General features: G+C 42.1%; 4 protein-coding genes across 4 annotated transcripts; all 4 read left to right on the top strand.

Moving 5' to 3' along the window:
- The first annotated feature begins 21,692 nt into the window (after positions 1–21,692).
- Positions 21,693–37,937, top strand: LOC117446710 (bactericidal permeability-increasing protein-like). The gene is made up of 16 exons (XM_034083057.2): positions 21,693–21,799; positions 23,304–23,411; positions 23,488–23,602; positions 24,619–24,747; positions 25,471–25,626; positions 25,722–25,785; positions 25,920–25,980; positions 26,060–26,151; positions 28,415–28,591; positions 28,673–28,732; positions 33,142–33,309; positions 33,394–33,461; positions 33,545–33,587; positions 33,668–33,731; positions 36,184–36,260; positions 36,412–37,937. The coding sequence occupies exons 2-16, from the start codon at positions 23,309–23,311 to the stop codon at positions 36,451–36,453; spliced, it is 1,419 nt and encodes a 472-aa protein (XP_033938948.1). The 5' UTR covers positions 21,693–21,799; positions 23,304–23,308; the 3' UTR covers positions 36,454–37,937.
- Positions 37,938–58,120: 20,183 nt separating this feature from the next.
- LOC117446709 (bactericidal permeability-increasing protein-like) lies at positions 58,121–70,154 on the top strand. The gene is made up of 16 exons (XM_034083056.2): positions 58,121–58,210; positions 60,854–60,961; positions 61,038–61,152; positions 61,330–61,458; positions 62,015–62,170; positions 62,253–62,316; positions 62,464–62,524; positions 62,604–62,695; positions 64,003–64,179; positions 64,261–64,320; positions 66,379–66,546; positions 66,631–66,698; positions 66,782–66,824; positions 66,905–66,968; positions 69,025–69,101; positions 69,252–70,154. The coding sequence occupies exons 2-16, from the start codon at positions 60,859–60,861 to the stop codon at positions 69,291–69,293; spliced, it is 1,419 nt and encodes a 472-aa protein (XP_033938947.1). The 5' UTR covers positions 58,121–58,210; positions 60,854–60,858; the 3' UTR covers positions 69,294–70,154.
- A 9,315-nt stretch (positions 70,155–79,469) lies between these two features.
- On the top strand, positions 79,470–85,617 carry LOC117447419 (bactericidal permeability-increasing protein-like). The gene is made up of 8 exons (XM_071203275.1): positions 79,470–79,654; positions 79,736–79,795; positions 81,856–82,023; positions 82,107–82,175; positions 82,259–82,301; positions 82,382–82,446; positions 84,487–84,563; positions 84,714–85,617. The coding sequence occupies exons 1-6, from the start codon at positions 79,559–79,561 to the stop codon at positions 82,441–82,443; spliced, it is 498 nt and encodes a 165-aa protein (XP_071059376.1). The 5' UTR covers positions 79,470–79,558; the 3' UTR covers positions 82,444–82,446; positions 84,487–84,563; positions 84,714–85,617.
- Positions 85,618–102,190: 16,573 nt separating this feature from the next.
- Positions 102,191–103,741, top strand: LOC117446176 (nuclear factor 7, brain-like). The gene has a single exon (XM_034082194.2). The coding sequence runs from the start codon at positions 102,191–102,193 to the stop codon at positions 103,580–103,582; it is 1,392 nt and encodes a 463-aa protein (XP_033938085.1). The 3' UTR covers positions 103,583–103,741.
- Positions 103,742–140,724: the final 36,983 nt, after the last annotated feature.

The following is a 140,724-nucleotide window of genomic DNA, read 5'->3' as shown; positions in this document are numbered from 1 at the left end:
TCAAATGCAGACGTGGCTCCTCCACACCTCAGTCTGCAGACGGCAGGATTACAGATGCAGAGAAAGTCTCTCCGTTGGTCCTGAGTGAGGACGGCCTGCAGGAGCATGGAAACCAGTTGCAATGATGTATCGATCCTCCAGGTGAAGCAGTGATGGAAGCTGGTGCAGTTTAGCTCATCAAATAAGATACAAACAAATATATACTCTCCCTGCCCAACCCCAAACAGCAGAGGGTAAGTTAAAAAACTGTCAAACAGGCCAAAGAACATTTAGTCGCTAAAAAGACAGATACTAAAAGAGGCCCAGCTGTTTTGCCATATGTGTTACATCATATTCAAACTCATCCCATCATTCAGTTCACTGCTTTATGAATCTGCATGATTACATTTCTCCACTTTCAATTGTTTACATTTCGCTTCCAGGGTTGGATCATTGAAAATTCACTTACATAGTTGTTAACATGTATTGGTCTTTAACACTAATAATCCATGACACATAAAAACTGCCTGCCGTATAAAAAATAACAGAGGAATGCAGATTTTGAAATCTCGACAATAAAACGTACTGTAGCCTGGGAGGCATCTGCTTTATGGGCCATAATGTTTGACACCTGTGTTATTAATAGCATTTCTTCCTCAAGGACACACCATTTAAAAGCCATACATGTTGTGATTGGTTGTGATCTGTATGAACCATGCCATATAAACCCACACACATTTAATTGACATGTTAGAAACTACACTTTACAACGTAAATCTGTTTAATAATGTTGCCTCTCTATTGTCTGCATGTTGTGGTGAACACAGACAATGACCAGACCTTGGAGTGAGGTGCACGGTCACATGCACAATGCTCCGATACTAACCTTGTGAATTCAAACTAAACTACTTAATTAGGTTGAGGAAAACATTTGGGTTTAAAAAGGATGTTTGTTCAGATACTTACGTTAGGGTTGCTGGGTGAAGTTCCTGAATGGACCACTGCCCCATGCTTCATTGGTTTTATCCAGAGTTTGAATTTCACCGTGTGTTTGCTGTGTACATGTCTGACGATAAAAGTGATTGGATTCAAAACTGTGACTCAAATTCAACAACTCTACACTACAGTTCAAGAGTCACTTATAATTTAAGATTCACAGTACAACAGAAAAAAGGAAAAAAACTTGGCAATAGCAGAACAAATATTAAATAATTGTGGCTCTAAGTACAAACAAGATACAGTTGTTGGCTTGGGAAATGGTGGCTATGTCGACATGGCATGAAACAAACTGGCACAGGACAAAGGGAGACAGGACTAGAGGAGAGTTAATGAGACACAGGTGAGACAATCACAGTGGCAGGAAGTAAAGGGCTCTGAAATTAGATTGAAAGGTACAAAATAAAACAGGAAGTGCGATGACAAACGGGAAACAAGTGACTGTAATTTAACCAGTGTTGGGACTAACGCGTTACTGTAACGCCGTTATTTTTGGCAGTAACTCGTACTCTAATGCATTACTTTTTAAATTCAGTAACTCAGTTACCGTTACTACATGGTGCGTTACTCCGTTACTGCGTTAGTTTTTTTATATAGTCAACAGCCAGGCGAACAGAGATGAGTACAGTACTTGAGTAAATGTACTTAGATACTTCCTGTGTCACATGCGGAGACGGGCTGTGGGCGTGTTTGTGTTGTTTACTAACAAGACTATCATGGCGGCGGCGGAGCTCAAGTCGAGTTTCTCCACCTGGAGATATTCTCACTATTTCACTTTGTCGAGCACAAAGAAAAGAACGTTTTAGTTAAATGTAAGTTGTGTCCTGGCGGGTCAAAGAGCCTATCTACTGCCCAAACCAGTCATTCAAATAGACAAAATAGAATATACAAAAATGTAAAGCCAGCTAATATCGATGCTATCCAGATTGCATATAATGCATGTCAAGTTGATCAACAGATTGTATTATTCTCCAATGCAATAACAGTACTGAAATTAAGGCTCTAAGGGCATTAATATAATGGGAGCCCTTTTTTCAAGTAACTAAAACGTTACTTTTCACAGTAACGCATTACTTTTTGGTGTAAGTAATCAGTAAAGTAACTGAGTTACTTTTGAAATGAAGTAACTAGTAACTAGTAATGGTAACTAGTTACTGGTTTTCAGTAACTAGCACAACACTGAATTAACACAAGACATAACTAAACTTAACTTAATGTAAACATGACTATACACTCAACTGGAAACAGATAAACCTGATAACAATCTCAACATAACACGAGTCAACAAGAACGAAACATGGCCAGCGTGATGTTAAATAATGTAAGTCTGCGAATCAGTGCTGCCACGTGTTTATCATATCTTAGCTAGCTTACGTGATTACACAAAGATTCATGGGTAAGAGTTCAACTATGATCAATGCTTCGTTAATGAAACTGGATGAATTATATTTGCATTATGTTTGATTTCATGTTACTGTGCTAACCGTTTAAACAGCCACGCTTTAGTGTCAAAGTACGGTAGTTTTCAAAGGACAATTTAGGACTTAAGTCAATTCAAGATTCAAGGCTTTGTTGTCATGTGCACAGTAGCTACAGTGTAGATATGGCCATGAAACACTTAGGTCACAGGCTCCTCCAACAGTGCAACATGAATATATAGAATATAAAAGAAAAAATAGTGCAAGAGAATGTTTTGAGATTGCAAGTAAATACAAATAAAATAGAAATAGTGCGAGAAGAGTCTACAAGTAAATACATTTGCCGAACCACGCCCCTTAGCTGTGATATAATGAGCATATACCACGGCCTGTCGTGAGCTACAAACAGAGTTATGCTTACTTCTGGTTGTTTACGTCTCACCTGTTTAAACGTCCTACTGTCGGGTGTGTTTACATGTGTTTACAGCACACTTCTGTTAAATTAAACATCATTTGGGACGTGAGTGAAAAGGCTTATGAAACCACAGAGAAGTGAAACAGTGTACTGCTCTTTGTTGGCTCCAGGCATACACCCACTTGGCAGGACTGTGCGAGCACTGCGGACAACAAGAACAGCTGAAACCACACAAATCCTGGTAACACATCAATCCACCTTTAATCATCTCTCTCAGCACAGCTCCAGGCCAGCTTGAGCTTTGCCCAATGCCCCCAATATTAGAGGGGATGGATAGTCATGGATAATCTATAAGGGATCCAACAGACAGGCTTTTAGAAATCCTGCTGCTAGCTGCAGGATGCCAATCAAAGACAGGGTGAAGTGTTTGTCTGGGATGTGCTGCTTCCAATTATGTTTTTTAAATGGGACAGAAGATCATAATTATTCATTCACTTCTCACCTGCAGATTTCTATCCCAGTGAGCTCTGGCTGAGGTAGGGACACACAAGTGCTTTATTTGACAGATGCTCACATTCACACTGGGTCTTTGCAGTCTTCAGACTTAAGAGGTCTAAATAAAGTGTCTGAAGTGGACATAACTTAAAGGGAAAGCAATGTATACAGTACTATTTTATGGAAGAAGGTACTGTTTTAGGATGATAAAGTTACCAGTTAGACTTTGGTAATATGCTTTAGCTGTTGAAGTTTGGACATTTGACATGCTCTGCCAACATAATAAGATGGTTTTACAGCCATTCTCCTTTTGAGAATTAAATCGGATAACAAGTTTATTGGTTGAAGGCAAAATTATATTAAATTAAATGGCTACAGATCGAAGACAGACAGACAACCTTGGGACTCGCACTCCAGGAAATCAGTATAACAGGGAAATGATATAACAATAACCTTGAGTTCCCAATAAACCAAGATGTATTTAATGAGGAGACAGAGACATGGTTCAACAATTTATTTGTATCTTAATCCATTTATAAAAAGGTTGGTTTTGGTGGTAGCAGTTCCAGCAGGGGGTCCCACATGTCCCGTTCCCTGGCCACATTGACAAGCTGTGAGTCTTTTTGGACATGGCAAATCTTGTTTTTGTCTGTTTGAGGTGAACAGAAGCTTAAGAGACATTTTGAGGGAATCAAACATTTTTCAATTTACTTATCTGAACTGAAAACTATCTGTAAATTCCAAGACTTAAAAAACATGGACATGGACAAGAAAGGACAAAGTGTTGGTACGGCCTGTGAATCACAAGGAAGCTACGCCTAAAGCATACCCTGCTTCATTGTCTATTTTGCTCAAATCGGGACCATAGTTTAAAAAATGAACATATTGGGGTTTAAAAGAAGACTTGAAACCATCTAATGAGACCAAAAGAACATAAATACACTGAACAAAAATATAAACGCAACACTTTTGTTTTTGCTCCCATTTTGCATGAGATGAACTCAAAGATCTAAAAAAAAATGTATATACACAAAATAACCATTTCTCTCAAATATTGTTCACAAATCTGAAAAAATCTGTGATAGTGAGCACTTCTCCTTTGCAGAGATAATCCATCCCACCTCACAGGTGTGGCATATCAAGATGCTGATTAGACAGCATGATTATTGCACAGGTGTGCTTTAGGCTGGCCACAATAAAAGGCTACTCTGAAACGTGCAGTTTTGCTTTATTGGGGGGGTCTGGGGGGGTCCGAAAACCAGTTAGTATCTGGTGTGAGGGGGAGGATTAGGATTAGGATTTGTGAACAATATTTGAGAGAAATGGTTATTTTGTGTTTATAGAAAATGTTTTAGATCTTTGAGTTCATCTCATGAAAAATGGGAGCAAAAACAAAAGTGTTGCGTTTATATTTCTGTTCAGTGTATTTTTTGTTTGTCAAGTAAATCAAGCAAGAATTAGGGTCATTTATTTCATAGACTTCTGTACAGTCAACAAGTGGAGTCGCTCCCTACTTTTAAGCTAGATATGTTTATTGTGTCTTTGTGCTTTGTTTATCGACAGAAGCCTTTAATTGGTTGATTAGAAATGACTTGTTGTTACTTATAGCTAACAGAATCAAACTCGAGATGTTAGCATGGAGGGCAGGGGCCATGTGATTGGCTGAAGGTGAGAGGGGGCGGTGACACATCTGTGATATTACAAAATAAAACTTGAAATACAAATTTAAAAAATCACTTTTAATATTGAGAACATTTGGGTTGCTACACCCCTATGAAATTGATCAGCCATGGTATTTGAGATTAATGTATTACTCTGTATTTTCCTGTCTGTTTTCAATATGAGAAGCAAAAAGGAAAAAGCCAAAGAAAATAGATCTGAAATGTTGCTGTCTCGTGACTTTTTCTTACACCGTCCTGGAATCAAATCTGGGTCCTTGCAGCTTTGTGCTGAGCCTCCCTTGAATATTATTCTGGGGCGGTGGTGGCGAAGTCGATAGGGACTTGGCTTGGCAACTGGTCACCAGTTCAAGTCCCGGCAAGACCAAGTGCTACCGAGGTGTCCCTGAGCAAGGCACCGTTCCCTTCACTGCTCCCCGGGCGCCGTTCAAAATGGCAGCACACTGCTCCTAACACAGGATGGGTCAAATGCAGAGAAACAATTTCCCCATGAGGGATTAATAAAGTATATCAAATATCATCTCTACTGCTATTAACTACACTTGATCGTTAACAATTGAGCTGTGCAGAATACACATAAAATGCTTTGTTCAGCACCTGGGAAAAGATCTCATGTGTTTCTATTATTGTGGCAGCAAGCACTTAGTCCAACTGTTTATGTGAAACAGCCAAATCCCACACAAATGTTCCTCCCTATGTGACAAGTGCTGGTGTGAAATGATAAAGTGGGCCCGTCCGAAGTGATTTACAGTGTTTTTGAAAAGACTCAGAGGAGAGCTGGAGCATCCTGTCTCCTATCTGTTGGCCAGGACATGGCTATTTCCTTCTCTTCATTTGTTCCACCACCACATGACCTTTTTCTGCGTCAATGGAAGGTGACGTGGATTACATTACATTTAGCTGACGCTTTTATCCAAAGCGACTTACAATAAGTGCGTTCGACCAACAAAATACAAACTTGAAGAAAACAGAATCATAAAGTACATCAGGCTTCAGAGAGCAAAAACATTTCAAGTGCTACTCAACTGGCTTTAGATAAGCCAGTCCTTTATTAGTATACAAGTGCTTTGTTAATAGTTCTATCGCTCGAAGTGGAGTCGAAAGAGATGAGTTTTCAGTCTGCGCCGGAAGGTGTGTGAGCTTTCTGCTGTCCTGATGTCAATGGGAGCTCATTCCACCATCTTGGAGCCAGGATAGCAAACCCACGTGTTTCTGCTGATGGGAACTTGGGTCCCCCTCGCAGTGAGGGTGCAGCGAGTCGTTTGGTTGATGCAGAGCGGAGTGCACGTGCTGGGGTGTACGGTTTAACCATGTCCTGGATGTAGGAAGGGCCAGATCCATTCGCAGCATGGTACGCAAGGATAAAACGCAAGCGTAAAAGGTCATATTTCAAGTGCAGTTTTTGTCTGATGAAGATGAATGGAAAACAAAAAGGCCGTGGACAAGGTGTATTGACAATAATTATTTGTAGAATGGTTTTATGTTTCTACAGGTTTGACTGGTTTCAAATATCAAACATTTGACAAAATGATCGATGGTATACCATTAAAACGAATTAGATTTGTTTAGCCCTTCAAAGAATGACTGATAAGAACAATATCAGTACGGCAAATCATTTGTTTTCCAAAGATAATAAAACATGACCTTTGAGATATTTTATTTTGAAATCCAGAGTATTCTTCATGGAAATGGACGTTTAACCTTTGTTTGTCTAACTGGAGCACTTGTGTTTGCCCTTGTTGTACATTTAAAGGGGACCTATCATGCACAATGCACTTTTTGATGTCTTTTATACATAAATATGTGTCCCCGGTGTGTCGGGGAACTCACGCAGCGTCAGAAAATAAAACCCTCTCTCTTTTCCTCCGTACCCAAATCTCTAAAAACGGGGCTACAACGGAGCTGATCCAGATTTGCATCCGATATGACATAATATCGGAAATGTGGACCTACGGCACTATCAGAAAGTTGCTATCAGAAACAATGCCTGACTGTTTTGGACGTAATATGGTCGGTGTTTACATTAGCATCGCTAACACTCAGAGCTAACCTGTACTGGAGAGCATGTGTGTGAAGAAGCAGGAAGTAAAAAGGAACTCACCTTGTGGTGTAACCGGCAAGAGAGAAAGCCTTTGAGCTCCAGACTGTTTCAGAGATAATCCTTGATCTAATAATCCTTGTGTTTCATCACCGCAGCATTTTAGACAGTATCTGCCAGGTCCCGCATGAGCCGAAATAAGCTCCGCCCCCTCTTGTTTTTTATTTTTTTCAGTTTAAAAAAAAAAAGCTTTATTTTTTATTTAGCTTTTATTTATACATCTCATTGAGACACAGGGTCTCATTCTCAAGAGAGACCTGTTTATACCCAGAATCAGCACTTTTGAAACAGGAAGTGAAATAGAGGGATATGAGGCATGGCTAGAATGGGTTATCTGTTTGGTTTTTTGACCAAAACACTTCATAGACATGTTTTTTATATATCTGAGACCTAGAGAGTGGTGAAGTCACGCCCATCTACTTCCGCCCGATCTTATTTCTGAAAAATGATGTATTGAAGTCGATGGAGAGAGAAAACTTATCTTTCGATCCCGTTTGAATTGTGCCACGAATTACACACATGATGTTTCTCAATCTTATAAAATCATTTCCATGTCAAAAAAGTCACAGCTTGTCTTAAAACTGTTGAAATATAAGACTATGAAAAATACGCAACTAGAAAGACTACAAATCCCAGAGTCGCGTAAGTGATGTCATTAACATTTGTAACCTTGTAAAACCGGTCCCGCATGCTGGCTCTCACGGAACCGACTAACTCCCCTTGTGTGTACGTGCAGCTCTCAACATGCCCAGACTTGGAGTGATTTTCACCTCTTTTAATACTTTTCACTTCATTCTGAAAGAAAGAGGTGAAATGTGCCAACGTGACGGCCATCTTGGTGTTGGTGACGTGTGCGAGACCGGAGTTGTAGTTCATTGAGCGCTTCACACAAAAATATGTTGCTTCACAGTTTTACGACACATTTAAATGTTTTGACTTGCAAAATTATCTTTTAAATCGACAAACATCATCTGTGTAATTGGTGGCACAATTCAAACGGAATCAAAAGATAATCTTTCTCTCTCCATTGACTTCAATACATGATTTTTCCAAAATAAGGTCCCATGGAGCTCCCCTGGAAGGGGAGGGACTTCGCCTCTCTATAAGCTATTGCCTAAAAATAGCATGACAGGTGACCTTTAAAGGGGCCCTATTGGAGTTGTCCCTGTCCTGTTGTGTGTTCATGTAAATGGTCTGCAAAGGCTTACATTCCTGTGTTCCCTCCAGAGGGAGTTTCTCTCCCACACACTCCCCCCACCCCCCCACTGCCTGAAACGCCTCCATTGGACTCCTTTGTTTACTTGTGTAAAACAGTGACATCACTATATACACTCCCAATTGTATTGGCTAGCGCTCCAACACATTGTACGGGATAGGCTAAGGGGCGTGACATCTCTAAGCTGTTGACCAATGACAACAGAGCCGGCCAGCTAACCAATCAGAGCAGACTGGGCTCTGGTTTCAGACAGAGGGTGAAAAGAGGGGCTGCAGAATAAAGCACAATAAAGAGCTTTTTGAACATTAAAGCATGGAGACATGTCCCAGGAGACACAACAAATATGAACACAAGTATGAACTTAACACAATTAGCATAATATGTCCTCTTTCCTTGCGTCTACTTCCTATTAACAGTATTTTTTTGGGCTGAATGCTCGTTTTTCTTACATGTACCATCTGTAGCCTTACCCTACACGTATCTGTGCAGCTTCACGGGTCATAGGGGAACCCGCCTGTCATGCTCCACCATGCATGTGTGTCTGGACAGCTCTGATGATTGCAGATGGCAGCGCAGCTCACTTGCAGCTGCACAGGAAACCACCCGAGCATCCTGAACCCTGCAGTGACCCTGCCTATCCTAACCAAAATAATAATAATAATAGATTGAGACACTGACTCCAGCAACATCGCGAGGCACTGAAGACATAATCCTCACAACCTGTCAGATAGAGAGGTAAAGGATTGTTAAACAAAAACTAAAAATAATAATATATATAACGTAAATTAACAATAAATTGTATCCTGTATACATCGGTAACTCCTAACTCTCCAGCTTGATACATGGAATAATTCAAATGCATCCGCCTGCACACACACACACACACACACACACACACACACACACACACACACACACACACATTGAGGTTGAATTGCGGCTGCACAATAGCTTAAATGAGCTGCACACCCTTTTGCATTCTGTATTGCTTCCACAAAGACTCAATCAACAACATCATTTTCTTTTTAATAAACGTCATAATTATAATTTCTAGCTTTCTCGTTTGAATCTTAGTCAGGCACATTTGAATTTGAGCAGTAAGGCACTTCATTATCTGAAAACCAATTTCATTGTAGTCATTTCGTGCGGTACAAGTTTCAGCTCCATTTATTACTATCCATCCAAGATACTTTCTTCATACAACCCTTATGGATTCACAATGGACAGTGGGGATGATGGAGCAATGAGCCCCTGGACACAGGCATGCAAAAGGCCGGTGTCATCACACACATTATAGTTGCTTATCTCTTGATGTAGTGTTTTGGTCTCTCTTCGTAGTGTTATTATGTTGTTATGTGTTATGTGTCTCTTTGAGTGAAAGTTGTAGTTGAAAGACAGTCAGGATGCACCGAGAATCCATTCTTGTAAATGGAAAGTTTAAAAAAAAGGAACAAAATCAAGGATATAGTGTCTTTAATTGCTAATGCTCTACAGTATGTTCACCAGTAGTGTGTCTTGTAGATGTTTCGGTGTGGTGCACGTCGTGAAAATGACCAGCAATATTTAGCTGGAAACAAAAGAGTTTACAGGAGGAGAGTCAGTTTGTGTGCCAACAAAATAAAACATTGATCTAAAAGATGCTAAAACCCTCAGTTGAGTAAAGGGAGACTTTAATGGGTGATGACTATCTATTGGTTCATCACTATGAATGCTCCTTTTAACATTACTGTTACGGTGTATGTTGGAAGCAGGACCCAAATGCAGATATAAACTGAAAAAAACTCCTTTATTTCAAGGCTAGGGCTAGGGCTAGGGATATAAACAAAGACAAAACAGAACACTCACCGACGAACTAGTCATGACACAAGACGAACCGACATTGAACACTGGGAGACAGGGGAATTTAAACACAGGGTAACTAGACACAGGTGGGAACAATCAGGGGCGGGGCCAACACTGATGAGCACAGGAGACACACAAGGAGTGACAGGTGAAAACAATCAGGTAATTAGACACACCAGGGAAACTAACGACAGGAGGAAAAACACAGGGAAAAGGACCAGACAATATACCAAGAGGAAAACATGACAGGGAGAACAGCAAAACACCCAAACCAAGACATAGAAAACGTGACATAACACAATAATCGTAACAATTACAGTAATTTACTTAGTGTTAACTTCAACGTTTCTGTGGCTCTTGGTCTAGTCTGAGGAATACACTCTGACGACCTAATATATCAGCTTTGGTTTCTAGACTACAATTTTGAATGTAATCTTAATTTATTGGACAAAGTAGAGCTTTTTTGTTGAAGGGCTTGATATAGTCTCTTTTCTTTATGCTGGGATAGACAGTAGAAATGCATGATTGTTATAGATCTGCAAGAGTCTTAAAAGGTTTCCACACGCTATCATAGGAGATAAATAGGGTCCAGCAGCAGTTTCTAATATCTAAGATTAAAAGCCATTCATGTCTTAGTGACGGCGACAAAGGCCTTATTGTTTGTGCTAGTGTGCGTGAAGGCTTGCGGTCACAGGAAAGCCCCTGCTCTGCCTCCCATTCTGCAACAAAAAAACAGATTTCAGGGATCATTGGATTTCCAAACACATGATAAACGGATGTAGTAAAAGCCATAAAATACAAAAATACCACAGTCCTTTGAGGCAGCTTTTTGCAGAAACAGAGAGCAGCAGCAAAGGTGACAAAGTTACTGACTCGTGAGAACACCTCATTTGCTCTCTGGCTTTGTGCCTAAATATCATTCTATATTATTAGATTTTAAAACGCCTTACACACATAAAAATCAATCAATCAATCAAAGTACGTTATCAATCCATGAGGGAAATTGCTTTTGTTACAGGTGCATCATAAATACATATGTATATAAAGTAAACATTTGCATAAAAAGTCCTTGTAGTCAAAAGGATCGGGAAAGATCCGCTGAAGACTCAGGTAATGGTGAAGACATGATAAAGACTCAGGCTCATGGTGAAACTCTCCATCCTTGTTGGCATGAACAGTCCAGAAGCTATTGATGGAAACAAAGTGATCAGATAAATCCTGGTGCAGCCAGTAAAGCACATACAACTCTAATCCAGATATTCCGTCTGACTAGCTAACGCCTTTAGCCCATCCATTCCATTCAACCCAGTCTCACGGCATTTCGTGTTCACCAACACGATTTGCCCCTTTTTTTCGTGCTGTGCAACACGAAAAAAAAAGGGGGAAAATCGTGTTGGTGAACACGAATCAATAGATAAAAAATCGTGTTGGTGAACACGAAATGCCGTGAGACTGGGTTGTTCCATTAGCTAGTGATCTTACATTGCCCATTATAAGAGGTGGAGACACAGCTTTAATCTCTTTCTTCAAATGTCTGACCCAGCTCTCCTCCTTTGTCTCTTCGTTTTACCCCTGCATCCTCTTTGTCCTTCTTCAGATTTCAGTGGGGATAGCCATTGACCCCACCACCATGCTAGCCGGCTTTAGCGCGATTAGCTTCTCCCTGGGGTAAACAAGGCAGCCATGGTTGCTGCCTAACAGTGGCATGTATGCAGCAACTCAAAAACAAACAAAACTCTAGCACAGCTTGATAAAGTTAATAGAAGTAATTAACAGAAAAATATAAAAAGTAAGTTCAAACCAAAATGCAAAAGTTGAAAATAGTACACATCTAGCAGGAGCAACAGGCTGCATGCAAAGTAGGTGCATGCACACTACAAGAATGTATATAATGATATATAACATTGCATTGCATGAGCAGATGTATTCCTCTTTGGAAATAATGTAGCAGCTTGCAGTGTTTTGGGCTCAGAGGGAGGACTAGCAGTGTGCGAGGGCATGGATGGCTGCCCGGGGCCACAGCTGCATGGCGCTGAGTCACAGACAGCCCTTCTCTCTGGGGCACATTGCTCTTTTTATGCCCAACACACTGAGCCATTGATCTGACACTCCCTCATCCCCGCTGCACCAACACAGCTCAGGTTAGCTCTGACTCCACGGTGAACACAATATCTGACAACATCTCACATGCAAACATCCATGTAGATGACGTGTGCACGTTTTGGAGAAGTGAGAGTAAGAAACTATCAATGTCAATTCCAAGATGGCAGGCACTGTCAATGCCAGAGGTATTTGTGCAACTTTGCATAGAATCGTGAATCTGAATGCAACCTTTAAGGTATCGATGTTTTTAATATATACAAGTATCTTAAAATGAATTGTTATGCCAAATTAAATAACTCGGTTCTGGTTGTTTTTGGACAGCTCTGTTAGACCCCCTGTGTTCTCTGCTTACTGGCTATGTACGTGTCCTTCACCTGATTAAGCGGTCTGGTTTTGGATAAAAAGCCCAACACTGGAGTTCACTCTTCTTTTGGACACATTATAACTTTCAAATGTTTTGGTTGGTCCAAATTTGGTTATTTTAGTTTTGTTAAATTGTAAATACACACATTTTCTTTGCTTTTTAGTTTTTAACTTGTCTGGTGTGCCATCTTTGTTGCAGCCGTTGAGCCATCTATAAATGATGGAGGCTCGTCCGGCATAGTCCTCAGGTGTTACTTGTGGGGCGTATTTATTCACTGTATCCCGCACGTTTGTTAAAGCAACCAGCAGTTGGCGACCCATCTGCAACTTTAGATTTGCTCCCAGACAGACAATGTTAATAATAATAATTCCTTACATTTATTATAGCGCTTTTCCAGATGCTCAAAGCACTTTGCAGATACACATTACACATATTTTATACATGCAATGGTCACTGTGGACAATACCCACAGGAGCAAGTTCAGGTGAAGTGTCTTGTCCAAGGACACAACGGCTTTACAGATGCAGCAGCGGCGGGTTTCTTCTCTAACCACTTTGACACCATACCCAACCAACCCAATGAACTCCAAAGGGAATCTGCTCTGAGCCTACAGGGACAAAGCAGCCATTTACTAACTGTGTTTAAAAAACACTCTACCACAAATTACTAGCACTAAGACACAAAATAACAACCCTCTGTATTTCATAACAGTAGCTTTCATTAACCAACACACGCAGCCTACTCACCACAGTCATCCTGTCGACTCAGCAACACATACAAGTCCTGAAATTAGTCTCCGCCCATTATAACACATACAATCAGCAAAGGCACAAATACACACTAATGTACACAAACACGCACCGTGACAAAGATGTTTGGACAAGCCCCGATTTGTTAAATTAAATGATTATAGACAAGCAAATGTGGAGCCTTGTAACCAGAGTCTAAAACATAATAATATCTATAGTTGTCCAGAAAACTGATGTATGTATAACTTCTTATAGATCTACACTTTAGTTGTAAATCTTAGCACGACCAACTATCAGATCTGAACATTTGTTAATTCTCTACAGGCCGGGGTTGTTCCAAACAAAAACAAAAGGTTTTATTTACCACCCACCAGTCTCTCTTTCTATGTGTCTCCTCCTCTCTGCGGTCGGCCATCACTCGGCTGGCTCAAAGTTGCCTGCTTGATATTCAGTGCACCTAACTGCCGGCTGATGCCCTGACCAGTTTACAACCTCAGTGGGAGGAAGCCTGTCAATACAAGGCGGAGGCTCTTTTAGGATTCTGGAAAGCAACTTTTCTAATTCCACTTTTTTGCTGGCCCTGCAATGTCCTTCAGTAACGTGTCGAGTGTTTGGGATTAGGAAACCTTGATTTAGCTCATCGACTATTGAAATTTCTCAGCGTCTACTAGAAGTGATTCCCCGAGGATGAATGATGTTGACTTTTCCTCCTGGGCTATAATGATGTCTGTGCTCCTGAATGAAATGTCCCGACTCTCCAATAGATAACCTTCAAAGCTTCATTCTTAATACTCGCATTCAAAATCAAAATCTTTTCACTTTTGTCTACTCTTAAGTCTATATTTCTGCTAAATTCGGCTTCACTTATAATATTAGTATTAAACTAATGAAGAATTAGACTCTAGTGGTTGCTGCGTTTCAGACCTGTGTGATTTTAACAATACCAAAGTCCAAAATTAAACACTTTTTGAATAAAAGATCTACGTTAGCGTTTCCAAAATGTTAAAAAGTTTTATCTGACGAGATCACCGCCTTATGTCTGTATTTGTTGGCGTTACAACTTTTTCAACACAGTAATATAAGTGTTCGCTCTTCCGCTTGTCGCACACACAACTCCATTAGTGGAGCATTAATACATAACCATCACATTTATAAAAACAAGAACCAAATTTAAACTTATCTGGGGGATAAAACGTATAAAAAGAAGATACCAACTTGAAGAAAACAGAATCCTATAAGAACATCAGGTTTCATAGAGCTAAAACATTTCAAGTGCTACTCAACTGGCTTTAGATAAGCCAGTCCTTAGTTAGTATATACTTTATAGGCTAGCTAGCACTGTTGGTGGGACCAAAGTAAACAACAAAAACACTCTTATTTGATATCCTAAATAAGTCAATGGGGAAAAGTTGTTTAAGTGTAGTACCACCGTTTGTCCACAGAGAAAATGAGTTTAAACGCTGGGCCCACTGATGCCCCTTTCACACCAACGCGTTTTCAGGCTCCAGCTCCGGCTCGGAGCTCGAGCCTGAAAAGTACCGGTTTTTCCTGTTCACACCGCAGAGGCGCCGCCCCTTAGCTCCGGAATCCGGTTCACTTCCAGCTCCAAAAAATTGTCGGTCTAGAGGCAAGAGCTTCGGAACTAAGAGGCGGCGTCGCTTACGTCTCTCTTACGTCGAGGCGGGGGCAGGGGTTCGTCGTTGATGCTGAAGACCACAAAGAAGTCTTGCATTTCGCATGTGATGTTTGTAAAGTTCCAAGTAAAGTCGTCCCTTGTAAAGTCGTCCCTTGTAAAGTCGTCCGATGCCTTCCATGTCGTTTCGTAAGAGGATAACTAAAGCAAACAGCGCTTCGATACAATCGGCCATTGTTGTTGTTGTCGATGTGAGGGATTTCCGCGGTTTGGATTTTATGAAGCAGGCAGGTCTTGCTGAAAACCAAATTGATTGACTCCACATTTGCCAATATTTTATTTTTGTATATATATATTTTATTTTTGAAATGTTTAAGTCAATATGGTGGCACTTGACTTGATGAGGTTTACATGATATGTTATGGTATTGGACATTATACTTTATTTGTATATGTTTATGTATCTCATTCTACCTTTTTTATTGGACATCCTTTTTAGAAGGAACAAAACGAAGATAGATTAAGAAGTCAAGCAATAAAGTCAAGAAACCAATATCCCCGCAGGATTATTAAAGTACTTCTGATTCCGTAGTTTCTGGACGGCACTTGAAATGCTTTGGGTCATTGAACAACTAATATACTTACTGTATAGCATTTCTTGCTTTTTTGAGTTTGTTTCTGCACTTACCCTAACTCTAAAAGAAACGATTGCATGAATATGAAATCCCCAGTCATCTGCCAATGTTGTTATTCCCTTTATGTGAATCTCATATTGTCAAATAGAGACACGTCCTGGGACAGTGTGTCATTCCGTCACTCTCTCGCGGAGAATAAGATGTTATTCAGTGAGACGCTGACTGGTGACCTGACACAGTTCCATCTGCTGAATATTTAATGATTGTATGTGAGTTTGTAGTCTGCATGCTTCTTGTGTTGTTCTTGAAATAAGTGGAAGGACGTCCTTGAGGATCTTCCGGCCTTAAGGACAGAGCTTGAGATAATGACTTTGCCCGCAGTGGGACCACAGGGTGCTCCGGCCATCTGTGTCATCACACTACCGCTCACGCATCGACAATATCCCCAACATGCCCTTGGTTCTCCTTTAAGAAACAAGAGTTAATGGAAATGGAAATAGTCAATAAAATAAAAATATAGATGTTTATTAAGAGTGTGTTACCTTCATTAGCTAAAGGAGCTGTTCTTTTAATAGAACATTCTCAAATAAACTCCAATCTGTGAACTCACTTTTTTGGAATATGTTGATTTTTGCAAAACAAGAGAAACGTTTTAAGAACTGCATTTATTTTCTCCTCAATATTTTAACTGGATAAAAGCACAAAGGGCTAGTTATGAGTTTTTGTGTCACTCTAAATCTGTCTATAAAGCATTATTAAATACAATACTTATGATGTGTTATAATCTGCTTATTGCACTGTATAGTTAAAGAAATGTGTAAATGCTTTATTAAGAACATCGTTTGAGTTTTGATCACTCATTGAAGAGAGTGTATTTCATCCTCATCAGGTTAATATAATGTATTTTGTAAAATGTATTATATTCACTGTTATGCAGCATTACGTTGAGTCATTTATCTGTAGTCATTGGGTATGTTTATATAGGAAGCATCACCGACTTCTCTGCCTCGCCCTATATTATATGTGGGACATTGCTGTATATGAGCATAAATAATAGATCTCCTTATGGCCCATAACATATTCTTTGTGGGCGCTCTGTACTTAAGATTTTGACATTATTACACTATTGATTTCTGTTCTTTGAAGTAGACAATCACATGATTATGATATTTATTATCATATAGGTATATTAACAATGATTTTAGTAGCACTTAAATTAAGAGCCCTTTAAAATGCAGAGAAATCCCAAGGTGCTGTGAGAACAGAAAGAAAAGAAATGTAATAAAACCAAGTGTTCATAAAAAAGTAAATGGATAAGATATTCACAATTAAATGTATAAAAAAAAATAACCATGGAATGATACAATGATCCAAAATGTAAAACGTATATCATTTGTTATATTTCGTCTTTAATTGATTGCATACGTCTTTTTTATTCTCATGCAGCATCCAAAATGTCCTTTTTGCTAAAGTCTGTTCATTTCAGAAAATTATTTTTCATTTAAAAGTCTTAATCTGTCAATCAACACACACAGGGTGCCCTCTCTTATGATTGGCTGTTTCTTTAGTCTAAGCCCTTAATGCCTTATTTATTTAATTTTCAATCATTTGTGTCTCAACACACACTCAATGAGAACAGAGTCTTCTCTTTGCAGAAATAAATACAATTTCAATGTGAGTTATAACTGATTTACACAATCATCGACTGTGTTCAATATTGAGAAGGACGTATGACTTTGAAGGCAAACACTAACGTCATTTTGAAGATGAAAACACTCATGCAAGGGCTATGAAAATGAAAGGCTCTTTGTTTTGTGTTGTGTGAATCCCTGAGGGACACACATATTAAAGGGGTTTCCTGGCAGATCCTTAAAACGCTGGTAGGAGCTGTGCCAGTTTATTTCTTTAAAAATCACTGTATTCAAACATTGTAAAATGAAAGGGGCTTTTTCTGTCTAAGTGCTGCCATTTAACTTTGATGCCCAGAAGTTGATGCAATACTGCCTTCAGCCTCAGGGGGGCAGCAGCACACCATCAGCTTGGCAGAGCATTAGGTGGAAACTACATGACATGTCAGTAACACATTTAGATCATGAAAATTATAGCAGCAGTAGCTTTACACAAGGAAGATTCAGTAAAATAATCTGCAAAGGACATACAATAAAAAACATGTTATTAAATAGCAACAGAATATACAACGTCTGCTCATTTTCAGGTTCATATCAGTGGTGTGCCTCTACTGGGACATGTCTCCAGTCTTTAAAGGTGGGGTAGGTACATTTGAGAAACCGGCTCGAGATCGCTAGAATTTGAAAATACACAACCGGAGAAAATCTGCCACTTCCTTATAGAGCCCCTCCTCCAACACACACGAACGCGCACATGACCAATGAGGGCACGAGATAAGTTTGTGCCCCGATGGAAGGCTGACAGGCAGGTAGGCCATCCAATCGATTGGTTGTACTTTTTACAGTATTACGGCTTCTACAGATGAAATTTTTTTATGGATTTTTTGTCAAAGCACTTCAGATATTCATTGCTATCGGGATGTTAAGAGCATTCCATGGAATATAACAAAAAGTGTATCTCGAGCCGGTTTCTGAAACGTACCTACCCCACCTTTAATGTTCAAAAAGCTCTTTATTTTTCTCATACTGCCTGTGCTGCAGCACCTCTTTTCGCCCTCTGTCTGAAACCAGAGCCCAGTCTGCTCTGATTGGTTAGTTGACCGGCTCTGTTGTGATTGGTCAAACGCTTAGAGATGTCCCGCCCCTTAGCCTATCACGTACAATGTGTTGGAGCGCTAGCCAATTGAAAGGCGATTGTTACATAGTGAGGTCTTTAAAAAACATGCTGAAACATATGTGTACTTCTTCCACCTCTTCGAAATACACACAAAAAACATGTATTGATAGAGAGGTGTAGATAGATAGATAGATAGATAGATAGATAGATAGATAGATGGATAGATGCAGAGAAAGTCTCTCCGTTGGTCCTGAGTGAGGACGGCCTGCAGGAGCAGAGCAGTGCTGAAGCTGAACTCTGTGTGAACCCGTCTTCAGCCTCGTTTACAATGTGTCTAAATAATTCATGTAAAGTGTGAAATATATTTGTGGATTACAAACATGAGGCGTGAACAAATTAATTTACAGTTGCATTTCACACTCTCACTTCCCCTTTTGTGAGAGACCTGATATTGTGCATATCTTACAAGAAATGCACTAACTTTATCCTTCTTGTGAGGAATGGTTGTGAATTATTTGTCTCAGCCTTGAATTAAAGATCAACTGTATTCATCGAGGACTAATTGTTGTTAACTAATTGGTGTTTCTATAATAAAATGATCTGACTTCAATATGTTGGAAACCAAACGGTCGAAGTTGAATTAAGACAAGCCATAAGCTGCTTTCTTTGGCTTTGCCTGTTTTGAGCCTTAATGTTTGAAATAGTTTTAAGTCAAAAACAAAATGGATTGATTCCATACTAAGGCCAGCCAGCAGCAGGAGCAATTATATTGGCATTACACTTACTTATAAAGGTTGAAGTGGCTTTAATTGAAAATGCAAAATAAATAAATTATATAACCCCATAAAAAGGGCACTTTCTCTGCAGGAAGAAAAAGGGCAGGGGCTCAAGCCCACTTTGATGTCTATGTGTGCACGTGCCTGCTTGAGACCAGATGACGGGAAACACCTAACAACAAGTGAACCTTCTAACACCACACCCCCGCAGTACACGTTAGCAGAAGTATGATTAATACGCCGCTCACTGCTTTGTTCCCTTTTCATCATCATGATTCTATTGGCCAGTTCGGCTGATTTATCTGTTCCTCTTTCTGTACGGGAGATTGAGATTGGAACTAAGCCAACACCAACAAAAACACATGAGACAAATATGTTGACACCAAACCTGTAAACTATATCAGATTCAAGTTATCTATTTGTACCCACAGGTAGATTTGGTTTGCAGCAGGTAAAAGACACGATGCATTGTGACACACATTTTTAAACACGACAACATACACATCTTTAAAAAGTACACTGTGATCCATCACTTTTAAAACCCACTAATACAAACATGAACAAATCAGCAAGTTGATAAATAAATATATAGGCATTGCTTCCTAAAGCATCTGTTTGACGCTGCTACAACTTGTTAATTTGTGCAAAGGTTGCTGGTAATTCTACTTTATTTTAGTATTTTAAGATTATGCTACTCGATACTTTTACTCCACAAATATAATATACAATATTTTGTATTGGATTTCATTTTCATCCACTACATTGTATTAAAGGTTTAGTTAGTTACTTTGCAGATTTAGATTATTAATACAACATTAAAATCTAACTAATTTGTTAATGATATTGTAACAAGTTGTACATAAAGTCATTAAAATCAGCCCCATGTTTACTCTGAAGTGAACATTGAAGTGACGCACAAATGAACGCATCAATAATTATAATATAATCATTTAAAATATGTGATGCCTAATTAGGCCATTCTGCTTAATAAGTGCTTTTACTTTTGATACTTAAAGTACATTTCGCTTACTTGTTTACTTTTACTTAAGTACAGTTTTGAATACATGACTATATAACTGAGTTTTTTTAGACTGTAGTGTTGCTACTTTTACTTAAGTTAATGATCCGAGTACTTCTTCCACCTCTTGTTTCCTAAAATTAAATAAATGCTGGTTCCCGTTGTTGCACACAGCTTCGCAATTTGCTTCAAAGCTCAATTTTGAGTCGGTTATTGAGATATTATCAATTATCATCCTTTGAGAACACTATTTTGTAAAGTGTTTTTGTTTTGTTTAATGCAACACTAACATAAGACCACAGCTAGTATGTTGTAATATAAATAAAATAAAATAAAAGTTATGTTGAACAAAAAAGGTTTATTTCCAAACAGACAGTGTCTGGGAGTTAGGCTGTAGCAGGGGACAGAGCAGGAGAGATGTAATCCAAAAAAACAGGGGATAAGGGAATCCAAAAAGCCAGGGCCAGGGAATATACTAAGAGCTGGAGCGGAGGTCAGCATCCAGGATATGGGGTGGCCGAGAGAGCAGGCGGAACCAGGGGGGCGAAGGAACACGAAGGAGCTCAGCAGGAAGGGAGGTGGCTGGGCGCGGCAGGTAGAGGAGCAGGTAAGTTGGTCACTGGTGGTTTAGACCAGTGGTTCCCAACCTGGGGGGCGCTCCTCCCTTGGGGGGTACGCCAAAGATCGCAGGGGGGGGCGCCAGGCCTCAGATGATTTGAGGACAAATATCATATTTAGACTTTTTTTTTTTTTACATATAATTGTAACGCAATACATGATTGTCACTAAAAGCCTTGTCTCTACATTACAATACAAAATAATTGATTAATTAATTTGAATAACAATTCAAGTTAGTAGCTATTAAAGGCATAAAAAGACAGAAATGTATAATTCTTTCTTTAATAGAAATGTTTCTTCTGCGCGTAAAGTGTTCAAACCGGGCTTTTCTGGATAATCGCATTTTTAAAACACAGTCATTGTCCATGCCGGTTTCAGTTGGATTATTTGTCACAGTTGCTCCGATCAGATCGGTCTCCTCCATTTTGTTGATTATTTAGGACTTTTGAATCCACATAAACACATCGGCAAAATCCGGTTTACTTTGAGCATGTGTTTTAAACAGTTTAATCCCTTTGTGAATTGTTTCCACTTGCGCCGTCCTTTAATTTCTTCATACAGCGGGAATCCAAATGAGTTAATCCTGAGTCCAATAACCATCAAAGTCACTCCAAGAGTGCTCCTTAATTACGCTCTCATCCTCCTTAAACAAAATACTTCACATTCATCCAGTTTGTGACAGTAGTTGTAGCATTTGAGACTTTTAAACTTTAATTACCGCTGTTGCGCCCCCCCTTGTGTGTGTGTGTGTGTGTGTGTGTGTGTGTGTGTGTGTGTGTGTGTGTGTGTGTGTGTGTGTGTGTGTGTGTGTTGGGGGGGGTGCAACTTCCAACAGGAGGACAGACAAAAACTAACACAGAGGGAAAAAATAGGGAGGCAGAACTGTGGATCCTCACAGCCATAGTTTAGTTTCTGATTGGGTAAGTGAATTAAAGGCCATGTGCCTCCCTTCCTCTTTCACTCTTCCTTGTTTGCAGTGAGACTTACACATCAGGAAAAACCTGACAGACTACTGCTTCGGGTAAGAGCTTATATCTGTTTATATGTATAGTTCTATAGTCTAAAGTTGATATGTTCTGAGTTAACTTCAATATGTGAAGGAGCCTTGAATTGTAGTGTCTAGAAATCCTTCTTCACATCAGGTAGATGATTCTTGTTTTGTGAAATATGTGGGTTTCTTGTTGTGCCTCAACTGCACTGATTATGAATGTGTAGATAAGTATTAAGAGGCTACGAAAAAACAACAAACCTAATATACCAATGTCTGATACCAATGCTGCTGTTGCGTTTTAGGATATGCATAAATATTACTTCCCTACAAAACTAACTTTCAGAATTACATGTAAGTGCTAATCTGTTCATAGTCAAAGATCATTCGTGTATTTTGGTTTCCATGGTGAAATATGTTTTTCTTTTTAATAAGCAGCCTCTTTATCCTGTCTTAACATGCACTTTGGTTATTAAAAGCACTCTTTGTCTTGCACCAGACTTCTGAACCTTCACGGAAGCTGGGTGGTCACATGTCTGAACATTTTTTAGTTTAGTGTGTTAATAAACATGTTCAGAGCCCGAATCGATCAATTTAAGCATGCAAAAAACTACATTTTAAGCATCGTCACCAACAAAAAGAATGGCTTTAAATGGTGTTGATTAGTGAACATCTGAAGGAGCTTGTGGACATGTGATCACATTTGCTAACACTGAATGAATGCAATCGTGTCTAGACAATTACTTTAGTGCTACAAAAAAAAGTGCATTTACAATCTCTAATTTCTCTCTATACTGAATCAAACCTAGACCAAAATGGTGGACTGGGTCTTAAATCTCTTCCTGATATAATTAAAGTCCTGCTGACTGATCAGGGGTCATGTGGTGTCGTCTGCGGCACTGAAGCTCTTTCACAGGCCTCCATTGAAGCAGGAGACAGGGAAAAGTTTAATTTTTACACCACTATGATTATATGTAGCGGCGTTTCTTTTCAAATTAAGATTGTGTGTTTAAAAGCATTACAGAAAGCAATATATTATTAACCAGTAGTTTCCAAACGTGATGTATTGGGACCAATAAAATAATGGTCTTGTTGGGCTCAAATTGCAGTTAAAGAAACGACCCATTGCAGAATTACTTTTACTTTTATTTTGTAGTACTACTTTATTTGTAACTTTTATTTTGTTTTCATTCACTTGTAACAAAGTCCACAAGTTTACTTAAATGTACCGGTATACTGTATATATTGAAGTAAATAATCTGAGTACTTCATCCATCAAATTTGACTTGACTTGACCAGTGGACAAAACAGAAGTGAATGTGTCTAAAGGGGAAGCCACTGATGTCTAAAGTGATGATGGTTATGGATTATATACTGTAACAATAAATAGGAAACAAGTATCAAATAGACAAAGCATTAATCTAGAAGAGGAAGCCTTGATTGGTTGATTCCCAAACCTCATTTGCGGAACAAATAAACATGTCAACATATCTTGAGAACAAAGTGCTGATGATCCTGTCCTTTTTCCTCCCAACAGTCAAGATGTTTCTGTGCTGGTGCCTATCTCTGGTGGCTTTAATCCCTTTGACCACAAGCATCAACCCTGGAGTAAAGATCAAGCTAACAGCTAAAGGCATTGAATATGGTAAGGTTTGTACTTTTAGTTTTAAATCGCTGATTTCTCCCGAGATTTAATCATCAATTTCCCTTGATTTCCCTAGGCAGACAACTGGCAGTGGCTTCGATCTTGCAGAAACTCAAAACCATCAAACTTGATGATATGTCAGGGAAAGTGAGGGTGTCTCCCATTGGCAACGTCAGGTACAGCCTGACAAAGTAAGAAAGCAGTGCATTCATCACCGTCAATTCTTAAATTGGATACTTAAAGACAATTTGTGGGGTTTCCCCTTTTCTGTAATGTGCTATATAGGTTTGTGTGCATGTAAATGGTCTGCAAAGGCTACAATCCGAAAAGTTTAAGCGAGTTTTCTCGCACACACTTCCCCCCCTGTCTGAACTGGACTCCTTTGTGTACTTCTGTAACATAGTGACTGTTGGGGAATAATTTGCTAAGGTATTCTGACTTTGACACAGTTCATAATTTTCTCTTCTCACTGTCTCCTTTCCCATGGCATAGGTCTACAGCCTTGGGTATTGCTGCTATCTCTCTTAAGGAGGAGCAGCTTGGGCGCATTGTTGTTGAGACAGAGCACAAGCTGCCATGAGATAGTTTACTGTTCAGGGACGAAGGTTCCCTGGCGCCCATTCTTTTCTATGGACGACAGCTCTAGTTAGATTCAGGGTCCATATCGCTTTAGTCTCACTGATGAAGAATGTTGATTATTACACTCTGAAATAGTTAAAACCTCGAGCTACAGAAGAGTTCCTCAGAATTGATGTGGCATCTCAACCGTGTGGTCAAACCGTGACCCGTGACATGTCTTGTCAGTTCTCCGGCCGTAACTCCAAATAAACCATCAGTGTTTGCCATCAAAGCTCCAGCTCTCCATGTGTCTCTTTGAGTCCTGACTCCTCCATTGCTTCAGAAGTTTCCCCCACAGTGACATCACTCTGTAGCACTCACGCTTCTTCTATTAGCTAGACTCCAACACATTGTAATATTGGCTAAGGGGCGGGACATCTCTAAGCAGTTGACCAATCACAACAGAGCCGGCCAGCCAACCAATCAGAGCAGACTGGGCTCTGGTTTCAGACAGATAGTAAAAAATAGGTGCTGCAGCAGGCAGTATGAGAACAATAAAGAGCTTTTTGAACATTAAAGCATGTAAACATGTCAAAGTAGAGACACAAAATATGGAACTGAAAATGAACTTTCATGTTGTCTTTATCAGCATGAAAATGGTGGAAGTGGGATTGCCAACGGCTGCGCTGGATCTGGTGCCAGGGACCGGTGTCAAACTGTCCATTGTCAACGCGTACTTCCGGTTGGAAGGAAACTGGCGAGTCAAGTACCTCTTTGTGTAAGTGAGAACAGATTTCTTCCTTAAAGGTCACCTATTATGCAAAATCCACGTTTTCATGTCTTTGATACATCAACATGTATTCACAAAAAATAACATGTTGTACATGTTATTTTCATCTAAAGCAGTGCTTCTCAAACCTTTTCATACCAAGGACCACTTAACCAATAAAAAAACACTCGCGGACCACCTAACTCCAAAAATATCCAAAAACACATCGTTTTTCTAGAACAGATTACAAATTGCCTGAAAATGGTACAAACAGGTAGCAACATGTGTGATGAAGGTGTTGCGCTAGGCTATATCATGCATTTGAAAGTGAAACTTAAACTCGCTCCATTGCGGAGATATTCCCGCGAGAGTGCGGAAAACTTTTATTTATTTATTTATTTCAAATGTGAAATGTTACCAATGTACTCACGGACCACTAGGGGGCGCTCACGGACCACCAGTGGTCCGCGGACCACACTTTGAGAAGCACTGATCTAAAGTAACAGACAGAGAATCAGCACTTTAGGAACAGGGCTGAAACAGAGGGGATTATGGGATGCTGCAATGATCTGTTTGGTATTTAGAGCCAAACACTTCAGAGACATGTTTTGTATATATTTGAAACCTATCATATATGGATGAAAAATAGTAGGCCTATAATAGGGGACTCTTAAAGTTAAATATTTGGGGACATTCAAACCCCTAACCCTAACCCTAACCCTCTCTCAACAGAAAGGACAGCGGCTCTTTTAATTTGAACGCCAATGATATCAGTATCACTACAAGTCTCTCCATCAAGAGTGACCAGACAGGCCGACCTGTGGTCAATAGTCTCGACTGTGGAGCCAATGTTGGCAAGACAAGCATCCATTTTAAGGGTGGAGCCAGGTAAGAACAAAAATAGAAACAACTTTTGAACCAATTTGAAAGAATACCATTTTATTTTATTTTCGTGCTGCCATATTTCCTGTTTTTCATTTCAGTTGGTTGTACAATCTCTTCAGTAAATACATTGATAGTGCGATACGAAAAGCAATGCAGAAACAGGTGAGGACTGCTGGTACAGACACTAGTAGTTGGTTTCCAAACTGCACTGTATCCATGTTGGGTTCTTTTAAGAATATGTTCTCCATTCAGAAATCACAGTGCAAATGTATTGTGTTTTTGAATTTTTGTTGCAGATCTGCCCTCTGGTAGCCAATGCAGTATCTGATTTGAACAACAATTTGAAAACTCTCAATGGTAAATCATTATCTTCATGTCAAATATGTGTATGTTTCATTGATGCTGAATATGTAGGAGACTTTCTGTCTTATTGCAGTTCTAGCCAAGGTGGACAAGTTTGCAGAGATTGAATATTCCATGGTGGCATCGCCTGCAGTGTCAAAAACCTCCATAGACTTTGGCTTGAAGGTGAGAAACAATCATGATGCTTTTGTTTGCTCGTTTGATTATTAAGGCTTCTGTACTGGAGCCTCAGCTTGGTAGAGATGGCAACACTACACACATACTTTACTCAAATAGAAGTACAGATACACGTGTTTAAAAATACTAGATACTAGAAGTACTGACTAAACTTCTTTACTCAAGTAAAGAAGTATGGGCTTTGAAATGTCCTGAAGTAAAAAGTACCCATAACTAGCAGCTGTTTTAAAGAGTACCTGACCTCCCTTTATATTAATAGAACAATAATGTCATTGTTAGCTAATCAAATCAATCAAATCAAGTTTTATTTATATAACACATTTCTAAACGATTTTTGGTCGAGCCTACAGTAGAGACACTTTACAGCAAATACAACAGCACAGATTGTTCAGAATATCAGTATGAGAAAAACGACACCCTCTGTTCTTAGACCCTCTGTCCTTAGACCCTCACATCGTACAAGGAAAAACTTCCAGAGAAAACCCACAGTTTAAGGGGAACAAGGGGACCGAAGTCCACGACTTAATCCAGAACTCAGGACACAGGACTACAGCAAGAGGATCAGCCTCGACTCCGGTTCCCGGCGTAGATATAGATACAAAACAAGAAAAAAGATTTGGCTGGGTTAATCGGAACAAGAAAATACATGGACACAGACAGAGAGGGGAAAGGTCATTGGATAAAAGTTATTCTTGATAACCCTCTAGAAAGATCTCATGAACTTCCCCACTCAATCTATCAAGACCCGAGCAGTTATATTAGATATAGATAAGAAACAGAGATAGGGAGCACAACAACCTATCTCTTCGTCAGTTGCACTCCCCCTCTTATCTAAGCGACTCTGTACCCCGTCCCCGTTACCCTCTACAAGGCCATAGACCAGCAGAGGGAAAATGGGGGGTGGGTAAGGGTAAGGGTTTTTAAGAATAAACCGCAAGGGTCTAAAGGGAAAAAAGATGAAATATAAGGTACTATATTTTAAGTAATCCTATCTACTATTCCTATATTCGAATAATGTATAAACTATTTTAAAAATACTTTATGAAATCCTATGTTATGTTATAAATATTAAAATAAAGAACTAAATAAATAAATAAATAACTAAATGAATAAATAGATAATTAAACAAAACCCAAAGAGAAAAAGTGAGTTTTAAGTGTTGATTTAAACCCCCCAGGGTCTGGGCCGACCTCACATGTAGGGGCAAATTATTCCAGAGCCTAGGGCCAGCCGCTGCAAAGGCTCGATGCCCTCGGGTTTTAAGCCTGGTCTTAGGCACTATCAACAGCAGCTGATCAGCCGACCTTAAGGCTCTGCCTGGGGTGTAGCGATGGAGGAGTTCGGCTATATAGGCAGGAGCTAGCCCATTTAGGGCATTAAAAACAAATAAAAGGAGTTTAAAATCTATTCTGAACCGAACTGGTAAAGGCGCTGTTGAAGGTCACTCCAAGGTTCATAACAGAGGGGAAGATATTTTTATTGAGGGAGCCCAGAATATCAACCGGGGAGACTGTTGGTTGGGGTCCAAAAAAGAATGAATGTTTCCGTGCTGAACAACGGCAACATGACAATGTTTTCATTGGTCCCTCTTCTTTAGAGAAGACCAGGAAATGATGGATACACGAATCGTGTTAAAATCAATAGGCACACAATGACTCTAAATAATAATGATCACACCACCAAACACACATTCAAACTAAAGGAACCAGCCTGTTTGGAAAATGTAAGAAGTAGAAAGTACAGGTATTTGAGTTCAACATGTAAGAAGTAGAAAGTACAGGTATTTGGGTTCAACATGTAAGAAGTAGAAAGTACAGGTATTTGAGTTCAACATGTAAGAAGTAGAAAGTACCGGTATTTGGGTTCAACATGTAAGAAGTAGAAAGTTCAGGTATTTGTGTTCAACATGTAAGAAGTAGAAAGTACAGGTATTTGAGTTCAACATGTAAGAAGTAGAAAGTACAGGTATTTTGGTTCAACATGTAAGAAGTAGAAAGTACAGGTATTTGTGTTCAACATGTAAGAAGTAGAAAGTACAGGTATTTGGGTTCAAAATGTAAGAAGTAAAAGTAAAAAGTCGTCAGAAAAATAAGTAGTGGAGTAAAGTACTGATACCAGAAAAATGTACTTAAGTACAGTAACAAAGTATTTGTACTCCACTACTTCCCACCTCTGCAGCTTGGTTATTAAGAAATAGACAGTCATGGTTATGTTGCAAATGTTCTGTTTCTGCTGTTTCTTTGTCTTTTAGGGTGAATTCTACAACATCGGGAAGCATCAGGAGCCTCCCTTTTCCCCCGCAGTCTTTTCCCTGCCGCCCCAGATCAACAACATGTTGTACATCGGCATTTCCTCCTTCACCATTGAATCTGCGGCGTTCGTCTACAACACAGCTGGAGCCCTCAGCCTGTACATCACTGATGACATGGTGAGCTAAATCCTCCTGATTCACTCATCTATCTTCTTACGTGACGTCACAATGATTTACAACCCTTCTGACTCTCAACAGATCCCACAAGGCTTTCCCATCCGACTCAACACCCGAGCGTTTGGAGTTTTCATCCCGCAGGTGAAAACAGATTCTACTCATTTCTACAGATTGGTGCATTTCTGATTTTTGTAGGCCGACGCAGAAGTTAGCATCGCAAGGGCTCCCCTCGCCAAAAAGCAATGAGATTTTTCCATTGGATTTCAGTGTATTGCAGAACATTTGATATGTGGCAAACACACCTTTATAATACTAACATGTTTTGTTCAGCACGATAATATCTACATTATTATGATTGAAGCATAATTGAAATCACCGGAAGCTAAAAGCTATTGTTAGGCTATAAACGTGCTACATCATAGTTACATTGCTTCAGATCACCACCGCTAAGCTAAAAGCGCCTAATGTTCTGCGTGATGACGTTCAGTAGTCTTTTTTAGACACTTGTTAGCAACCGACACAAGGCAAGGCAAGGCAAGTCAAGTTCATTTATATCGCACCTTTCAACACAAGGCAATTGAAAGTGCTTTACAAAAAACGAAAGAGATTAAGAAAATGGCATTTAAAATCAGTCATTAAAAAGAAAAGATAATAAAATAAACATCAAAAGAAAAAATACATGGAAAAAAATTACAGTGCAGTTTAAGATGTAAATAGTTCAATTAAAAGCAGCGGCAAAAAGAAAAGTCTTTAGTCTGGATTTAAAAGTAATCAGAGTTGCAGCGGACCTGCAGGTTTCTGGGAGTTTGTTCCAGATATTTGGAGCATAATAACTGAACGCTGCTTTACCATGTTTAGTTCTGACTCTGGGGACAGAAATCTGACCAGTCCCTGAAGACCTGAGAGATCTGGATGGTTCATAATTTAGCAGTAGGTCAGAAATATATTTTGGGCCTAAACCATTCAAAGCTTTATAAACCAGCAGCAGTATTTTTGAAATCTATTCTTTGACACAGAGGAAGCCAGTGTAAAGACTTCAGAACAGGAGTGATGTGATCCACTTTCTTAGTGTTAGTGAGGACTCGAGCAGCGGCGTTCTGAATCAGCTGCAGCTTTCTAATAGATTTTTTAGTGAGACCTGTGAAGACACCATTGCAGTAGTCGAGTCTACTGAAGATAAAAGCATGGACAAGTTTTTCCAAATCCTGCTGTGACATTAGTCTTTTAATCCTAGATATATTCTTTAGGTGATAGTAGCCTGATTTAGTAACTGTTTTAATGTGACTGTTGAAACTCAGGTCAGAGTCCATGACTACACCTAGATTTCTGGCTTTATCTGTTGTTTTGAACATTGCAGACTGAAGCTCAGCGCTAACTTTTATACGTTCTGCCTTGGCTCCAAAAACCATTACCTCAGTTTTATCTTTGTTTAATTGGAGAAAGTTCTGACACATCCAGTCATTGATTTGTTCAATGCACTTACTCAGTGTTTGAATTGGAGCATAGTCTCCTGGTGAAATTGTTATGTAAATGTGTGTGTCATCCGCATAGCTATGGTAACTTATTTTGTTATTTTTCATTATCTGAGCCAGTGGTAGCATGTAGATGTTAAAGAGAAGAGGCCCCAAGATGGAGCCTTGAGGTACCCCACATGTCATATTTGTCTCTCAGATGTGTATTTACCTATAGAAACAAAGTTTTTTCTGTCCTTTAAGTAGGATTCAAACCAATTTAGAACTGTTTCCGAAAGTCCCACCCAGTTTTCTAGTCGGTCTATTAATATGTTGTGGTCAACAGTGTCAAACGCAATAAATTACTCAACTGTTGAAAAACTACTTTTTCAATGATTTTACCTAGAAATGGGAGGTTTGATATGGGCCTGTAATTGTTCATTACTGAAGCATCTAGATTATTCTTTTTAAGAGCGGTTTAATGACTGCAGTTTTCAGGGCCTGTGGAAAAATACCTGAGTGAAGAGATTTGTTTACTATATGAAGTAGATCTGAGGCCATGCAACGAAAAACATCTTTGAAAAAAATCCTGTTGGAATAATATCAAGGCAGCAGGAGGAGGATTTCAGAAGTTGAATAATGTCCTCTAGGTTTTTATCATTAATCTGGTGGAATTGTGTCATGGTGTTTGAATTGATATTAGGTGAACATAGGGACAACACATTTGCTGTTCCTGATGCAGAGGCACTGACTGCTTGTCTGATTTTCTGAATTTTGTCAGTGAAGAAGGATACAAAATCATTGCATGCCCTGGTGGATAGAGATTCAGAGGCTACTGACACTGGGGGGTTAGTTAGTCTGTCGACGGTAGCAAACAAGGCACGTGCATTGTTTTTGTTTTTGGTAATGATGTCAGAGAAGAAAGACTGTCGTGCGTTTTTCAATTCCACATTATAAAGGCCAAGTCTCTCTTTATAGATTTCAAAGTGAACCTGGAGATTTGTTTTTCGCCACCTGCGTTCAGCTTTTCGACATTCTCTTTTTTCTGTTTTCACGGTCATGGCTTTTCTCCATGGATATATTATCTTCCCAGTCACTTCCTTTACCCTAGTTGGAGCAATGGCATTTATAAAAAATTTCATTTTTGAATTAAAAAACTAGCTCATTTACTGAGATGTTAGCAGGGGCAAGTGTGGAAGAAATATTCTGAGTAAACATTTCCCTAGTATTTTCAGTTAAATATCGCTTTGTGGTTACCTCTTTTTGAAAAAAATTGTGAAGAGAAATAGAGCTCTCAAAGAAAACACAGGAATGATCAGATAGTGCAACATCAGTCACCACAACCTTAGAGATATTCAGACCCTTTGAGATAATTAAGTCCAGAGTGTGCCCCTTATTGTGCGTGGGCTCCGTGTACATGCTGAGTCAGTCCATAGTTATCAAGAACACAAAACAGTTATTTAGCCCCTCTGTCCTGGGGGTTGTCAACATGGATGTTAACATCACCAACAATGACTAGACGGTCAAAGTCAATACACACTATAGACCAGTGGTTCTCTACTGGTCAGGCCTCGGGACCCACTTTTTACTTGGTCAATACATCGCGACCCAACATTTTGAAGCAATCAAATCTATTCAACAAAAAAACGTGCTGTAATATATACGCTTTTCAGCATACAATATAAATACAAGTGAAGTACAGTGCATATATCCCTTGTATCCCTTCATAGAACTAAAGTATGCTTTTAAAAAAGGTTTAATGAGATGATGGAATCAAAGCTGAACTATATAAAAAGGCACACATGCTGAAAACCCAACCCCAGCAGGCGGGTCTGGGGGGATTCTCCCCCAGGAGATTTTTAGAAATATTAACATAAACTATGCATTCTGGTACACTCTGAGAAGAAAATAAATAAATCTATTACTACCCGATATATTAATAATATTTTATGCCATTGTTTGTTTTTCACTTTGTTCTGACATCTTGCTGTGAGAAGAGTAAAGAGGAGATAGTCTGTGTGACTTACTTTAAATTGTGGGTAAGGGTAGAGAGCTCCCATTGTTCTGTGACCTGTCAATCATCAAACCGTTCACTATTGAACAAAATAGCAACTCCACCCCCTTTCTTATGCATTCTTTCCTGACTCATAAAACTAAAGTTGGGAGGGGTTGATTCAATAAGAACAGCTGCACTGTTATTTTTTTCAATCCAAGTTTCCGTTAAAAACATAAAATCAAGATTATGGCTGACATGGAATCACTGCTAAATTTGATAAACTCACACAAACATTTGAGCACTTCCTGTTTCTAAGCTGATTCACCGCTCTTAATCTATTACCTATCAACACAGATATCGACAAAGCTACTCCGCTAAAGGCAAAGGAACTTCTGACATTCACAAGTGGGTTATTTACTGACCTTATTTATGTAAAAGAATAAAACTTAAAAATCTCTTAAGCTTGTGTTTACAACAGACCTTATTTCAGGAATCTAACCATTCAAAAAAACTTTAAAGCAAAGACGAGGTAAAATTACGAGGTAAAATGCTAACTAATTTCCGGGTTTTAGGGCTCATTTATGCACCAGTCTATTTGTCAGCTGTTAGGGATTAATTTTGTCTTTACTCCTAGACATTTAACCTTATTTTATGTGTTGACATTTATGACCATCCCTGCTTCTAATCTCCCGTAAGGAATGTGTTAATGCAGTCGTATGTTGATACTAGGGTTTATGGCCTGACACCAGTGGGCACAAGGGGGTTTTCTAAGCTCCAGAGACGTGAGAGACATCTCCTGTGTCTGCAGATGTGTTTACGCCCATCCCCAATATGTGGATTTGACTCTCTGTAAACTAGTTAAAAGGTCTACCAAGATGCGAGGCTGATCAGATTTGACATGGCAAACCACCCGTGCAGTCAGCACCTTTGACTGTGTGACTTGTGATGTGAATTTCTCCGGCCGATGCTTGTATTAAATATCAGTGTTTGACATCAGAACTCCTGCTCGTCCCGTGTCTCCTTCATGAGTCGGTGACTCCCACTGCATTGCTACACAGAAGTTTCCTCCACAAATATTTGTCAGCTATATATTTGCTTTTCAGATTGCTAAGCGTTTCCCAGGTCTGATGATGAAACTTCTGGTGAAGACGGTGAAAACTCCCGTCATCACGTTTGAACCCAACAACGCGACAGTTCAGAGCTTGTCCTCAGTGACAGCTTACGCTATCCAACCCAACGCCACACTTACGCCTCTCTTTGTCCTGAACTTGGTAGGTTACACAGCTGGTGTGATAAATGAAAAGCCATTTGTTTGGTTCTACGTTGGGAACTGTCTCACTATATTGTCTTTACAGGTCTCCAGTGTCAGCGTCCGAGTGTTTGTCAGTGGAACGAGGTTGGCCGGAGCTGTCACCCTAAACAAGTGAGTAACTAAAAACAAAAACATGGGGCCAAAAGGTCTTTGTGAAGACGAGCATGACAGTTTAATTTGCCTCATTTGCACAGAATGGATCTGACCCTGGGGACGAGCTATGTCGGAGACTTTCAGGTGAGAATTAATTCTAACACGAGTCACAGTGTGCACATTCAGTACCAACATAACTAACAAACCCTAACCCTAATCTGCAGATCGGTTCGCTCGACAGCATCTTCCAAATGGTCCTCAAAATGGTGGTGATACCTACAATGAATGGTGAGATCTTGCATTATCACTTTACACTCTATATGAAATACAGAGACCCGACTTGATGACTGACAGATTGAAATGTGAATGCAACAGACTGTGACACTGTTTTGCTCTTTAAATTGTAATATTGTCCACTGTACTGCAGGTTAAGTCCTCAGAAACTAAATTAAAATGCCATTTTCATTTGAAAATTGACAGAAAATTGCATTTTATTTTAAATTGTGACTTAAATAATTATTTCAGGAATAGTAAATCATACTCAAATAATAAAAAATAAATTATATATATTTAAAATACACATAAATATATGGGAAATGTAAGATGTAGAGTGAGGTTTCATTTTACATTCTCAAAAAAAAACAGTACAGTGCTATGTTTTATAAGTGGGGGGTGGACCGAACATCCTTTAGGGGGGTCGTCGCCTCCTCTCGAGGGGTCCGGGGGCATGCTCCCCCGGGAAGATTTTTTTTTTAAATATTGAAGTTGAAAGCATCAATCTGGTGCACTTTGAGAGCAGCATTAACCCTACCTTAATAACACCTTAAAATGCACTGGAGAACACTCATTAACACCCTTTAATGAAGCAAACTAATGCCTTAACTCACTCAAATAGTCGTTTACTTAGGTGAAACAAATGTGCCTAGAGTTTTAAAGGATGCGGATAGTCTCACCTTGATTCTGGCGCATTGCTAATCGTTTTATAGATCTATTCTTATCCATCATCTTTGTTTGTGACGTAAAGAGTGTAAGAGTCACTTTTCTGAATCGGACACTCTGAGTGGATGCAGTCACAGCCAATCGAAGTCTGATTCCTGTCAGTTCTGTTGTTATGTGTACTGAAACGAGAGCCGGTATAATTCCACGCGCGAAAACAACATAGAAATTGGAATACGTTATTTTAGTGTCTTAAAAGTAGACTGAGGTATGAAGGGTTAACGTTACATCTTAGGATAATTTTTAGTCATGTCCTGTATACATACTAACATATAAGGGTATTGACTTAGTGTGGTTACATCACTCTTTTTCACTTCTTACTCAGTCAGCCAGAGTGCAGATATCACCATTAGATTAACAAACCTGAAACATCATCCATTTCTTCACTGCTGGTGATGACATTGTTGTCAGCTGCTGATACTGCTGCTGCTGCAGCTTGTGGAGCCTGCTTCGATGACAATAACTTTCTAATATCCATAACTGTAGAGGCTATTAGCTTAAAACTCGTCAGGCACTAGGAAGGATCACTCCTTATTCAGAATTAGCCTGCGTACGCAGTACGCAGGCTAATGTCCCACAGTGGCTGCCTCTCTGGTGGACTCCGGTACTGCACATTACTCCCGAGAAATTTTACATTTTTTTTTATTAATTTTTTTTAAGTGAAATATCCGGGGCTTTTCAGAAAACATCCGGGGCTTGAGCCCAAGTAGCTACCCCCTAGCGCCGCCTCTGGTCAGAACTAAACATGGTAAAGCAGCGTTCAGTTATTATGCTCCAAATATCTGGAACAAACTCCCAGAAACCTGCAGGTCCGCTGCAACTCTGACTACTTTTACTTTACTTGACTACACTGTAACTTGTATCCATGTATTTTTTCTTTTTTAATGTTTTAAATTTAAATGTAATTAATTTCTCCATGACATTTATGTCATGGACTGCTCGAAAGTAGGATATTTGGGATATCCATCGTAGCCAGGGTTTACGATCAGTTTTTGGGTGATTTGTACTGAGGAACAAGTATCACATCACCGACGAGTGAAAAATAGTGTTTTGGTAACACGGGGTGTTCAGGTAACACTTAAAGACTTTGTTATGGAACGCAAAGCAGAGTAGGGGGCTAGTACACCCTCCTGAGGGTCCGATTGTGGATGTCATGCGAGCATAACATGGTGAAAAAAAAAATCGGTCAAAATTAACAATCGGGACGGAAATGTTCGGATTTCCAAAGGGATGTTCTGTGAATAAATAAAAAATCAAGGACTGAAATAATTGAACTATTCATATCTTAGACTGCACTGTAACTTTTATCTTTTAATGTTTATTTTATTAGCTTTTCTTTTTAATGACTGATTTTAAATGCCATTTTCTTAATGTCTTTCATTTTTTGTTTTCTTTTAATGTTTCTTTTATTATCTTTTACTGTTTTTAAATGCCTTTATCTGAATGTCTTTCATTTTTGTAAAGCACCTTGAATTGCCTGGTGCTGAAAGGTGCTATATAAATAAACTTGCCTTGCCTTGTATAGGATGCATTTTGATATAAATGATATTGAACCAGTTTTAAAGTCATAATTTGTCCCCTTACATTTTTCAGTTAAATCTTATGTGTTTAAACTGCATTTAATGCATGAAATGTCCTATACACTTAAAACCTAATATAACACGTTTGCTATTATATCACGACCACATTTCCCACATTAGATTTTTGGGACTAGTTTTTCTAAATGTCTGCATTTTCTTCATAGCTCAACTTGCAAAGGGATACCCTCTTCCGACACTTGGAAAGATGAAGCTGGTGTACACTCAGCTGCTGGTCCTGAAGGTCAGACTGTTTTCTATAAAGCTGTATTTATTATATGACATGGATTTTTACGAGGGCCAATAACTCCGAAGAAAACATCTTAAATATCCAGACAATCAACTGAATTATTTGATTTTTAAGCTGTTCTTAATTTTAGTTTATTTCTCTCTAGGACTACGTCATGATTGGGACCGATGTTCAGTTCACGAGTTGAGTGGCATTTCTGGAAGCTTCCAATTCTGCAACATGAAGACACAATCACAGTTCATCATGTAGAAATATTACCGTCAAATGCTGATCACCTGTTTGGGATATCAACCCAGGTTTTCATGCTGCTTTTCTATTAAATATGAACCTCATATACAATGGGCACAGTCTGCTGGACATTTGCATCTTTTTTTTAAACAATAAACTCCTTTTAAAGCGGATCAGCACTCTCTGCTGCCAACTTTATGAACAATTTATAACTCAAAGATTTCTGATTTTGTTTCAATCAGGTGAGACGGTTTTGATGTAAGAATACTTGGCTATTTATTGATAGGAATACACAAATGAATGTAATGTAGTTTTGACGATTAGGCCCCGTTGTGCAGGAAGTATCATTCGGGAGGGGAGAACCGATCCGATGAAACCCCCCGGGGTCTAGACACTGGTGGTGGTGAATGGATAGTTGGGTTCGGTTTGAAGGGGAGGGGCTTAGCTTGACCCTGGATTCAGAGGGAAAGGAGGTCAAAAGGGGTGGAGGAGGGTTGCGTTGAGTCACCTGAAATGACAGCTGTCAGAGGGGGGAGAGCAGATTCACTGGCTTCCGGTAACTGCTAGAATCCACTTCAAGACACTGGTACTTGCGTACCATGCTGCGAATGGATCTGGCCCTTCCTACATCCAGGACATGGTTAAACCGTATACCCCAGCACGTGCACTTCGCTCTGCATCAGCCAAACGACTCGCTGCACCCTCGCTGCGAGGGGGACCCAAGTTCCCATCAGCAAAAACACGTGGATTTGCTATCCTCGCTCCAAAATGGTGGAATGAGCTCCCCATTGAAATCAGGACCGCAGAAAGCTTACACACCTTCCGGCGCAGACTGAAAACTCATCTCTTTCGACTCCACTTCGAGCGATAGAATGACTAACAAAGAACTGCTAACAGAGCACTTATATACTAATAAAGGACTGGCTTATCTAAAGCCAGTTGAGTAGCACTTGAAACGATTGGCTCTTTGAAACCTGATGTTCTTATATGATTCTGTTTTCTTCAAGGTTGTGTCTCCTGGTCGAATGTACTTATTGTAAGTCGCTTTGGATAAAAGCGTCAGCTAAATACAATGTAATGTAATGTAATGTAATTTAAAAGGGTTAGCGGAGCGCTATGATAGGCTTGTGAGAATAGAGCGAAGTGATTGGTTAAGCTGGAGAGTGACGTACCCGATCACTTATGAATGAGTAAAGAAGGTCTTCCTGGTTGAACTTGCGCTGAGCTTCATATCTCACAGAGTGATGCTCACAAATGTGCTGATTCATGACTTTTCTGTAGCAGATTTGAGAGCCGTAGGAAAATAATTATGACAACAGTACAACAAAAATTAGGTCACAGTAGTTATAATTATACCCGTTATAATTTACATCATCCAAACCAGTTGTATCTTCTTAAAGGGACGGTTCACACAAAAATAAAAAAATACTTTGTTTTCTTTTACTTTTAATGCAATTTTTTTAATCTAAATTGTTTTGATGTGAGTTTCTGTTTATAGAGCTATCGCAGGGGAGGTAAGTCTGTCTTCTCTTGAATATAAACAAACTTTCCAGCACTCAGTTCGTTGTGCTCAAAGCTCCAATGAAACATTTTTAATAAAACTCACCAGCACAATGTCTCTTTCCAGTTACTTAACATAATCCACAGACATTGTTGTGAGCAGTTTGTTGTAGGAACTATTTTCTTTTTGCCAAATTACACATGCCAATGTGATGAAAGAAGCGTGCAGCGACTCATAGACGACAAGCTGGTGCTCAATCGTCCATGGGTGAAGTTAGGTTGAAAGAAAATAGTTCCCCCATTAATCCGCTCACAAGACATGTCGTGTTTTCTGAAAAAAAGGCACTGCTCTCGAGTTTTTCCAAATATTTCTTTTTGGAGCTTAGAGCAGCACAAGTTCCACCTAGTTGTTATTTTATTAGAGAGTCGTCAGTTCAATATGTAAATAAACACGTACTGACAGTTTAAATAACATATTGCAGTTTTAATAGCTCATCACAGCAGTTCAATGTGACCAAGAGTCCATGAAAAACAGCCACAGTGTGTCTTCCAAGAAAAGATCGCGGTGCATTTGCTCTCCCATCTTTCCAGTGGTTTCTCTTGTTTCCATCATGGGCCTGTTTCGGTCATGGTTGTGTTTGAAGACACATGTTCATCGTAGTTCTTCACCGTGTCTCTCAGAGAGATGTGACTGAGGGCTCGGCCTCACAAAATCTATATCAGAGGCACAAACCATAAAGAGTGAGTGATTGAATGATGGAAGTACCAGATAAAGCCTTAAAGCTCTTGATGATTGTTACCGACTTTGCTTTGACATGTTCTAATTGTTTTTATATAGTGGTTGGATACAGTAGTAGCAGAGTTTATGAGAATGAGTTTTACATTATTGTATGGAACACTGCCATTTAAGCAACTTTAATGCCCAGAAGTTGATGCAATACTGCCTTAAGCCTCAAGGGGGCCGCAGTGCACCATCAGCTTGGCAAAGCATTAGGTAGAAACCCTCCTGAGTAACACATTTAGACTAGTGTGTACATTTGTTGCTGAATTTAGCTGAAAATGCAGAAAAAGCTGAATATGTTATTAGCTGAATGGTCTCTGTAGCTGCTTTAATCTACAAAAACCAAGAAAGTGTGTTGCTGAATTTAGCGGAGAAATGCAGAAAAGTGAAATGATTTGAATCAAAATTGTTACAGCTCAAATGCATTGCAATGACTTTGTTGAAAACTTGAAAGTGAAATGTTAAACTGGAAAAGTAGGAAACATTGTGAAGAAGCTTAATATTTAAAAGAAAACATTCTTAAAAATTATAAACAACAAAATGTATAGCCTCAATGTCCTGAGATTCCTGAATAATGTAATAGTTGAATGGTTTGCTGAAAGTAGGCTGAAGGAATTAGATATGAAATGTAAGTAGTAGTGAATGAATGTGTATTAAGAAGAGAAAAGAAAGTATAAATGCTTTGAAAAGCAGCATAATATTTTTAACTGCAAACTTTTGAACTAAAACCATACGTCACCAATAATGTATAAAATATATGGAACGTGTTGAAGTCAGTATGAAGTCTCCATCAGACAGAATATAATAGGCTGAGACAGTCTGTTAAACTCCAGTCTGTGTGTTTGTGTTTGAGGTGACGAGTTATCAAACACCTGTGTGAGCCCAGAGATCAAAGGTTACCATGGTGATGTGCAGTGATCAGTGAAAGGAGAGCCTTTCCATTGTTCTGAATGAGAGATAAACCTCTTACATTTATAACTATAGTTTAAAAAACGGCAGCTGCTATCGGTAAAATGTGTGCAGCATATCAGGTCCCTGAGTAGCGTCTGTGTCTGCTTTTTGTGTACTTTCGGGTCAATAATGTGGCATTTTTGGCAGATTAACTAAAGGTGAACAGCTGCTGCTCTGAGGAAAGATGAGGCCTTAATGGAGACATGTGAAACGTTTTTGCCACTTTGTGCCCACTACAAATCTAGTTCAACCTATCCTGGATATGTTTTGAGTTATCTGGTTGACTTAATCCAAAACAAAGCCGCTCTCGTTAAACTGTCCTACAACGCTGGCCAGGGCCGGCCCTCGGCATAGGCAGTATAGGCGAATGCTAAGGGCGCATCAACCCATAGGGGGCGCCGAAAATTGAAAAAAAAGAAGTTAGAAATAAAAAAAAAATATTTTTTTTTTATTTCATAACAACACAATTTCCCGATTTTGGATCAACAAAGTAAATCTTATTATCTTATACTAACAGAAATACGCCTATATTGCGTACAGCACCCACAAACTATGGCACACCCCCCCCCCCCCCCAAAATCAAGTTGAACTGCCCCAGTCCCAGTAAAACCCAGAGGTTTATGTGAAATTGTTCTTTTTTTGAAATAATGGTTTTAGTGTGCAATTATAGGTTTTAATTTTGTATTTGTATTCATTTAAAATAAATCAAACTCCCAAAAAACGTACACAGCTTCTGTGTGCTTTTATTAACATTGGAATTTACTGTGTAAGCGGCCGCGGGGGGGAGAGCTTTAGAGAGCTCTCTCCTGAAAGACTGAGCGCCAGCTAAAATCTTGCCTAGGGCGGCAAATTGGTCAGGGCCGGCCCTGACGCTGGCTATCAACTCATTCGCTCAAGCCAGCCGTGTCCTATCTAGTTAGGTGCGCGTTCACATAAAAGGGGTGGTATCTGGAGCATTCGACCAATCACAAACATGGAGAAGCGTAATGACAGCGCAGCGTCATACTTCCTGAATGAAAAGTGAACTATAATATTAGTCAAATATGAAGAAGTTAAACTTTAAACATCCATGAATTAAACACTTGATCCAGGATCAAAGCCACATAGCTGCACCTGCAAGGTGAATACAGCTGGTAAAAGAAAAAGTGTTTGAATGCGTACATTAACAGGTTTATGATATCACTGCCCCGTCCAAGACACGAGTGGATCTGACTTTAAATACATTTGACTCGAGTGTTTCGTAAACTTAATGTGTTGCTTAAAATAATACTTCTGCATACAGTATGTGACACTGTAAGCGTTGCACGGCCAGATACAGCTCAGCTGACTCAGATAAGGAAATATATGATACATTATGATACATGTGATATGAATGATAATGGGACACATTGACGTCTGCACTCACAGTGCCGCGGACTGTAGGCTACGTAATGTTACTCTGATCCGGTTACTTATGTTGTGGCAGTTATTTAAGTAAGCTTTCTTAACGCTAATGTTATAATAGTCAGATTGCTCTGAAGATGGGAGGTGATATTCTATTCATTTTCACGTTCACACAGTCAGTGATTTTGGCCGGCCGTCTTTCCTGCAACGGCTTTTTAAACTGTATTTCCTCCGCACACTGAGCTCTGATTGGTCAGCAGGCATGGTGCTTTCGCTGAGTTGATATCTTATTCTGGAACCTATCCTGCTTCGGAGCACAGACTAGGTTCCAGGATAAATCACCATGGAGATCTAGCCCGCTAAAAAGTGAACCAGCTTCGTAGTACCGGAAATCCCAGAAGTTATCTTGCTAAACGAAAATCCTGCTTCGTAGTATACCCCCCTGGTTAGCCGCTAAGCATAAGTTACCATGGAGATATAACCTGCTAAAAAGAGAACCAGCTTCGTAGGACCGGAAAGCCGGAGTTATCCCTGAATTTAGCCGGCTAAGCGAAAATCCTGCTTCGTAGTATACCCCCCTGGTGGTTGAAGCACGTTATTGAATTTTATAATTTTATTATTAACATATAACTCTTTGTGAACTTGTCTTTATCCTCGATTTTCTCCATACAGGGTGATGCAGAGTGCTATATCGGTCTGAACATCAGACTTTACAATGTGTCCAAATGGCCCCAACAAGTCAGAGATGACTCAGATAAAGTGTGAAATATCACTGTGTATTACAAACATAAGGCGTAAGCAAATGAATTTACAGTTGCATCGCAAAAACACTTCCTCTTTTGTGGGAGAGCTGATATTTTGCGTAAGGGATAATGTGCTGCGACGCGGTCATTATGGGGAAAAGAACACCGACAGGCTGATCAGGAGCCCGACGCGAAGCGGAGGGATCTAGGTCGGCATGAAGGTCCAGCTTATTACATGGCCACATTCTCAACAAAGTAATGTTATGACTCCCAATATTAATTGAAATGCTTTTATGGATTTAGAAAATTATTTTATTGATTTAAAAAATAGTTGTATGTATTGATTTAAATTGACATGCATCCGCGAAGAAAAATAGTCCGTTGTTACTGTTTGAACTAACGTAGCAACGGCAGGAACTGCTTCGATAGCGTTTTTGAGGAGCTTTCTGATTACAGATTTGAAAACATCGCTGCTTGCTTTAAAAGTAGCACAACTCATGATGTCAAACCTTGGAAAGTATCTCGATATCCCTGCCCTGATGCCAAAGTAACTGCACACTGTATGTTTTGCCGTTTGATGTATATGTCTGGACCGCTGCGTAAAAAGGAGGGTTTCTGCCCGTTACTTCTCCGCTGTTTTCTTGTCCCTCTTGTCTTTTTCTTTTCTTCACTGGGGACTCATCAGCCACTAACCATTACTCCAAATTACTGTGCTCTCCAAATATATTAAAATGAATGTTAAAATCCTCCATGTTGCTATCACACGACAGCGGAAAACTAAAGACAATCAGACAGTTTGCTTGCTTTTCAAACTGTTACATTTGAAAAACAGTTAGAGCGTCTCTTGTCTTGTCAGTTTGAAAAGCCAACGGTAGGACCTGCTTGCGTTTTTGAGGAGCTTTTTGATTACAGATTTGAAAACATCGCTCCTTGCTTTAAAAGTAGCACAATTCATGATGTCAAACCTTGGAAAGTATCTAGATATCCCTGCCCTAATCATGCCAAAGTAACTGTTTGATGTCTATGTCTGGACCGCTGCGTAAAAAGGAGGGTTTCTGCCCCGTTACTTCTCCGCAGTTTTTCTTGTCCCAGTTCCAAAAGGCCCAAATGTATACAGTTCAATCGACCGGACTTCTTTCTGAAGATGTGAGCGTCCTTAACGGTCTGTCTGTTCGGTATTAACAACGTGTCACGTGTTCTGAATTGACCAATCAGAATCGAGTATTCAACTAAGCCATGTAATAAATATAGTTATTACATAACTATATAACGTAATAGTTATTACATGGCTTAGTTGAATACTCGATTCTGATTGGTCAATTCAGAACACGTGACACGTTGTTAATACCGAACAGACAGACCGCTGTCAAGGATTTATTGACCGTTGTTAAGGACGCTTACATCTTCAGAAAGAAGTCCGGTCGATTGAACTGTATACAGAAAAACTGCGGAGAAGTAACGGGGCAGAAACCCTCCTTTTTACGCAGCGGTCCAGACATAGACATCAAACGGCGACACATATTCACTTGCCAGTTACTTTGTCATTAGGGCAGGGATATCTAGATACTTTCCAAGGTTTGACATCATGAATTGTGCTACTTTTAAAGCAAGGAGCGATGTTTTCAAATCTGTATTCTATAACACATAGGTGTGAGCAAGCTCTCTGATTGGTCAATAGGCGTGTTTGATTCCACGATCAAACAATGGTCAAATAGAACGTGCCTTTTCACAACAAGTCAGTATCCCTCCGCGTCTGAGAAAAACGGTATACCGTTGGGTCGAAAAGCAAACTGCCTGCAGTTTGCTTTTCGAACTGGAACAAGAAAGCAAATGCCCGAATCAGCAAAGGCTTTCTACCACCATCCAAGGAAGTCGGTGAAGCCTGGGGATGCGGTGTGGTATAGCATGGAGCCCTTGGGGGTGAACAGCCTGGGATCCATGATGACCCGCATTAGTGAAGAGGCTGGCACTGCTACGCGTTACACAAACCATTGCGTCAGAAGCACCTGCATACAGCGGCTGGCGGAGGCAGGGTTGGAGGCCAGAGAAATCATGTCCGTTAGCGGGCATAAAAATGAGTCATCGCTTCGCAGCTACTGGGCTCTATCTCTGGACAACAGAAATATGTGGAGCAACGCGCTTTTTGCCGGTCCGGGACACGCCATGAAACGGCCACTGGAGGAAAGCTCTTCCGATAACCTACCCGTGAACACCACAGCATCACCTGCAAAAAAGTCTGGCATGGAGTTCATGGAGAGCTGTTTCAAGAATTGCACTTTTAATGGCAGCATGAACATCCACCTTCATTCTGAAGCCAAAATGTTAAATATGTAAACAAATAAATAAATAGCCTAATTCAAGAATTGTTGTAAATAAATTGTTTTCAATAAATTGGTTAATAATATATTATTTACTATAATTATATCAATAACTGTAAGCGGGGAAGCAGGAGTGTTCGATTGATCGGCTAGCGTTACCAAGGGAACTATACTTTATAGGAACTACTTTCTGACGGAGATTAACTCAAGCAGAAAGTGTAGGTTTGGGAGCAAATGAGCCCACATTATGAAATTATTTTACGATATTGTTGATTACAATGATAGTTTGTATTATAGAATCGCAATCATACACTTGAGGCCGTTCTTGAACGTCATTATTGGTACTCCAGTACAGGCGTACGGACCTCGGCGCAAGCGCCTCGGTCCGCCTCGGTCCTTCATGCCGATCTAGATCCCTCCGCTTCGCGTCGGGCTCCTGATCAGCCTGTCGGTGTTCTTTTCCCCATAATGACCGCGTCGCAGCACATTATCCCTTACTTATCCTTCTTGTGAGGATTGAGATTGATTTGTCCATTAATTAAAAATCAACTATATCCATAGAGGATAAATTATTGTACGATTTGTAAAATAAAATGATCTGACTTCAATATGTTGGAAACAAAACTATCTAAAGATGAATGAAGATAAGCTATAAGGTGCTTTCTTTGACTTTGCTTTGTTTTGAACCTTAATGTTTGAAATAGTTTTTCAAACAGGTTTAAGTAAAAAAAACAGAAGCTTTGATTCCATATACAGTAAAGGCCAACCAGCAGCAGGAGTAATTATATTGGCAATAAACTCACTTATAAAGTGGCTTTAATTGAAAATGCAGACATTTTTCGATACAAAAACCTGATACAGTTACATCCTAACATTGCTCAGTCATTTCCATCACACTGTATGTATGGTGGTAAAAGCCGTAACTGTTGTATTTGCACCAATATTTACAGATAAAAGGACATACATCTACAGGTAAGTCGTGTGTACAACTTATATTTTTGGATGACTGTATCTTAAAATGTCCAATAAATATTATATAGTTGCATTTTTTTCAGAGCTTTTTGCACTACGTGAAATCTCTTGAAACCAAATACTGGAAACACCTGTGAAGTTTCTAACATTACACCACACTCTCCGCAGTACACGTTAGCACAAGTATGATTAATACGCAGCTCACTGCTTTGTTCCCTTTTCATCATCATGATTCCCGTTTGCTATTGGCCAGTTCGGCTGATTTATGTGTTCCTCTTTCTTTACGGGAAATTGACGTTGAAACTAAGCCAACACCAACAAAAGCACATATATGTTGACACCAAACCTAGAAACTGGTAGATTTGGTTTGCAGCAGATAAAAGATACGATGCTATGATGAGCTATACGCTATGAGGTTCCCCACCCCTGGTATACAATATATACAAATGAAGAGTAAAGGTTCTTGAAAGAGGGACAAGAGGGTGCAGTCCGAGTAATAAAATAAACTGTGAAGCTTTGTCATGTGTGCAGTACTCACCCCCTCCACCAGGACGAGCTGTGTGCTTCCCACGAGAGCAGCGTTGACCCTCGTTGCCCCCATGGATGTATAATAAGAATCATTTCACTTTTCTGCATATCTCCGCTAAGTGCAGCAACACACTTGGTTTTTGTAGCTAAAAGCAGCTACAGAGACCATTCAACTAATACAATATTCAGCTAAATTCAGCGACAGCATTCGCACGCATTTTCAGCAGGAAATGCATTTTCTTATAATTTCACCAAATAGTTGGGTACTCAATAACTTCAGCATACTTTCAGCTACAGAAACCATTCAAATATCAACATATTCAGCCTTTTTAGCACATGATGGGAAACTTTCAAATCTTTCAAAATATGTTATACTTTTTGAAATATCCAGCTTTTTAAACTATTTTTTTTAACATGTAACTCAATGGGAGGAACCTTTACATCCTCTTTCACCTACACCTTGCGCCAAATACTACTCCTTCCACCAGAGGTGATCATCGAAATGTCTGAGTATTTGCTTTACGCTGTCCGCGCTCCGGCAAGGTGCAGTGGGCATGCATAACACGAGAAGGGTCTAGCTGCGGCCACGGACAGCATAGATATCAATGGTGAACCGTCAGGGCCTTCAAAGTATTCGGAGAATACCCTGGAACACTCAGATAAAACAAACAAAATATCGATTTAATTATATAAATAAAATGTATATAAAATTAATAAATGAGAATCGTATCTGTGTTGTTGATCTGTAATATTACAGTGTTACATTGATTTGTTTGTCCTTCTCGGACCATGCACTACGCATTTCAGTAGAAAAGAAAGCAACCAATCAGATCTTGTTCTTGGTCTCTGGGTAGAATATCCTTCAAGGTATTCTACATCCTTGATAGAATGCCCTGGCCGTTGCACTGAATGAGAGCGTACGTTTGGACCATGGTTTGGACTGACAGTTTGATCAACCAATCATATTGATTTGTAGCCAATGGGCGTATTCTTTCAGAGTTTCCCTCGGTTCCAGGGTATTCGGCCCGCTAGTTAACTGGCTCGAGACAGAGGATCTAGAATGCGACGAAGCAATTCATGCCGTTTTATTGTTGTTAACGTTGAAAGGACAAGTGCAACAGGTGAAGATTAAGTTGTTGCGGAATTGTTGTGAGTACCCTTTTCAAGACGACAATTATAATGCCGCGGAGGGGGTGGGGGGTGTGTGTCTACAGAAGGTCCAGTTGTGATAGACACGGTTCGCCACTGATAGATATATATAAACACTAGATGGCTCATGGGAGATTTTCCAGTGGTCGCCATCTTACCACAGTCAACAGTTACTCTGATTCGCATTATGGTAGCTGTTGTAAGGTGAGTGATCTGCACAAAAATACTCTTAACTCGCTGAAATCTTGACTGATTTACAAACGGTTTAGTTTATTATAAACATTATTAGCATGGCTATGATACAGGATGCTTGGACATGTTGAAATTGCAGCTTTTCTTTGTGTATGTGGTTGTATTTATTAGCTGGCTAATAACAAGAGGCTGTGAGTGAGACCTAGTATTACAAAGTTGACCCAGCAACTTTACACCAGTGGGAGAAGCAGAACTGCTCTTTCTTTTCAACATAACTTAAGTTACACATGATTTCTTCCAAGTGGTTTGGCTTGTTAAAAACATCTTGCATTATGATACAGGAATTTGCTGGCTTTACAGAAGTACCTGACTATGCCAGACTTTTGTGCAGCCTACGGATGCTCCAATCGCCACTGTCTGCAAACAAGAACCCGTGGGATCACCTTTCACCTGTAAGATATGACAATATTATGACTAAAATTAGGATAATCGTTAATTACTTAGTGGATGTATGTACATTACAAGTCCTGCTACACAGGATCAGTGGGGCTATGTGAGATAATAATAAAGAATACCAAAGCTGAGGCTGGACGATGATTGATTGTTGGTGTGCCATGTGTCACCGTGTGTCTTATTGGTTTTGTGTTATACTGTATTTTATTGTGTGCAGCTGGTCCTTATCTCCAAGACACATTTAAAACAAATAACCTTGAACCTTGAAGCCCCATCTCTCCCCACCTGCTCCTGCTTCCTACTTCCCCTCCACACCACACCAAGTTGTTCTTCTTAATAATAATAATAATACATTTGTTTTGGGGGGCCACCTTTCATAACACCCAAGGACACCTTACAGGGGCATAGGGGCAATATAGGGAACAATTTAAACAGTGGATTTTGTGATATATCAGCCGGGGTGAGACAAGATAAACCACAAATGGACTACAGAAGGACACAAAAGGACACATGGTACAGTTTATATTATTATTGGTCTTTTTTCAATAACATATTTCAAAGGTTCTGGATTTGTTTACAAATCTAGAAATACCAAATACCAAAATAGGATGATATGAAGATCTCATGTCAAAAATAATTGTGATAAATTAGACAGAACTGGCTGTGCACATTTTATGTTGGTTTGGTTCTTCTGATAAAGGTGTGAATTTCTAAATAATATACCAACATATGCTATTGTCATTAGTTGTGTCCCTGTTCTTCAAGCTAAGGCATTGCTAAATTAACAACTCTTGGCTTACAGAGTGGTAACATGAAACCGATTTTTATATAAAATATAAATGTATTTTAATTTTATAATTTTTTTTAAATATTAACAATATAATAAAATAAATGGAAATATATACACCGGCAAATATTTAATATAAATAGCTTGTGTGTGCGTGTATAGCTATTGCTTTATCTGATTAATGTTATTTTCATATGAAAGTCCATGATTATAAGTATGCAGTATCATAAATACATCTTTGATGTTTATAAAAACAACAAGAAGTGAGGATACCCGGCCCGGAGGAAGCCCGGGGTCCCCTTCTGGAGCCAGGCCCAGAAGGAGGACTCGTCGGCGAGCGTCTGGTGGCCGGGCTTGCCACGGAGCCCGGCCGGGCCCAGCCCGAAAAGGCAACGTGGGCAACACCTCCGCTTCTCCGTCCCGCGGGCCCACCACCTACGGGAAACATCGATGGGGTCGGGTGCGCTGCCAGAAGGGTGGCAGTGAAAGCGGAGGGTCTCGACGGACCAGACCCGGGCGGCAGAAGCTGGCTTTGGGGACGTGGAACGTCACCTCTCTGGGGGGGAAGGAGCCGGAGCTTGTGCGGGAGGTGGAGCGGTACCAGTTGGATCTGGTTGGGCTCACCTCTACGCACAGCGTCGGCTCTGGAACCTTACTTCTGGATAGGGGTTGGACTCTATTCTTCTCCGGAGTTGCTCAAGGTGTGAGGCGCCGGGCGGGTGTGGGGATACTCACAAGTCCCCGGTTAGGTGCTTCGTTGTTGGAGTTTACCCCAGTGGACGAGAGGGTCGCCTCCCTACGCCTGCGGGTTATGGGGGGGAAAACTCTGACTGTTGTGTGTGCTTATGCACCCAACAGCAGTTCAGAGTATTCGGCCTTCTTGGAGACCCTGGAAAGAGTCCTGTATGGGGCTCCTGAAGGGGACTCCTTAGTCTTGCTGGGAGACTTCAACGCACATGTGGGCAATGATGGAGACACTTGGAGGGGCGTGATTGGGAGGAACGGCCCCCCTGATCTGAACCGGAGTGGTGGTTTGTTACTGGACTTCTGTGCTAGTCATGGATTGGCCATAACAAACACCATGTTCGAACATAAGGATGCTCATAAGTGTACGTGGTACCAGAGCACCCTAGGCAGAAGGTCCATGATCGATTTCGTTATCGTATCATCGGACCTGAGGCCGTATGTTTTGGACACTCGGGTAAAGAGAGGGGCGGAGTTGTCAACTGATCACCATCTGGTGGTGAGTTGGGTCGAGTGGCGGGGGAAGCCTCTGGATAGACCTGGTAAGCCCAAACGTGTAGTTCGGGTGAACTGGGAACGTCTGGAGGAGGCCCAAGTTCAGGAGGCCTTCAACTCACACCTCCGGCGGAGCTTTTCGGGCATTCCTGTGGAGGTTGGGGACATTGAACCAGAGTGGTCGGTGTTCAAAGCCTCTATTGCCGAAGCCGCGGTGGGGAGCTGTGGTCTCAAGGTCCTAGGTGCCTCAAGGGGCGGTAACCCTCGAACCTCCTGGTGGACACCGGTGGTCAGGGAAGCCGTCCGACTGAAGAAGGAGGCCTTCAGGGATTTGTTATCCCGGGGGACTCCCGAGGCAGTTGCAAGGTACCGACAGGCCCGAAGGGCAGCAGCCTCATCCGTGGCCGAGGCAAAGCAGCGGGTGTGGGAGAAGTTCGGAGAAGACATGGAGAAGGACTTTCGGGCGGCACCAAAGTTGTTCTGGAAAACTGTCCGACACCTCAGGAGGGGGAAGCAGGGAACCATCCAAGCTGTGTACAGTAAGGATGGGACGTTGTTGACCTCAACTGATGGAGTGTTGGGGCGTTGGAAGGAACACTTTGAGGAACTCCTGAACCCGACAACTCCGCCCTCTATGTTAGAGGCAGAGCTGGAGTATGACGGGGGATCAACACCAATCTCCCGGTGGGAGGTCACTGAGGTCGTTAAACAACTCCACAGTGGCAAAGCCCCGGGGGTGGATGAGATCCGCCCGGAAATGCTGAAGGCTCTGGGTGTTGAGGGACTGTCATGGTTGACACGTCTCATCAACGTTGCGTGGAAGTCGGAAACAGTGCCGAAGGAGTGGCAGACCGGGGTGGTGGTCCCCCTTTTCAAAAAGGGGGATCAGAGGGTGTGTGCCAATTACAGAGGCATCACACTACTCAGCCTCCCCGGGAAAGTTTACTCCAAGGTACTTGAAAGGAGGGTCAGGCCGATTGTCGAACCTCAGATTGAGGAGGAACAATGCGGATTCCGTCCTGGTCGTGGAACGACGGATCAGCTTTTTACTCTCGCAAGGATCCTGGAGGGGGCCTGGGAGTACGCTTATCCGGTCTACATGTGTTTTGTAGACTTGGAGAAGGCGTATGACCGGGTTCCCAGGGAGTTACTGTGGGAGGTGCTGCGGGAGTATGGGGTGAGGGGGTCTCTACTCAGGGCCATCCAATCTCTGTACTCCCAAAGCGAGAGCTGTGTCCGGGTCCTCGGCAGTAAGTCGGACCCATTTCCGGTGAGGGTTGGCCTCCGCCAGGGCTGCGCTTTGTCACCAATCCTGTTTGTAATATACATGGATCGGATTTCGAGGCGTAGTCGTGGGGGGGGGGGTCTGCAGTTCGGTGGAGTAAGGATTGCACCACTGCTTTTTGCAGATGATGTGGTTCTGATGGCTTCATCGGTCTGCGACCTTCAGCACTCACTGGATCGGTTCGCAACCGAGTGTGAAGCGGCTGGGATGAGGATCAGCACCTCCAAATCTGAGGCCATGGTTCTCAGCAGGAAACCGATGGACTGTCCACTCCAAGTAGGGAATGAGTCCTTACCCCAAGTGAAGGAGTTCAAGTATCTCGGGGTCTTGTTCTCGAGTGAGGGAACAATGGAGCGTGAGATGGGCCGGAGAATCGGAGCAGCGGGAGCGGTATTGCAGTCGCTTTACCGCACCGTTGTGACGAAAAGGGAGCTGAGTCAGAAGGCAAAGCTCTCTGTCTACCGGGCCATTTTCGTTCCTACCCTCACCTATGGTCATGAAGGATGGGTCATGACCGAAAGAACGAGATCGCGGATACAAGCGGCCGAGATGGGTTTCCTCCGCCGGGTGGCTGGTGTCTCCCTTAGAGATAAGGTGAGAAGTTCGGTCATCAGGGAGGGACTCGGAGTTGAGCCGCTCCTCCTTCGCGTCGAAAGAAGCCAGTTGAGGTGGTTCGGGCACCTAGTTAGGATGCCACCTGGGCGCCTCCCTAGGGAGGTGTTCCAGGCACGTCCAGCTGGGAAGAGACCAAGGGGTAGACCTAGGACCAGGTGGAGGGATTATATCTCTTCGCTGGCCTGGGAGCGCCTTGGGATCCCCCAGTCAGAGCTGGTTGATGTCGCCAGGGAAAAGAAAGTTTGGGGCTCTCTGCTGGAACTGCTACCCCCGCGACCCGACCACGGATAAGCGGGAGAAGATGGATGGATGGATGGATGGATGTTTATAAAAAACCAAACTGTTTGAAAATTGGTTTAAAATTGAGCAAGCTATGGTTATTTAAATAGTAAACCATAATGTTATGAATGAGAGAACTGCCTGTGGCAAGATGGCGGCCAAGTGGCAACGTCGGTCTCCATTGGCCAGCAGCGCGGGGAGTCATCTAGTGTTTATATATACCTATGGCGGACAGTACACGACACGCCCCCTACACGACACGAATTGCAAATGTTATTGTAGCATTTTAAGCAACTATTAGGCAAATAAATTAATAACCTATCAGTTTGAGAACCCCTTATCCCATTTTGATGGTTGACATCTCATTTGAACAGTGAAAGCCAGAATGACAGCAGGGGTGAATTTTATTTTATAATTTTGCAATAAGTCAATGATATGTTTACTGTAGGCTATATTATAAAAATGCTTGTCATGTAGGCATACTGGAGATAGAAAGGCTTTAGTCAGTGTTGTAGCTGAGATTCTTACCGTTCCAATGATGTATTAATAATAATTGGATACTTGGATTTATATAGCGCCTTTCATGAGACCCAAGGTCGCTTTAAAAAGAAGAACAGGAGTAGAAACAAACATAACAAAAGGCAGTCAGACAAAACAACAAATAGATTTGGGGCCAAAGGCCTTGGCAGACAGATGTGACTTGAGGGCCTTTTTGAAGGCGTCAAGCGTGGGGATGTTGCAGATCTCCGCAGGGAGAGCGTTCCAGAGAGTGGGGGCTGCCATACTGAAGGCTCTGTCCCCAAAGGATCGCAGGTTGGTGCGGGGGGCCAGAGTCTGAAGACCGCAGGTTCCGGGGTAGGGCAGTATATGGTCCGGCAAGTTCAGCATTCACTGGGATGTATATAAAATAAGACACTGATACCGTTTTCCTCAATGAACCTTTATTGAACAGAACATCATGTGGAAAATCAGAGCTGGTCAACTTAAAAAAATATTGACCTGCAGGAGTTTAAAGCCTATTTAAAAACTCCTCAGAATCTTTCACTGAAGTCCTTCAGCCTTTGGTGCGCTTCCTCACTCATGTTCTTGGTGAGGCAATGAGAACAAAGTTCCATCTCACTGATAAGACAAGATGGTATAAAGAAGTCATATGTAATATCATAAAATCACATGCATCAGGGGTTGTACACTTTAATGTGTCCATTCACTAACCGACTCAATAGGAAGGAAGCTGTAAGGCCTCCTGTTATAGGAGTGGTCCTCGTCAGTGTCCAGGGGCATCAGACAGTCACTATTATTTTGACATGCACGGTTTAACTCCTCCAAAAATGATCCAGGCTCAATTCAGAATGACACACACTGATGGTTTATTTGGAGTTACGGCCGGAGAGTTGACAAAACAGGTGGTGTGTCACGAGTTGACACAGCAGTTGCCAAACCAATTCTGAAGAACTCTTTCTGTAGCTCGAGGTTTTATCTAGTTCGGAGTGTAATAATCAACATTCTTTATCAGTGAGACTAAACAAATATGGACCCTGAATCTAACTAGAGCTCTCGTCCATAGAAAATAATGCGTGCCAGGGAACTACCTCATGGCGCCTTGTGCTCTGTCATAGACTGGCAACAACAATGCGCCCAAGCTGCCCCTCCTTAAGAGAGATAGCAGCAATACCCAAGGCTGTAGACATATGCCATGGGAAAGGAGACAGTGAGAGGAGAAAATGATGAACTGTGTCAAAGGTTGAATACCTAGGCAAATTATTCCCTAACAGTATGTGTTTTAGGAGTAGTAACCCACTACCATGTCTGTGAGAATCCTTTCATCGTGAACAATAGGTGAATTGGTGGCCAGAGGGCTGTACGTCAAGGACTGGACATGGACGCAGTCAAACCCGACTAGCCCACTTCTCCGTGCATAGTCATATGCCCTGTTGCACGTTTCCAACTGACAGGTGATTTTTGGACATGAATACACGGCAAATGACCCTTAAAAAGGTCCTGGAAACTGCAAAAAGTCCCCTTTTTTATCTATGCACTGTGATTGAGTGCATAGACTGTGATTGAGTGCATGACTGCTGTGATGTCCGATGTTTTGGATGAGTGGTGCCTTTGTATGTACATTTGTAGGTTTTTCCTTTTTAGTTGTAGGCTACAAAAACAACATGTTGTGGTTTAGCGCTTTGACATCAATTTTGGGGGCTGTGGAAATATTGTGCCATGTTGCTGCAGCAGCCGGAGCTATCACTGGAGCGGCCGTCTGAGCTATCACTGGAGCGGCTGCCGGGGCCATCACTGGAGGAGTCGTTGTGGTTGCTGGGGCCGCCGCCAACGTAGTTGGATGTTCGGTGCAGCAGTTTTTAAAGTGACTAAAGAACATCTCCTTTCTCCCAATGATTGTTGGGCAAAAGCCACAGTGATAATGGCCGGTGGCCACACATTTGAGATGGCATTTATAAACATTATAACCTAAAAAAGAGACAGAAAGTGGTTTAGAGGATTCTAGAAACAAACCAAAATGAATTTCTTGTAAATATGCTATTTGAAACAAGGTGTTTGTGCGAGAGCAATAAATAATCATGTCACCAACAATAATATTTTTGCCTATAAACTGAATTGTTGCAGATTGAATGTGTGATTATGCTCATATTGTGCCTACCCCAAATAAGGATACTATTCGAGCATTATCAACAATTCATAACCTGAATATAAATCTAATTTGTAATGTTCAATTTCTAATTCAAAATTAATTTACACCAAGGATGTCCTGGGGCACAGAAATAACACATGTAATGAGTGAGGCATTACACACATATAACAAGTAACATGTAATGTGATGAAGTATACAATGAGCATATAGAATTATAGATTTACTTACCTCCATATTTCACAAGTGACCTCTGGTGGCTCTTCAAATGAGCCATCAGACCAGGGTGTGACCCGGTCCTTTCACAAAATGGACACTGGAAGGTGTCCGAGTCCAATTTGTTGAGCTCTGGGCGTGCTCCATCACAGAGTGTTGTGTTGTTTGTCAATAGGTGAATAAAATAGAATACAATTTAAGTGACTTTAATATTGGAAATAGTTAACTCCTTAAACAAGCAGCAATGGACTGGCCTGTATAATCCTATGGGACAAAGCTGGTCATACTTCCTCACTTTCAGAAGGTAACCCTTTAACTGCCAGCGCCACCATTTGGTAGAGCACATTTTGTGTCTTGATATCTTGTTAAAAAAAAAATTAAAAAAGTTGAACTCCATCTGATTCAGCCAGCTCTACTCGTTGGTTGATATGTTATGTACAAAACAACCTCTAGATTTCACTGTGGTTCGAACAGAAAGCCCTTCAGCTAGTTTAAACGTCAGGCCTACAGCATGGCCACAAACCCCATCTAAAAACAGAGGCTCTGTCCTAATTACCTGATTGCATCCACCTGGGTTACTTGGCTCTACCCAATAACTAAAAATACCCAATAACTAAAAATAATAATTATACATATTTACATGTCTACAGTATAGCAGCTAATACATGTTTTAAATAAAAAACATTCAAATGTGAAAGACACCTTCATTTAAAATTTACACAAAATCAGATTCTTGTAAAAATTAGAGTACATGCATTGTTCCATCTGTCAAGCTAAGATATATACATATTAGGGGTGTAACGGTTCACAGAAGTCACGGTTCGGTACATACCTCGGTTTGGGGGTCACGGTTCGGTACGGGTTCGGTACAACAAGGAAAAGCAAAAGAAAGTCCCAAATGCATAATTTTCTTTGCTGTTATTTATTTTTAACAGTAGTGCAAGTTTTGGTATGAAAATAAGGAACTCTAACATTTGGAATCATTAACTGTATTACACAGTTAAAAACAAACATAAACAGTAACACACACACCAATGGCCATATTATTTATAATGGCTGATGTCAAACAAAAAGGTTAAGTAAGCTGTACAACTAAAAAGAATGTCTTGAAAATATTAAAATACATAATAAGAAAGTGTTTCAATCACAATCAATAAAAGGCAATACAGAACTGTATAACATCTCCTGATGTCAAAATATAAAATAAATACAATGATAAATATAAAACAAAATAAAATCTGTACCTTTAGTGCCTTTACCTTTAATGTCTAACATGTGTAATTAACTTGTGAGTGTGAGGCCATTATGCCTAAATAAAGGTACTCAAGCTTTACTCTATTTTCAAGTTGTTCTTCAAAAAGACGAGTTAGTCTACGTTGTCCGTAGTGAGGGCAGATCTGTTGGCGGTAACTATGTCACCTGCCGTCGAGAAAACCCTCTCGCTGCGGACTGAGAATGACTCGGATGTGATTGAGCATGTTTGACGTGTTACCACTAGCATACCACACCACTGTCGAACAACGCCGACACACCGTCCTCGTCCGATCCCCATCATTGTTGTAGTCCACAGGGAACCCGAAATGTTCCCACACAGCTGATTTAAAAGAAGCAGGTGGGTTCTAGCTCCTGTGTGTTGTGTGAACTCGCCGTAGCTACTAACTTTTCTTCTTCATGTATTGTGTTCGTTTTGTTGTGTTTTGTTCTTACGGGCGGCTGGCTTTTAGGCGCAATACCGCCCCCTGGATTATATATAGTGTAATACTGGCCTGAGTGACAGACTTTTTTCCCACTCGTAAAAAAAGGCGTATTCGCCGTGTGACCTGCATGTGCCGAACCGTGACGTCCAAACCGTGACGTCCAAACCGTGACGTCCAAACCGTGACGTCCGAACCGCGACGGTACGGGACGAATACGGATACCGTTACACCCCTAATACATATATCTTAGCTTGACATGCTAACTGAACGTCGAGCATGTCAAGCTAAGAGCTAAGATATATATATATATATATATATATATGTATGTATTCCATTCCTTTACATTTAATATTTAAAATACAAATCAGCAAAATAAACACAATTACACTGCGCTAAACAGCCACATCGACAAACAAACGAGAACCTAAATAGTATGTAATTATATCTAAAACCACAATACGTTAATTACCTGTACTCGGTGCGCCATATTGTTTGTTGTCTGTTGTCTGTAAACCTCCATGTCTCCTTAAATATCCTTGCGTCAGTGTCTCACGTGTTGCGCGTGCTCTCTTCTGACCATATTTGGAAGTACAACTTTCGCGGCTGCAGCTAGACCCTTCTCAGCCACCGTAGTGTTGTGTCAGGTGGGCGTGTCGTGTACTGTCGTGTACTGTCGTGTACTGTCGTGTACTGTCGTGTACTGTCGTGTACTGTCCGCTACCGCAGCTAGACCATATTGCATAGGGAAAAGCCTGGACCCCGTTGGCCCCCCTGCCTCGTGTTGTCGTTCCTCCAGCTGTTGCTGGACAGGAATTGGCTTATAGCACGGTAAAAACATATGCTGCTGCCATTTCATCTTGCCACGTAGGTTTGGTGTTAGCACAGTGTGTAGTCACCCTCTGACAAAACGTTTTCTACGGGGAGCACAGAGACTCAGACATGTGTCACGCGCTTTGGCGCCTCAATGGGGTTTTGGCTTAGTGCTACGCGCACTGAGTAAAGCTCCATTTGAACCTTTAGATCAGGTCCCCCTGAAGTTCTTGTCAGCCAAAGTAGCTCTGCTCTTGGCTCTCACATCAGCTAAAGGGTGAGTGATGCGTCTGCTCTCTCTGTGGCTCCGTCATGTCTCCGGATCCAAGGAGATGGCAGTTCAGCTGTTTTGCGCCCTAACCCGGCTTTTATGCCAAAGGTGATCACAAGCTCTTTAAGATCGAGAGGGATCACTTTGGATGGGTTCTTCCCTCCTCCTCACACATCAGAGGAATAAGCCACATCTCATCTCCTCTGTCCCGTACGTGCGCTGTCATTTTATATTGCACGCACAGCCACGTTGCGCAAGTCTCAGCGCCTGTTTGTGTAAACAACGGGTATTCACCTTCATTCCCTTAAAGAGAATATTCATTTGGAATAATGCTATATTTCCAGGGACTGTGATGCTCCTTTCTTTTTTGCATGGGTTATTAATTGAGTAGATGGGTTTTGTGCTTCTGGTTACGGGCGGACCAGTGGGGTGTGGACTACATCCTGCTTCGCCCTTAACCCAATAGCGATAGCCTTAGAGGGCGAAGCCTCATACGAAATAGAACTGAGGTTACGTACTGTAACCCAGCTTCTATGAGTATAGGCGCAGCCCTCTAAGGTTCGGGCCCCACTGGCTCCGCGAATAGCTGAAGAAAAGCTGTTTGTGTGGGAGCAGTTGGACGGGCCTTCTTCCTATTTATACGGAAGTGAGGCCGGAGGTGGGGCCCACGTCATAGGTGGGCGTGGATTAAGTCTGTCAGTGCTGCACACGTGCAGTGGGATTACCCAATAGCGATAGCCTTAGAGGGCTGCGCCTATACTCATAGAAGCTGGGTTACAGTACGTAACCTCAGTTTCTGATTGGGTTAGTGAATTACAGGCCTTGCCTCCCTTCCTCTTATACTCTGCCTTGTTTGCAGTGAGACTCACAGATCAGGAGAAACCTGACAGACTACTGCTTCGGGTAAGAGCTTATATGTGTTTATATGTAAAGATAAGAAAACCTTCTTATGTTTGTTCCGAGTTAACTTCAATATGTGAAGGAGCCTTGAGTTGTAGTGTCTAGACATCCTTCTTCACATCAGGTAGATGATTCTTGTATTATGAAACATGTCGGTTTCTTCTTCTGCCTCATTTGCAGTGATTACAGATGAAGAGTGTTAAGAGGCTGCATATTTGAATTTATTTTGCATTTTAGGATATGCATTGACATTAAATATGACTTCCCTACAAAACTACCTTTGGAAGTAAGTGCTAATCTGTTACAGTCAAATATAATTCATGTTTTTTGGTTTCCGATGGTGAAATATGATTTTCTTTTTAATAAGCAGCCTCTTTAACCTGTTTTCACATACACTTTGGTTATTAAAAGCACACTTTGTCTTGCACCAGACTTATGATCCTCATGGTGTTCATTTTGGCAGCTATTTTTGATGTAGTCGTGGTCTTTAGACGCAAATGGTTATTAGTGTTAGTCTCATTTTAGTCCTTTGTATCCTTCATAGTTTTAGTCGACGAAACTCAAAACGTTTTTGTCCAGTTTTAGTCGATGACATTTCAGTCAACTTTTAGTCAAAATGTTTTCTCTCTTTAAACAAATTCAGTTATATAAGTTATAAATAAAATATATATAATTATGTTATTATATTGTACTGTACTGTAAAATGTTAAGGTCCTTGTACTTTACTGGAGTATTTAAGTATTTTGCTCCTTAGTACTTCTACTCCACTACAGTTCAGAGGTAAATAATGTACTTTTACTCCACTACATTTATTTAATCCCTTTAGTTACTTTGCAGATTTGTATTATTGATGTGAAATATAATCAAGTCTTAAATCAGACTTTAGTTCCACCTGGAGTAAATTCACAAGCTACCCTGCAGTATACAAGTCATTCAAACTAGCTGCCTGCACCTTTACCAGCTTTGAGAACACTTTAATGATCAATAATATGGGAGGATGTGGCTCAGTGGCTCAGTGGCATTTCTCCGACTGAATATGATGCTGTTTGGACAGACTACTCGTGTCTTACGCGAAAACACAATTTTTGTAGTGCCACAGACGAGGCATCCGTCCCCGGCAGATCTCTGTTGCGGCTTTCACACCAGCGCTTTTTAGTTTCTAGCTCCGAGCGGGAGCTTTTCTGGTTCAGCTCCGGTTTCCCTTTTCAGCTCCCGCTCTGTTCACACCGCCCACTGGCGCCCCAGAGCTGCCCCTGCTGCGTCATGACGTCACCGTTTACATCGCTGATTTGCTCCTCAACGGCACCCACGCTCACAACAACGGCACCCACGCTCACAACAACAACAACAACAGCGTCGGGTCGATGATCGTGTTGCTTTTAATCACACGAAGCCAGAATAAATTGAATAACGACTTCTCCAACCTTATGCTTTGCTCCAGAGTGCCGTGGTTCATTGTTTATTAATGTGTTTCTGCAGCATTTACCGACCGCTGCAGTGCTGCTCTTCCACAGGAGTTTATTCTCCCGTTAGCTCCCGGTTAGCTCACACTGCAGCGGCCGCTCTAAAGTATTCACTGTCCGACTCATACAAGCAGCTGATGCATATCCCCAGTTCCCTTAGCCTAAGTGAATGTGTTGCAGTCTGAATTGACGCTGTTTGGCATCACAACGCTGTTATGAAAGTTTCTCTGGTATAAAACGGGTGATGTTAGCATAGCAACCGAAGCTAAACTGACTACTTGCATCCGATAGCTGCAATAATACAAAACAACACGTCTGCCTCTCTCCACAATGATCGATAACAGTGAACGGATGGTCAAAGTAAGGTACAAATAAACAGAATCACACGAAGCCTGGTTAGTGTTGCCTGACTTTATAAAGTGTGTTTATAGGCACTACTGCTTGTAGGCAGGCATAACAGTCGACCCATGTTCAGGGGAGGTGGGTTTAGTTTCCTGCACGCCTCGACGTAAGAGAGACGTAAGCGACGTTGCCTCTTAGCTCCAAAGCTCTTGCCTCTGGACCGACAATTTTTTGGAGCTGGAAATGAAGCGGATTCCGGAGCTAAGAGCCGGCGCAGCTGCGGTTTGAACAGGAAAACCCGGCGCTTTTCAGGCTCTAGCTCCGAGCCGGAGCTGAAAAGGCGCTGGTGTGAAAGGGGCAAGAGTGCCGCTGCAGCGTGTCTGTTAGGCCCCGCCCCCGTACACAGAGAGAAATGCCTGTGGGAGATCGCTCTTCTGGAGTGAAGAGAGCGGAAATAATGATATATTAGAAGATGCATTTTGACAGACAAGACGGACAATTGGGGGAATATATCCTACATTTTAGTCCCGTCTCGTTAACGAAAACAAAATATACATTTAGTCGTAGTTTTAGCTCATCATCGTCTCGTCTCAGTCATGTAAAAAAGGTCGTTGACGAACATTTTTGTATGTTGAAAATAAACAAAACATAAGTGAATGTGCCACTGATGTGTAAAGTTATGATGGTTATGGATTATAACAATAAATAAGAAACGAGTATCACAAGGCATTCATCTAGAAGAGGAAGCCATCATTTGCGGAACAAATAAACATGTCAACATATCTTGAGAACAAATAAATAAAAGTTGTTCTGATGATCCTGTCCTTTTTCCTCCCAACAGTCAAGATGTTTCTGTGCTGTTGCCTATCTCTGGTGGCTTTAATCCCTTTGACCACAAGCACCAACCCTGGAGTAAAGGTCAAGCTAACAGCTAAAGGCATTGAATATGGTAAGGTTTGTACTTTTAGTTTTAAATCGCTGATTTCTCCCGAGATTTAATCATCAATTTCCCTTGATTTCCCTAGGCAGACAACTGGCAGTGGCTTCGATCTTGCAGAAACTCAAAACCATCAAACTTGATGATATGTCAGGGAAAGTGAGGGTGTCTCGCACCGGCAAGGTCAGGTACAGCCTGACAAAGTAAGAAAGCAGTGCATTCATCACCGTAAATTCTTAAATTGGATACTTAAAGAAGATGTGTGGGGTTTTCCCTTTTCTGTAGTGTGTTATAGATTTTTGTGAATGTAAAAGGTTTAGAGGGAGTTTCTCTCGCACAAATATGGAACTGAAAATGAACTTTCATGTTTTCTTTATCAGTATGAAAATGGTGAAAGTGGGATTGCCAACGGCTGCACTGGATCTGGTGCCAGGGACCGGTCCCAAACTGTCCATTGTCAACGCTAACTTCCGTTTGCAAGGAAACTGGCGGGTCAAGTACCTCTTTATGTAAGTGAGAACAGATTTCTTCCTTCAAGGTCAACTATCATGTCTCTTCTACATCAACATGTGTCCCCTCTGTGTAAAGAGATTCTGAAAATGTCAGGAACAAATATTCTCTCTCTTTTTGATCCATTTCTATAAAAACCTGTCTGAAAATGAGCTGATCAGATTTTGGCCGCCTTATGATGTCATAACGATGTTTTGTCTTGTGTAACCATTAGCCAATCACCAAACAAGGTAACCCCCCCCCCCCCACCCCCTTATCACCTGAATATCCTCCGAGAGCACCATTGAGTTCTTTTTAACCAAATGTCTCTCAGAGGGGCGTGGGGGCTCCTTATTTTCATCTAAAGTAACAGACAGAGAATCAGCACTTTGGAAACAGGGCTGAAACAGAGGGGATTATGGGTAATGCTGCAATGATCTGTTTGGTATTTCAGCCAATCAGAGACATGTTTTGTATATATCTGAGACCTATAATATATTAATGAAAAACAGTATAATAGGGGACCTTTAAATATTTGGGGACCTATACACCCCTAACCCTAACCTCTCTCCTCAGAAAGGACAAGGGCTCTTTTAAGTTGAACGCCGATGACATCAGTTTCAGTACAAGTCTCTCCATCAAGAGTGATCCGACAGGCCGACCTGCGGTTAGGAGTATCGACTGTGGAGCCAATATTGGCAAGATGAGCGTCCGTTTTAGGGGTGGAGCCAGGTAAGAAGAAACAACTTTTGAACCGATTTGAAAGAATACAATTTTATTTTCGTGCTGCCATATTTCCTGTTTTTCATTTCAGCTGGTTGTACAATCTCTGCAAGAAAACTATTAGTCGTGCGATACGAAAGGCAATGCAGAAAAAGGTGAGGGCCGCTTTAGCTTTACAGACACTAGCTGGTTTCCAAACTGCACTGTATCCATGTTGGGTTATTTTAACAATATGTTCTTCATTCAGAAATCACAGTGCAAATGTATTGTGTTTTGGCATTTTCTGCTCTTTTTTTTTGCAGATCTGCCCTCTGGTGGCCAATGCCGTATCTGATTTGAACAACAATTTGAAAACTCTCAATGGTAAATCATTATCTTTATATCAAACATGTGTATGTTTCATTGATGCTGAATATGTGGGAGACTTTCTGTCTTATTGCAGTTCTAGCCAAGGTGGACAAGTATGCAGAGATTGAATATTCCATGGTGGCATCGCCTGCAGTGTCAAAAACCTCCATAGACTTTGGCTTGAAGGTGAGAAACCATCCCGATGCTTTTGTTTGCTCACTTGTTACATTACATTAGATGTCACTTGTTAGACTCTTTTATCCAAAGCGACTTACCTCCATTCAGATCTGTGGGCAAACCCCACAGGAGCAATTTGGGGTGAAGTGTCTCAGGGACACAACGACATGCTGACTGCAGTGGGACTCGAACTTGCTATACCGTGATTCAAAGTTCAGTACACTAAATTCAGTGCACAATCCCACTGAGCCACAGCCTCCCCTTGCTTCTTAGGGCTTCTGTACTGGAGCCTCAGCTTGGCAGAGATGGCAAAAGTACACACATCCTTTACTTACTATACTATATTTTGACCTAAATCAAAATATAATATTATTTTCAAAAGCTTTTTTTGTCTGATTCTTCGATTAATTTAAACAGACAGTTCAACAAAAGGATACCCAAAAAAATGTAATTTTATTATTTAAATATTGAATTGTTCTCTCTTAGTAAGATCCCATTTTCAATACAATTGTGGTCTTACCTTAACTTGAAGATGAAGTCCATTTGCCTATCCTTCTGGACAAAAATCTCTATTACTTTTTAGTAAAAATCCTCCTTATGTTCTTGTAGTTTCAAAAGTCTACCGAAAATTATAAAAGTAGGGTAGACATGTGGATATTATCCGGCTGAACAAAACTTGCATTTATCTAACAGGTTTGTTTCCCACAGATCTTATTTTGAGCTATTTTCTAAAATCCTATGGAGAAATAACATTGCTTTTTTGTGGAGGGAAGCCGTGCGCAGTTTACTTCCGGGTTTTAGGACGCGTCACTGCAGCTCTCTCGTCTCCTCTTCTCACACCACACTTTTCGCGGCACACGTACAGCCAATGTGAGATGACGTATGGTGGGGATGGCAGCACTATGCCCCTATGGTCATTATTTGTTTGCCACACACATTAAATAGGAAAATACTCTGAGCATGCGCAGTGTAGTGTTTACAGTCACCATTCATTTTAGACAGTGAGAGGGAGGGGCAGGATCGGGTTTTGTCCCACATGGCTCTAAACAGCTCAATAGGCACACACTGTATACACTAATTAGAAGAACACAGACTAAAACAGCAATGAGACGAATCAGATGATTAAACATGATCTTAAAATATATTTTATTATTTATTTTTTGCATTTTTTTGTAATCATTATTTGTAATACTTTCTGCTGACACTAGGTGGGGCTGTACTCCATTGCTTCCCACCTCTGCAGTTTGGTTATTAAGAAATAGACAGTCATGGTTACGTTGCAAATGTTCTGTTTCTTTGTTTTCTTTGTCTTTTAGGGTGAATTCTACAACATCGGGAAGCATCAGGAGCCTCCCTTTTCCCCCGCAGTCTTTTCCCTGCCGCCCCAGATCAACAACATGTTGTACATCGGCGTTTCCTCCTTCACCATCGAATCTGCGGCCTTCGTCTACAACACAGCTGGAGCCCTCAGCCTGTACATCACTGATGACATGGTTAGCTAAATCCTCCTGATTCACTCATCTATCTTTTTACGTGAGATCACAATGATATTCAACCTTTCTGACTCTCAACAGATCCCAACAATCTCTCCCATCCGACTCAACACCCAAACGTTTGGAGTTTTCATCCCACAGGTGAGAACTGATTATACTCATTGATACAAAGCATTGTCTTTATAGATTGGTGCATGGATGACATATTTTTGTAAGCCGAAGCGGAAGTTAGAATCATAATGGGATTTTTCCATTGGGTTTGAGTATATTGCAGAAAATAGGATTTGTGGCAAACTCACGTTTATGATTCTTACATGTTCTGTTCAACAGGATATTCTCCACATATTAACACCACATTTATGATTTTTGAAGCATAATTGTAATCACTGGAAGTAAAAAACGAACTTTAGGCTAAATACAAAATTAGCTGCGCATCACCACCGCGGCTCTGGGTGTTGTGGGACTGTCATGGTTGACATGTCTCATCAACGTTGCGTGGAAGTCGGAAACAGTACCGAAAGAGTGGCAGACCGGGGTGGTGGTTCCTCTTTTTAAAAAGGGGGATCAGAGGGTGTGTGCCAATTACAGAGGCATCACACTACTCAGCCTCCCCGGGAAAGTTTACTCTAAGGTACTCGAAAGGAGGGTCAGGCCTATTGTCGAAACTCAGATTGAGGAGGAACAATGCGGATTCAGTCCTGGTCGTGGAACGACGGATCAGCTTTTTACTCTCGCAAGGATCCTGGAGGGGGCCTGGGAGTACGCTTATCCGGTCTACATGTGTTTTGTAGACTTGGAGAAGGCGTATGACCGAGTTCCCAGGGAGTTACTGTGGGAGGTGCTGCGGGAGTATGGGGTGAGGGGGTCTCTACTCAGGGCCATCCAATCTCTGTACTCCCAAAGCGAGAGTTGTGTCCGGGTCCTCGGCAGTAAGTCGGACCCATTTCCGGTGAGGGTTGGCCTCCGCCAGGGCTGCGCTTTGTCACCAATCCTGTTTGTAATATACATGGATCGGATTTCGAGGCGTAGTCGTGGGGGAGGGGGTCTGCAGTTCGGTGGACTAAGGATTGCACCACTGCTTTTTGCAGATGATGGGGTTCTAATGGCTTCATCGGTCTGCGACCTTCAGCACTCACTGGATCGGTTCGCAACCGAGTGTGAAGCGGCTGGGATGAGGATCAGCACCTCCAAATCTGAGGCCATGGTTCTCAACAGGAAACCGATGGACTGTCCACTCCAAGTAGGGAATGAGTCCTTACCCCAAGTGAAGGAGTTCAAGTATCTCGGGGTCTTGTTCTCGAGTGAGGGAACAATGGAGCGTGAGATGGGCCGGAGAATCGGAGCAGCGGGAGGGGTACTGCAGTCGCTTTACCGCACCGTTGTGACGAAAAGGGAGCTGAGCCAGAAGGCAAAGCTCTCTGTCTACCGGGCCATTTTCATTCCTACCCTCACCCATGGTCATGAAGGATGGGTCATAACCGAAAGAACGAGATCGCGGATACAAGCGGCCGAGATGGGTTTTCTCCGCAGGGTGGCTGGCGTCTCCCTTAGGGATAAGGTGAGAAGCTCGGTCATCAGGGAGAGACTCAGAGTTGAGCCGCTCCTCCTTCGCGTCGAAAGGAGCCAGTTGAGGTGGTTCGGGCACCTAGTTAGGATGCCACCTGGGCGCCTCCCTAGGGAGGTGTTCCAGGCACGTCCAGCTGGGAAGAGACCAAGGGGTAGACCTAGGACCAGGTGGAGGGATTATATCTCTTCGCTGGCCTGGGAGCGCCTTGGGATCCCCCAGTCAGAGCTGGTTGATGTCGCCAGGGAAAAGAAAGTTTGGGGCTCTCTGCTGGAACTGCTACCCCTACGACCCGACCACGGATAAGCGGGAGAAGATGGATGGATGGATGGATCACCACCGCTAAGCTAAAGGCGCACTTACGTTTATCGCTTCTTTAGACACTTGTTAGCATCTACTGTTGTATTTCTCATAGAAGCTTTGGACATTCATGAGTGGGGTATTTGCTGACGTAATATGTCAAAGAATAAAACGTAAACATTTCCTCAGCTTGAGTTAACCACAGACCTTATTTCAGGCATCTAACCGGTCCAAAAAATGCAAAAGTAAAGACGGGGAAACTAGAAGTTGAACATGCTCAAGGACTCTGCACCAGTGTATTAGTGTTTTTGTCAGCTATATATCTTCTTTTTCAGATTGCTCAGCGTTTCCCAGGTCTGATGATGAAACTTCTGGTGAAGATGGCGAAAGCTCCAGTCATCACGTTTGAACCCAACAACGCGACAGTTCAGAGCTTTGCCTCAGTGACAGCTTACGCTATCCAACCCAACGCCACACTTACGCCTCTCTTTGTCCTGAACTTGGTAGGTTACACAGCTGGTGTGATAAATGAAAAGCCATTTGTTTGGTTCTACGTTGGGAACTGTCTCACTATATTGTCTTTACAGGTCTCCAGTGTCAGCGCCCGAGTGTTTGTCAGTGGAACGAGGTTGGCCGGAGGTGTCACCCTAAACAAGTGAGTAACTAAAAACAAAAAAATGGGGCCAAAAGTTCTTTGTGAAGACGAGCATGACAGTTTCATTTGCCTCATTTGCACAGAATGGATCTGACCCTGGGGACGAGCGATGTCGGAGACTTTCAGGTGAGAACTCATTCTAACACAAGTCACAGTGTGCATATTCAGTACCAACATAACTAACAAACCCTAACCCTAACCTGCAGGTCGGTATCCTCAACAGCATCTTCCAAACAGTCCTCAATTTCGTGGTGATAACTACAATGAATGGTGAGTACTCTTTATGAACTACTAAGACCCGCCGTGCCTTGATGAGAGGACTGACAGATTGAAATGTTTTTAATACTCTTATCAACATATGAGTGGACAAATATGCTTTATGCTAATGTTTATTATCATTTGAACAATGACAAATATTACCATGAATATTAAACACAACAACCTCTGAACATTACAAATATTCGCCTCAATTCAAACTGGAACCTCTCATACAATACAAAGTGTGTGTGTGTGTGTGTGTGTGTGTGTGTGTGTGTGTGTGTGTGTGTGTGTGTGTGTGTGTGTGTGTGTGTGTGTGTGTGTGTGTGTGTGGGTGTGTGTGTGTGTGTGTGTGTGTGTGTGTGTGTGTGTGTGTGTGTGTGTGTGTGTGTGTGTGTGTGTGTGTGTGTGTGTGTGTGTGTGTGTGTGTGTGTGTGTGTGTGTGTGTGTGTGTGTGAGTGAGAGATGTATTGTTGGAGCTATGTGCAACTCAAGGCATATGCTCGAGCTGCTTGGACACTGAAATCATGTTTCGCACTATCCATGCTGAGTGTGCTGACTTCTCGTACAATGTCCCACTGTCTGGCTTCCTGCATCAAGTCAAGTGCTCGGCGCAGTTGTGGCGAAATGTCGCTCCTCTGTTTTCATTTAAACAGCTCCTTATATCCGTTAGCGCAGCTAGCTAGCACCAGATGCTAACAACAACAATACAGGTAAGGTCTGTCTCTCGCTCGCTCGGGCCACACATACACACACCCTCCCGGTCCTCCCGATGGCCAATCGGTGCCTGCCGGTGAGCGTGGAAGTGTGGTCTGCTGCAAGCGGGCAGAAGGAGCAGGGCTGTCAGCATCAGCTTGTCGATGGTATTTTAAACTGGATGCGCTCTGAAACTACGGAGCGGCCGAGGAAAAGAAATACACATGCGTTAATCGCGTTAAAATAATTAGTGGCGTTAATTTTTTTTGTCTTTAAAACCAATGCCAAAACACTTTAACAAAACACTTTAACATTTGCCAAAACACTTTAACATTTGCTGAAACACTTTAACATTTGCTGAAACACTTTAACATTTGCAGAAACACTTTAACAAACTAGAGAATCAAACCGGAAAGGGAATGCCCATCATACCAGAAGTGACGTGCAAGTGATTGACACAAACTAAAGTTTGCTTTGGGGGATAGACCGCCAGTACCTATGGACGGTACGAGTGTGTTTATGGTTGTTAAACATGTTTTGTCCGTTCTGTGGAAACCACCTGGGCCAAGTGACATGGTTTTGCTCATCACGATATACTTTCTTTCTACTTGGCGAACCTGTAACTTTCTTGTGTGGACGAGAACGTATCTCTTGCGCAAGAGAAAGTATATTGTGATGAGAAAAACCATGTCACTTGGCCCAGGTGGTTTCCACAGAATGGACAAAACATGTTTAACAACCATAAAGGTCCATAGGTACCGGCGGTCTATCCCCCAAAGCAAACTTAAGTTTGTGTCAATCACTTGCACGTCACTTCTGGTATGATGGGCATTCACTTTCCGGTTTGATTCTCTAGCTTGTTAAAGTGTTTCGCATCTTCTTAATTTGTTTTCGTTAATGTTAAATAGTTTTTTCTTTGGTAAAAGTGTTTTGCTAATGTAAATTTGTTTTATAAAATGTAAATGTGTTTTATAAAATGTAAATATGTCCCAAGATTTGTTAAAGTGTTTCACACTTTGTAATTGTCGATTGCACCTCTCAGCCACCGTACTGAAAGGCACACTTTGTTGCCCATTTAAAAAAATGTTTATCTATTATTCATATGTATTTAATCGTGTTGCATATTGCTAGTGTGTATTTTTATCTTTTCATTTTCATATAAATGATATTGAACCAGTTTTAAAGTCATAACTTATCCCCCTTTTTCAGTTAAATCTTATGTGTTGCATTTTCATTTTTTAAGCAATTTAATGCATGAAATGTCCAATACACTTAAAACCTAATATAACACTTTGCGATTATATCACAACCACGTTTTCCACATTAGATTTTTGGGACTAGTTTTTCTAAATGTCTGCATTTTGCTTCATAGCTGAACTTGCAAAGGGATACCCTCTTCCGACACTTGGAAAGATGAAGCTGGTGAACACTCAGCTGCTGGTCCTGAAGGTCAGACTGTTTCCTATAAAGCTGTATTCATTATATGACATGGATTTTTTCGAGGGCCAATAACTCGGAAGAGAAATCTTAAATATCCAGACAATTTACATAATTATTAGATTTTTAAGCTGTTCTTAATTTTGGTTTATTCCTCTCTAGGACCACGTGATGATTGGGACCGATGTTCAGTTCACGGGTTGAGTGGCATTTCTGGAAGCTTCCAATTCTGCATCATGAAGACACAATCACAGTTCATCATGTAGAAATATTACCGTCAAATGCTGATCACCTGTTCGGGATATCAACCCAGGTTTTCATGCTGCTTTTCTATTAACTATGAACCTCATACAATGTAGATAGGGCACAGTCAGCTGGACAAGGTTTGCGTCTTTTTTTTAAACAATCAATCAGCACTCTCTGCTGCCAAATTTATGAAAAATGTATGACTCAAAGGTTTCTGGTTTTGTATCTCACAGAGTGATTTTCAATACAACTCACCAGCACAATGTCTCTTTCCAGTTACTTAACATAATCCACAGACATTGTTGTGAGCAGTTAGTTGTAGGAACTATTTTCTTTTTGCAAAATGACACGTGCCAATGCGATTAACGAAGCATGCAGCGACTCATAGACGAGATGCTGGTGCTCAATCGTTGATGGGTGAAGTTTGATTGAAAGAAAATAGTTCCTCCATTAATCCGCTCACAAGACATGTCGTGTTTTCTGAAAAAAAGGCACTGCTCTCGAGTTTTTCCAAATATTTCTTTTTGGAGCTTAGAGCAGCACAAGTTCCACCTAATTATTTTATTAGAGAGTCGTCAGTTCAATATGTAAATAGACACAATTAATGTCATGTTTTCTGCTCTCAAGTTTTTCAAAATGTGTTTTGCTCCTGATGATTGTTACTGACTTTGCTTTGACATGCTTTAATTGTTTTTATCTAGTGGTTGGTTTGTTACAATAGTAGCAGAATTCATGATAATGAGTTTTACATGATTGTATTAAACACTGGAACACCTGCGTATTTTTCATTTTAGAATAAATAAATTGTTTCAAACCAAATGCTTTTAATCTCCATCTTTAGGTAAATGTTCCCGATATGTGAAGTACAGCCTGACAGTAACTAGGGTTTAAAAAGTGATAGCAATAGAACTTTTTCCCCATAAACACAAAACACACACGAGAAATCTTGAAAGAATTCTCTATAACATTAAATAATCATGCTTAATGGGGTTTATTAAAACTAAAACACTCTGTTAATCTGCATCTTTGGGACTGTGAATGTGTGGTTTGATCATATTGAATTGACAAGGATCAACCGACAAATTGGGTAGAAAAGATAAGCGGCGGTAATTGATAACACGTTATGGTAACCCAGTTATGAGGTACAGGTCTATTACTTTCATCCATGGTTAGCAGTTTGTCAAATTGCATTGCTAGCCTGTTAAGCCCCAAGTCTGTTTCAACACACTCTCACTCCCTAAGCGTCCAGGAGTGACGCTTGGTCAGGGTCCCGTGGCGTCCAGTTGTGACGCGCCGAGGCTCCTTCAGCTTCATAAACGGACGCAAAGAGCTTTCAACCGATTGCAATGTATTCCCATCGGCGGCGGTATTTGACGCTTAGGGAAGCACCGCATCCATTTATGTCGGCAGGTCTTAAAGGCAATGTGAGCGTCCATTCCCATTGGATAACGGAGAATTGTACACCCGGAAGTAAGTATTCTCCTTACTGTCGATTGATTTGACAGTGATATCTCCACTACTCATCAACTCAAAAACACCAGATTACCTTTGTTAATAAAACGACATTGATAGGTTTAAATTGTGTACAATGCTTTTGTGTTTTTCCCCTTCAATTCTGAGAAACAACTTGTTTTCTCTGAAATGTGGAGCGCCAAAGAGACTACACTACCCACAATCCCAAGCTATTGTTGTGACTATGCCTGTCCGCTTTGACAAACCTCGTGATTAATCTTCAAGCTCTGGGATTGGATGTTGGAGTGGCAGTGCGCCAAGGTTACGCCGAGCGTCAAGCTCTTTGAAATGGAACGAAACCACGGCAGACTATTCAAAACTGGATTTGAACGCCCCCCGAGAACTACACATGCTGGCTATTGTGTTTCGCAACATGTTCTCTATGGCACGTCTCTACTGGGAATTGTAGTTTTAAAAGACCTTTTCTTTTTCTCAAAATTAGAAGTTGACAGTGTTAAACTGTGTACAGCCCTGGAGGTTTAGGCGATAGGAAACACATTGGTGTGTACACATTTAAAACATGTAATTACTAAATTGCTGAAAATCGCTTGTATCCATAATGGGCAGCATTAATATATACCCACATGACAGCTCAGTGTTACTTTGTAATTCTACTCCACTACAATTCAGAGGTTAATCTGGTATTTTTACTCGACTACATTTATTTTAGTTACTTTGCAGATTCTGACTAATGTTGTGAAATATAAACAACTCTTAAAGCACACTTTAGTTACACCTGAGTAAAATGCAGGGAAAGCTAACCACCACCCCGGTCTGCCACTCCTTCGGTACTGTTTCCGACTTCCACGCAACGTTGATGAGACGTGTCAACTATGACAGTCTCTCAACACCCAGAGCCTTCAGCATTTCTGGGCGGATCTCGTCCACCCCCAGGGGCTTTGCCACTGTGGAGTTGTTTGACGACCTCAGTGACCTCCCCCCGGGAGATTGGTGTTGATCCCCCGTCATACTCCAGCTCTGCCCTCTCCAGAGGGCGGAGTTGTCGGGTTCAGGAGTTCCTCAAAGTGTTCCTTCCCACGCCCTAACACTCCATCAGTTGAGGTCAACAGCGTCCCATCCTTACTGTAAACAGCTTGGATGGTTCCCTGCTTCCCCCTCCTGAGGTGTCGGATAGTTTTCCAGAACAACTTTGGTGCCGCCCGAAAATCTTTTTCCATGGCTTCTCCGAACTTCTCCCACACCCGCTGCTTTGCCTCGGCCACGGCTAAGGCCGCTGCCCTTCGGACCTGTCGGTACCTTGCTAGTGCCTCGGGAGTCCCCCGGGATAACAAATCCCTGAAGGCCTCCTTCTTCAGTCGGACGGCTTCCCTGACCACCGGTGTCCACCAGGAGGTTCGAGGGTTACCGCCCCTTGAGGCACCTAGGACCTTGAGACCACAGCTCCCCGCCACGGCTTCGACAATAGAGGCTTTGAACACCGCCCACTCTGGTTCAATGTCCCCAGCCTCCAAAGGGATGCCCGAAAAGCTCTGCCGGAGGTGGGAGTTGAAGGCCTCCTGAACTTGGGCCTCCTCCAGACGTTCCCAGTTCACCCGAACTACACGTTTGGGCTTACCAGTTCTATCCAGACGCTTCCCCCGCCACTCGACCCAACTCACCACCAGATGGTGATCACTCCACCCCTCTCTTTACCCGAGCGTCCGAAATCGATCATGGATTTTCTGCCTAGGGTGCTCTGGTAACACGTACATTTATGAGCATCCTTATGTTCGAACATGGTGTTTGTTATGGCCAATCCATGACTAGCACAGAAGTCCAGTAACAAACCACCACTCCGGTTCAGATCAGGGGGGCCGTTCCTCCCAATCACAAGTATCTCCATCATTGCCCACATGTGCGTTGAAGTCTCCCAGCACGATTAAAGAGTCACCTTCAGGAGCCCCATACAGGACTCTTGCCAGGGTCTCCAAGAAGGCTGGATACTCTGAACTGCTGTTTGGTGCACACACACACACACACACACACACACACACACACACACACACACCACACACACACACACACACACGCACACACACACACGTCAGAATTTCCCCCCCCATAACCCACAGGCGTAAGGAGGCAACCCTTTCGTCGACTGGGGTAAACTCCAACAAAGAAGCACCCAACCGGGAGCTTGTGAGTATCCCCACTTCCGCCCGGCACCTCATACCTTGGGCAACTCCTGAGAAGAATTGTTAAGAACTCAGACACTTAGGCTGCGGCCACACGAGGACGTTTGCGTTACTGTTTAGTGTCATATAGACCGTTCGTTCACACGAGGACGGGCAGTGGTTCTCAAAGAAATTCTGTCAGGCCCCCCCTTTGGAGAAAAAAAAAAGGCAGGCCCCCCCAAAACAAATAGTCAGGCTCAGTGGCGGCACAAGAGATTTCTTTTGGGGGTGCTGTGGGGTAGCTTGACGTTTCATAGAGGGTGCTCAAACATTTAGGGTTTCCCATTAATGTACCGGTCGCTACAGTTGAATTTTCTACTGCAACAATCCCCACGCATATGCACAACGTACCCACAACTGTTACTTTATTTTAAAATATTGAAGTTAAATGCATCAATCTTTGAGAGCAAAATGAAGAGTTCTATGGATACATCTCTCAACACCCATTTGAAACAGAACTGTAAACAGATTTACTTTTTCTTTATGGATATTTTACAAATCACCCTTTTAAACTTTATTCTTGTTTTTACTATCATATAGTATTTCATACCTGTTTTTCATTTATTCTCTTATTTTTTTATAACTATAATGATCATATAAACGTGTGCCTCGGAAATAATTGTTTACATTAATGGTGACCAAAACGTTTGAGACCCACTGAGATAACAATGAGAGAGTCCTTTAGCTCACTGAGTCTCTCAGTCTGACAGGACAGGACTCTCCTCCACTTTGTTGTTGAAAAAAACTCCTTATATCCGTTAGCGTAGCTCGCTAGCACCAGAAACTAACAACAACGATCTCCGGTACCGGTGCGCTCTCTCTCTCTCTCTCTCTCTCGCGCACACAAAATGGCTCGTTCCACACACACACACACACACACACACACACACACACACACACACACACACACACACACACACACACACACACACACACACACACACACACACACACACACACAGAGCTTTGGGTCTTGAAACACAGAGACCCAGACGTAATAGTACTGTACTGCATCATATTATTTTCGAATCAATAATTTTCAAATTATGATATTTTTCTTTTTTATCTTTTTTTTTAACCATTTATCCGCCAGGTCTCTCCCCTGTCATGCCTCTGCGCGCCCCCCACTTTGAGAACCACTGCATTAGGGCATGGATATCTAGATACTTTCCAAGGTAAGGAAAGGTACATTGTTACGTAGTTTAAACGGTAACAACGGACTATTTTTCTTCGAGGGTCAAGAAAGAGAAAGGAAAAGAGGTTAAAAAGCGGAGTGCCGTACATCAGATAAATCACCAGAAGAAGGCAGAGAGGAAGTAAACACTAACAGGAACAGAAACATGTAATAACTACGTTGGTCCATAACGTAGGACGTAGTATCTCTACAAAAACGCCTCTGAAATTGTAAGATCCCTACGTTTTTTTTCACCATTCATTTCCAATGGCTGGCGTCTATGTCACGTGATCTTCAAATTTCTCCTTGCAGAAAAAAAAACATGGCCGACCTTTGTTTTATTCTCGGTGGAAAATGCCTATTGTAAGGTTAGTTTGGCCATTAAAATGCGTTTTGATGGGATGTTTGGTCTCGAAATGTATGTTTGGTGAGATGTTTGATGGCAACATGAGATGCGTGCGACGACCTGGGTCTCTGGGCGGGGAAAGGACAGAATTAATTGGGTGTCGTCAGCGTAGCAGTGGTATGAAAAACCATGCGGGCTATTGACAGATCCGAGCGAGTTTGTGTACAGAGAGAAGAGGAGGGGACCAAGAACAGAGCCCTGAGGGACCCCTGTAGTTAATTGACAAGGGTCGGACTCTGACCCTCTCCAAGTTACCCTGTAGGTGCGGTCTTTGAGGTAAGAGGTGAGGAGGGAAAGCGCAGAGCCTGAAACTCCAAATTCTTGGAGAGTGCGAAGGAGGATCTCATGGTTCACCGTGTTGAATGCAGCAGACAGGTCCAAAAGGATGATGACAGAGGAGAGGGAGGCTGCTTTAGCCGTGTGCAGTTCCTCAGAGACAGCGAGGACACTTATTACACTATTTGTACCGTGTGGTCTCTGTAACTCCCTGGATTATCTTCCCTTGTTTGGTCTCTCCCTCGTTTCCCATCCTCTGTTCAATTATCAGAGTTTTTCATTTTTATTGAATATTTTGGCTAGTAGTTCTGCTTTATCTTCATGTGATGTTGCTATCCCATCTCCATATGTAAATACTGGGTAATGCTTGTTTTCTTTGCCTTTTTTTACAACCTTCCTTACCTTTGCCTGTGTCCTTTTATAATCAATTACGTTTAGAAAATGATGGGTTCACTTTAACCATTTTAAAGCTTAATTACTTTCTTTAAAGGCTTTCCTGCATTAATCTGACCACCATGAAACTCATTTTTTATTCATGTTCCCTTTGCATCTGGGTATTGATAGATTTGCAGCTTTGATTATAACTTCTCTACATTTGTTATTATTGACTTAATGTTTTCTTTGTTGTTATTTATTAGCTGCATAAACTTACATTATTTTCCTATTCATGACATGGTTTACTATCCAGAGAAGTGAGAACAGGGGGAAAGTGATTATTACGTCTTTGTTATATAACAGTTGTGATTACATCCATATGCAGAGGAGGGAAACTAACAAAGTACATTACCCAAGTACTGGGTGGGGTAGGTAAGTTTCAGAAACCGGCTCGGGATACACTTTTGTTATATTCCATGGAATGCTCTTAACATCCCGATAGCAATGAATATCTTAAGTGCTTTGACAAAAAATCCATAAAAAAATGTCATCTGTAGAAGCCGTAATACTGTAAAAAAGTACAATGGCCTACCTGCCTGTCAGCCTTCCATCGGGGCACAAACTTATCTCGTGCCCTCATTGGTCATGTGCTCGTTCGTGTGTGTTGGAGGAGGGGCTCTATAAGGAAGTGGCAGATTTTCTCCGGTTGTGTATTTTCAAATTCTAGCGATCTCGAGCCGGTTTCTCAAACTTACCTACCCCACCTTAAGTATAATCTCGAGGTACTTGTACTTTACTTGAGTATTTACATTTAATGTTACTCTGTTACAGCTTTTAAACAAAATCTAAAATGAAACCTTGTACTAACTCTTTAAGACACAGAAGAGTCAAATTATTTAAATATTTCTAACATTTTTTAAATGTTTTAATTATAAATATTTTTAGAGAATGATATTAAATAGAATTTTGCATCACGTTATGTTTATAAATGTTTTAATATTTGTAAATGGTTTTTTTAATGTTCTATTTTTATTTTACATTTTATTCACGTTTTTTTTTATATATCATTTGATTGTATTTATATAAAATATTCATGTTTGTAAAAAGAACTATTTTTAATTCTATTTAAAAGTCATTCCACATTCTTTTAAATGTAAATGTTATTAGTATTTTATGTATATTTGTATCCCAATTTTTGTATTTACTTATTGACATCTGCATCTGAATATCGTACTAACTAAACGAACCAATTGTTAGAAAAAAAAACTTGCAAAACAAATATGGGAGTGTCAGTGTTGATACGTTCTTAGAGATTAATGGATTAACATTTGTAAACTGATATCATATACTGACAGAACTCCTCCCTCACCTGAGTCACCTGAGACAAACCAGGAAACAATTTGTTATTCTCCCTCACTGCAGAGAGACAGACGGACTGAAAAACAGACGATCAGATTCACCTCAACCAAACTAACAACTTCCTCTGAGTTCAGCAACAGGAGAGAAAAGTGGAAACTACAACACTGCTGCTTCAACCTGCAGACCCTCCACCCCCTGAAGGTGAGTCTGAATCCAACTCCACTCAATACCTGTTGAAACCTGCTAAAATATTTCAGGTGATCGACTCCTTTGCCATGGCAGTAAATTGATTGGCTACGACTTGACCTGCAAATAAAGCAGATGATCTCTATGAGAGTAATGATGATAAGTACCGTGACTTCTGCAGACAAAAAACTGAATTCACAATAAAAGTGACCAAAACAATGCTTTTTTTTATTAGGCAAATGTGCCAAGTCACCAACACATGTTAATTCCTTTGTGGAGCTGAGAGTCCTGCTTTACTTTAAAACATCCATTAAGACTGTTCAACTTAATACTTTATGAGTTACTTGGTGAATAAAATGTTTTGTACTGCAGAGATGAAATGAGGTTAAACCACTTCACCGGCCAGGTTTAGAGGAGTGGCTGCTGTATGTGTAATGAGACACACCTGTGTGTTACAGGTGAACTAATTAGCCGCCTTTAGCTTAGTGGTGGTGACGTGAAGTCATGTGACCGTGCTGTAGTTCCTTGACAGTCCAACATTAGCCACCTTTAGCTTAGCGGTGGCGACATGAAGTCATGTGACCATTCTGTAGTTCCTTTATAGCCCAACATTAGCCGCCTTTAGCTTAGCGGTGGTGACGTGAAGTCATGTGACTGTGCTGTAGTTCCTTCATAGCCCAACATTAGCCACCTTTAGCTTAGCGGTGGTGACGTGAAGTCATGTGACTGTGCTGTAGTTCCTTAATAGCCCAACATTAGCCGCCTGTAGCGTAGAGGTGGTGACGTGAAGTCATGTGACCGTGCTGTAGTTCCTTTATAGCCCACATTAGCCACCTTTAGCTTAGCGGTGGCGACATGAAGTCATGTGACCGTGCTAGTTCCTTATAGCCCAACATTAGCCACCTTTAGCTTAGAGGTGGTGACGTGAAGTCATGTGACCCGTAGTTCCTGTATAGCCTAATGTTAGCTTTTTAGCTTCAACAATCATAAAGTGGTCTGAAAATAGCACCTTGAAAGAAGCGTCTGATGTCTCTTATTACCATTATATATATTGTTATTTGACATGTAGGTCAATTCAGGGCTGAGACGGGTTTAAAGTGGATTCTGATTTTGTTTAAATTTGAAGAGTATGCCGAACAAAACAAGATTCAGCAATAAGGCTTGCTATGTGAGCGTGGCTTCAGTTTTCAATAATAATAATAGATTTATTTTTTTAGCGCTTTTACCGGTGCTCAAAGACGCTTTACAGATATAGTGAAAAGAAAAGCAAAGAAAAGGAACAACAAATAAAATATATCGTTCAAGTTAAAGTAAAATACAAAAACAATCACACATTAAAAGCCAGATTGAAGAGGTGAGTTTTTGTGAGTCTTTTAAGGTGGTGAAGTCAGTGCAGTCTCTGATGGGTTGGGGGAGTGAGTTCCAGAGGGAGGGGGCAGCGACGGAGAAGGCTCTGTCCCCCCAGGTCCGGTGATTGATGTGGGTGGGGATGGATAGGAGGTTGGCTTCTGATGAGCGGAGGCAGGCGGAAGGGAATAACACTTTATCTCTAATATTTAATGCATGCCTCCTATTTAATATGTTGCTATTTTGCCTTTTTACCTTTGGCTTTCCTGCATTCATTTGTCCACCATGAAACTGCTTTTTAAATGAATGTTCCCTTTGCTTCTTGGTATTGATAGATTTACAGCTTTGATTATAAGTTCTCTAAATTTGTTATCATTTACTTCATGTTTTGTTTATTATTATGTATTAGCTGTATAAACTTACATTATGTTCCTATACATGCCATGGTTTAGTAAGCCAGAGAAGAGAGGGAGGGAAAGCGTTCATTACGTCTTTGTTATATAACAGTGTTAGAATACATCCATATGTGTCACGATCTTAGTTTTATGTCACGGTTTTAGTTTGGTCTGTCTTGTCATGGTTTTATTTTGCTATTCTGTTCTCCCTGTGTTTTGTCTTCCTCCCTGTCGTTAGTTTCCCTGATGTGTCTGATTGTCTGATTGTGTTCACCTGTTGCCCTTGTGTTTCTCCTTCCCTGCCTGGCTGTTTCTCGTCTCGTGATTACCCCTCCCTGTATTTAGTCTTGTCTTTTCCTGTGTTCGGTGTTGGTTCATTATTGTCGTTCATGTCCCCTTCATGTTGTTACTTCCGGGTTTTAGGACGCGTCACTGCAGCTCTCTCGTCTCCTCTTCTCACACCACACTTTTCGCGGCACACGTACAGCCAATGTGAGATGACGTATGGTGGGGATGGCAGCACTATGCCCCTATGGTCATTATTTGTTTGCCACACACATTAAATAGGAAAATACTCTGAGCATGCGCAGTGTAGTGTTTACAGTCACCATTCATTTTAGACAGTGAGAGGGAGGGGCAGGATCGGGTTTTGTCCCACATGGCTCTAAACAGCTCAATAGGCACACACTGTATACACTAATTAGAAGAACACAGACTAAAACAGCAATGAGACGAATCAGATGATTAAACATGATCTTAAAATATATTTTATTATTTATTTTTTGCATTTTTTTGTAATCATTATTTGTAATACTTTCTGCTGACACTAGGTGGGGCTGTACTCCATTGCTTCCCACCTCTGCAGTTTGGTTATTAAGAAATAGACAGTCATGGTTACGTTGCAAATGTTCTGTTTCTTTGTTTTCTTTGTCTTTTAGGGTGAATTCTACAACATCGGGAAGCATCAGGAGCCTCCCTTTTCCCCCGCAGTCTTTTCCCTGCCGCCCCAGATCAACAACATGTTGTACATCGGCGTTTCCTCCTTCACCATCGAATCTGCGGCCTTCGTCTACAACACAGCTGGAGCCCTCAGCCTGTACATCACTGATGACATGGTTAGCTAAATCCTCCTGATTCACTCATCTATCTTTTTACGTGAGATCACAATGATATTCAACCTTTCTGACTCTCAACAGATCCCAACAATCTCTCCCATCCGACTCAACACCCAAACGTTTGGAGTTTTCATCCCACAGGTGAGAACTGATTATACTCATTGATACAAAGCATTGTCTTTATAGATTGGTGCATGGATGACATATTTTTGTAAGCCGAAGCGGAAGTTAGAATCATAATGGGATTTTTCCATTGGGTTTGAGTATATTGCAGAAAATAGGATTTGTGGCAAACTCACGTTTATGATTCTTACATGTTCTGTTCAACAGGATATTCTCCACATATTAACACCACATTTATGATTTTTGAAGCATAATTGTAATCACTGGAAGTAAAAAACGAACTTTAGGCTAAATACAAATTAGCTGCGCATCACCACCGCGGCTCTGGGTGTTGTGGGACTGTCATGGTTGACATGTCTCATCAACGTTGCGTGGAAGTCGGAAACAGTACCGAAAGAGTGGCAGACCGGGGTGGTGGTTCCTCTTTTTAAAAAGGGGGATCAGAGGGGGTGTGCCAATTACAGAGGCATCACACTACTCAGCCTCCCCGGGAAAGTTTACTCTAAGGTACTCGAAAGGAGGGTCAGGCCTATTGTCGAAACTCAGATTGAGGAGGAACAATGCGGATTCAGTCCTGGTCGTGGAACGACGGATCAAGCTTTTACTCTCGCAAGGATCCTGGAGGGGGCCTGGGAGTACGCTTATCCGGTCTACATGTGTTTTGTAGACTTGGAGAAGGCGTATGACCGAGTTCCCAGGGGAGTTACTGTGGGAGGTGCTGCGGGAGTATGGGGTGAGGGGGTCTCTACTCAGGGCCATCCAATCTCTGTACTCCCAAAGCGAGAGTTGTGTCCGGGTCCTCGGCAGTAAGTCGGACCCCATTTCCGGTGAGGGTTGGCCTCCGCCAGGGCTGCGCTTTGTCACCAATCCTGTTTGTAATATACATGGATCGGATTTCGAGGCGTAGTCGTGGGGGAGGGGGTCTGCAGTTCGGTGGACTAAGGATTGCACCACTGCTTTTTGCAGATGATGGGGTTCTAATGGCTTCATCGGTCTGCGACCTTCAGCACTCACTGGATCGGTTCGCAACCGAGTGTGAAGCGGCTGGGATGAGGATCAGCACCTCCAAATCTGAGGCCATGGTTCTCAACAGGAAACCGATGGACTGTCCACTCCAAGTAGGGAATGAGTCCTTACCCCAAGTGAAGGAGTTCAAGTATCTCGGGGGTCTTGTTCTCGAGTGAGGGAACAATGGAGCGTGAGATGGGCCGGAGAATCGGAGCAGCGGGAGGGGTACTGCAGTCGCTTTACCGCACCGTTGTGACGAAAAGGGAGCTGAGCCAGAAGGCAAAGCTCTCTGTCTACCGGGCCATTTTCATTCCTACCCTCACCCATGGTCATGAAGGATGGGTCATAACCGAAAGAACGAGATCGCGGATACAAGCGGCCGAGATGGGTTTTCTCCGCAGGGTGGCTGGCGTCTCCCTTAGGGATAAGGTGAGAAGCTCGGTCATCAGGGAGAGACTCAGAGTTGAGCCGCTCCTCCTTCGCGTCGAAAGGAGCCAGTTGAGGTGGTTCGGGCACCTAGTTAGGATGCCACCTGGGCGCCTCCCTAGGGAGGTGTTCCAGGCACGTCCAGCTGGGAAGAGACCAAGGGGTAGACCTAGGACCAGGTGGAGGGATTATATCTCTTCGCTGGCCTGGGAGCGCCTTGGGATCCCCCAGTCAGAGCTGGTTGATGTCGCCAGGGAAAAGAAAGTTTGGGGCTCTCTGCTGGAACTGCTACCCCTACGACCCGACCACGGATAAGCGGGAGAAGATGGATGGATGGATGGATCACCACCGCTAAGCTAAAGGCGCACTTACGTTTATCGCTTCTTTAGACACTTGTTAGCATCTACTGTTGTATTTCTCATAGAAGCTTTGGACATTCATGAGTGGGGTATTTGCTGACGTAATATGTCAAAGAATAAAACGTAAACATTTCCTCAGCTTGAGTTAACCACAGACCTTATTTCAGGCATCTAACCGGTCCAAAAAATTGCAAAAGTAAAGACGGGGAAACTAGAAGTTGAACATGCTCAAGGACTCTGCACCAGTGTATTAGTGTTTTTGTCAGCTATATATCTTCTTTTCAGATTGCTCAGCGTTTCCCAGGTCTGATGATGAAACTTCTGGTGAAGATGGCGAAAGCTCCAGTCATCACGTTTGAACCCAACAACGCGACAGTTCAGAGCTTTGCCTCAGTGACAGCTTACGCTATCCAACCCAACGCCACACTTACGCCTCTCTTTGTCCTGAACTTGGTAGGTTACACAGCTGGTGTGATAAATGAAAAGCCATTTGTTGGTTCTACGTTGGGAACTGTCTCACTATATTGTCTTTACAGGTCTCCAGTGTCAGCGCCCGAGTGTTTGTCAGGTGGAACGAGGTTGGCCGGAGGTGTCACCCTAAACAAGTGAGTAACTAAAAACAAAAAAATGGGGCCAAAAGTTCTTTGTGAAGACGAGCATGACAGTTTCATTTGCCTCATTTGCACAGAATGGATCTGACCCTGGGGACGAGCGATGTCGGAGACTTTCAGGTGAGAACTCATTCTAACACAAGTCACAGTGTGCATATTCAGTACCAACATAACTAACAAACCCTAACCCTAACCTGCAGGTCGGTATCCTCAACAGCATCTTCCAAACAGTCCTCAATTTCGTGGTGATAAACTACAATGAATGGTGAGTACTCTTTATGAACTACTAAGACCCGCCGTGCCTTGATGAGAGGACTGACAGATTGAAATGTTTTTAATACTCTTATCAACATATGAGTGGACAAATATGCTTTATGCTAATGTTTATTATCATTTGAACAATGACAAATATTACCATGAATATTAACACAACAACCTCTGAACATTACAAATATTCGCCTCAATTCAAACTGGAAACTCTCATACAATACAAAGTGTGTGTGTGTGGTTGTGTGGTGTGTGTGTGTGTGTGTGTGTGTGTGTGTGTGTGTGTGTGTGTGTGTGTGGTGTGTGTGTGTGTGTGTGTGTGTGTGTGTGTGTGTGTGTGTGTGTGTGTGTGTGTGTGTGTGTGTGTGTGTGTGTGTGTGTGTGTGTGTGTGTGTGTGTGTGTGTGTGTGTGTGGTGTGTGTGTGTGTGTGAGTGAGAGATGTATTGTTGGAGCTATGTGCAACTCAAGGCATATGCTCGAGCTGCTTGGACACTGAAATCATGTTTCGCACTATCCATGCTGAGTGTGCTGACTTCTCGTACAATGTCCCCACTGTCTGGCTTTCCTGCATCAAGTCAAGTGCTCGGCGCAGTTGTGGCGAAATGTCGCTCCTCTGTTTTCATTTAAACAGCTCCTATATCCGTTAGCGCAGCTAGCTAGCACCAGATGCTAACAACAACAATACAGGTAAGGTCTGTCTCTCGCTCGCTCGGGCCACACATACACACACCCTCCCGGTCCTCCCGATGGCCAATCGGTGCCTGCCGGTGAGCGTGGAAGTGTGGTCTGCTGCAAGCGGGCAGAAGGAGCAGGGCTGTCAGCATCAGCTTGTCGATGGTATTTTAAACTGGATGCGCTCTGAAACTACGGAGCGGCCGAGGAAAAGAATACACATGCGTTAATCGCGTTAAAATAATTAGTGGCGTTAATTTTTTTGTCTTTAAAACCAATGCCAAAACACTTTAACAAAACACTTTAACATTTGCCAAAACACTTTAACATTTGCTGAAACACTTTAACATTTGCTGAAACACTTTAACATTTGCAGAAACACTTTAACAAACTAGAGAATCAAACCGGAAAGGGAATGCCCATCATACCAGAAGTGACGTGCAAGTGATTGACACAACTAAGTTTGCTTTGGGGGATAGACCGCCAGTACCTATGGACGGTACGAGTGTGTTTATGGTTGTTAAACATGTTTTGTCCGTTCTGTGGAAACCACCTGGGCCAAGTGACATGGTTTTGCTCATCACGATATACTTTCTTTCTACTTGGCGAACCTGTAACTTTCTTGTGTGGACGAGAACGTATCTCTTGCGCAAGAGAAAGTATATTGTGATGAGAAAAACCATGTCACTTGGCCCAGGTGGTTTCCACAGAATGGACAAAACATGTTTAACAACCATAAGGTCCATAGGTACCGGCGGTCTATCCCCCAAAGCAAACTTAAGTTTGTGTCAATCACTTGCACGTCACTTCTGGTATGATGGGCATTCACTTTCCGGTTTGATTCTCTAGCTTGTTAAAGTGTTTCGCATCTTCTTAATTTGTTTTCGTTAATGTTAAATAGTTTTTTCTTTGGTAAAAGTGTTTTGCTAATGTAAATTTGTTTTATAAAATGTAAATGTGTTTTATAAAATGTAAATATGTCCCAAGATTTGTTAAAGTGTTTCACACTTTGTAATTGTCGATTGCACCTCTCAGCCACCGTACTGAAAGGCACACTTTGTTGCCCATTTAAAAAAATGTTTATCTATTATTCATATGTATTTAATCGTGTTGCATATTGCTAGTGTGTATTTTATCTTTTCATTTTCATATAAATGATATTGAACCAGTTTTAAAGTCATAACTTATCCCCCTTTTTCAGTTAAATCTTATGTGTTGCATTTTCATTTTTTAAGCAATTTAATGCATGAAATGTCCAATACACTTAAAACCTAATATAACACTTTTGCGATTATATCACAACCACGTTTTCCACATTAGATTTTTGGGACTAGTTTTTCTAAATGTCTGCATTTTGCTTCATAGCTGAACTTGCAAAGGGATACCCTCTTCCGACACTTGGAAAGATGAAGCTGGTGAACACTCAGCTGCTGGTCCTGAAGGTCAGACTGTTTCCTATAAAGCTGTATTCATTATATGACATGGATTTTTTCGAGGGCCAATAACTCGGAAGAGAAATCTTAAATATCCAGACAATTTACATAATTATTAGATTTTTAAGCTGTTCTTAATTTTGGTTTATTCCTCTCTAGGACCACGTGATGATTGGGACCGATGTTCAGTTCACGGGTTGAGTGGCATTTCTGGAAGCTTCCAATTCTGCATCATGAAGACACAATCACAGTTCATCATGTAGAAATATTACCGTCAAATGCTGATCACCTGTTCGGGATATCAACCCAGGTTTTCATGCTGCTTTTCTATTAACTATGAACCTCATACAATGTAGATAGGGCACAGTCAGCTGGACAAGGTTTGCGTCTTTTTTTTAAACAATCAATCAGCACTCTCTGCTGCCAAATTTATGAAAAATGTATGACTCAAAGGTTTCTGGTTTTGTATCTCACAGAGTGATTTTCAATACAACTCACCAGCACAATGTCTCTTTCCAGTTACTTAACATAATCCACAGACATTGTTGTGAGCAGTTAGTTGTAGGAACTATTTTCTTTTTGCAAAATGACACGTGCCAATGCGATTAACGAAGCATGCAGCGACTCATAGACGAGATGCTGGTGCTCAATCGTTGATGGGTTGAAGTTTGATTGAAAGAAAATAGTTCCTCCATTAATCCGCTCACAAGACATGTCGTGTTTTCTGAAAAAAAGGCACTGCTCTCGAGTTTTTCCAAATATTTCTTTTTGGAGCTTAGAGCAGCACAAGTTCCACCTAATTATTTTATTAGAGAGTCGTCAGTTCAATATGTAAATAGACACAATTAATGTCATGTTTTCTGCTCTCAAGTTTTTCAAAATGTGTTTTGCTCCTGATGATTGTTACTGACTTTGCTTTGACATGCTTTAATTGTTTTTATCTAGTGGTTGGTTTGTTACAATAGTAGCAGAATTCATGATAATGAGTTTTACATGATTGTATTAAACACTGGAACACCTGCGTATTTTTCATTTTAGAATAAATAAATTGTTTCAAACCAAATGCTTTTAATCTCCATCTTTAGGTAAATGTTCCCGATATGTGAAGTACAGCCTGACAGTAACTAGGGTTTAAAAAGTGATAGCAATAGAACTTTTTCCCCATAAACACAAAACACACACGAGAAATCTTGAAAGAATTCTCTATAACATTAAATAATCATGCTTAATGGGGTTTATTAAAACTAAAACACTCTGTTAATCTGCATCTTTGGGACTGTGAATGTGTGGTTTGATCATATTGAATTGACAAGGATCAACCGACAAATTGGGTAGAAAAGATAAGCGGCGGGTAATTGATAACACGTTATGGTAACCCAGTTATGAGGTACAGGTCTATTACTTTCATCCATGGTTAGCAGTTTGTCAAATTGCATTGCTAGCCTGTTAAGCCCCAAGTCTGTTTCAACACACTCTCACTCCCTAAGCGTCCAGGAGTGACGCTTGGTCAGGGTCCCGTGGCGTCCAGTTGTGACGCGCCGAGGCTCCTTCAGCTTCATAAACGGACGCAAAGAGCTTTCAACCGATTGCAATGTATTCCCATCGGCGGCGGTATTTGACGCTTAGGGAAGCACCGCATCCATTTATGTCGGCAGGTCTTAAAGGCAATGTGAGCGTCCATTCCCATTGGATAACGGAGAATTGTACACCCGGAAGTAAGTATTCTCCTTACTGTCGATTGATTTGACAGTGATATCTCCACTACTCATCAACTCAAAAACACCAGATTACCTTTGTTAATAAAACGACATTGATAGGTTTAAATTGTGTACAATGCTTTTGTGTTTTTCCCCTTCAATTCTGAGAAACAACTTGTTTTCTCTGAAATGTGGAGCGCCAAAGAGACTACACTACCCACAATCCCAAGCTATTGTTGTGACTATGCCTGTCCGCTTTGACAAACCTCGTGATTAATCTTCAAGCTCTGGGATTGGATGTTGGAGTGGCAGTGCGCCAAGGTTACGCCGAGCGTCAAGCTCTTTGAAATGGAACGAAACCACGGCAGACTATTCAAAACTGGATTTGAACGCCCCCCGAGAACTACACATGCTGGCTATTGTGTTTCGCAACATGTTCTCTATGGCACGTCTCTACTGGGAATTGTAGTTTTAAAAGACCTTTTCTTTTTTCTCAAAATTAGAAGTTGACAGTGTTAAACTGTGTACAGCCCTGGAGGTTTAGGCGATAGGAAACACATTGGTGTGTACACATTTAAAACATGTAATTACTAAATTGCTGAAAATCGCTTGTATCCATAATGGGCAGCATTAATATATACCCACATGACAGCTCAGTGTTACTTTGTAATTCTACTCCACTACAATTCAGAGGTTAATCTGGTATTTTTACTCGACTACATTTATTTTAGTTACTTTGCAGATTCTGACTAATGTTGTGAAATATAAACAACTCTTAAAGCACACTTTAGTTACACCTGAGTAAAATGCAGGGAAAGCTAACCACCACCCCGGTCTGCCACTCCTTCGGTACTGTTTCCGACTTCCACGCAACGTTGATGAGACGTGTCAACTATGACAGTCTCTCAACACCCAGAGCCTTCAGCATTTCTGGGCGGATCTCGTCCACCCCCAGGGGCTTTGCCACTGTGGAGTTGTTTGACGACCTCAGTGACCTCCCCCCGGGAGATTGGTGTTGATCCCCCGTCATACTCCAGCTCTGCCCTCTCCAGAGGGCGGAGTTGTCGGGTTCAGGAGTTCCTCAAAGTGTTCCTTCCCACGCCCTAACACTCCATCAGTTGAGGTCAACAGCGTCCCATCCTTACTGTAAACAGCTTGGATGGTTCCCTGCTTCCCCCTCCTGAGGTGTCGGATAGTTTTCCAGAACAACTTTGGTGCCGCCCGAAAATCTTTTTCCATGGCTTCTCCGAACTTCTCCCACACCCGCTGCTTTGCCTCGGCCACGGCTAAGGCCGCTGCCCTTCGGACCTGTCGGTACCTTGCTAGTGCCTCGGGAGTCCCCCGGGATAACAAATCCCTGAAGGCCTCCTTCTTCAGTCGGACGGCTTCCCTGACCACCGGTGTCCACCAGGAGGTTCGAGGGTTACCGCCCCTTGAGGCACCTAGGACCTTGAGACCACAGCTCCCCGCCACGGCTTCGACAATAGAGGCTTTGAACACCGCCCACTCTGGTTCAATGTCCCCAGCCTCCAAAGGGATGCCCGAAAAGCTCTGCCGGAGGTGGGAGTTGAAGGCCTCCTGAACTTGGGCCTCCTCCAGACGTTCCCAGTTCACCCGAACTACACGTTTGGGCTTACCAGTTCTATCCAGACGCTTCCCCCGCCACTCGACCCAACTCACCACCAGATGGTGATCACTCCACCCCTCTCTTTACCCGAGCGTCCGAAATCGATCATGGATTTTCTGCCTAGGGTGCTCTGGTAACACGTACATTTATGAGCATCCTTATGTTCGAACATGGTGTTTGTTATGGCCAATCCATGACTAGCACAGAAGTCCAGTAACAAACCACCACTCCGGTTCAGATCAGGGGGGCCGTTCCTCCCAATCACAAGTATCTCCATCATTGCCCACATGTGCGTTGAAGTCTCCCAGCACGATTAAAGAGTCACCTTCAGGAGCCCCATACAGGACTCTTGCCAGGGTCTCCAAGAAGGCTGGATACTCTGAACTGCTGTTTGGTGCACACACACACACACACACACACACACACACACACACACACACACACACACACACACACACACACACACACGCACACACACACACGTCAGAATTTCCCCCCCCATAACCCACAGGCGTAAGGAGGCAACCCTTTCGTCGACTGGGGTAAACTCCAACAAAGAAGCACCCAACCGGGAGCTTGTGAGTATCCCCACTTCCGCCCGGCACCTCATACCTTGGGCAACTCCTGAGAAGAATTGTTAAGAACTCAGACACTTAGGCTGCGGCCACACGAGGACGTTTGCGTTACTGTTTAGTGTCATATAGACCGTTCGTTCACACGAGGACGGGCAGTGGTTCTCAAAGAAATTCTGTCAGGCCCCCCCTTTGGAGAAAAAAAAAAGGCAGGCCCCCCCAAAACAAATAGTCAGGCTCAGTGGCGGCACAAGAGATTTCTTTTGGGGGTGCTGTGGGGTAGCTTGACGTTTCATAGAGGGTGCTCAAACATTTAGGGTTTCCCATTAATGTACCGGTCGCTACAGTTGAATTTTCTACTGCAACAATCCCCACGCATATGCACAACGTACCCACAACTGTTACTTTATTTTAAAATATTGAAGTTAAATGCATCAATCTTTGAGAGCAAAATGAAGAGTTCTATGGATACATCTCTCAACACCCATTTGAAACAGAACTGTAAACAGATTTACTTTTTCTTTATGGATATTTTACAAATCACCCTTTTAAACTTTATTCTTGTTTTTACTATCATATAGTATTTCATACCTGTTTTTCATTTATTCTCTTATTTTTTTATAACTATAATGATCATATAAACGTGTGCCTCGGAAATAATTGTTTACATTAATGGTGACCAAAACGTTTGAGACCCACTGAGATAACAATGAGAGAGTCCTTTAGCTCACTGAGTCTCTCAGTCTGACAGGACAGGACTCTCCTCCACTTTGTTGTTGAAAAAAACTCCTTATATCCGTTAGCGTAGCTCGCTAGCACCAGAAACTAACAACAACGATCTCCGGTACCGGTGCGCTCTCTCTCTCTCTCTCTCTCTCGCGCACACAAAATGGCTCGTTCCACACACACACACACACACACACACACACACACACACACACACACACACACACACACACACACACACACACACACACACACACACACACACACACACACACAGAGCTTTGGGTCTTGAAACACAGAGACCCAGACGTAATAGTACTGTACTGCATCATATTATTTTCGAATCAATAATTTTCAAATTATGATATTTTTCTTTTTTATCTTTTTTTTTAACCATTTATCCGCCAGGTCTCTCCCCTGTCATGCCTCTGCGCGCCCCCCACTTTGAGAACCACTGCATTAGGGCATGGATATCTAGATACTTTCCAAGGTAAGGAAAGGTACATTGTTACGTAGTTTAAACGGTAACAACGGACTATTTTTCTTCGAGGGTCAAGAAAGAGAAAGGAAAAGAGGTTAAAAAGCGGAGTGCCGTACATCAGATAAATCACCAGAAGAAGGCAGAGAGGAAGTAAACACTAACAGGAACAGAAACATGTAATAACTACGTTGGTCCATAACGTAGGACGTAGTATCTCTACAAAAACGCCTCTGAAATTGTAAGATCCCTACGTTTTTTTTCACCATTCATTTCCAATGGCTGGCGTCTATGTCACGTGATCTTCAAATTTCTCCTTGCAGAAAAAAAAACATGGCCGACCTTTGTTTTATTCTCGGTGGAAAATGCCTATTGTAAGGTTAGTTTGGCCATTAAAATGCGTTTTGATGGGATGTTTGGTCTCGAAATGTATGTTTGGTGAGATGTTTGATGGCAACATGAGATGCGTGCGACGACCTGGGTCTCTGGGCGGGGAAAGGACAGAATTAATTGGGTGTCGTCAGCGTAGCAGTGGTATGAAAAACCATGCGGGCTATTGACAGATCCGAGCGAGTTTGTGTACAGAGAGAAGAGGAGGGGACCAAGAACAGAGCCCTGAGGGACCCCTGTAGTTAATTGACAAGGGTCGGACTCTGACCCTCTCCAAGTTACCCTGTAGGTGCGGTCTTTGAGGTAAGAGGTGAGGAGGGAAAGCGCAGAGCCTGAAACTCCAAATTCTTGGAGAGTGCGAAGGAGGATCTCATGGTTCACCGTGTTGAATGCAGCAGACAGGTCCAAAAGGATGATGACAGAGGAGAGGGAGGCTGCTTTAGCCGTGTGCAGTTCCTCAGAGACAGCGAGGACACTTATTACACTATTTGTACCGTGTGGTCTCTGTAACTCCCTGGATTATCTTCCCTTGTTTGGTCTCTCCCTCGTTTCCCATCCTCTGTTCAATTATCAGAGTTTTTCATTTTTATTGAATATTTTGGCTAGTAGTTCTGCTTTATCTTCATGTGATGTTGCTATCCCATCTCCATATGTAAATACTGGGTAATGCTTGTTTTCTTTGCCTTTTTTTACAACCTTCCTTACCTTTGCCTGTGTCCTTTTATAATCAATTACGTTTAGAAAATGATGGGTTCACTTTAACCATTTTAAAGCTTAATTACTTTCTTTAAAGGCTTTCCTGCATTAATCTGACCACCATGAAACTCATTTTTTATTCATGTTCCCTTTGCATCTGGGTATTGATAGATTTGCAGCTTTGATTATAACTTCTCTACATTTGTTATCATTTACTTCATGTTTTCTTTGTTGTTATTTATTAGCTGCATAAACTTACATTATTTTCCTATTCATGACATGGTTTAGTAAACCAGAGAAGAGAGGGAGGGGATGTGTTTGTTACGTCTTTGTTATATAACAGTATTAGATTACATCCATATGCAGAGGAGGGAAACTAACAAAGTACATTTACCCAAGTACTGGGTGGGGTAGGTAAGTTTCAGAAACCGGCTCGGGATACACTTTTTGTTATATTCCATGGAATGCTCTTAACATCCCGATAGCAATGAATATCTTAAGTGCTTTGACAAAAAATCCATAAAAAAATGTCATCTGTAGAAGCCGTAATACTGTAAAAAGTACAATGGCCTACCTGCCTGTCAGCCTTCCATCGGGGCACAAACTTATCTCGTGCCCTCATTGGTCATGTGCTCGTTCGTGTGTGTTGGAGGAGGGGCTCTATAAGGAAGTGGCAGATTTTCTCCGGTTGTGTATTTTCAAATTCTAGCGATCTCGAGCCGGTTTCTCAAACTTACCTACCCCACCTTTAAGTATAATCTCGAGGTACTTGTACTTTACTTGAGTATTTACATTTAATGTTACTCTGTTACAGCTTTTAAACAAAATCTAAAATGAAACCTTGTACTAACTCTTTAAGACACAGAAGAGTCAAATTATTTAAATATTTCTAACATTTTTTTAAATGTTTTAATTATAAATATTTTTAGAGAATGATATTAAATAGAATTTTGCATCACGTTATGTTTATAAATGTTTTAATATTTGTAAATGGTTTTTTTAATGTTCTATTTTTTATTTTACATTTTATTCACGTTTTTTTTTATATATCATTTGATTGTATTTATATAAAATATTCATGTTTGTAAAAAGAACTATTTTTAATTCTATTTAAAAGTCATTCCACATTCTTTTTAAATGTAAATGTTATTATTATTTTATGTATATTTGTATCCCAATTTTTGTATTTACTTATTGACATCTGCATCTGAATATCGTACTAACTAAACGAACCAATTGTTAGAAAAAAAAACTTGCAAAACAAATATGGGAGTGTCAGTGTTGATACGTTCTTAGAGATTAATGGATTAACATTTGTAAACTGATATCATATACTGACAGAACTCCTCCCTCACCTGAGTCACCTGAGACAAACCAGGAAACAATTTGTTATTCTCCCTCACTGCAGAGAGACAGACGGACTGAAAAACAGACGATCAGATTCACCTTCAAACCAAACTAACAACTTCCTCTGAGTTCAGCAACAGGAGAGAAAAGTGGAAACTACAACACTGCTGCTTCAACCTGCAGACCCTCCACCCCCTGAAGGTGAGTCTGAATCCAACTCCACTCAATACCTGTTGAAACCTGCTAAAATATTTCAGGTGATCGACTCCTTTGCCATGGCAGTAAATTGATTGGCTACGACTTGACCTGCAAATAAAGCAGATGATCTCTATGAGAGTAATGATGATAAGTACCGTGACTTCTGCAGACAAAAAACTGAATTCACAATAAAAGTGACCAAAACAATGCTTTTTTTTATTAGGCAAATGTGCCAAGTCACCAACACATGTTAATTCCTTTGTGGAGCTGAGAGTCCTGCTTTACTTTAAAACATCCATTAAGACTGTTCAACTTAATACTTTATGAGTTACTTGGTGAATAAAATGTTTTGTACTGCAGAGATGAAATGAGGTTAAACCACTTCACCGGCCAGGTTTAGAGGAGTGGCTGCTGTATGTGTAATGAGACACACCTGTGTGTTACAGGTGAACTAATTAGCCGCCTTTAGCTTAGTGGTGGTGACGTGAAGTCATGTGACCGTGCTGTAGTTCCTTGACAGTCCAACATTAGCCACCTTTAGCTTAGCGGTGGCGACATGAAGTCATGTGACCATTCTGTAGTTCCTTTATAGCCCAACATTAGCCGCCTTTAGCTTAGCGGTGGTGACGTGAAGTCATGTGACTGTGCTGTAGTTCCTTCATAGCCCAACATTAGCCACCTTTAGCTTAGCGGTGGTGACGTGAAGTCATGTGACTGTGCTGTAGTTCCTTAATAGCCCAACATTAGCCGCCTGTAGCGTAGAGGTGGTGACGTGAAGTCATGTGACCGTGCTGTAGTTCCTTTATAGCCCAACATTAGCCACCTTTAGCTTAGCGGTGGCGACATGAAGTCATGTGACCGTGCTAGTTCCTTTATAGCCCAACATTAGCCACCTTTAGCTTAGAGGTGGTGACGTGAAGTCATGTGACCCGTAGTTCCTGTATAGCCTAATGTTAGCTTTTTACTTCAACAATCATAAAGTGGTCTGAAAATAGCACCTTGAAAGAAGCGTCTGATGTCTCTTATTACCATTATATATATTGTTATTTGAACATGTAGGTCAATTCAGGGCTGAGACGGGTTTAAAGTGGATTCTGATTTTGTTTAAATTTGAAGAGTATGCCGAACAAAACAAGATTCAGCAATAAGGCTTGCTATGTGAGCGTGGCTTCAGTTTCAATAATAATAATAGATTTATTTTTTTAGCGCTTTTACCGGTGCTCAAAGACGCTTTACAGATATAGTGAAAAGAAAAGCAAAGAAAGGAACAACAAATAAATATATCGTTCAAGTTAAAGTAAAATAATACAAAAACAATCACACATTAAAAGCCAGATTGAAGAGGTGAGTTTTTGTGAGTCTTTTTAAGGTGGTGAAGTCAGTGCAGTCTCTGATGGGTTGGGGGAGTGAGTTCCAGAGGGAGGGGGCAGCGACGGAGAAGGCTCTGTCCCCCCAGGTCCGGTGATTGATGTGGGTGGGGATGGATAGGAGGTTGGCTTCTGATGAGCGGAGGCAGGCGGAAGGGAATAACACTTTATCTCTAATATTTAATGCATGCCTCCTATTTAATATGTTGCTATTTTGCCTTTTTACCTTTGGCTTTCCTGCATTCATTTGTCCACCATGAAACTGCTTTTTAAATGAATGTTCCCTTTGCTTCTTGGTATTGATAGATTTACAGCTTTGATTATAAGTTCTCTAAATTTGTTATCATTTACTTCATGTTTTGTTTATTATTATGTATTAGCTGTATAAACTTACATTATGTTCCTATACATGCCATGGTTTAGTAAGCCAGAGAAGAGAGGGAGGGAAAGCGTTCATTACGTCTTTGTTATATAACAGTGTTAGAATACATCCATATGTGTCACGATCTTAGTTTTATGTCACGGTTTTAGTTTGGTCTGTCTTGTCATGGTTTTATTTTGCTATTCTGTTCTCCCTGTGTTTTGTCTTCCTCCCTGTCGTTAGTTTCCCTGATGTGTCTGATTGTCTGATTGTGTTCACCTGTTGCCCTTGTGTTTCTCCTTCCCTGCCTGGCTGTTTCTCGTCTCGTGATTACCCCTCCCTGTATTTAGTCTTGTCTTTTCCTGTGTTCGGTGTTGGTTCATTATTTGTCGTTCATGTCTCCCTTCATGTTGGTTACAGTCACCTTTTGTTTGGATGCTACTTCGTATTTGTTTGTGGATTCTTGTTTTTTCAGCTTTTGAAAATAAAGCTCGCCTTTTGTTTCCTTTTTAAACCTGCTTCCTCCTCAATCTGCATTTGGGTCCTATTTTTCCCCAACCGTGACAGAGGCTTGCTGCTTTGATTGGTCGAAGGGAGCGTCCAGTGTTCGGCAGAGGAAGGCCGCTCTGGTAGAGGTGCACCGGTTGGCAACAGAGAAGCCATGTTTAGTTCTTACCTGACTGGATTTTGGACTTCCTTTCAACATAGGATTCCCGACCTGCTAGCCCCAGGCATGCTAGCTCCCTGCCTCCCAATTCCCAACCTGACACCATACGCCTCGGTGTGTTCTGGAGTCAACCACTGGAGACGCTTACCAACCGCAGCTTTGTCCTCCAGACCAGCAATAGCCAACACAGCAGGCTCAGAAGACTGAGGAACCAATCAATCAATCAATCAATCAATGTTTATTTATATAGCCCAAAGGAACGGTGTTCTGCAGGGGTCGGTTCTCTCGCCGATGCTATTCAACATTTATGTACATGGCCTACCTGACACAACATCCAGAAAGTACGGCTATGCAGACGATCTAGCCATCATGCTGAGACGATCAACATGGAAGGCGATGGAAGATGGCCTTATCGACGACATGGGCACGCCGCCTCGCTGGAACAACCTGGGGAGTCTGCGCTAAGACGCTGTGATTATCGACCCAAGCCCTGGTCTTCTCTTCAGCGGAATACTGCGCCCTAGCCTGGAGCAGAAGCCCTCACGCAAGTGTTACGTTCCCAATTGGGCTAGGGGGACCAAAAGGACACGTACACGACCAGATTGGAATTGGTATACGTTACCGGTGGTTTATTTGTTACTGCAAGTAAATAAAATAATGTACACAAACAGCTTGGCACAACAACGGGTCAAGCTGTCACTATCCAACAAAAGGGGTCTCCAAAAGAGAGTTGCCCAGATATACAAAAGGAAATAAAATCTCACTTCTAAAGTGGAAACAAAACAATAAACAAAACGGACTGTGGAAGAACACAGCTGATGCGGGTCTACAGGTGCAAATCACCTGGATCTACATAATACACACAAATATGCTGATCTACAGGCGCTACTCACCTGGGTCTAAGCAATACACACAAAAATGCTACAACACACTGCTAAGCAGTCTAGCGAGGCACAGAAAACACACTGCTAAGCAGTCTAACAGAATCACGGAATGAAGGCTTTGTCACAAGGAGGGGGTTGAGGCGTCTGTCACAAAATACAGAGCCTCCCGAATGGTGTCCGTGCCCAGCCTTTATACTCCTCCCCCGGATGACGTGGCAGAAGCGAGCAGGGATTGGGTGACGTCTGTCCAATCCCTGCGGCTGTTGAGAGGTCGGGACGGCCAATGATAGCAGAGGAACTGCACAGCTCATTTACATCTACACACACAACCAGAGTTAAGGGCACAAGGTAGTAGCGGCTGTAACAGCAAGTAAGGTTGACGTAGTCGTCAACAACGCCCTCAGGATTATAACTGGATGTTTGAAGCCTACCCCTGTGTCCCTCTTGCCAGTCCTTGCGGGAATAGCTCCGGCCAGCCTCCGACGGGAGGCTGCCACCCCTCGCCCTGGCCAGGAAAGCCCAAAAGCATTACTGGCACATACTGCATAGCACGACAACGAGAGCAGCGCCTCTAAGTAGGCTCAAGTCCCGCCTCCCCTTCAACAAGGCAGCACAAGAGATTCTCAATTCCACCTCTGAGGACCTCTCCAGAAATGCATGGTTGGCAGCTGCTTGGAAGCAGGAGTGGGAGCTAGCCGGGCCCTCCCGCATAATTCGCTACATCTGGGACCCAGGAGATGGAGCCATAGGAGGAGACAACTTACCACGCCGGCAATGGACCACACTAAACCATCACTCAATTATACGAACTCGCGGAAATAATAACAAGAACAGACATCAAAACATGTGGCATGTAGGTAGCAAAAAACGGTAACATGGCTCACCTGTGTCGTAGTCTGGTCAAAAGTGGTCTTCAATGGCGTTAAAACGATAAAAATGCTGCTGAAGTTAATCCATAGTTAGTCTAATGTGTCTGTGTCCCTTTGAAAGGATTTCTGATAATCCATAATCAATAAACCTGCGTTTCCGTTTCTAGAAGTCAGACCTAGAGACAGCTTCACTCTGGTGCAAAACTGTGTGCGAGAAGCCCACACCTTTTTGTTTTAGATTGTGTGTGAGTGGGGAGATTCCCCTTCAATTCTATTGGCTCTAACGGTCAGAAAGAGATGCCAATCGCCAAAATCGACCAATGGGTTCCAGAGAAACGGTAAAACCCCCATTTCCACCTAAATCACCTCAGAGGTGGAGTTTATTTTGCTAAACCTCTCTAAAAAAGTCAAATGTCACTTGTTTTGCATCAATCTTGATACAGGGTACTTATTATATGTTGTACTTTGGATTACTAAAGCTTTTAGTCTACCTTACCTTACAAGGGTAGTTTTCAAGTAAAAAATATTTTTTGGACGGACACTATAATTTACAGATGTTCAATCTGAATTTTCTTTAAAATAAAAAACATCTATATTGATTCTGACTTTTCTATATCCAACTCACAGGTTTATCATTACTTTGAGAAAAAAGATTATTAATTTAACCCTTTTAGAAGGGAAGATATGGTCATTTGTTCTGGGAATGTCATTTTCTAGCCTGAGACCCGAAAAACAGGCTCAGGGCTAAACTGGTTAAACAAAGATAAAACTGAGGTAATGGTTTTTGGAGCCAAGGCAGAACGTATAAAAGTTAGCGCTGAGCTTCAGCCTGCAATGTTCAAAACAACAGATAAAGCCAGAAATCTAGGTGTAGTCATGGACTCTGACCTGAGTTTCAACAGTCACATTAAAACAGTTACTAAATCAGCCTACTATCACCTAAAGAACATATCTAGGATTAAAAGACTAATGTCACAGCAGGATTTGGAAAAACTTGTCCATGCTTTTATCTTCAGTAGACTGGACTACCTGGAGGGGGCCTGGGAGTACGCTTATCCGGTCTACATGTGTTTTGTAGACTTGGAGAAGGCGTATGACCGAGTTCCCAGGGAGTTACTGTGGGAGGTGCTGCGGGAGTATGGGGTGAGGGGGTCTCTACTCAGAGCCATCCAATCTCTGTACTCCCAAAGCGAGAGCTGTGTCCGGGTCCTCGGCAGTAAGTCGGACCCATTTCCGGTGAGGGTTGGCCTCGGCCAGGGCTGCGCTTTGTCACCAATCCTGTTTGTAATATACATGGATCGGATTTCGAGGCGTAGTCGTGGGGGAGGGGGTCTGCAGTTCGGTGGACTAAGGATTGCACCACTGCTTTTTGCAGATGATGGGGTTCTAATGGCTTCATCGGTCTGCGACCTTCAGCACTCACTGGATCGGTTCGCAACTGAGTGTGAAGCGGCTGGGATGAGGATCAGCACCTCCAAATCTGAGGCCATGGTTCTCAGCAGGAAACCGATGGACTGTCCACTCCAAGTAGGGAATGAGTCCTTACCCCAAGTGAAGGAGTTCAAGTATCTCGGGGTCTTGTTCTCGAGTGAGGGAACAATGGAGCATGAGATGGGCTGGAGAATCGGAGCAGCGGGAGCGGTACTGCAGTCGCTTTACTGCACCGTTGTGACGAAAAGGGAGCTGAGCCAGAAGGCAAAGCTCTCTGTCTACCGGGCCATTTTCATTCCTACCCTCACCTTCGTAGGGACGGGTGGTGCAGTGGTCTGTGCATCTGATCATCAGATCAAGGGGGGTGCTGGGGAACTCCAGTTCGAAACCCGCTCCTGCCGCCACTGCGTCAGGCCGTTGTGTCCTTGGGCAAGACACTTCACCCGGATTTGCTCCTGTGGGTATTGTCCACAGTACATGTATAATATCAATGTGTACTTGTAAAAGCGCCTCGATGACTTTGAGGCGTGAAGATGGACGGTGTGGCGCAGTGCGCTGTGCAATGATCATCAGATGTGGGTATTGTCCACAGTGACCATTGCATGTATAAATAAAAAATATATATATGTGTATCTGTAAAGCGCTTTGAGCACTGGAAAAGCGCTATAATAAATGCAAGGAATTATTATTATTATGGTCATGAAGGATGGGTCATGACCGAAAGAACGAGATCGCGGATACAAGCGGCCGAGATGGGTTTTCTCCGCAGGGTGGCTGGCGTCTCCCTTAGGGATAAGGTGAGAAGTTCGGTCATCAGGGAGGGACTCGGAGTTGAACCGCTCCTCCTTCGCGTCGAAAGGAGCCAGTTGAGGTGGTTCGGGCACCTAGTTAGGATGCCACCTGGGCACCTCCCTAGGGAGATGTTCCAGGCACGTCCAGCTGGGAAGAGACCAAGGGGTAGACCTAGAACCAGGTGGAGGGACTATATCTCTTCGCTGGCCTGGGAGCGCCTTGGGATCCCCCAGTCAGAGCTGGTTGATGTCGCCAGGGAAAAGAAAGTTTTGGGCTCTCTGCTGGAACTGCTACCCCCGCGACCCGACCACGGATAAGCGGGAGAAGATGGATGGATGGAACTGACAATTTAGACATTGGCCTATAGTTATTTAAAATAGTTGCCTCCCCTCCTTTCAGTAAAGGCAGGACATAAGCAGACTTCCATACTTTTGGAATTGTGTTCGTGCTAAGGGAGAGGTTAAAAAGAGAAGTAAGAGGTGGAGCAATAAAATCTGCATCTATCTTTAAAAAGAAAGGTTCTACGTTGTCCGGGCCAGCCGGTTTCCTAGGATCTAACTTGGATAATGCTTCATGAACAATACCAATAGTTAAAGGAGTAAAACTGAAAGGGTTTTCCAGACCACGTTGTTCAGAGTCAAGGATTGGAGCGTTCACAGGAGCCACACAGCCAAACAGAGAGCCACAAGACACAAAATGCTCATTAAAGCAATTTAGCATAGTAGCCCTGTCTGATATAAAGCCAGATGCTGTGGTGAGGCACGGAGGTAGCTCATTTGGGATATCACCAGTGGAAATCGATTTTATGGCTTAGGGTTAGCCATAAAATCCAGTTCAACAGACCCTGGATATGTTTGCGTTATCTTAACTAACCCTAACAAACGAGATCTCGCTAAGCGGTCCTACGACGCTGGTTAACTCGGTAAATCAAGCCAGGGTTTCTCTCTCCAGCTGAGAGCGTGTTCACGTGAAAGGGGCGGGGTTAGCAACATTTGACCAATCACAAACAATACAAGTGTATTGACAGCGCAGCGTCATACTTCATTCATGAAAAGTAAACTAATATTAGACAAATATGAACTTTAAACATCCATGACTTAAACATACAATCCAGGATACAACACAACACATAGCACCTGCACCTGCAAGGTGAATATATAACAACTTGTTAAAAAATAAATAAACTACAGAGTGTTTGAATGCGTACAAAAGTTGTATGATATCACTGCCCCATCTAAGACATGAGTGGATTTAATTACATTTGAGTGATTCGTCAACTTAATGTGTTGCTTAAAATAAAATTTCTGCATACAGTATGTGTGACAATGTAAGTGTTGCACGGCCAGACACGGCTCGAGAAGCTGACTCAGATAAGGAAATATTGTGATATTATATGATCGATGATCTGATTGATGATGTGATATCAGTGTGATATTAATGATAAGTGCGACACGTCGGCGTCTTCTCTGCAGGCTACTGCAGTTTAAACTGTATTTCCTCTATCCTGTAATATGACTTGATATATTTAAACTCCGCACACTGAGCTCTGATTGGTCAGCAGGCGGTGCTTTCACTGACTTGATCTTTTTTCTATAGACGCCGGAGGCGGACCGCGTCAGGTAAAAGTTACTTAGCCTTCCCAAACCTGAGCCTCACGCGCCGCCTATGGTCTTGGCCATGTGTCGCACTGGAACACACCGCAAAGACTTCAGCCGAGCAAGTATGAACTGCGCATGCATGAGTGCCAATAACTCTCCTTACCAGCAGGCGGCGGTAGTGTATATTCGTCTTTCAAAACAGTCAACAACAGGAAGACAGAGAAGAAGAACAGACTCCGTGATATAAACAAACAACAAATAGCCTGTGCGTTCCATTTTCACTCTCGTCCATCGAAAACATGTTTGGTGCAGTACTGGAGCTATCAGCCAACATGTTGAATCGGCCGTGCGTCGGCCATTAAAGGCCAAATAAGGCGTGTCATGGCCAAAGGTGCGGGACACACCAAATTGAGTTTGGCGAGAGGGCACGCTTCGTCGTCCGACTAACGAAAACGGCCGACTTCGGCCTGGTGTATCAGGGCCTTTAAACTGCACTGTAACTTTTATCCATGTATTTTTTCTTTTAATGTTTATTTGATTATCTTTGCTTTTTAATGAGTGATTTTAAATGCCATTCTCTTAATGTCTTTCATTTTTGTAAAGCACTTTGAATTGCCTTGTGTGGAAAGGTGCTGTATAAATAAACTTGCCTTGCCATGCTTTGCCTTGCATCTGCATCTGAATATCATACTAAACGAACCAAATGTTAAAAATGGGTTAACATTTGTAAACTGATGTCATATATTGACCAGAGTTCCCGTTAGAATATTTTCTAGGTCAACATGTCCGTTAAAGTTTAAATCTTCCGGACAAAATGACAAAAGTGCCGGTCAAAGGTCTTCTTTGTTATTTATTGACCTTTAAAACAAATTGATATGATTCGATATTAAACAAACTAATAATAGTAGATTAACTACATTATTCAAAAGTGTTATAATAATAAACGGAGTGCTCTCCCTCTCCTGACAGCCCGTCAGTATTGAGTGACCCAACGGTAAAACTAAACATATCTATAACTAGTTACGGTAGGTTGAGAGGTAATTAGCTACGTGTGATATTCTAACCTGAAGTGTGTGTTTTGTCCGCTCACCGCTGCATGTGATCATGCAGAGCTGCGTGTGGACTTGTCAGCAGCAGTTGATCTCTCTCTCCCGTCAGATTAGACTTCACTCACGTTTATGTCCATATCGATCAGATCCAGCTAGTTCTAGCTAATGATAGGACTACCTGCTTATTAAAAGACACCTAAACAATAAGTGTCGCTATGCAACCGGGTGAGGCCACAAAGTATAGCGCAGCATTATGCATTTGTTTACATGCCCACCGGAACCCCGAGGCATTACCAACAGATCAACGCACAATCAACCCATCCAGGACATCTCTTTCTCCACATTAAGTGTTAGACATTAGAATTGACTCTTCTTGTCTGTCACATTCTCTTTTGTCACATAAATGGTGCAAGTTGCGCAACTGATGTGGTATTGCGCTAAACGGAAATTATTTTGAACGGACACTTTGACCGGAGAGATTTAGATTTACCGGTCTTCAGCTTATTTTACCGGTCGTAGTCTGGTAATTACCGGATAACGGGAACTCTGATACTGACAGAGCTTCTAGCTCCCTCACCTGACTCACCTGAGACAAACCAGGAAACAGTTTGTTATTCTCCCTCACTGCAGAGAGACAGGCAGACTGAAAAACAGACGATCAGATTCACCTTCAGACCAAACTAACAACTTCCTCTGAGTTCAGCTACAGGAGAGAAAAGTGAAAACTACAACACTGCTGCTTCAACCTGCGGACCCTCCACCCCCTGAAGGTGAGTCTCCAAACATCACTCAAAGTGAATTTCAGTGAAGTCAGTATAGGAGGGGGAGGGGAGCCATGACTGACTGTACTTCCTGTCTGCTGTGTTTCAGCTTCAATCAGAGACAACATGGCTTCCAGGTTAGAGGAAGATCTCTGCTGTCCGGTCTGTCAGGACATCTTTAGAGATCCTGTTCTTCTGTCCTGTAGCCACAGCTTCTGTAAAGCCTGTCTGCAGACCTGGTGGGATGGGAAAGAAGTAAAGGAGTGTCCAGTTTGTAAGAGAAAATCCTCCAAAGATGAACCTCCCTGTAACCTGGTGTTGAAGAACCTGTGTGAGACCTTCTTACAGGAGAGAGACCAGAGACCTCCAGAGGCTCTCTGCAGTCTGCACTCTGAGAAACTCAGACTGTTCTGTCTGGACCATCAGCAGCCAGTGTGTCTCGTCTGCAGAGATTCAAAAGCACACACCAACCACAGCTTCAGACCCATCGATGAAGCTGCTCAGGATCTCAGAGAGGAGCTCCAGAAATCTCTGCAGCCCTTTCAGGAGAAACTGAAGCTCTTTGAAGAAGTTAAAGTGAAGTGTGATGAAACAGCAGGACACATGAAGGTCCAAGCTCAACACACAGAGACGCAGATTAAGGAGCAGTTCAAGAAGCTTCACCAGTTTCTAGAAGAGGAAGAGGAGGCCAGGATGGCTGCACTGAGGGAGGAAGAGGAGCAGAAGAGGAGGATGATGGAGGAGAAGATGGAGGCTGTGAGCAGAGAGATAGCAGCTCTTTCACACACAGTCAGAGCCACAGAGGAGGAGCTGAGAGCTGAAGACGTCTCCTTCCTGCACAACTGCAAGGCTGCAGTGGAGAGGTTGCAGCGCCCCCTGCTGGAGGATCCACAGCTGCCCTCAGGAGCTCTGATAGACCAGGCCAAACACCTGGGCAACCTCAGCTTCAACATCTGGAGCAAGATGAAGGACATGGTGTCCTACTCTCCTCTCATCCTGGACCCAAACACTGTTCATCGAAACCTCACCCTGTCTGAAGATCTGACCAGTGTGAGTGAAGGAGGAAGAGAGAGACAGAAGCCTCCTGATAATCCAGAGAGGTTTAATTATTACCGCTCTGTCCTGGGATCTGAGGGCTTTAACTCAGGGACTCACAGCTGGGATGTCCTGGTTACAGACAGTAGATGGTGGGATCTGGGTGTGTTAGCAGAGTCTGTCCGGAGGAAGGGAAACAATCTGTATGGATTATGGAGAATATCTCTCCACGGAGGTTATTCCTCAGCATATTCACCATTAGATCCACACACTCCTCTCAGCCTGAAGGAGGAGCTCCAGCGGGTCAGAGTGAATCTGGACTGGAACAGAGGAAAGTTGTCGTTCTCCGATCCTGACACTAACACACACATACACACCTTCACACACACTTTCACTGAGAGGATGTTTCCATACATTTACACTGGGGGTGAAGTGAAGATATTACCAGTGAAGGTGTGTGTGACAGTGGATCAGAGCATGTAGAGATGAACAGGATCATTATATCTATGGTGTTTATCTCTTAAAGAGATCATTCCCTGACCTCTGAAGCACCTCCTGTCCTCCTGCCGTCTCTCTATTCCAAACGTGTTTATTTATTTTTCACAATTTATTTTGTTATTGTTGTTGAGTATGATAATTTGCTTTTCATATCAACTTTAAATTCATGCATTTAGCTGCCCCTTTTATCCAAGGGACCAACACATAACTGCAAGAATCCTTCATTTACATCACATGTGCTGAACTGCTACATTTAGAGGACATTGTATATTTATATATCTTCACATTTTAAATGTCTCAACAAGTTTCAGATTGGTGAGTTAGTTTAACCTTTTTATGTTTCAAGTTTGTCAATTTAAACTGTTAATTTTTTACTACTGCATGATGGGATTTAAAATAAAGAAAACATTTATCCAAGTTTGAGCAGTGAATCATTGATCAACTCCATTTGAAACATGTTTAATCCAACCCAGTCTCGTAATAACTACGTTGGTCCACAACGTAGGACGCAGTATTTCTATAAAAACGCCTCTGAAATTGTAAAATCCCTACGTTTTTTTTCACCATTCATTTCCAATGGCTGGCATCTATGTCATGTGATCTTCAAATTTCTCCCTGCAGAAAAAGAAACATTGCCGACATTCGTTTTATTCTCGGTGGAAAATGCCTATTTCAAGGTTAGTTTGGCCATTAAAATGCGTTTTGATGTCATTTGATGCGAGAAATATGAGTTGTTATTTCAGATTATGTCTGCAGTGGATGCACATGATCTTTAGTTTGCTAGTTATTACGAAGATTACTTCAGGAAATTGTGTCCATTCAACGTTTTCATTGTTACCAAGGTGGTTGCTAGGGACGCTGGTATCGATATTATTTCTGTTATGTTGTGTAACTGTTTAATGGTGTTATCTTTATTGCTACCCCCTTCCCCGTCAATGTATAGTGTTGGTCCACAGCGCAAACATATTAGTTTATCTAAAATTGTGGCATAGATACGTTATTTTCCCCTGTGCAATTCTCCATTTACTCAACAATAACACATAATTATTCTTGTATTTATTTATTTGTTTGATTAATAAACACAAGTTGGAGTCCGTCAGGACCGAGAGTCGGAGCAGCTCCTTTGCTTTAGAGAATATTACACCCGGAAATAAGTATTCTCTCCGCTTCGCTTGACAAACCAAGCTCTGTGATTGGATGTTTGAGTGTGCTCCGAGGGTTACGCCGAGCGTCGAACAGCACTTGACATGGGATGGAACCACGGCAGACTGTCCAAAACTGGATTTGAACGGGTCCACCCCGTCCCCAGAACTACACATGCTGGCTATTGTGTTTCGCAACATGTTCTCTATGGCACGTCTCTACTGGGAGTTGTAGTTTTAAAAGACGTTTTCGTATTTTCCATAATAAGAAGTTGCCAGTATTAAACTGCGTACATCCCTGGAGGTTTAGGGGATAGGAAACACTCACATTTAAAACATATAATTAATAAATGGGTGAATATAGCTTGTGCCCATAATGGCAGCATTAATATACCCACATGCCAGCTAAGGTCAGAAGAGCTTTATTTAACAGCTGGTCTTATGTTTGTGACCCCTCCTGTTGTTCATTGATAAGCCTGAAACATGCACTTGTCAAGGTTCAGAGGCAAATATGGCAGCCATCGATCATCTTAAGATAAGATATACTTTATTGATCTCAAGTTGGAAACATTTGCGTTACATCAGCATGTGTAACAGTTGTAAATATGCAGTGGTGTTTATTTGTAAATCATTTAGTATAATCACACAAATGCTGTGTTTTATATTTAATAATTCTGTGTTCTTTATTTATTGATTGCAGTAAGACAGTGGTTCTCAAAGTGGGGGGCGCGCCCCCCCTGGGAGGCGCAGAGGCATGCCAGGAGGGGAGCGAGAGACCAGAAAAATGGCTATTAAAAAAATAAAAAAATCATAAATTTAAAAATTATTGATTCGAAAATAATATGATACAGTACAGTACTATTACTTCTGGGTCTCTGTGTTTCATTAAAGCTCGGCTCGGCTCTGTGTGTATTGTTGCAGTAGAAAATTCAACTGATAGATATGTGACAATCCAGAGGGATGAAAACGACAACGCAAAATATATCCTGATAAACGAGGCTTTCTTGGGGTTCGTGGAAACAGTGGACACGTCAGCTCGTGAACTCCAAAAGAAAATCCTGGACAGCATAGAGAGTTACGGATTTCACCTGAGCAATTGTCAGGGCCAGGGATACGATGGCGCGGCGAACATGAGTGGGGTCTATTCAGGTGTGCAGGCCAGGATCATGGAGATGGAACCGCTTGCTAATATGTACACTGTGCTGCACACAATTTAAATCTGACACTGAATGACTCCGTAAAGAATATAGCGGAGCTGCGCAATTTTTATGATATTGTTGAGACTCTTTATACTTTTTTCAGCCAAAGCATTAAGAGATGGTCACTCCTTTCCGGTATCATGTCATCAGAACTCTCAGAGCATGGTAAAGTTACCATGAAGCGCCTCTGCCCAACCAGGTGGTGCTCAAGACATGATGCAATTGCTGCCCTTAGATACCGGTATGTAGATATCATGAAAGCTCTAACTAAAATCGCTCTGGTCAGCGAAAAGAGGGAGGAACGGGACGAGGCTACAGCCCTAAAAAACCATATGGAAAAATGCAGCTTTATTTTTCTTGTCGTACAACAGACAAAAATACTGGAAAACATGAATGCAGTGTCAAAGATGTTGCATGCAAAGGATGTAGACATCCACAAAGCTGTTGGTGTCCTCCAAAACACAATACAGGCTCTATCTTCATACCGAGATGACTTTGACCAGGTCAAACGCACCGCTCAAAATCTTGCTGAGAGATGGGGAGCGCAGAGCGAGTTTACGGAAATTAGCAAAAGAAGGATGAAACGCCACTTCGATGAACTCAGTCAAGACGAGAGGCTTAGTGATGGCGAGAGCCGTTTCAGAATTAATGTGTTCAACGCCAGCCTGGACATCATTAACAGCCAGCTGTCACAGAGGTTCACTTCTATGCGTGAAACGAACAAACTGTTCCAGGCAATCCACCCGGGACATTGAACCGTGCGCAGGACGATGCCCTTCACCAGCACGCGCAGCGCCTCGCGGACCACTACAGCAGGGATTTATCCCCGAGTTTCCCCGTCCAACTCCTTGCATTCAGAGCCTGCTTTAAGACTGAAATAGCTAAAGAACCATCTGTGAAGGATATGACCAAGATGCTTATTGTGGACCACAGCTCAATGGCAGCCACATTTAGCGAAGTGTGCACAGCATTACTGTTATATCTCACCATACCTGTCACTGTTGCGACCGCAGAACGCTCATTCTCAAAGCTCAAATTGATTAAGACGTATTTAAGAAGCAGCATGGGACAAGAACGACTCAGTGGATTGGCAACACTCTCAATAGAGAACAGCAGGGCCCGGAAGTTAGACCTGAGCAGCGTTGTTGACGACTTTGCTGAGCGCAAGGCCCGCAAGATTAACTTCTAATGGTGATGAGTAGCTTTTCTCTTGCTATGGAGAGGGATCGGAGATTTAAATCTGTAGCAATGTAATTGTGACCTCTCTTATGTTGGAAAATGCGCATGGTGCGCACCCAGGGGTAGGTAAAAATTCAGCCCTGGCATTTTCTGTCCAGACCAGCCCACTACATTATCAGCGGACACTACATAGAAGTCCACTAATCTCGCGGCATCTTCTCTCATGCATACTACAAAGGAGAGTCATATTCCTTGATAGCAGTTTTTTTTTATATGATTTATTTTTGCGATTTTCAATACACAAAGACAGCAGCAATACAATGCATTACCCCTGAGATTTCTAACAAAACAACCCCAAGACACAATACATCAGTTACAATTAGACAATAATGAAATAAATAATAATAATAATAAAATTAATTAAAAAAAAGAAAAGGAAAAAACAAAACAAAACAAAAACAACCTGCGAGACATTTTGTGAGCATTCCTGTGAGCTGTTGCGGTACAGGGGGGCGACTCAGCAGCCAATGGGGACAGACTCCAACTGGAGGGACTTAACATGTTCTAAGAAGGGTAGCCATATTTTTGTGAACTTTGTGAAGATCCTGTCTTTGGGCTGACACACTCCTCACTCTCTACAGCCTTTTCCCTCTCAGGTGATCCTGTCTTTGGGCTGACATACTCGTCACTCTCTACAGCCTTTTCCCTCTCAGGTGATCCTGTCTTTGGGCTGACACACTCCTCACTCTCTACAGCCTTTTCCCTCTCAGGTGATCCTGTCTTTGGGCTGACATACTCGTCACTCTCTACAGCCTTTTCCCTCTCAGGTGATCCTGTCTTTGGGCTGACATACTCGTCACTCTCTACAGCCTTTTCCCTCTCAGGTGGTGCAGTCTTTGGGCTGCCTGAATTGGTCTGGCTCTCTCCCTGAACTGACCAGCTGGACTTGCCCTGAACCTGTCTTGGCTGGACATAGGGAAAGCATTTATCATTGAATGGGGAAATAACTCAAAACCACAGAATAATGTACAAGATAAAAGATTAGTTAATATTGAACGAAACGTTCGTGAGCGTAACAACACTAGTGGCTTTGCCATGTTTTCATTATGACACTTACTAGTGTTTTCCAATGCAAAAAAGTCAGATCTTTGTGACAATACCTGAAAATGCTCAAGACAGCACTATACACAGCCATTTGAAAACTACAGTAAAAGTAACACATTTACACAGAAATTAAAGTTACACACAAATTATGAAATAGTTATCACCTCAGTAAACAATAAATGAATTGAAAGATTACAATAAATTCAATGGAAAATATTGCAAATTAAACTAATTATTTCCTATAGGTTTACTTGTATTTTGTGCTCAAATTCAAAGTATCTCATCTGTATTTACAATACAGCTTGATTCTGCATCTCTACTTACAGCTCGTTGGTCCATGTGAACGTTTACTGTTGCTATGGCAACAAGAGACTGCGGACGTTAGCAGCTCTTAGCTAGCCTAGCTAAATCATCTGAACAATAATAACCCATAATATCACAATTCGGCATATTTAAACAAAATCAACCACAACTACCAACATTCACAGCCCTTCAACTCTGGGCTAATATATTGTCACAAGTAGGACTATGCAGTTAATTAGGTCACATCACATTCAATGTAAAAACGTTTTCTACTTATTTTTGGACATGTCTCAAAAATGTAGCCCCAGGCTAACGTTACTTACCATGTATGCCTCCACTCGCTCGTCTCCCGGCGCAGCAGCACCTGCCGGCACCAAATAGGTCCGTCAATTTAGAATATTTAGCAGCCTCCACCTCCAGAGACTTCAGCTTTTTAAGTCGCAGTTTTTCAGCGCCACCTGGGCGTTTCTTCCGTTTATCCATTTTCAGCTCAGCAGCAGCAGCAGCAGCCCGTCCCGCCCATGCCATGAGGTCCCGCCCCACCCGGGTTTGTGTTGTGATTGACAGCACTGTCAGGGCTCTCTGCGCCTGTCAGCCCATGATTGATTGACAATGACAAACAATAGACCAATAATATGTGTCGATGCTGGCAACACACTGCTAGCCCTCTGTAGCCAATTGGCCGGCACAATTGGAGGGAATTTAGAGGAAAAAAAGAAAAGAAAAAAAAAACACATCGCGGACCGGCCCACATTGGGTCAACGGCCCACCGGGACGATACCCGGTATGCCAGATGGCCAGTCCACCCCTGTGCGCACCTAACCTGTGTCTGTGATAACGTTTGGCCGCTGTGCTATGATGAAGAATGATTCATTCTGTGATTGTGTGACTAGTTTGCTGTGCCGTTGTTTTTTGAAGCATGATTTTTTTTAATAGTCTAATAAATATAAAATAATTGCCAGTGTTATCAGTTGTTGTAATAATGACGACTTGATTTGAAGCCTGTGTTTGTGAGTGAGAGTGAGAGAAAGAGAGATAGGGCGCGTGCTCCAGGAATAATGCCAAATAGGCCTAATCAGAATCATTTCAAGTCCAGATTCAATGTTGTTTGCATAAGTAGGCTATATTTTTTTTATTAAGTTAATTTCAAGACAACTTTGGGAATTGTGTTTGTCTGTTATGAGTTTTAAATAGATTTTGAAAGTGGAGAGAGAGAGAAAAAAAGAAAGAAGCAAGCAGCGCTGAGTTGGGGGGGGGGGGGCCCAAAACAAATAGTTGCACCGGGGCCAATCACAACCTTGTTACGCCACTGGTCTGAACACACATCAGAGTTTACAATGTGTCAAAATAACCGTAACAAGTCAGTTAATGTGTGAAATATCACTGTGGATTACAAACACAAGGCGTGAACAAATTAATGTACGGTTGCATTTCAAACACACTTCCTCTTTTGTGGGAGAGCTGATATTTTGCATATCTTACTATCTACTTATGTTATCCTTCTCATGATGTTTTTAATTGATTTGTCACATCCTTTAAATAATAAAGATCAACTGTATCCAGTGGCGGCTGGTGGAAAATATTTTTGATGGGGCTGTTGATATAGTGAGTAAACTTTTTTTTTTTTTAGAGAAATTACCCCTTAAATTAGGACTTCTGGTGATGTAATGGTGCGTTTCCAGTGCAGCGCGGAGCTCGCTTTAAGCGTGCCGATCTGTGTGGGGCCCGTTTTTGGTTGCGTTTCCACTTGGCCTAGTACCGGCTAGCGGGTCCTAATGCACAGTTTTTCTGGTCCCATAAAATCGTGGTTTTAGGGGCAGGAACAACCAGGCTGAGTCGGGCTGAGTATGCTAAACTAGAGACAGAATCGCTGGCAAGGGGGCTACAACTACAACAAGATGAACATATTTTACTGTGATTTAATTGTAATACACGTTTCAAAATTATGCCGAAGTAACAACACACTGATACTGGTTAGTAAAAACCATGAATTAACGCAAAAATCATAAATTTAAAAATTATTGATTCGAAAATAATATGATACAGTACAGTACTATTACTTCTGGGTCTCTGTGTTTCATTAAAGCTCGGCTCTGTGTGTGTGTGTGTGTGTGGTGTGTGTGTGTGTGTGGTGTGTGTGTGTGTGTGTGTGTGTGTGTGTGTGTGTGTGTGTGTGTGTGTGTGTGTGTGTGTGTGTGTGTGTGTGTGTGTGTGTGTGTGTGTGTGTGTGTGTGTGTGTGTGTGTGTGTCATTTTTGTGTGCGAGAGAGAGAGAGAGAGAGAGAGAGAGAGAGAGAGAGAGAGAGAGAGAGAGAGAGCACCAGTACCGGAGATCGTTGAGGTCCACACCCCACCTATAAAAATAGCACTTTACCCCTGCTTACACCTAAATTCCGTGAGCTGATTATCAAGCCTTCATTGTAACAGTTGTGGGTACACTATGTATTTGCGTGGGGAGTGTTGCAGTAGAACATTCCACTGTAGCGCCCGGTATATTAAAGGGAAACCCTAAATGTTTGAGCACCCTCTATGAAACGTCAAGCTACCCCACAGCACCCCCAAAAGAAATCTCTGGTGCCGCCACTGAGCCTGACTATTTGTGTTGGGGGGGCCAGACTTTTTTTTTTCTCCAAAGGGGGGGCCTGACAGAAAAACTTTGGGAACCACTGCAGTAAGACATCTATCAATATGTGTGTATACCTCCACCATTAAACTGTCATATTCTGCACATTTCTTATACTATCTACTACATAAGAGTATAATTCATATGTATAATATAAGTTAAAATATTACATTACATTACATTTACATTGCATTTGGCTGACACTTTTATCCAAAGCGACTTACAATAAGTGCGTTCGACCAACAAAATACAAACTTGAAGAAAACAGATAAGTACATCAGGCTTCATAGAGCAAAAACATTTCAAGTGCTACTCAACTGGCTTTAGACAAGCCAGTCCTTTATTAGTATATAAGTGCTTTGTTAATGGTTCTATCGCTCGAAGTGGAGTCGAAAGAGATGAGTTTTCAGTCTGCGCCGGAAGGTGTGTAAGCTTTCTGCTGTCCTGATGTCAATGGGGAGCTCATTCCACCATGTTGGAGCCAGAAATAAGTGCTTCAACATAGTTAACATTGCAGGAAAGCAATATATTAGACGTTAAGTACTTTGTCAGGCTTAATATTCATCTGTAGATAGATACCCCAAAGCTTTTTTCTTCAAAGAAGACCTTAATCTAAAGTATTATTTAATGTTAAAATAAAGGTTAAATCGTTTTTCTGTTTTGCACCTCTTCCTATTAATATCTTTGTACATCCTGCACTAAACTGTTTTATTGTAGAGATCACTTATAGTATCTTCTTGATTTTTTATATTCTATATTTCTATCATTGACCTTCTACTTTCCCCCTATGAAAGTATGTACTCTTAATATTTTTTTAATCAAATATAACACGTAAAAACAATAATTCAATAACGTGCTTTAACCACTAGGCGGTGCACACAAGGTACACACAGCCATAATAACTTTGTATTATTAGTGTAGGACACTTATGTATGTACAACATCTGAAGATATGTTGCAACACATCCTGACCAGGAGGCTCAAATGAGGTAAGATGACCGGCTAGAGAGGACGCACGTTGCCCGGGGGCAGAATCCCACTCATCGAACGAGGAGAGGATAGAGGAGACATCCTCACTGGACATTGAGACATCAAGGATACGTACAAGGATGACGGACAAAGACAGGTGGACCGAACCAAAGCTGTTTATTGGCATTGTTCAACTATAATTGGTTACGCGGCTGGCAATACATCAAACTTGCACACTCATTTGAAAAGGCATCACCCGAACGTGAATATCACCGGTACCAAAAGAAAAAAGACTGAAGTGCAAACCCAACTCCCCATGTTAGCAAAGTACTACCTGGCTGTATCTGCTACCTCCGTCTAGGGACAGAGGTAGCAGATACCGCGAGAGGGTGTTCTCCACAGCAGGAGACATTGTTAGTGCCAGCAGATCTGCCCTTTCGGCAAGCAATGTGGACAAGTTCATTTTTCTTTAAAAAAACATGAAAATACAATGACAAGCAAGTCATAATGTCAAACTGGTTGCTTAGATACTAGTACAGTACAGTTTAATAATAATTAAAAAACCCCAACAAATATTTTGTTTTGTGATAATTGTTTCTGCTGTACCAAAAACGTACCGACCTAAAAACCGAGGTAGGTACCGAATCGAAATGTTCGTGAACCGTTGACCCCTACTGCATTGTGTAAAGAAATATTTGTATGTATTCAGGTTAGTAAACTATCAAGATGCTTAAAAAGGGAAAATGATTTGGGTGAGAAAACTGTGAACTGTGTTTGGAGCCTGGGAATATTTGGTTTTGTGAGGACAAAGGAAGAGGGGGAAGGTGTGGAGTTGACATACAGTCATCTCAGATCCCTGTGATAAGGAAGCTGAGCCACTGGGATTGGGGACTTAAGATGTGGGGTGTTGATGATAATTTGGGCAGCCAATCACTGGTCTGGAAGGGAGGCGCAGATAACTCCTCCTTGGGTCAGCGAGGGATATAGACAGAAACCCCGCTGTGTTCGGTCTCTTTCTTCTCTGGCTGGCTGGCTGGCTGGCTGGCTGGCTGGCTGGCTGGCTGGCTGGCTGGCTGGCTGGCTGGCTGGCTGGCTGGCTGGCTGGCTGGCTGGCTGGCTGGCTGGCTGGCTCACGTGAGTATCAGGTAAATGTGGGATCCCACAGAACTGTATGTAATTTGTACTGTATTGATTGTACTTGATTGTATTGCATTGTATATTACCATTAAAGTGGATTATTGTTAAACGGTTACTTGTAGGTTCTGGGTTTCCTTCCTGTAAGATAATGGCTCGTGTAGGGATGCGAGGAGATTTGGAAATGCGGCCTAATTAACATTCATATCTCCTAACAAATGGTGACTCGACGCTGAATAAACATGAGCTGTGGAAGGATTCAGAGGACCACACTGGGTCGGGAACAGGCACTTTTAGACGCCTCGGACAATAGCAGGGCCCTGTGGGATTGTCTGTAGGCGTTTCAGAGTGTTTTTGAAGTTTGAATGGAGTATACAATGCATCTTTTTTACCATGTTAGGAAAGTTATATATAACACGTGAACGTTGATCGCCAGGTATAGAGAGTCCTGCGTAATGAGAAATTAGAGCAGTTTAGCGTGGATCTTCAGGTAGTTTAGTCCTGAAGTGGCGTAGGAGCGGTGCAGTTCGTGGGATGTGCGGTGTGAGTCCCACGCGGCGAAACCTGGATGATCGATATTTCTGATCGGTCCGCCGTTTATAACTGGGGGTAAAATAAGAGTCCAAGACCAAATAAGCGAAAGTGTCAGCGGACTTTTATCTGTTAAATCCTTGGGAGAGAGCGCTAACGTCACCTACATTGTGACGAGACCGGCTCCCGTTTCCCTTGTCTGTAAAAATTAATTTGAAAGGCTGACGTAAACATAACGTTGATCGCAAGGTAGGCAGAGAGTCCTGCGTGACGACATATGAAGCACGTTATCAAGCCGGACAAAATGTAAGGGGAATAAATCTGTGTGATTTTTACCTAAATAACCTGTATGAGCATTGTCTATGGATATCAGACATTGAGTCAGAAGAGTGAAGCTCATTTGTGCTCTGCTGCTGCCATCTAGTGGCTGAAAGGGGGGGAAGCACGTTAATTAAGTCAGATAAATAAAAGCGAAGTCAATATATTGCGTATATTTAACTAAATGAGCTGTCTGTGGGTTGTCATTGTTGATTAGTACAGACCTTGTTTTATGTTGGTAAATGTAATGATACAAAAGCAAGCTATTCATCACAATTGTATTTTTAGGTTATGAATAAAACAAAAAGTACTAGCTTATGCCCGCTTCGGTTTTCAATGTTCGCCATCACGTTAAAACAGGATTGGTGGCATTTTCAGTTCATTGCTTGCTTCCACACGCCTTCCCCCTCCTTGTCTCTTTCACGACTATAGTTAATGCATTAGAACGATTGTCAACTTGCCGTGTTTCTAGGAACACGGCTGTTCTGGAACGGCCTTTCAAAATAAAAGCCAAAGGCCGCTGTTCGCCAGAGATGCCTTCACAATAAAACAGTAATTACCTTAACAATATATTTAACTTATATTGCATCTTTAAATATTGATTTTCATTCATTACAGATCTAACCTGCTTGTAACACCACTTTGATCAAAATAATAGGATAAGCAAGTGGTTAAAGGGGGTTTCCTGTCTGGCTCATTTGATTTAGAACTGAAGTAAGGGAGAATAGTGTTTTATGAGTCATTCCTCATGGTTTATAAAGATAAATCATCAGTTTGTCTGGACTTTGATATAGAGATAGGATCATGGTGGAGAAGGAAGACCTTTTTTGGTTTCAAATTAAAGTAGAGTTTAAGGATGAAGTAAGCAGGACTTCAACTGGCCAAAAGACATTTTAAAGTTTAATATTCTTGGTTAGCAAACAAGACATCTGATTATTATGTCACACATGATAATCTTGTTATAGAAACTAGCTTAAAATATTGGAGAAAATATGTAGATGTTCTTTCGTGGTGTGTGGAATATGTGATGCTGGAAACATGTACGTTTTTCAATGTATAGGAGAAAATGTTTTCCTGAAAGAGTTATGTTGGGTACATATGTAGCAATGGATGAAACAATTTTTAGAGTGAGTTTTTGTAATATCATTTGTAGACATCAATTAGGTTGTTTAGATGGCATTTAACAATTAAGACAGATAGTATGATTACAAAGAGTCAGAGTGGAAAGGGTTGGATTTATTTAACCTCATTGTGCTAGATTTTTTTATAGGTAATGCGTCCCGAGACCTGGACTCCCCCTCTGAGTTAGAAAAGGCTTCGATCCCGACCCTCCAAGCAGACAAAAGACCTAACCCAACAGGAAACTCCTCCTTCTCCATCGAACAGACAGAGAACCAGAGCTGAAACAACAACAACAAGACTGCAGCCAGAACTATCTCCACCTGTGGCATCCAGAACCAGACAGCATGCTGACGGGCAGAAATCTACGCTCATCAGTCCCTCAGACAGGACCATGAAGTTCCAAGCTGAGCACAAGAGCAAAGTGTGGGAGATGAGAGCAGAATCTGCCCCCCATAAAAACAGCAGAGAGACTGTAAAGGAGGGGATAAAATGCAAAGCAGTGCAAGATGGGGCATGCAGAGGTAACTGGGCCAATGGCTGACAGCGGATGAAGTTACAGCTGATGGACTGAAGAGAACACAGAATCAGAGGAGTTGGCATGGTCGATTAGAAGTGAGGGGGCCGGGGTCACGGCTTGAGAAAACCAGAGGAGGAGAAAAGGAAAACGGGAATGAGTGAGTTTACACATAAACACACTTATTCACAAAACGCACATTTAAAGCATAAATACGTAAAGACAGAAACATTTATTAAAATAAAAATAGCAGTAGACTATTAGGGTAAAATGAGAACACACTGAGGGTTCAGAGTACAACCATACTCTTCAATCTTTTCGTCAGGTTAACAAAATATTCTTTGACATTTTTTATTCACGTGTGAATAAAGTAGTGGGATAGTTTTAGGAACCACTCTATAAGACAAATCTTTATCTGTATGGATAATGTTAAAGGGAGAGCTGGTGCCAAGCCAGATATAGTATTCCAATCTAAATAATTGATTTCACCATTGTAGCATAGTTATTACCATAGGAAATATGAAATGACTTCTGTTTTTAAATCCTTGATAAAGGAGGGAGGAATGGTTGCATGTTCGGACATCCAGGGTTCCACACACTGCTAAAGAGTTTAACATTGGTTTTTAGGTGGACCAGAATTGATGACATGTGGTTGTTATACCATTGTTATCGTGAACAAAACATAAATAAGGACATAGTATCTGCTTGAAGATGAATGGATTTCATATCCTAGAGGGGATTAGTTATTGTGAAGACTCCACAAGGTATCTACTAATGTATTGTAAAGAACTTGAATTGACTTGATAAATAAGTGAAGATAAGAAGATGTATGGACCATAAATTAGTCAATTGGTAAATAAAAATAGCGGAAAAGAGGGGAACTATTAAAGGGAAGTGAAAAATCAGTCTAATACACACTGATACAAAAAAAAGGGGGGGGGCATGAAGGAAGTATGCACTGGATTTTTTATTCGTGTGTGAATTTGGTAGTGTTTTAATTTGTTACAGTATTGATCAGTTCAAAGGGAGAGTTTTAGTAACAGCTCTATAAGATCAGATAAATATTTATTTATATAGGTCATGTTGAAGGGAAAGCTGGTTCTAAACAAAATATAGTATTTCAATTTGAGGTACTGGTTTCATGTTCAGACACCCAGAGTTCCACGCACTGTGAAAGAGGGTAACATTGTTCTTTAAGTGCACCAGAATTGAAGATAAATTGATAGAATGAGTTATGGAATAAATAGCAGAGCTTTACAGATCCTAGTAATGTTTTGACACAAGATAGTGAGGTACACATGTTTCTGAAATAGATCTATTAGTCATTTTAATACTAATTAGGTGTAAATGAATTGCAGTAATAGTAATAGTACAATAAGGAAGTGACATTTTTTTGGCTAGACACTTTTCAGGGAATGTGGGAAACAGCAAGGAGGGGTTGGAGATATCTTGAACATTATAGTTGTAATTGTGAATTAATAAATGGTGCTCCATATATACAGATTTGTATAGACGGAGGATGCTGGCCTGTGCTGGAACATCAAAGTCTCTGCAGAGCACAACACATGGCCAAAAAGACTGAGACCAACTGACCGACAGGGTAACTTGGGAAGGCACTGTCAATGACTGACTCTGCGGTGAACCTGACCAAACCTGACTTTACAACCTGACAGTGTGAGTGTGAGTGTGTGTATGTCTGCACCTGATCAGTGCAACTGCATGATTTGAAACGATGACTAATCAAGCATGTTTTGGACTAACACATTATTTCTGTGTGATAATAATGTGTGAAATGAGAGCTTTCCTAACATTGCACAAAAGGGGAAACCGTATCTAATCTGGTTGATGATGTTTCACTCCCACAGGAGGTGGCTGTTTGCAGAATGTGAAACTCAAACTAGGAAATTTGGAATTCTGTTTCTTTTAGGACTGAATGATGGAGAGAAACACTCTCAGGTGTTTACTGGGAAAAATGTTTGGTATTGTCTTATAATCCATTATGACCTGAAGGTTTTCTTCCCATACAGGTTTTTGTTTACACATGAGAGAATGTGTAAAAAAGGGGGAGTGTAAACTTTACAATGTACATTTTTCATTTAGGGACTGAAAGGAACCTGCTGCCCAACTCCATTGTTCAATCTGACCATTGATTGACAGTTTTAGAATTGACCTGCTCCATATTTGGGGATAAGAGGCTGTTTGGTGAATGTTGACATGTCTCTAATATTGATTGAGTTATAGCAGGTAACACAGATAGAGAATCCGTGGCCAAGGGGCTGCCAGAGAGATGTAAGTCCAGAATGGAATACTGGAGAGGCTGACCGGTGAGTAATGTGTCAACTAATGTTTCAACAGGTATTAAAGTAACGGAGGTTTGAAATGTAGAAAGAACATATTTACAGTTAAGCTAAAACATAGTAATGTAATGAGACACAATGTAATTTGGACAACATCATGTAACTAGTCTGGTAAAGAAGTAAAAGCCATAGACTTGATTGTTTAGGTCATTATGGGGATATACATTTCATCTACATTTAGAAAGACATTTGATGACAATTGGTGGGAATTCTGTATTCATTTTTCAGTGGGATAATATCTAAGCACTGACGGGTAGAAGCAGTATCACCAGGAAGCCATTCACTTTGTTAGCATTGTGATTTTGGTTGTTTTTGAATCCATAAGATTAGTGTGTTTCTTTACCAGAAACATTAACAGTTCAAATCATATTTTTAGATTTTTAATGGGATCTCAGGGATTTCATTTAAAAATAAATACAGATGCTTGTCAGAAATTCAGAGCTATTGAAATATGTTATTTTAATTTACCTAAAGATGTTGGGGTTCTTATTTAGTGGGCACAGTCCAAGATTCTGAAGCAGCACAATTAATTTAGAAAACCTGTGCACACACGTCTGTTGTTTTAAGACACCCCACCAACAGGCTCCAAGTTGCCACGCACTGGTGGGTTAAACAGCCGAGGGCCCCAGAGCCCGGAGCGTAGGCTTGAGGGATTTGTATCAGATTTCTCCACACAGGTTGCGGACGCCGAAAGAGGGACCCGAGACGCAGGAGGCTGACTGTCAACCCCAGGCTCTCCGGCCCCGACCGAGTGACCCAGAGGACATCCCGCGCCGTCCGCCTACAAGGAAAGGGGGACAACTGGTACCACTGTGCGGAGCCAGTGTGCGGCGGGGGAAAACACCTGCGAGGACCCTAGACGACATCAGGACGGATCGGGCTCTCATCATGGAGGTCGACTGGGAGGCATCATCATCGGACCGGAGAAGGAAGATCGGGAGGACATCTATTCAGCATCGACTCGGAAGCCACCATCAGCAAGCCGGAGGAGAAGGAAGACATCTCGCCGCCGTCAGCGGATCAGAGGGGACAAAGACACGGCAAGCCAGGATGGCACAGGGGACTCCACTCTCCGCTGAAACAGGAGTGTGGGTTAAGTGCAACAAGACGGTGTATGGAGCCAGCCAGGCCTGCCAAGCTATGGGCAGCCTCTACCATGACAGCTGCTTCACCTGCAGCGCCTGTAGTCGAAGGCTGAGAGGGAAGGCGTTCTACTATGACGCAGGAAGGGTTTTCTGTGAAGAGGACTTTCTGTACTCTGGGTTCCAGCAGTCTGCAGACAAGTGCAACGCAGGTGGACATCTAATCATGGACATGCAGGCCCTGGGGAAGTCTTACCGCCCCGGTTGCTTCCGCTGCGTCATCTGCAACGAGAGCCTGGACGGAGTGCCCTTCACTGTGGACACTGAGAATAAAAAGTATGGAGACTCAGCAGACAAGGATGCAGTTTTTTGCAAGTGCCTTGTGTAAATTGCACTCTCTTTTTTAAGAGTGCAAAAGAGGGAATTGTAAAGAAATATTTGTATGTATTCAGGTTAGTAAACTATCAAGATGCTTAAAAAGGGAAAATGATTTGGGTGAGAAAACTGTGAACTGTGTTTGGAGCCTGGGAACATTTGGTTTTGTGAGGACAAAGGAAGAGGGGGAAGGTGTGGAGTTGACATACAGTCATCTCAGATCCCTGTGATAAGGAAGCTGAGCCACTGGGATTGGGGACTTAAGATGTGGGGTGTTGATGATAATTTGGGCAGCCAATCACTGGTCTGGAAGGGAGGCGCAGATAACTCCTCCTTGGGTCAGCGAGGGATATAGACAGAAACCCCGCTGTGTTCGGTCTCTTTCTTCTCTGGCTGGCTGGCTGGCTGGCTGGCTGGCTGGCTGGCTCACGTGAGTATCAGGTAAATGTGGGATCCCACAGAACTGTATGTAATTTGTACTGTATTGATTGTACTTGATTGTATTGCATTGTATATTACCATTAAAGTGGATTATTGTTAAACGGTTACTTGTAGGTTCTGGGTTTCCTTCCTGTAAGATAATGGCTCGTGTAGGGACGCGAGGAGATTTGGAAATGCGGCCTAATTAACATTCATATCTCCTAACAATTGTCAACTAATGTACACAGTTTACAGCATTCAAACGTATTGTCAGCAGGAAATGCATTTTCTAATTTATATTATTTGTCTGTCGGGAATTTAACCAGCGACTGTCTGATTCGTAAGCCCAGCTATTGACTAGAGCTGCTGCAACAGAAAACAGTGACCACAATTTTTGTGTGGGTCACACCTGCTCAACATTGCAATACCAACATTGATTTTCAGAGCTCACACAGATTAAGAAGTGGAATTCAAATTCATATGTGGCCCCTCTACACCTCAGTCTGCAGACGGCAGGATTACAGATGCAGGGAAAGTCTATGTTAGTCCTGAGTGAGGACAGCCTGCAGGCAGGAGCAGAGCAGAGCATTAAACTGAACTCTGTGTGAACTCTGTGTGAACTCTGTGTGAACTCTGTGTGAACACGTCTTCAGCCTCGTGTTCTCCCCTGTGAGGAATACAGAGTGCTATATCTATCCACCAGGGCGTGCAATGATTTTGCCTCCTTTTTCACGGACAAAATTCAGAAAATCAGACAAGCAGTCAGTGCCTCTGCATCAGGTACAGCAAATGTGTTGTCTCTGTGTCCCCTTAACATCAAGTCAAACACCATGACACAATTCCATCAGATTAATGATAAAAGCCTAGAGGACATTATACAACTTCTGAAATCCTCCTCCTGCTGCCTTGATATTATTCCAACAGGATTTTTCAAAGATATTTTGCCTTGCATGGCCTCAGATCTACTTCATATAGTAAACAAATCTCTTCACTCAGGTATTTTTCCACAGGCCCTGAAAACTGCAGTCATTAAACCGCTCTTAAAAAAGAATAATCTAGATGCTTCAGTAATGAGCAATTACAGGCCCATATCAAACCTGTCATTTCTAGGTAAAATCATTGAAAAAGTTGTTTTTCAACATTTGAGTAATTTCTTGCATTTAAATGACTGTTTTGATGTGTTCCAGTCAGGCTTTCGTCCAAACCACAGCACTGAGACTGCTCTTGTAAAGGTCTTTAATGACATCCACTTAAACACAGACAGTGGCAGAACTTCAGTGTTAGTATTATTAGATCTCAGTGCTGCGTTTGACACTGTTGACCACAGCATATTACTAGACCGACTGGAAAACTGGGTGGGACTTTCGGAAACAGCTCTAAATTGGTTTGAATCCTACTTAAAGGACAGAAACAACTTCGTTTATATAGGTAAATACACATCTGAGTTGACAAATATGACATGTGGGGTTCCTCAAGGCTCCATATTGGGGCCTCTTCTCTTTAACATCTACATGCTACCACTGGCTCAGATAATGAAAAACAACAAAATAAGTTACCTTAGCTATGCGGATGACACACAAATTTACGTAACAATTTCACCAGGAGACTATGCTCCAATTCAAACACTGAGTAAGTGCATTGAACAAATCAATGACTGGATGTGTCAGAACTTTCTCCAATTAAAAAAAGATAAAACTGAGATAATGGTTTTTGGAGCCAAGGCAGAATGTATAAAATGTAGCACTGAGCTTCAGCCTGCAATGTTCAAAACAACAGATAAAGCCAGAAATCTAGGTGTAGTCATGGACTCTGACCTGAGCTTCAACAGTCACATTAAAACAGTTACTAAATCAGCCTACTATCACCTAAAGAACATATCTAGGATTAAAAGACTAATGTCACAGCAGGATTTGGAAAAACTTGTCCATGCTTTTATCTTCAGTAAACAGGACTACTGCAATGGTCTCTTCACAGGTCTCACTAAAAAATCTATTAGAAAGCTGCAGCTGATTCAGAACGCCGCTGCTCGAGTCCTCACTAACACTAAGAAAGTGGATCACATCACTCCTGTTCTGAAGTCTTTACACTGGCTTCCTGTGTGTCAAAGAATATATTTCAAAATACTGCTGCTGGTTTATAAAGCACTGAATGGTTTAGGCCCAAAGTACATTTCTGACCTCCTGCTAAATTATGAACCATCCAGATCTCTCAGGTCTTCAGGGACTGGTCAGCTTTCTGTCCCCAAAGTCAGAACTAAACATGGAGAAGCAGCGTTCAGTTATTATGCTCCAAACATCTGGAACAAACTCCCAGAAACCGGCAGGTCCGCTGCAACTCTGACTACTTTTAAATCCAGGCTGAAGACTTTTCTTTTTGTGGCTGCTTTTAATTGAACTATTTACATCTTAAACTGCACTGTAACTTTTATCCATGTATTTTTTTCTTTTTATGTTTATTTTATTAGCTTTTATTTTTAATGACTGATTTTAAATGCCATTTTCTTAATGTCTTTCGTTTTTTTTTGTTTTTTTTTTGTAAAGCACTTTGAATTGCCTTGTATTGAAAAGTGCTATATAAATAAACTTGCCTTGCCTTGCCTTGCCTATATCGGTCCGAACACACATCAGAGTTTACAATGTGTCAAAATAACCGTAACAAGTCAGTTAAAGTGTGAAATATCACTGTGGATTACAAACACAAGGCATGAACAAATTAATGAACGGTTGCATTTCAAACGCACTTCCTCTTTTGTGGGAGAGCTGATATTTTGCATATCTTACTACACATGTACTTATGTTATCCTTCTCATGATGTTTTTAATTGATTTGTCACATCCTTGAAATAATAAAGATCAACTGTATCCAGTGGCGGCTGGTGGAAAATATTTTTGGTGGGGATGTTGATATAGTGAGTAAAGAAAATTGTTTGGGGAGAAATGACCCCTTAAATTAGGACTTCTGGTGATGTAATGGCGCGTTTCCAGTGCAGCGCGGAGCTCGCTTTAAGCGTGCCGATCTGTGTGGGGCCCGTTTTTGGTTGCGTTTCCACTTGGCCTAGTACCGGCTAGCGGGTCCTAATGCACAGTTTTTCTGGTCCCATAAAATCGTGGTTTTAGGGCCAGGAACAACCAGGCTGAGTCGGGCTGAGTATGCTAAACTAGAGAGAGAATCACTAGCAAGGGGGCTACAACTACAACAAGATGAACATATTTTACTGTGATTTAATTGTCATTCACGTTTCAAAATGATGCCGAAGTAACAACACACTGATACTGGTTAGTAAAAACCATGAATTAACGCAAAAATCATAAATTTAAAAATTATTTATTCGAAAATAATATGATACAGTACAGTACTATTACTTCTGGGTCTCTGTGTTTCATTAAAGCTCGGCTCTGTGTGTGTGTGTGTGTGTGTGTGTGTGTGTGTGTGTGTGTGTGTGTGTGTGTGTGTGTGTGTGTGTGTGTGTGTGTGTGTGTGTGTGTGTGTGTGTGTGTGTGTGTGTGTGTCATTTTTGTGTGCGCGAGAGAGAGAGCGAGAGAGAGAGAGAGAGAGAGAGAGAGAGAGAGAGAGAGAGAGAGAGAGAGAGAGAGCACACCAGTACCGGAGATCGTTGATGTTAGCTTCTGGTGCTAGCGAGCTACGCTAACGGATATAAGGAGTTTTTTCAACAACAAAGTGGAGGAGAGTCCTCTCCTGTCAGACTGAGAGACTCAGTGAGCTAAAGAACTCTCTCATTGTTATCTCAGTGGGTCTCAAACGTTTTGGTCACCATTAATGTAAACAATTATTTCCGAGGCACACGTTTATATGATCATTATAGTTATAAAAAAATAAGAGAATACATTAAAAACAGGTATGAAATACTATATGACAGTCAAACAAGAATAAAGTTTAAAAGGGTGATTTGTAAAATATCTATAAAGAAAAAGTAAATCTGTTTACAGTTCTGTTTCAAATGGGTGTTGAGAGATGTATCCATAGATCTCTTCATTTTGCTCTCAAAGTGCACCAGATTGATGCATTTAACTTCAATATTTTAAAAATAAATCTTCCCGGGGGAGCTTGCCCCCGGACCCCCCTATGTGAGGTCCACACCCCACCTATAAAAATAGCACTTTACCCCTGCTTACACCTATATTCCGTGAGCTGATTATCAAGCCTTCATTGTAACAGTTGTGGGTACACTGTGTATTTGCGTGGGGATTGTTGCAGTAGAACATTCCACTGTAGCGACCGGTACATTAAAGGGAAACCCTAAATGTTTGAGCACCCTCTATGAAACGTCAAGCTACCCCACAGCACCCCCAAAAGAAATCTCTGGCGCCGCCACTGAGCCTGACTATTTGTGTTGGGGGGGCCAGACTTTTTTTTTTCTCCAAAGGGGGGGCCTGACAGAAAAAGTTTGGGAACCACTGCAGTAAGACATCTATCAATATGTGTGTATAGCTCCACCATTAAACTGTCATATTCTGCACATTTCTTATACTATCTACTACATAAGAGTATAATTCATATGTATAATATAAGTTAAAATATTACATTACATTGCATTTACATTGCATTTAGCTTTTATCCAAAGCGACTTACAATAAGTGCGTTCGACCAACAAAATACAAACTTGAAGAAAACAGAATAATATAAGTACATCAGATTTCATAGAGCCAAAACATTTCAAGTGCTACTCAACTGGCTTAAGGTAAGCCAGTTCTTTATTAGTATATAAGTGCTTTGTTAATAGTTATATTGCTCGAAGTGGAGTCGAAAGAGATGAGTTTTCAGTCTGCGCCGGAAGGTGTGTAAGCTTTCTGCTGTCCTGATATCAATGGGGAGCTCATTCCACCATTTTGGAGCCAGAAATAAATGCTTCAACATAGTTAACATTGCAGGAAAGCAATATATTAGACATTAAGTACTTTGTCAGGCTTAATATTCATCTGTAGATAGATACCCCCAAAGCTTTTTTCTTAAAAGAAGACCTTAATCTAAAGTATTATTTAATGTTAAAATAAAGGTTAAATCGTTTTTCTGTTTTGCACCTCTTCCTATTAATATCTTTGTACATCCTGCACTAAACTGTTTTATTGTAGAGATCACTTAGTATCTTCTTGATTTTTTATATTCTATATTTCTATCATTGACCTTCTACTTTCCCCCTATGAAAGTATGTACTCTTAATATTTGTTTCATCAAATAACTTTATTCAACAACAATAACATTATACAACAAAAATAATTCAATAACATGCTTTAACTACTAGGCGGTGCACACAAGGTACACACAGCATCAGAGGTTGCGCTAGACTTTTCTAGGGACAGAGGTAGCAGATACCGCGAGAGGGTGTTCTCCACAGCAGGAGACATTGTTAGTGCCAGCAGATCTGCCCTTTCGGCAAGCAATGTGGACAAGTTCATTTTTCTTTAAAAAAACATGAAAATACAATGACAAGCAAGTCATAATGTCAAACTGGCTGCTTAGGTACTAGTACAGTACAGTTTAATAATAATTAAAATACCCCAACAAATATTTTGTTTTGTGATAATTTTTTCTGCTGTACCAAAAACGTACCGACCTAAAAACCGAGGTACGTACCGAACCGAAATGTTCGTGAACCGTTGACCCCTACTGCATTGTCAGCCAAATTCAGCAACAAATGTACACAGTTTATAGCATTCAAATGTATTTTCAGCAGGAAATGCATTTTCTAATTTATATTATTTGTCTGTCGGGAATTTAACCAGCGACTGTCTGATTCGTAAGCCCAGCTATTGACTAGAGCTGCTGCAACAGAAAACAGTGACCACAATTTTTGTGTGGGTCACACCTGCTCAACATTGCAATACCAACATTGATTTTCAGAGCTCACACAGATTAAGAAGTGGAATTCAAATTCATATGTGGCCCCTCCACACCTCAGTCTGCAGACGGCAGGATTACAGATGCAGGGAAAGTCTATGTTAGTCCTGAGTGAGGACAGCCTGCAGGCAGGAGCAGAGCAGAGCATTAAACTGAACTCTGTGTGAACTCTGTGTGAACTCTGTGTGAACTCTGTGTGAACCCGTCTTCAGCCTCGTGTTCTCCCCTGTGAGGAATACAGAGTGCTATATCTATCCACCAGGGCGTGCAATGATTTTGCCTCCTTTTTCACTGACAAAATTCAGAAAATCAGACAAGCAGTCAGTGCCTCTGCATCAGGTACAGCAAATGTGTTGTTTCTGTGTCCCCTTAACATCAAGTCAAACACCATGACACAATTCCATCAGATTAATGATAAAAACTTAGAGGACATTATACAACTTCTGAAGTCCTCCTCCTGCTGCCTTGATATTATTCCAACAGAATTGTTCAAAGATGTTTTGCCTTGCATGGCCTCAGATCTACTTCATATAGTAAACAAATCTCTTCACTCAGGTATTTTTCCACAGGCCCTGAAAACTGCAGTCATTAAACCGCTCTTAAAAAAGAATAATCTAGATGCTTCAGTAATGAACAATTACAGGCCCATATCAAACCTGTCATTTCTAGGTAAAATCATTGAAAAAGTTGTTTTTCAACAGTTGAGTAATTTCTTGCATTTAAATGACTGTTTTGATGTGTTCCAGTCAGGCTTTCGTCCAAACCACAGCACTGAGACTGCTCTTGTAAAGGTCTTTAATGACCTCCACTTAAACACAGACAGTGGCAGAACTTCAGTGTTAGTATTATTAGATCTCAGTGCTGCGTTTGACACTGTTGACCACAGCATATTACTAGACCGACTGGAAAACTGGGTGGGACTTTCGGAAACAGCTCTGAATTGGTTTGAATCCTACTTAAAGGACAGAAACAATTTTGTTTCTACAGGTAAATACACATCTGAGTTGACAAATATGACATGTGGGGTTCCTCAAGGCTCCATCTTGGGGCCTCTTCTCTTTAACGTCTACATGCTACCACTGGCTCAGATAATGAAAAACAACAAAATAAGTTACCATAGCTATGCGGATGACACACAAATGTACGTTACAATTTCACCAGGAGACTATGCTCCAATACAAACACTGAGTAAGTGCATTGAACAAATCAATGACTGGATGTGTCAGAACTTTCTCCAATTAAAAAAAGATAAAACTGAGGTAATGGTTTTTGGAGCCAAGGCAGAACGTATAAAAGTTAGCGCTGAGCTTCAGCCTGCAATGTTCAAAACAACGGATAAAGCCGGAAATCTAGGTGTAGTCATGGACTCTGACCTGAGTTTCAACAGTCACATTAAAACAGTTACTAAAGAACATATCTAGGATTAAAAGACTAATGTCACAGCAGGATTTGGAAAAACTTGTCCATGCTTTTATCTTCAGTAAACAGGACTACTGCAATGGTGTCTTCACAGGTCTCACTAAAAAATCTATTAGAAAGCTGCAGCTGATTCAGAACGCCGCTGCTCGAGTCCTCACTAACACTAAGAAAGTGGATCACATCACTCCTGTTCTGAAGTCTTTACACTGGCTTCCTGTGTGTCAAAGAATATATCTCAAAATACTGCTGCTGGTTTATAAAGCACTGAATGGTTTAGGCCCAAAGTACATTTCTGACCTCCTGCTAAATTATGAACCATCCAGATCTCTCAGGTCTTCAGGGACTGGTCAGCTTTCTGTCCCCAGAGTCAGAACTAAACATGGAGAAGCAGCGTTCAGTTATTATGCTCCAAATATCTGGAACAAACTCCCAGAAACCTGCAGGTTCGCTGCAACTCTTACTACTTTTAAATCCAGGCTGAAGACTTTTCTTTTTGTGGCTGCTTTTAATTGAACTATTTACATCTTAAACTGCACTGTAACTTTTATCCATGTATTTTTTCTTTTTATGTTTATTTGATTAGCTTTTTTGCAAAGCACTTTGAATTGCCTTGTATTGAAAAGTGCTATATAAATAAACTTGCCTTGCCTTGCCTTGCCTATATCGGTCCGAACACACATCAGAGTTTACAATGTGTCAAAATAACCGTAACAAGTCAGTTAAAGTGTGAAATATCACTGTGGATTACAAACACAAGGTGTGAACAAATTAATGAACGGTTGCATTTCAAACACACTTCCTCTTTTGTGGGAGAGCTGATTTTTATTTTTATTTATCCTTTATTTATCCAGGAATGTCCCATTGAGATACAAGATCTCTTCTTCCAGGGAGTCCTGACCAACACGGCACACAACAAGTTTCAACATAAAACAAAGGCATTAAACAAAAAAAACATACAATTCAAATATAAATACAGAAGGCCATTTGTGCAGTGGCAAGAAGCATAATCACATCAGCAATAGCATCAGGTAAAACAGTTACATGTTTCATGAAGGGCTAATCGTAGCATACCTTTAAAAGCATTTACAGTAGGAAGTGCCTCTAGACTGATATGTTGCATATCTTACTACACATGTACTTATGTTATCCTTCTCATGATGTTTTTAATTGATTTGTCACATCCTTGAAATAATAAAGATCAACTGTATCCAGTGGCGGCTGGTGGAAAATATTTTTGGTGGGGCTGTTGATATAGTGAGTAAAGAAATTGTTTGGGGAGAAATGACCCCTTAAATTAGGACTTCTGGTGATGTAATGGTGCGTTTCCAGTGCAGCGCGGAGCTCGCTTTAAGCGTGCCGAGCCGTGTGGGGCCCGTTTTTGGTTGCGTTTCCACTTGGCCTAGTACCGGCTAGCGGGTCCTAATTCACAGTTTTTCTGGCCCCATAAAATCGTGGTTCTAGGGCCAGGAACAACCAGGCTGAGTCGGGCTGAGTATGCTAAACGAGAGAGAGAATCGCTGGCAAGGGGGCTACAACTACAACAAGATGAACATATTTTACCGTGATTTAATTGTAACTCACGTTTTCAAAATGATGCCGAAGTAACAACATACTGATACTGGTTAGTAAAAACCATGAATTAACGCTTTGACAAGTCTGCAGACAGACGACAGGCGAAAAACCCTTTTAAAATGCGTGTTTTCTAAATGGAGCTTGGCTAAGCTAACGTTATATATGCTCCGACCGTCCACACTCACAACAACGGCCTATACAGACATAAATAAACCAGCGACTGTATTCGCCATGACACAGACAGTCTGTGGTTTGTACTTGTTTAACTTTTGTCTAGTTTCTGAACAGATCGTATCTGTCCCCGGCTGCTTCTGCACTGGTTGAGGGCTCCTTTCTTACCGCCCAGACGAGAGAGGGTAATGACCATAGACTGTATATATAAAGGTAATGACACATGGGCAAGGCCAGGCAGGAAACATGTGACTTATCAGTAACTTTAGACATTGTCGTAACACAATTTTAAACGAGATTTGTAGATTATACATTTTACTGATACCAATTATATAATATTTACCTTGTTTATTACAAATAAAAATAAAATAAAAAAAATTTTTTTTTAAATATATATATTTTTTTTATTTTGTATGTTGGAAGAGGTGGGGCGGCGCCCCTAGCGCCCATATGGGCCGGCCGCCACTGACTGTATCATAGAGGACTAATTGTTGTACCATTTCTATAATAAAATGATCTGATTTCAATATGTTGGAAACAGAACTATCTTAAAGTGGACCTATCATGCTATATTTGAAAAATATATTGTAGGGCCATACCTGTACAAAACATGTCTGTGAAGTTTTTTTTTCAAAATACCAAACAGATCACCCATTGTAGCCATGCCTCATACTGCTCAAACCCCTCTTTTGAAGCCCTGTTAGAGAAAGGCAGATTTTGGGTCCTTAGCTTGAAAAAAAAGAAGAAGAGGAGACGGAGCTAATGCCTGATCAGAATTCTACCGGAGATAAAGTTAAATTCGGTTGTGATAAAACGCCATCCTGTCCAAACCACGTCAAGGATTATTTCTGAAATACACTGAACAAAAATATAAACGCAACACTTTTGTTTTTGCTCCCATTTTTCATGAGATGAACTCAAAGATCTAAAACATTTTTTATATACACAAAATAACCATTTATCTCAAATATTGTTCACAAATCTGAAAAAATCTGTGACAGTGAGCACTTCTCCTTTGCCGAGATAATCCATCCCAGCTCACAGGTGTGGCATATCAAGATGCTGATTAGACAGCATGATTATTGCACAGGTGTGCCTTAGGCTGGCCACAATAAAAGGCCACTCTGAAACGTGCATTTTTGCTTTATTGGGGGGATCTGGGGGGGTCCGAAAACCAGGCAGTATCTGGTGTGAGGGGTAGGGGTAGGTTGGGGAAGAGTACAGGGCTCTCAGTAGATAGGTGTTTAAAAAAACATTAAAAACCTCCGTAAACATAAACCTTATAAAACCCTTTTAAAAGCATCATAAAAGCTCCGTAAGGACACGGCCGTTTCAAAAGAATGGTTAAAGAGCGGAGCTGGACCACGGAACGGTGGCAGAGTATGTTAAAAAGCAGATCTCCCCGTCCCAGGATCTCTGGAGGGAGGTGTGTGTGTGTATATGTGTATGTGTATGTGTATGTGTATGCATGTGCGTGTGCGGGTGTGTGTGTGTGTGTGTGTGTGTGTGTGTGTGTGTGTGTGTGTGTGTGTGTGTGTGTGTGTGTATGTATGTGTGTGTGTGTGTGTGTGTGTGTGTGTGTGTGTGTGTGTGTGTGTGTGTGTGTGTGTGTGTGTGTGTGTGTGTGTGTGTGTGTGTGTGTGTGTGTGTGTGTGTGTGTGTGTGTGTGTGTGTGTGTGTGTGTGTGTGTGTGTGTGTGTGTGTGTGTGTGTGTGTGTGTGTGTGTGTGTGTGTGTGTGTGAGTGATGATGATGTATTTACGTGTGTGTGTGCGTGTGCGGAGCTTGTCCAAATGGAATCTATAAAAGACCCTAAAGGATAGGCGGATCTAAAATGGTCAATTTAAAAGTGATTCCAGTTCTGTTAGTATAAGCCATGCATAGAAGTGTAAGTGCAGTTAAAACACAAGTGCAATGATAAAGATACAAATAATTACAATACAAACAATCTCCCCAGTAATATGAATTTAAAAAGTAAAGGGAGTGTTAAAATTAACTAATAATAATAAAATAATATAAAGGCACACCGGGTTAGTAAAATTGTATAAAATGAACTGGATGTCACTGAAAAACAAAAACCACTAAAATCAAGGTCGGGTAAGTTTAAAAGATTCCAAAGGGCAGGTGTTTTTTGGCTCTCTTTATTTAAAAGGGTAGCAGGTAGGTTAAGAGTTCCTCTCTACGGGTGGTTTTCTGGCCTCCAGGTAATAAAATAATTTAAAATAAATATAAATAGGGTTAGGGTAATGTTGTGAATCGAGTGGCCCATGGTGGTGGTGGGGTTATGGTATGGGCAGGCGTATGTGATGGATGACGAATACAGGCCACTCGATTCACAACATTACCCTAACCCTACCCCTACACCTACCCCTAACCCTCACCAGATACTGCCTGGTTTTCGGACCCCCCCAGACCCCCCCAATAAAGCAAAACTGCACGTTTCAGAGTGGCCTTTTATTGTGGCCAGCCTAAGGCACACCTGTGCAATAATCATGCTGTCCAATCAGCATCTTGATATGCCACACCTGTGAGGTGGGATGGATTATCTCGGCAAAGGAGAAGTGCTCACTATCACAGATATTTTCAGATTTGTGAACAATATTTGAGAGAAATGGTTATTTTGTGTATATAGAAAATGTTTTAGATCTTTGAGTTCATCTCATGAAAGTGAAAGTGTTGCATTTATATTTTTGTTCAGTGTAGTATGGAGCTCAAATGCTTTTTCTCTTGTGGGTTTATCACAAGGTGAGTTCCTTTTTTTATTTCCTGCTTTTTAAACACATGTGCTCTCCAGTACAGGTTAGCTCTGAGTGTTAGCGAGGCTTGCTAATGTAAACAAAGACGAGATTACGTCCAAAACACGTCAGGCATTGTTTCTGATGGCAACTTTCTGTGGGTCCGCCACCAATTATTCCGGGCTGACATCAGTTCGGATTGAATCTGTATCTGTCGCGAGTGAGCCCTCTATGTAATGGCCCACTTGCTGGCACCCAGTTCTTTTAATCCCCCAATTGACCCACACACACACACGAGGAGCAGGCAGATATCGGGTAACACAATAATCTTTATTAGCAATTAAATAAATAGTAAGGGACCATATCAGCAAAGCTTCTCACATGGAGATGTATCACAAGGCCAAGTGATGCAGTGCCTATATACCACCCCGTCATTTCAGGCTGCTACTGCTCTACCCACCCCCTGCTGGCCGGAGGGACCATGAATGGTACAACTAAAAGTAAAATGTCACAAAGCATGCAAATAACGCAAACACATGGCACTTCTATTAGGGAATCACTACACACATGACACATCTATTTAAAGAAAGCACTACACACATGACACGTCTATTTAAAGAAAGCACTACACACATGACACGTCTATTTAAAGAAAGCACTACACACATCACACAATGAACATGCTCTCCCACTCACTGGCTGCTAAGGAGTAAAATGGAACAGTCACTGGCACTGGTGGGCAAATGACTGCAAGTGGCACTATTTGCACCCCATACTCTCCTTGTTCATTTAACCATGCAGTGACAGCCTAGCAAGACATGGCCCGAATTAAAATAGTTATGGGTCCGCTCTCGGTCAAGAACACCTCAGACCGAGAGGAGTTAAAAGTTATTTCTTCTCACCCTTCCTTAAGCGCAGCGTGTTTCTGGTCGGAAGAAAGCAGTTGGAGACTTGGCGTGCGTCTCCCAATAGTTCGGAGCGCGTCCGACTCAGATGCGCACTGGCCCTGATAGGAGCAGCGCACGGTGCGAAAGACAGGAACTTGAGGGCGTTGCAATGATCAGGAACATGAGAGCGTTGCAATATCAGGAACTTGAGAGCGTTGCAATACACAGGAACTTGAGTGCGTGGCAATAGACAGGAACTTGGGAGCGTCGCAATTCTGCCTCCAACCGACCCGTCGATCAGCGGCTGGCAGCCGTACAGTAAATCGCAGTGCAGCAGTACTTCCACAGTGGACCTTCGCTTCACGGTCACTTCCTCGTCGATCCGTCCAGAGCCTTGCTTCCCGTTCCCTCTTCACCTCGTAGCTTCACCTTTTCCGTTCTCCCGGCTCTCCCGGTAAATGTCCCGGCTCCTCGCTTTAACCACCCACCGGCCAATCCACGTAGCTCCCTGGAAGGCTGGGCAGGCAGCAGCCAATCACGCTGCCCTCATCCAGCTGATTCACACCAGCTGCAAAAACACACATACTCCGCCCACCTGACAGGCTAACCCTTTTATGAATGGAAACACACATTTGTCCCCACTTCTGCTTAAAATACATATACACACAGTAAATATAATGCATCATCATATGACATACAAAAATCCCATCCCCACTGGCGACATTTCCCCCCCTCGATATTGGTGGTCGTCCCGACTACCCCTTAGACCTGGTACCTTTGTGGAGGCACCCCAATGTTTCGACGCTGCGACCGCTCACAGGGCCTTGTCCTTCCCCTGGCACAAGCCCACCCTCCAATTGAGGCTCAGGGTCGAATTGAGCTGGGACCTGCTCTAGTTCCCCAAACTGCTCTGGATCCGGCACTAGGCCTGGTATGACTGGAGTAGACTGAGAGCCCCACCTAGCTACAGGGCCAAAAGGCAACAAGAATACAGGCTGGTTAGGCTGGGAATCAATTTCCTGAGGACACACCTGAGACTCAGTCCATAATCCTTCTGGGCAGGGACGCAGGTTGTTGCGGTGCATCGTCCGTATCGGTCCCTCTTTCCCCTCGGGCCGGATGCTATACACTGGATGGCCAGGCCGTACCTGTGAGACAACAACATAGGGAGAAGGCACCCAATGTGGTTCCAACTTGCCTCTGGCTCTCCGTCTGAAGTTCCTGATCAGCACCCTCCCTCCGGGCAACAAGGGGATAGCATGGGCCTTCTTATCATACCGTGCCTGGTCCCAGTTCTGCCTTTGCTTGGTATGAGCTCGTACCCGGCTATACGCTTCAAGCAGTGTCTGATGGTGTGTTCTCACCCAGCCATTAATTGTTCCCTTTTTCTGTGGGGGGACAACACCTACACACAGATCAACAGGCAGTCTGGCGTGACAGCCAAACAGTACAAAGTAGGGAGTCAGTTTAGTGCTACAATGTACAGTGTTGTTGTAAGCTTGAACTAAAGCTGGCAGCTTTTCTCTCCACCGTACCTGCTCTTCTGCACCTAGTGTGCCCAATAATGACAGCAAAGTTCTGTTGAAACGCTCACAGGCCCCATTTCCCTGGGGATGGTATGGGGTAGTGCGGCTCTTTGTACAGCCATACAGTTCACAGAGCTGCCGCATTACCTCAGACTCAAAGGCACCTCCTCGGTCCGTCAAGAACTGTTCTGGGCACCCGAAAGGCTGGATGAGGGCGGTCCACAAATGTCTCGCCGTCGTCTGGGCTGTCTGGTCCTTGGTGGGCACTGCCACAGCATACCTGGAAAACAGGTCGGTCATAACCAGGATATACTGGTGGGTGTCGGTTGGCCGTCCCAATGATAAATAGTCCAGGGCTACAACCTCCCATGGGTAACTGGATACAATGGGCTGAAGAGGGGCCCTCACCTTGGGACCAGCCTTCCCTGTCACACATTGTGGGCATACTACTGTCCAGGACTTTATGTCCTTAGCCATCCCCAGCCAGTAGAATCTGCGCTGCAAGATACTCAAGACCTTTTCGCTGTTGGCATGTCCAGCCGCTTTGTGGTAATCCTCCCACAGCTCCCGGGCATGTTGGGTTGGGACAATCAACTGGAAAGCCTGCTGGCCCGTGTCGGGTTCCTGAATGCAGCCGATCCCATGTCTGCAACCACCCGTGCACTTGGGGGAACTCAGACCGTCGCACCTGAGACACATTTAACCCTTGGTTGATCAATTGTCTCACTTTGTCCAACTCCGGGTCTCCCTGTTGGCGCTCCAGCCAAGACCCTGGATCACAGTCCTGTCCAGCTGGTGGACCCTTCACTCCTAGACCTCCCTGAGCTCCGGGCACGTTGTAGACTGCTTTGATATCTACTTCCCCTGGGAGCTGGGACAAGGCATCTGCATTCCGGTTTTCCACACCGGGTCGATACTTGACTGAAAAGGTGAAGTTTGCCAGCTGGGCTGCCCACCTCTGTTCCACGGCCCCCAGGTGTACCAGGGGATTGTTGTCTGTAAACACTGTGAATTCTGTGCCCCACAAGTAGTGTTTGAACTTCTCTGTGATTGCCCAAAATAGCGCCAGAAACTCTAACTTAAAAGAACTATAGTTCTGGTCATTATTTTCACCAGGGCTTAGACTACGGCTGGCATATGCAATAACTCGTTCCCTCCCCTGCTGAACCTGTGACAATACTGCACCCAGCCCATCCAAACTGGCATCTGTATACAACAGGAAGGGTAATTTGAAATCTGCATACGCCAACACAGGCGCCTGTAATAGAGCTCGCTTAAGTTCCTCAAATGCACCCTAACACTCTTGAGACCACTTAACTGTTGTTGATTTAACCCCTGCCGTACCCCGAAGCAGAACATTCAGGGGAGCTGCCAGCCGGGAAAAGGCAGGGATGAATCGGCGGTAGTAGCCTGCGAAGCCCAAGAAAGAACGGACTTGAGTGACTGTCTTGGGGACCGGCCATTCCTGCACAGCTGCAGTTTTTTCTGGGTCCGTGGCCACCCCTTTCTTGCTGACCACATGTCCCAAGTACTTCACTTCCTTCTTGAACAGGTGACATTTGTGGGGCTGGAGTTTTAGGCCGTGCTGGTGTAGTCTCTCAAACACTTGTTCCAGGTGCCTGAGATGACTATCAAAGCAGGGAGAATACACAATGATATCATCCAGGTATATCAATAGAAAGTCATTTACTTGCCCTCCCAAACAGCGTTGCATGAGCCGCTGGAATGTGGCTGGAGCATTGCAGAGACCAAACGGCATCCGCTCAAACTGAAAGAGGCCCACTGGTGTTGTGAAGGCGGTCTTCTCCTGGTCTCGGGGGTCCACCGCAACCTGCCAGTACCTGCTAGCCATATCCAGTGTGGAGTACCAAGCTGACTCCTTGAGGTGGGTGAGCGACTCTTCGACTCTGGGCAAAGGAAAAGCATCTTTGTGAGTTATGGCATTAAGTTTCCGGTAATCTACACAAAAACGCCACGATCCATCCTTTTTCCTTACCAACACTACAGGTGCTGCCCAGGGGCTGGAACTTTCCTTTACAACCCCATTTTCCAACATACCTTCCAGTAGGGCTCGTAACTCAGCATAGAGTGCTGGTGGAACTGGCCTGTGTCTCTGTCGGATTGGAGGTGCATCACCGGTAGGGATCTGATGCAAGACTGCACTTGTGTGGCCAAAATCATCTTCATTGGCTGCAAAAACCTTGGTCCACCTCTGAAGTAGATCACTTAACCGCTGCTGCTCGTTATGGTTGAGGTCCTCTCCTTGCAATGCCAGGGCCGGATGATCTGGAGGTACAGTAACATTCGGGAGTGCTGCTTATACTCCTCACCTCTACCTCCACCGCAGATGGCCCTGTGTGGGTCAACACCAACTCCTCCTCGGTCTTCACAGCCTGAGGATCCACCTGGGACACTGTAGCCAGGGCACGACGCGGGGGGATCTCTATGGAGAAGAGATGGGGGTTACACACTCTTATCGGCACTCTTCCACTCCTTACCCAGCTCAGTGTCCTCGCCACCCGCCACTCCTGGTCATCATTCTGGAGATTTTCCACCATAACACAGCAGTCTGGGGTGCCAACTGCTTGGGGCACCTGGGTCCAGATAATCATTTCTGTCTCTGGGGGAACCAACACAGCAGACTGACGTGGCAGCTTGGCAACCCCCTGCAGTTCGGTGGGGGATCCAACCCGGCCCACTCGTCGACAAACAGCAAAAGCCTTTCCCCAGGCTGTGCTGACCGTAGGTGGCAGTGTTGACCTGAAAGCCGCCTCTCCTTGGTGGCCATCCTGGAAGATAGTTTGCCAACAGTCCCCAATCACATTCATCCCCAATAATGCACATTCCTGTTGCAGGCAGGAATCTTCAACCACCACCACACCCTTCCCCATTACCTTCACCCCATTGATCTCAAAGTCCAAAAGCGCATATCCAATGTATGGGATGTGAAGCCCATTTGCAGCCTTCAGAGTGAGCCAGGGGATGTCTACTCGGACCAATCTTTCTCCAAACTTCTCCTGAAACAGAGAATAACTGAACAGAGTGACTTGCGAACCAGTGTCCAATATACAAGGAATATTTTCACCACTTATAATTACATCCACCTCTGGGCAGGTACCAATCAATGCAGGCTTTGTTGGGGGTGTGGTCTGGGTCCCCTCCTCGACCGCTTACCCGGCAGCGACCGAGGAGACTAAAAATCCGAAGGTCCAGAGCGTCGTCTGGAACAGAACCGGCGGGTGTGACCCGCCTGCCCACACTCTAAACAGATTGGCCGACCTTGGGGGTCCCACTGGAACTGAGTCCTGGCTGTGCCCAGGGGTGGTTAACGAGGCCTAGGCTGAAATGCGGGCCCTGCTTGTGGGTTTTGCCTCTGTACAGTTGAGTCAGCAGGCCCCAGAGAGAGGTTAGCAATTTGACCACGCATCTCTTCCATGAGAGACTTGCCCAGTGTTAACATCTGGTCTTTAAGGTCCTGTTGGAGCTCTGCCCGCAGGGAGTCCCATAATGCCCGGCTGTCCTGGGCAGGTGGGGGTACTAAGGAACATAAAGGAGTGGCAGGTGGTTGGGTTTGTGGAGGCCTGGGGGCATAAGTGCGACAGGCCCATGTCTCAGTTCCATCTTTAGCCTGCTCCCTTTCAAGCGCTTTGGCCTCGGTGCAGATAGCAGGAAAAGTCATTCCCGGCGTGCGACGAAGAAGTCGTTTCAATTCTTGTTTCACCAGGCTTTCTTGTAGTCCCCTGATGAACTGTGTCCTTAGAAGTTCATCTTCAATGTCCTCAGCTGGTGGTTCCCTCGCTTGCCACTTGTGATAGAGCTCACGCTTACACAGTGATATCTGCATTACTCATCCACTAAAAAACATCAGTTTATCCTTGTTAATTACACAATATTGATTGGTTTAAATGGTGTACAATGCTTTTGTGTTTTTAACCTTCGAGTCAGAGAAACAAATAGTTTTTTAGGAGTTTAGACACTACAGTTTCCGAAGACACTACACTACCCAGAATCCCCAGCTATCGTTTGGGACTACAACATCCGCCTTGCTTTACAAACCCCGTGATTAGTCATCAAGCCCTGTGATTGGATGTTGGAGTGGCAGTGCGACAAGGTTACGCTGTCAAACAGCTCTTTGAAATGGAATGGAACCACGGCAGACTTTCCAAAACTGGAATTGGACGGGTCCAGCCCCCGGCTCCAGCTTCCCTCCCCCCCCCCCCCCCCCCAGAACTACACATGCTGGCTATTGTGTGTTTCGCAATATATGGCACGTCTCTTTATAAGACGTTTTCGTATTTCCCACAATTAGAAGTTGGCAGTATTAAACGTGTACACCCTGGAGGTTTAGGGGATACGAAACACAGTGGTGTTATCAATTGTAAAATCAATCAATTGTTGTTACCCTTCCTGTTGTTCATTGATAAGCCGGAAACATGCACTTGTCAAGGTTCAGAGGCAAATTTTGAAAATATGGCAGTAGCCATCGATCATCTTAAGATAAGATAAGATATACTTTATTGATCCCAAGTTGGGAAATGTTTTTGTTACAGCAGCATGTACTACTTTGTTCTACTCCACTACAATTCAGAGGTTAACCTGGTATTTTTACTCTACTACATTTATTTTTGTTACTTTGCAGATTCTGATTAATGATGTGAAATATAAACAACCCTTAAATCAGACTTTAGTTACACCTGAGTAAAATTCAGCCTTATCAGTTTGTCTGTTTTGCACATCCTCCTGTTAATATCTTTGGACGTCCTGCACTAAACTGTTTTATTGTAGAGATCACTACAGTATCTTCTTGATATTTTCCATTCTATATTTCTATCATTGACCCCTATTTTGTATGTAGGCTACTCTTAATATTTAAATGTTTTCATTAAATATAACTTATTCTACAACTAAATTCAATAACGTGCTTTAACCACTAGGAGGTGCGGTTTAGACCAGTGGTCTAGTTAATACAACATAATAATATCGTACATAATATGACTATAAACTTTATTGGGAAATTAAAACAGAACGTTAAAGGAAAATACAGTTTCAGTCTCTCGATGTGAAGCTTATGCATTGTACCATGAACTTGTATAGACCTGTAACAGTCAACTGCATGAGGAGTTGGAAAGGTAGTTCAGAAAATCAGTAATATCTTTAAAAACTACAAAAAAGTCCCTTTATATCAGCTGTGCACCTTTATGGTGTAAACACAGCCTATCTACTAATTGGATCAAATATAAAAGTCAGCCGAATTAGTGTTGATACTGCAAGGAGACGTATTGTGTGAAAAGAAATGGAAGATGTTGTTTAATTGTTGATATATGTATGGTCCACGTCACGTATTCAGTTTTGGCGGCATCTCTTCCAGTTTGTCAAAAGGTCTTCTGATCAGGGCTCTATAAATACATATCTAGGGCAGATATGTAATATTTAATGCAGCCGAACCGTGTATTGCAATGCCGTTATGTGATGACTTTCAAAGAGAAAAGCAAGAGCACTCGGAATAAAGTTTTATTATTATTTTTTGAATGTTTTCCGATTTCATATCACATAAACACCATATCCCAATGTGCATTGCGGCGTGATTTTAGCCTATCAAAACCTCTGAAAACAGAAAGGTGTCTCTCAGAATCGAAAGAGAAAAACCTATGGGAAAACACAAAAGCATTGAACAGAATTTAAACCAATTAATGTCGTATAATTAACTAGGATAAACTGATGTTTTTTAGTGGATGTGTAGTGCAGATATCACTGTTAAATCATTTGATCATTGGTTTTATTATGAAAACGGCCAGACCGGAAATACTGTTTTCAACCCGTAACTTTACATGGAAGCTTGCCGCATATACACGTTGTCCTGACGAAACCTCAAATCATTTTCGTAATATCTATCAAACTATAGATCCTACATATCGACTGGACGTGGATTCTAAAAGTACAATATATACTTCTCGCTAGAAATCTAATCATAAAGCGTTTTAATGGCCAAACTATCCTACAATTTAGGATTTTACAGAGAGGGTTATTTGTGAATAAACAACCCTCTGTAACGTTTGCATTGAACGGGAGCACTAGAGGCCGACAATTTTAAAACGTAAGTATAGGTCGTATTAAGCGCTTGAACAAACGACATATTTGGTCGTAATAAGGGCTTAAACAATCGACCCATTTGGTCGTATGAGTTGGAGGACTTGTTGCACATTTGTCCCCACTTCTGCTTAAAATACATATACACACAATAAATATAATGCATCATCATATGACATACACAAATCCCATCCCCACTGGCGACATATCCGCTCGTTGTATTCCCGTTTTTAAAAGATTTGGGTAGGGAGGAAAAGAGAGAGGGTTTTATTTTCTGACGCTGTGTGAAGAACGCCAACGCAATTACCGCCGGTGCGTCGGGGAGAATTGCGTTGGCGTTCTTCATTGCAGATGAAGTGGATGCAATATAAATTCCACAATTATTATGTTGTTAGATGTAGGTGATTGTTCCTATTGGTGTGAAATATAATTATTTAGCTGACACTTTAAGCTTTATGATGTGTACAACATGGATGTAGGCTATATGTTATTTAATCTAGCCATTG

Source organism: Pseudochaenichthys georgianus, chromosome 5, assembly GCF_902827115.2.
Source record: "Pseudochaenichthys georgianus chromosome 5, fPseGeo1.2, whole genome shotgun sequence".
NCBI lineage: Eukaryota > Metazoa > Chordata > Actinopteri > Perciformes > Channichthyidae > Pseudochaenichthys > Pseudochaenichthys georgianus.
Note: the sequence above shows the minus strand (reverse complement) of the source record. Positions and strands in the feature narration are given on the sequence as shown.

Excerpts from the sequence above, each read along its gene's own strand:
- LOC117446710 (XM_034083057.2), top strand. The coding sequence starts at position 23,309 with ATGTTTCTGTGCTGGTGCCTATCTCTGGTGGCTTTAATCCCTTTGACC. Across the intron at positions 25,981-26,059 it reads CAATTTGAAAACTCTCAATG|TTCTAGCCAAGGTGGACAAG; the intron begins GTAAATCATTAT and ends GTCTTATTGCAG. Across the intron at positions 33,462-33,544 it reads GGAGCTGTCACCCTAAACAA|AATGGATCTGACCCTGGGGA; the intron begins GTGAGTAACTAA and ends TCATTTGCACAG.
- LOC117446709 (XM_034083056.2), top strand. The coding sequence starts at position 60,859 with ATGTTTCTGTGCTGTTGCCTATCTCTGGTGGCTTTAATCCCTTTGACC. Across the intron at positions 62,317-62,463 it reads GAAAGGCAATGCAGAAAAAG|ATCTGCCCTCTGGTGGCCAA; the intron begins GTGAGGGCCGCT and ends TTTTTTTTGCAG. Across the intron at positions 66,825-66,904 it reads GCGATGTCGGAGACTTTCAG|GTCGGTATCCTCAACAGCAT; the intron begins GTGAGAACTCAT and ends CCTAACCTGCAG.
- LOC117447419 (XM_071203275.1), top strand. The coding sequence starts at position 79,559 with ATGTTGTACATCGGCGTTTCCTCCTTCACCATCGAATCTGCGGCCTTC. Across the intron at positions 79,796-81,855 it reads TTGGAGTTTTCATCCCACAG|ATTGCTCAGCGTTTCCCAGG; the intron begins GTGAGAACTGAT and ends TCTTCTTTTCAG. Across the intron at positions 82,024-82,106 it reads CTCTCTTTGTCCTGAACTTG|GTCTCCAGTGTCAGCGCCCG; the intron begins GTAGGTTACACA and ends TTGTCTTTACAG.
- LOC117446176 (XM_034082194.2), top strand. The coding sequence starts at position 102,191 with ATGGCTTCCAGGTTAGAGGAAGATCTCTGCTGTCCGGTCTGTCAGGAC.